General features: G+C 37.6%; 1 protein-coding gene across 3 annotated transcripts; it reads right to left on the bottom strand.

Annotated features, from left to right (window-relative positions):
• Window positions 1–29,872: 29,872 nt before the first annotated feature.
• Window positions 29,873–127,552, bottom strand: gria2b (glutamate receptor, ionotropic, AMPA 2b). 3 transcript variants are annotated; one of them, XM_033973621.2, is made up of 16 exons: window positions 127,302–127,552; window positions 127,061–127,201; window positions 72,358–72,597; window positions 59,313–59,509; window positions 54,978–55,031; window positions 53,324–53,482; window positions 50,133–50,300; window positions 46,792–46,896; window positions 45,862–45,969; window positions 44,768–44,974; window positions 41,762–42,129; window positions 39,665–39,863; window positions 37,474–37,721; window positions 35,873–35,987; window positions 33,333–33,467; window positions 29,873–31,785 (listed from the first exon to the last, which is right to left on the bottom strand). In XM_033973621.2, the coding sequence occupies exons 1-16, from the start codon at window positions 127,384–127,386 to the stop codon at window positions 31,621–31,623; spliced, it is 2,694 nt and encodes an 897-aa protein (XP_033829512.1). In that variant the 5' UTR covers window positions 127,387–127,552; the 3' UTR covers window positions 29,873–31,620. The 3 variants fall into 3 exon arrangements, with proteins under 3 accessions (XP_033829512.1, XP_055080547.1, XP_033829513.1); XM_055224572.1 differs by having other exon boundaries at window positions 29,879–31,785; window positions 33,252–33,467; window positions 127,302–127,531; XM_033973622.2 differs by lacking the exon at window positions 35,873–35,987 and adding an exon at window positions 35,311–35,425 and having other exon boundaries at window positions 29,879–31,785; window positions 127,302–127,531.
• Window positions 127,553–144,179: the final 16,627 nt, after the last annotated feature.

Raw genomic sequence — 144,179 nt, 5'->3', positions numbered from 1 at the left:
TGACTTTGTTTTCAGTATCGATACCTGCTCAAACGAGTATCTACTTTCAATACTAGTTTTCCATACTTTTGACAACCCTACTGCCTACACCAGCCATTTTGCCATCTAGTGTAAAAATCTGACAGTTCATGTAAAATTGTTTTGGGGCCACCTAATAATAAAATAAAATCTTGGTGATAAATTCTTGTGGGGATGGTTACTGAAAGTGAATGTCTTTTCCCAACACTGAAATATTGTTGTTTGACCCTCGGCTGTCGTGATAAGCGGGAATAAACTGCAAGCTACAGCGACGGTTTTATCTCTCAAACAGTGTTCTCATACACAAGGGGAGCGTAAATGTGAGGGATCACAAGAGTCAACTGGAGTTCTGGGTGTTTGTTGTAGATCTCACACAAAATACAGAGTTACAATTGAAATGGAATGGCAATGTCATGTAGAGGGGGTCTATAGAGATAAGGGAAGCTTTAAACTAGCTTACATCTTCAAACCATCATTTTTAAAGCAGATATTCCAAGAAGGGCAATATGGGGACTTGAGAGCATGTCTTGAGTCCTTGATCCACAAGTCCAAGTCCAATCCTTGCCTGAACTTCAAGTCGATTCACTAGTACCTGCCCACAGAGGCTCACAAGTCAGAGTCATGTCCCAAGTGATCTGTCAATATGTTTGAATCAGGTCCTTGGAAAATGTATCACCAGAAGTCCAAGGATACCAGTACTACATCTCTTTTAAGTATTTGAGTTATAATAAGGCTATACTTGATACCTGTAAGGAAAATTTAAAACCAGCAGCATTGTATTTTACTTTATTTTTTATTTTTTTTACATTCAGCTGTGTAGTCCTGTACAATAATTGTGATACTAATATTTGACTTAAAGAGGAGTATTTTACTTCTATGAGTAAAATACCCTCTACCATCAACCGCTAACATATAACAGATACATATTTAGAGTACCATGTTACCTTTTACTGTTTTAAAAATGCTACAATCAACAAAAACAACCTATCAGCATGTTTCACTTTCATTTTTGACACTGAGTCTCTCCTGGCTTAACTCCCCATGTTAAGTCACTCCCCCTTCAGAGCGCTATCACAACACAATCAGTGTACATTCAGCAAATTAAACTACTGCACATTGCGTCAGGTTTGTCAAGTTCCTGTGTACAGTTTTGGATTATGTTTTTGTACATTTATTTAGAATTGTCATATGGAAGAATGGATGACGAAGGATTGTGGGCTGAGCATTACACAAAATCTTACAGCTAAACGTAAGGAGGATTTGAATAGGACCCTGGAGAGATCGTAAAGTTATCTAAAACAAAATGCATGGATGGCATCTAAAACCTCTTCAGTCATATTTTTCGAAAGGCAACAACGTTATAACATGGTAGAAAGCTCAAAAAACTCTATTTTCCATAAATCAAATCAAATCAAATCAAACTTTATTTATATAGCACTTTTCATACAAAAAAAAGTAACACAAAGTGCTTTACAAAGCATTAAAATCAGTCCCACCCACCAAACCCACCCAGCCACCCGACAGCCCAACAACCCAACCCCAACACATCAATAATCATAACCAAACAACCCCCCACCCCAACACACACTCCCACCCCCCACCTCAACACATGTTAAAATACCTCAGTTTCATTTAAAATATGTTTAAGTGGAACAGGCTGGATAAAGATGAACCAGATGAGAGAGCGCCACCAGAGGAACCATCTGCACCAGGAACAGGGTCACCCACAGCCACAGGACACCAGCCCAGGGCCCAGAGAAGAGATGAGGCAAGACCAAACCTCCAGGGCCCACGAACCAGGGCCCAGCAGCCACAGCCAACCACAGCTCCCGGTGCAGAGGGCTCCTCAGAGGAAACACTGGCAAATCTAAAATGATTAAAAATAATAAAATAAGTCAAAACTAATAAATAAGTCAATAAATAATAAAATAAATAACCAATAAATAATAAAATAATCAATAAATAATAAAATAAGTCAAAACTAAACAAGTAAATAAAACATAAGTAAAACATAAACACACTAGCCAGCCTAAATAAGACTAAATAAATAGAGAAGTAAACTAAAATGATAAATACTAATCAAAAGCTATGCTAAAAAGATGGGTCTTGAGCCTGCTTTTAAAAACCTGAATGTTCTCTGCGGCCCTGAGGTCCTCCGGCAGACTGTTCCATAGACGGGGGCCATAAAACTGGAAAGAGGCCTCTCCATGCGTGTGTGTCCTGACTTTGGGAATGACTAGGAGCCTGCTGCCGGAGGAGCGCAGGGGCCGCGAGGGTTCATAGGATAAAAGCAGTTCTGTAAGATAAGAAGGCCCAAGACCATTAAGACATTTAAAAACCAGTAAAAGAACTTTAAAATCGATCCTGAAACACACAGGGAGCCAATGCATAATACCCCCTCTTTACGTTATGATAACTGTGTTTCTCCTGCTGGTGGTCGACTGCATACCGCTGAAAAAAGGAATTTCGTGGGGATGAACACAAGTAAATCTGATTCTGAAATAACTACAACTACGAATTTTACTTTCAGTACATAAACAATTGCTTAACCTTTGGAACATTCGATCTGCAGAGGGTAAAATAATGACATATTGATTCATTTTGTTTTCTGTTTTCTATACTGATGATCTTCTAGTGCATTTTATTGTGCTATTTCTCAAAGTTCTCCTGATAAAATGGTCTTTAATACTATCGTTTATTGCAACATTTCCCTAGCAAGATATCCCACACATAGTTTTGTATTGTGACAAGCCTTGAGCTAAGATACATAGCCTGAAAGTGTTCTTATCACTGAGTAAAGAGAAAAAAAAACACTGTAGCTTTTTATGTTTTCATGTTTGCAGTTTGCTCCAAGTAATTCTGTTTTTCTGCTGGATGCCTGCCCTCTTCCAACTGTCCCCCATACTCTCCCCGACCGCAGATAGATGTCAGTGGAAGCCCGGACGCGCTCTTGCTGTGAGGGGTGTTCATCTTTGTGCCCATGTTCTGCTCTATCTCTGATTTCCGATAACTGTTTTTTATCACACTCATATCCACACAGCACTGAGGAATGTCAAAACCCCGGAGCCTAGTGTTGTTTATGACAGCTGAAAAAGTGAGATCGTATTTAGTGTTGTGGTTTGGCCTTTGATTTGAGGACGCAGAGTGATGGAGGGGGGATCAGGGGAGAGGGTGATGAATAGCAGGACTGTAGTGGCTGGGTGCAGTTGGGTGGGGGTTTGGCGTGGTATTTTAGATTTCAGAGGAGGACTGCTGAGAAACACCTGTCGTTACAATCTGTCCACCTCCATAAAGCAGTGCCAAGTTCCCAGACATGGATGCCTCAGGTCCAGTTCTTTCTGCCTGTGTAGTGCCCTCCACTGCTAGCAATTTTCTGCATGCAAGAAATTAGGGTTCAAATGTTTTCAGTTCTCTTGATGTGATTCAATTTGATTCCTTCATACTGCAGTACTATCAGCAGGAATATGGACATTTAAACCACCAGATAACACAAATGGCAATGGAGCTCAACAGTCCCACTCACTTTAAAGTCTGCTCTGGTTCCAGAAGTACATTTTCCATTCATTTTTCCCATAGACATTTAGAAAAACTCAAACATTAAGGAGACTAAGCAGCTAAGTGGCAACTAATATCCATAGCACTGTTGTTTTAAGTCCAAAAGGCACATTTAAAACACAAGAGTCGATTAAATGTTTTAATAAATAAAATAAAATTATAGCTCTTGTGGTCATTAGTTAGTAGCTTAGCCCTGAGTAAGATTTTTTTGTAAAGTCTATGAAAAAATGAATGAGAAATTTACTCCCGAAACCAGGGGATGTGGTCACTGTTGAGCTCCATATTGGTGAACTGTGCAGTTTAGGGACATCTGCCACTATCATAACAATATTGCAGTTCAAGCAGACAGTATGCAGTTAGTGTGTCAGGTGTAACATGTTTAAATCATTCTGTGACATTTAGCACGGCTGCTAATCTTTTAAGGATGCTGACATCTCTCATTGCTTCAGTTAGCTGCCAGTGGTAATGGGGATGGTCAATGATCGATCTAGAGATTTCTTCTGTCCAATCATGTGTATTATAATGGTAAATGTGTTTACGGATGAATGCTTCTAATGATCCTACATGACAAAGGTAATGTGCATAGTGACCTTTAGCCATTTTGGGACATTATTTAAGGCCATTGTGACTTTTGAACTGGAACTAAAAGATATGAACCAGGCCAACAGCAGAATGATATGTGTGGCACTCTTGAATGAGCTCTATTCATCAATCTGGAACCACTCTCGCTGAATGTGGTCTGGAAAAAACATTGAATCTTGTTAAATCCAGTTGAGAGAAAAGAACAAGCATCTGGAGAAAAGAACCAACATCTGGAGAAAAGAACCAGCATCTGGAGAAAAGAACCAACATCTGGAGAAAAAAACAAGAGAAAAGGACAAACATATCTGCTAAAATAGGCTGAAAAAAGGGAAGGTAAATGGGGAATCAGTTCAGCTGATTCTTCATCACTGATCGACTCCCTTCCAGAAGTCCAAATACCAGGCAAACATGTATACTCATGTCTTATTTAAAGCAGTGACATAACTTTCTAAAAGTGGCATGTCACCTGCATGATTTGACAGAAATATAGAGTTTAGATTAGTTTAGTCTTTATTTAAGGAACCATGTACAGAGACATTAAGCATAAAGCAGAGATGTTCTGCACCAGATTATAGCTAAGTAGATAATTTCCATCTGCAGTCCCTGGTTTACAAGTGTTAAAACCAAACTACAGAACATTCTCCTTAGAGACATATACGTTTATGCCATATTGTGAAATATTCTAGCTAAAGAAAGAACATTCCCATGGAGGTGGAGGTTTTCCACTAGGCCATAATAAGAGTCAGATTTGTGGAGATGCAAGCCTGCTCAGAGAAAGACAATGCATTAAAATATCCAAAATGATAAAAACCTTGGTTTTATTTTTTGTTTTCATTTTTATTTTATTTTATTTATTTTACAAAAGTTACACAGTTGAGCTTTAAATTTGCTTCCAAGTAAGTAAACTCAGTTTCCCCATCATTCATTTGATTTGTCATTTCTAGATGTTCATATGAAAACGTATCTGTACACAACTTTTTTGAAGGACATTTTTCAACAACTATGAATCGTCCTGTCATTGACATCAATACAATTTGTTCCACATAGACACACTCTACTTGCCCAAGGACTTTCTGTGTTGTTGCGGGCACATGCTACCGGCTTGCCCTCTCATCCCTCCAACTGTCTGCTTTCCCCTATCTGCTTCAACGTCCAGACAAGGCCAAAATGGACGGCATTGGTTTGCAGCGTAAACATTATATTGATGGCTCTATATGACCGCTGGGTTTATTGGTAATAGCCTCCGACACCTCGCCATGGCTTTGACAGATCAGGGGAGCAATAGGCGAAGGCTGCAGGCATTTTGAAGTCTTATTACGGGCAGAGGGAGAGGGGGGAGAGGGGGTAAAGATCCATAACGCTCCAGGGATATGTGCATGTTGTGGAGATGCAGAGTTAGGGGAACATCTCTGGCTAATGTAAATCTACCCGGTTCAAGCCATCACTGAGGGGTCAAGGTGCTACGCCTTCTGGGAAAAAAGCCAGAACGGCTGATTGGATGTCGTTGAGAAGAAGAAGGGTTCCAGGAAATGGGGGATCTATGCTACAACGGCGGGGGAGTTTGCATAAGTGACAAGAAGCAGAGGAGTAGATTGTGAAAGGTGTCATGGTGCTGTAAATATATCTTTTTAATAGCTAGGTCTTCAATGGAATCACAGCGCTCTATGGTCCTAAAGTGGATGATAAATCAGTCTTTCTGTCCAAGAAAGTGGGAATCTGGTGAACAGAAGATGAGGTGTTGCAGTTAAAAATTAACTTTATTTAATTAAAATGCTTAAATTACTTTTATTTGATCCACTGTTGGAAGTAGCTAGCTTTTACATAAACAGCAAAGTATGAAGAATGTCAGATACAAAGCAGTACATTTTGTCATCTCTCACCAGTGGCAACAATATTACTAATTACTATACTGACTTATTCAATATATGAAAGCTGGAACAATATATTTTTGAGCTCAGTATTTATCGTGTGTACAGCTTCTTTACAGTAATGGGGACATTTTTGTTATTTTAGTAGTAATACAACAAGATATGAGCTGTGGAAGGTTGAAGAAGTCGCGTCTATATCTAATGATTGGTTAATGCTGTTTGTTGCAGCTCAGGACTTTTAAATTATACTGCCTATTTAAAATGGTTTACTGGGATTATCCTGGTCTGTTGTTATTGTATCAGTGGCATAAAATAGTGTCAGTATTGCCTTTTATTGCAATTTGTAGCAATATACTGTATTGTACTTCAAAATGTGTTATCGTGACAGGCCTAATTGCCACGCCCTCTCATTCTCTTCGCTCTCTGCTCCTCCTTCTCTCTCCAGCTCTCTGTTCTCAGTTGAGGCTGTTTCTTTTTTAAATCAGCAAGACGCAGGCTATACAGCTCCTTTAAAGGTCCTATATTAGAAAAAATTGATTCCTGTTAGCTTCAAGCAATGTTATAATGCTGTTACCTCCTCAAAAACATACCCTGTCTGTCTGTGTGTTAAACATGTGTGAATGAAACAAAACACAACTTCAAGTATGTTTGTGATGAGGAAACAGCATTATAACAGATCAAAAACAGGGTAATATGGGCGCTTTAATAAAAAAAACACAAGTGAACTAATGCAAACTGCTCCTCCCCACCCCCAGGACGCTTCATTCACACTGTGTCACTCACAAAACAAATGTGTAGTAGAGTGACTGATGGGTCAGCTGGGACTGGGGTGTGATTACCTGCTTCATTATACCTATCAATCAGAAGCTTTTAATAATGAATGATGCTTTCAATTAACAGGTACACAAATAGTAAATACACATATACGTCCTCTGGTTTCAACAGGGAGGCTTTAACTGTTTGGCTTTAACACATATCCAGATTTTTTTCCAATTGCATCTATTAAAATGAAGGGATGTTGATTTATATAACATGCTAGTTTCAAGAGACATGGGTGTTAGTTATTATGGCAACGTTAACATGATAAATTATAGATTCTTTTTCATACATAATTTTTTTTTTTCCTTTAAAATAAACTAGTTCTGCAGTGGTCTTAACTTTTTCCTAACTTTCTTAATACATTCCTAGCATTCAATTTATTCACTGCAATCAGTTTGTAAACACTTTTACAACTACAGAGTTTTGCCATCACTGTAATGCTAACAACAACTTGCATGCTAACAGTGCACCACCCTTACTTCCTGGTTCGCAGACAATAAATGCTTAGTAATGCTTTGTAATTGGATAGGACACACCCCAATAGCTGCTTTTACAATATATCTTTACTGCGGCAAGGCATTTTTTTTTTATTTTTTTTTTTTACTTTATAACAAAAAAATAAATACAAAATAAAAAGTAAATTGTAAGTGAGAAAAGAAGATATAGAGAATGTAGATGGGGGGGAAAAATGAATAAATACAAAAAAATTCTGTGCTGTAGCTGGGAGCATGTAAAACACTGCTGGCTGCCGTCAACATGAGGCCCTCAGCATGTAGAATAATAATGTCTGTATCAATAAGTAAAGAGAAGCCTGGAGCGCACAGCAGGAAGTGATGTCATCTTTAAAGGCCTGCGTGTGTGAGGAAAAGGTTACAAGTCTTGTTGATAAGAAAGATGGTTAATTACTGTATGCGTCAAGATAGGTTCCTATATTTCTTCTTTTTTAAAATAGAAAAATAATCTGTAAAATTAATAAATAGAAAATCAAACATTGATCAGATCCCCTTACCCAAAAGTGGTCGGTGTGAGACGAATGCAGTTGTTGTGTCTTTGGGCAAGACACTTAACCCACCTCGCCCCTAGTGTTGGCGTACATTGGTGTATGAAAAGCTGCCTTGAAGGTAGAAAAGCACTATGTAAACATGCCCATTTACCATTTAATGTAAACATGAAAAACGCATCCTGGACGCCTCCCTGGGGTGGTGTTTTCATATTTCATATCCAAGATCTGTTTAAAAATCGAGATTGTGCTTATAATCTTAGAGGACATGATGTATTTAAAAAACCAAGTGTCAGAACAAATGTGAAACAGCACTGCATTTCAACTGTTGGAGTAAATGTTTGGAACAGGTTAGATGACAATGTTAAAGACTGCAGAACCTTGAGCCGTTTTAAAAGTTTGTACAAAAAGAAAATCATAAACTCATATGCTGAATTGCTTACTTGTTCTTTTTTTTGTTCATATTGTATACACTGTTGAATATAGCAGCTCTTTACGTTTAGTACAAAAGGTGTAGGCGTCATAAGCTTCTGCCTATTCCTTTTTCAGACTTTGTGGACTTAAGACAGAAATGTGGTGATGATGATGATAATGATGATGATGATGATGATGATGATCCGGGCATGTCCCACCAGAAGGAGGCCTCAGGGAAGACCCAGGACACGCTGGAGGGACTATGTCTCTCGGCTGGCCTGGGAACGCCTTGGGGTCCCACTGGAAGACATGTCTGAGATGGGGAAAGTCTGAGAGTCCCTGCTTATACTGCTGACCCATGACACGGCCAATAATAAGCAAAAGAAAATGAATGGATGAATGGATGAAAAACACAAAAAATATCAAATTGCCTCAATTAGCAAAGTTGTTCCTATGCCTGTTGTCAGAAGGGCGAGCATCACACAAGATACCTCTTCTTCTAAGAATTCACAGGAAAGTGAATGAAAAGGCGCCACTTGTTGTAAACTTAAGGTACAAATTCCAACAAGCCCATAAGAGTTTAAAGGTGTACTCAAGGTGTAACAGCGAGGCTTCCTACACTTTATTTTCCCAATGCTTGGAATGATCATAGTATGGCACGCATCTATTTATTCACTCACAGGTGTTTTATTGCTAGAAACAGACCTGGAAAAACAATGTATTACTAGTCTCAGCGTATTACAACGTATTACAGAACTAACTCGTAACTCGGTTTGGCGGCATCATCTGCTTGTCTCCAGAGAGATAGACACTCAAACATTCCAGACAAAGCATTAGCATCTTCATAGAGACGAGTAGGTAGCACGCTTTGCCCGAAAACATTGCACAGACTTACATCTTTAACATAGACAATATTATTATTTCATGCGATAACTGTCTGTCTATCTTAACTCTCCTCCTCCTGAACAAAATCCAACAATATGCACTCCTCGCCCATTCTCCCCTGCTCCATTGTGAATGCCAATAAGCGTGTTGTCAGCATACGCAGGTCTGTGTGATAAAAACCTGTCGCTGCTTCTGGCCATTAAAAATAGGCACGTTCTCCTCAGTTGCACTCCGCCCCCTGTGGACTGGGAGCAGAAAGACGAGATAAAGCCCTGACAGGAAACTCCTTCGGGCTACATAATCAGCGCTAGTGCCAGAAGAACGCTCCTGCTGGCATTCTTCCCAGCGGGCCCATTCAGACAGTTGTATCAGGAGCGAGGACACGTGGTTAACCTTAGCAACATGGCCGACGTTGTGATGGGGCTGCCAAGGTTCGCGTAGAAGACGGTAAGAGATATGTCACCGCCATGTCAGAAGAGTAAATGGATATGCGACTTGAAGGGCCTGTACCACATTTTTTCATATGTATTTAAACGAAATTTCTTGCCTCAGTGCAGATATAGTGCATAAGTGACTCCTGAGGCTAGAATAGGTCCGCTGTGTACCATCTGCATCTGATTATAAATCGTTTTAATTCAATTCAATTCAATTTATTTTCGTAAAGCCCAAAATCACAGCAGCACGGCTGAACATGAGAATTGATTTAACCAACAGAAAGTTAAAAAATCAACAATGAAACAGAAACTGACAAGCAAATTAATCAACAGAAAACAAGCAAATGGAGAACTGTCCCTGAACATAACATCCCCTTTTTTATTTTCCGATAATCAGGAAGTGTGTGCTAGTGTGCTAGTTGCTGTTAGCTTTACCGTCATTGGCAAAACTCCACACAGAAAGTTGCAAAAAGCGCATTAAGGACCTGATTTATGAAGCGTTTACTCATGTGCTAAACAGCTAAAAATGTGGAGCAAAAACCTGATGCAGTTTCTCTCAGAGACGCAAAACAGACACAGCGCAGTTTTACTCCTATGCGTAAATTAATATGCAAAATGAGGTGGGTTTTTTTTATCAACAAGTGCAAAATCTGAAGCGGAAGGAATGCAAATGAGGTTGTTTAGCTGGTGCTGCCTGATTTATTACAACTATGAAAGCAAAAACTGTGAGAATATAATATGTTGGACAGACAGGTGTAAGCTTTTTGCACAGGATAGCTGCTGCAAACTGTGTAGCTATTTTATGTTTGATTTTATTTTAAATGCCTTAAAATGACCAACAAGAACATTGATATTAACATGGTGTTAAGCAGCAGTGATAAAAAAAATAAAAATAAACTCTTTACCCATGACACTGACTGGATCTATTTTATTTTTTTAAAAGAACCAAATCTTTTTCTTTCTAATTTGTATACATTTTATACTGATTAACCCTGAACCATCACAAGAAGCAGCACAGAAGCAGAAGAAGAAACACGAGTGAGAGAGTTGCAAACAAAAACATTACAAAAACAACTATTTGGCATTATAATAACAGTTTGATTTTTTAAATTATTATTTTTTCAGTGCAGTGTTTTATTTAGATTATTCATATTTTTAAAAAGGGTAACACTCTCCCACTCTCAGTTTCAACCATTTTAAACACATCTGAGCCTTGGTCGTCTCTCTCTGTGATTATTTTGTAGTTAAAATAAGTTCTCACATTGGCTTCTATCATATAAATACATAGTAAAACAGCCAGTCTTTTGAACGTCTCTTTGAAATTCACAAATCCAAAAGATTCAGATCCCTTAAAAGACCCGAAAGTCCCATCACTAGCCTGTCTCATGTCCTAAAGCGGAGACTGCGGGGTCCAATCACGATAGGGATCCTGGATGATAACGCTGGATGGTTAAACTTGCTGTTCAAAGATTTCACGACTCCCTGTCCGACTCCTTAATCCAAACGTTGCGCGAAAATGTCGTGAAGTAGGGCGAACATTAATTTGCAACAATACTTCAACAATTCAACAGCCCATAGGAGCAGAGGCACACAAACATTTGCTCTCACTGAATACTCTCATTTATATATCAGTTTTGCAGCAGAAATAACAGTAAACTTCTCAACAGTAAATGCCCACAAATTGCACATGCTATTTTTTTGTTTGCATGAAGTAATAAGGTTGCTCAGAATGGTAAGGTAAGTGAGGAATAACTTTGGACCACTGCAGACAGTTAAGAATGAACTACTTCTGTTTATCATGTTTTAAAGATAGGCTAAGGGCTGTGTATAGAATGGGATAAGAATAGACCGGGCTCATAACACTGCAGAATTAGATCATAATCTCAAATGGAGAGGAGTGGGTTGGCAAAACTATGGGGACATCACAGTTTCGGAAGTAAATATACAATTTGAAAATCCAAAAATGTTGAAAAAATGTTTTTTTTTAGTTATGGGTATAGTCCACAAATACTGTATGCCATATGAATCTTATAGGTTAAAGTTCATCAGTTCATCAAGACATTTTTGCCTTTTTTTGACAGAGAAAACATTGAACTTGCTAGTTTTGTTTTGTACAATAGATCAAGTATTAATTGAGTTATTAACCATGAACTATAAAACATTATTACCAAGACCTGCCCTTCAGTTCTATATTAAACTATGCACAGTTCATCTACCCATATCCTACTTTCGCTGATTCCATGATGAATGTGATTATTATGGTTAGTACTCTTTAATTATCCCCAATGGGAAATGTGTCTTCTGCATTTGATCAATTCTTCAATTCCACTGGGGCAACCTGTCAGGAGCGGTAAATGATCACAGAGAAGTGTAAAGGAACCATTGTATATCTAAGTCATGAGCATAGCCTGTATAAAGAAGTGGACTAAAGGATTGTGACGTCACACATAGTGTTCAGCTCCAGCCAAATGAAACTCATCAAGGCTCACAGTTATAGGAGTGAATTTGGAGCCACGTTCCATATTTGGAATTCTGACCGCGAGTATCACAGCAACAAAAGAGCCAATCCAGAGCGAGGCTGTATCACCCCTTCCCACCCGCACTGCTGTTTTAGCAGGAAATCAAACCTGTTGCTAACACTAGCGGCAGTGGTGATGGTGGAAAGAAGGCGCCTGATTTGTCTGTTATTAATGTTCATATCTTAATTAACATACACAGTAATGAAATAAAAATACCAGGATCATGTACAGTGGGTCAGTATGAACATTTTAAGACCAAATTGGCGAAAATATAGAAAGTGAGTCAGTGGAGCCAGAAATGTTCCCATACTCACTTCCTATTTGGAACGAGTAGGCTATAGTATTCCAAAGTATTCATCCCCCTGGAACTTTTTCACATATTGTCATGTCAGAAGCACAAATTTAAATACATTTTCTTAGCATTTTATGTGAATGGGCAACACAAAATGGCACACAAATGTGAAGTGGAAGGAAATATTTTTTACAAGATTTCCAAATTAAAAAAAAATAAAAAACTTGAAAATTCTGCATGCCGAAGTATTCTGCCCCCTTTTTCTTGAATGCAACCAATTGCTTTTAGAAGTTGCCTGATAATTTTGGAAAGATTGAATGTTGACCTAATGACCTAAAACACACAGGTGACCTAAAGTCCACCTGTGTGTAATCTTGTCTCAGTATAAATGCAGCTGTGCTGTGAAGGCCACAGAAGTTTGTTAAGAGAATGTTGGGGAGCAAACCACAAAATGAAGTCAAAGGAGCACATCAAACAAGTCAGAGAAATAGTTGTGGTGAAGTTTAAAGCTAAAAACGTTGAATATCTCAAGGAGCACTGTTCAATCCATCATCCAGAAATGGAAAGAGTATGGCCCAACTGCAAATCTACCCAGACATGGCCGTCCACCAAAACTTATAAAACAAACAAGAAGAGCACTCATCAGAGATGCATCCAGGAGGCCCATGGTGACTCTGGAAGAGCTGCAGAGATCCACAGCTCAGGAGGGGGAACCTGTTCACCGGAAAACTATTAGTCGTGCACTACACAAATCTGGTCTTTATGGAAGCATGGCAAGAAGAAAGCCATTGTTGAAAACCATCCATAAGAAGTCTTGTTTACAGTTCGCTAGAAGTCATTTGGAGGACACAGCATGTGGCAGAAGGTGCTCTGGTCTGATGAGACCAAAATCAAACATTTTGGTCTAAAAGCAAAACGCTACGTGTGGAGGAAAACTAACACTGCACATCACTCTGAACACATCATCCCCACAGTCAAACACGGTGGTGGCAGCATCATGCTGTGGGTGTGCTTTTCTTCAGCTGGAACAGAGAAGCTGGTCAGCTGGCGGTGAGTTGATGGGAAGATGGATGGAGCTAAATACAGGGCAATCTTGGAAGAAAACCTGTTGGAGTCTGCAAAAGACTTGAGATTGGGGCAGAGGTTCACCTTCAAGCAGGACAATGATCCTAAACATAAAGTCAATGCGACAATTGAATGGTTTAAGGCAAAACATATTCATGTGTTAGAATGGCCCAGTCAAAGTCTGGACCTAAATCCAATTGAGAAGTGAATACTTTTGAAAGAAAACTGTATGTCTATGGTGAGGAGTACATAGCTGGAGGATTAGCCAATTGTGCCATTGTTTTTTAGATTGTTGGTGAATGGGGAGAGCTTGTGCAGACCTGGGAACTTGTTATTGTGAGTCTTGAGTGCTATTCTCTGTACCGCTGTACCATCCGAGTGATGTATTGTATCAATGAGATATTCAATGACCTGTGTAGAGTGGGCTATTGCAGTATAAACAGTTTTGATTATACAGTATTATTCCCTTACCACAGAGTTTCCCAACTGGGGGTACAGGGACCAGTGTGGGATCTATAATCTCTTAACAGGGTACTTGGAATGATTTCAGACTTGATCTCTGTTTTGTTTTTTGTTTTTTGTTTTTTTTTTTTATCGAAATCACATTAAAAACAAATAATGTTACTTTTTTTTTTTTTTTTTTTTTTTTAAGTCAGGGCTTCCAAGAAGAACTTGGCTATGTTGTATATGACTGGTTTTCCGCAGATGGAGATGACGGATGCTTCAGACACCCCAACAACAGATGTAATCTTCACAGGGACTTGCAACAACATTTAATGAGGCAAAAAACCAACATACCACAATTTGAGACACGCTCCACAATACCACATCACTGTCAGTATTAGAGGAATCCTGCTGGTAGACTCAGGTGCTGCCACTGTGAGACTGGAGGGGACCTGCAGCTGCCTGTTATCTGTTATCTGTACTGTAATGTACCATGGAGTACAGTACAGAACAGATATTAAATTATTTCTTATGCGATTCCAGTACACGATTCCAATTCGATAGATAAAACAGTAAACGTATATATTACGCTGCCTGTTCCATATTTCAAGTAAAACACACTTCAATAAATCCTCTCAAATATTTGATTTGAATCAACAGACAAATATACAGATTATATAATATATATACACCCACAGTATAATATACTATTGCTTTTGACAGTTTTAAAAAGTTTTTTAAGTGTATGAGTGGCAAGTTTTTCTTATAGTTTTTTCTTTGTAGTTACCTCTGTACAGATATATTGTATAAGCAGCTCTTCTTCTTTATCCTCCAAGAATCAGGAAGTGTGCTGTTAGCATGCTAGCACCTTTAATGCCCGTTGGTGTTATTTTAGCCATGAAGGAAAACAATTGTATCTGCATTTGACCCAATCTCAAACAAGCACCTGTTCATAGTTGGTGGTGTTCTAAAGTCAGATGGATGGGCTTCCCTGAGGACTCCCCTCCCCCCTCTGCTCCTGTTGGCTCCTCCAAACACACAGCCCATATGCCTTCACCTCCCGGGGGGCAGCAGATTTGAAACCTGGGCTTCTAGATTATTAAAATCCATGTTTACATGTAGGGAGTATGTTATTAGATCTACATGAGTTTCTATCTGATTATCCAAGGCATCATTTCTCTGTGGATATTAAACAGTGATAAACATGTAAATATTACATGATAAAAAATAAAACAAGCCCAAGAACCAAAATAGGCAAGGCAAGTTCATTTGTATAGCATGATTTGTACACAAAGTAATTCAAAGTGCTTTCAGATCAAGAAAGGCATTAAAATCACAATACAACAAATAAATAAATCATAAATAATCACAAATAATCATCATAAAATGAGCATTAAAAGTGAAGAGCATAGAATCAAAACCTTTCAGTCACATGCACAGCTAAACAAAATTGCTTTGAGCCTGGATTTAAACATTTACAAAGTAAAGGCCTGTCTCACATCTTCAGGAAGACTGTTCCAGGTTTTAGCTGCATAAAACTAAAACGCTGCTGATTCCCCATGTTTAGTCCTGACTCTGGGCACCAGCAGGAGGCCGGTCCCTGACGTCCTCAGAGGGTGAGATGGTTCATATGGCAGACATGTCAGAGATTTACTTTGATGCTAGGCTATGGAAAGACTTGTACACAAGTGGAGCTGCTTTAAAATATCATAATCTTTTATAACATTTGTTCCCAGCTTTGCCGATCAATTGGACAAAAACGATAGATAATGCAAAAACCATAATGGAACCGTATGTAATATGTTAATTTCCATACACATGATATCTTTGTCCCCAGATATGAGGTAAACACCTTAAATTCAAATATAGCTCTTACTGTTAACAACTGTAATGCTGATGTATTTTTAATGACCAAAACATAGGACATGATGGCCAAGTTGTTTGTTTAGAACCAAAACAGAATGAACCTCACAGTTGAGTTATGCTTTAACGCGGATTCAATTTTTTGACGGTTATTCTCTTTGAAAATGTGGAATAAGTGCCAAAGGTTGCAAGCAGCTGTGATCCATTGATGATAAAAGTCAGGAAAATGCAATCTCCGCTGCCATAAACACCCCCAAACGTCTATCAGCTGCAGACTGCGGATCCACTCATGCATAGCTTATGGGCCCTCCATTCTACATAGGACACATGAATCAGAGGAAGGGGCCAGATAAAATATTTCATCTGGGTGGTCTTCTGTGTGCAAGGAGGATCCATCTTGTGAGGAGAGAGGACAGTTTTCCCAGACACCTGCAACAATGGCTGCTGTTAAATATAAACCAAAGTGGGATTCAAATCAATTCTGTTGCTAAAATACTGCAATTCCAGTGCATCTGAAATGGGTATTTTTGATTCATTCTGATTGGGAAAGTAGCAAACAGTCTAGTATTGGAGATGACATCTTCTTTTTAAAATATGTAACTTTACCTGCTTATATTTTACTGAAGGAGGGGAATTTAGATACATTTTAATGCTCCATGGCAATAATAATGTCCAGTGAGATGCATCGTTTTAAAGTGAAGAATGTCCGCTCTAGCTATTTGGAATGCACAGAGGGTGTGCCCCAGGAATCTGTACTTGGCCCTTTACTTTTACGCCTCTAAATTATATAGAACTTCCTCAGCAGTTATATATACAATTATAACTATACCCTGGTAATACACTTTTTAGAAACTCATGCTAAAACCGTTCACCTGGAAGCTGAAAGACTCTCCAGAGCTATGAGAGATATGGCATAAAGGTTAGCAATTCTTGAGCCATGTTTTCGTTCTAAAATTAATAGAAATAACCTCAACCTTTGGCATTTTTATTGAGAATGAGAAGAATGCCAATATATGCCAAGATGCATGAACAGTTTTGATTTCAGGGAGGACAAAAAAACAACACCCAACTAGTCTATTGAAACCAATGAGGCAAATGGCAACAGATGTTTTTTAGTAATATACAAGACAAATACTCAATCAAAACATATGGAAATGTATTTGCCTGGGTCACAAGTGTAGAACTGAAACATGTATTGGTGCACGCTCTTTGCACAGATGGCATCTCAAAGAAGCTATACTCCCAAACAGATGCTCCGTAATGTGTTCTTGGTTCCATCAGCCTGAAAGTCTCTTATGCATTCCAAGTTACAATCATTATTATTGGAGGCTGACGACAAGCTCGCTTCATGGATGCTTAACATGTATGATCTATATGTTCATCTATGATGATCTAAAGAGCCTGAAAACATGACAATATAACAAATGTAGATATTTATTCCACATAGTTCTTAAGACGCACAACTCTATGTATTTTAATTAGGCTGGACTGGAAACATTAATTTAGGGTTTTATTTAAACAGGCACTATATAATTTGGTAAAATTATGTTTGATCTGATTTGGTAAAATTAATAATCAGGCACTGATTTAGTTATGTTCAAATTAAACTCTCAGTCAGTGGTTATTAGATTTTCATGCTGCAGTTTTCATCTTACACAGGGGAAGGAGATTCTGTGCGCATCTGAACACAGATGTACATAGCTAATTTGTATATCAATCTGCACAAAAACTGCTACTCTAAACTTTTAAAAATATGCTTTAGCATTTGTTCTGTTCATTTCCCATTCAGTCATTTTTGTGAGGCAAGGATGTGTGTAAAGTAAGTATTACAGGTTGACACATGAAACTGTGAGAAGCACCTCTTTACTGTTGCCATGGTAATGGACCTAAGTAGGAAATTTTTCACTTTGGGTACAGGAAGCGACATCCTGGCACTTCCCAGCCCCCATCACACCACACCAAAATTCCATTATAAGATTTCTGGATGTTTTACAAGTCTAAAACTGTGGAGAAGACTTTTCTTAAAAGATCCCAAAATTTCTACAAAAACCGAACAACTGGCAATCCTGCAGGAAAGAAAGAAGCCTTAGAGTGAAGTAAATTCAGATAAACGTGCCATGACCACAATACGAATAAAAGACATTGCTGTTTGATTATAATCTCAGCTAATAGCTTTTTACACAGAATGAAGAGGAATCATGTCAATTGATGTGAATATTGTTGATATCGTTTGCGTATTGATTTGTAAATTTTATGTGAATATTTTTATTTGCGTAAAAAGGGGTTAATGGTTCATACCGCACATGTGAGTAGAAATTCACAGAACTCTCCTCATTCTCCAAAACACCCACTCAACATTAGCCAACTCAGCACTCCTGACCTCACTGGTTTAGCCTTCCTCAAACTCGTAGGTGGCATCAACAGGAAATACACTGGCCTTCTTCTGACCAGAAGCCAAGGAGTTCCATCCCAACATTTAACCAGAGAGGGCAGAGATAAAGGGAGACAGAGTACGTCCTAATCTTCCCTGCTGGACAAAGGAAATTGTTGAAGGACAAGACCCAAGTAGTTTCAGCTTCATAGTGCTCTCTGGTGCCCGTCTTTTGAAGTGTTTTTATCCAAATTATTACAGCCGGTCTGACCAAAACTACAGCTTTCACATTTTTCCAAATTTACATATTTGCATTTTTGTAGTCAACAGTTTTTTGATTTAATTGGCCTTAATCTGTGACCTGTGCTGTTGTTCAGACCTCATAGACACTAGAAAGGCATCTTCTCCTTTTTAAAGAGGATCCAGTGTTCCTTCAGCCTGATGCTGCCTGAGCCTGAAGCTATTGTTTAGATCACATGGCTGGAATCCATCTCAGCCCGTCCGATTTTTTAGACCCAACACCCTGTGGAAATCGGACCTCCAAACCAGTGGACACCTGGACTACGCAGTTGCTAAATCTCCGCGTTGTATGCGCAAGCATGATATCGGCTTAATCAATTTAGACTCAACACATAACCTCAGATAACTCTTGGGCAGTTTATCTAATCTTCAGTCTTGAGACCCATCTGAAGTAAACCACACATTTATAAACCACAACTGGCTTTGTTGAAAAGTGATTTCCAATTTCCAGATATGGGTCAATGATATGGTGAAGAATTTACAAATTTTCAGAGCATGGTTTAATTAATTTGTATTTTTTTTTATTTATTATTAAATTAGATAATTAATTATACGGGATTGGTAATGTTTCTCAACTTTTGTGATTGAGTGATTCCACAAAAATCTTGCCAAAGACTCACAAAGCCCACAAGTCCTGCATTAATTTAGGACTAAAATTAATCAAATTACATTTAACCCTTTAATTTCACTCTACAGGTGCAAGGATGCAAGGAAGCAAGGAGGCAAAGATGCACGGAATGACACAAGGATACTAAGAACGACACAAGGATGCAAAGACTCAATGAGGAAAAGATGCAATGATACAAGAATGCAAGGGAACAAGGACGCAAGGAAAGAAGGATGCAAGGACAGAAGGATGCAAGGAAGGAAGGATGCAAGAATGCAAGGATGCAAGAAAAGGAAGGACACAAGAAAGGAAGGATGCTAGGATGCAAGGACACAACTAGGCAACATAGGAAGGAGGGGCGCAAGGAGGCAAGGATGTAAGGACACAAGGATGCAAGAAAGGAAGGACACAAGGATGCAAGGATACAAAGTCATGATGAGGAAAGGATGCAAGGAGGCAAGGAAGGACAAAAAGATGGAAGGAAGGATGCAATGACACAAGGAAGCAAAGATGCAAGGAGAGAAAAACACAAGGATGCAAGGACCTAAAGAAGCAAGAAAGGAAGGAGGGATGCAAGGAATTAAGGACACAAGGATGCAAGGGCACAAGAGGGCAAAGAAAGAAGGATGCAAGGAGGGAAGGACACAAAGATGTAAGGAAGCGAGGATGCAAGTGTGTGTGCAAGTGTGTGCAGCTGCCTGGCATTGGCCTCTCCTCTCCTTTGGCTGTGGAAACATCTTGTATCTCCTGCATCAGCCACAGAGGCTGCCTGTCAGAGCATCTCCCAGTTTGCGATGATTGGACAAAATTGCAGAGTAGCACGACTACACTGAGTTTCGTTAATAATGCCATAGTAGTAAGGTAACCAGTACATATATGAAAAGTAATAGCAGGTAAGAGAAACATCTGACAATTGTGACGAGGTATCAAGTGTAACTTTTGATTAAAGTGTTAAGGATTTGAGAGGTCCCAAAAGGTGTCATCACACAGTCATTCAATTATAACATTTCAACAATTATTTGCCTTTCTTTGACCTGCCTGATAAGAACTTTACCCCAGAAGTGTGTTAAACCAGATCGTCACACCCAACACATTCACCCACCTTCATTTCTTGAGAGTTTCTAGTCTGGAGAAGGCCCATCGTCACAGATCCTATCATACTGAAACGCACCATTAGCTTACTGCTCAGCCTGTGCTAGCAGCAAGTGAGCGTGACCACTGCTAACTATTGGATATGTGAGCCGCTTCACCGACACCAAATTAGAAAATCACCATGAAGGAGGATATCATTAGGCGCTGATTAATTGTAGCCCATAATGTGTCACATTTCCAGGGCATGTCGATAGATTAGATTATGCAGAAATGATGCGTAGGTAGAGATTATGGGGAGTTTGTATGGTTGTGTTGAGTGATTGCAAAGTAATAGACAAATCTCAAATGCAAAAGTTGATAGTTCAATCTCAGCTCTGACGTGCATGTGCCTTTGTGTCCTTAAGCAAGACACTTCACCCATCTTGCTTAACTATACCTAACTATATCTGTTTTCATATCACAAATCAGGAATATCTTTTAGTTTGAACATTTAGCCCCACCCGCTTTGTCCTTTCTGCCACTGTGATATGGCCCCATGACACAGAAACAACTGTCTGGGATAGTACCATGCAGTAGTTTTCCAATCTCTGCCTACTATTTTCTCTTATGTCACTCTTGAATATTCACCATGACAAAGAATCAAGTGTCAGAGATAGTGTCAGGCAGTTAGTTTCCCATGATTATTAGCAACAATGTGCCAAATTGAATGAAAAAAGGTTCTGTATTAGCTTCTGTATTAGCTACTACCATAGACTGTAAAATGAAGTGGACTACGGGAGTCTGATGTCATCTCTAGCGTTTGGCTCCAGCTAAATGAAGCTCATCTGGACTAGCTATTTGGAGTCCCAACCACGAGTATCAAAGCAACCAAAGAGCCAATCCGGAGTGAGACTGTTAAAGGTAATGCTCCTTACCACTCTCACCGCTGCTTTAGGGGGCAAGCGTTTAGCAACGCTGTCAATCAAACCTGTTGCTAATGCTAGCGGGAGTGACATCAGGAAAAGAAGGCTCTTCATTGGTCTGGTATTAATGCTCATATCTTGATTTACGGACAACATACCCCAGGAGTGGGCAAACTTTTTGACACACAGGTCACAATGGTTCTAAAATTTGACAGAGAGGCTGGGCCAGGATATATATATATATATATATATGTATATAATACACTAGACATTTGTCCTGTAACATGTAGCACAGCGTGAATATGCAAGGCTTATTGTACAAGTTGTTTTCCAAATGCATGAATTAAATTAATAATTTATTCATTAAATTTCAGTTAAATAAACACAGCAGAAAAAGTTATTTTAATATAATTTGGTCACATTCGGCGGGCTGGATTAATAAACCCAAAGGGCCATGGGTGTCCCCCAGGCCATTGTTTGCCCATGTCTGACACAGTCCAAAAAAAAAAAAAAAATACAATATGAATATTTTAAGGTCAAAACAAAAATGGAGAAAAAGGAGATAGTTTTTCAATAGAAAGTGAATTAAAGCCAGAGTTGCCTATTTGGAACCTGGCGCCTATGTCCATTCGTGTATGGGTGGGTGTGTGTGTGGGTGTGTGTGTGGGTGTGTGGGTGTGTGTGAAAATGCTATGTAAAATGAATAGATTATATTTTACAGTCAAATGTTTTTCTTATTTAGCAGCTTTTATCATATGATGCATGGTGTGAGAGCATTCATCTTGAAATCCTATATATATATATATATATATATATATATATATATATATATATATATATATATATATATATATATATATATATATATTTCATCTTTTAAACTGCCCAAATAATGGATACTATAGGTACTTTAATAATCTTGTAGTCCTACATGTAGTGTTGTTCTACCTGACTTGTTTCGAATACCAACGCTGCCAAACCCACACAATACCCTGTGTGACATTTGCAATAGAAATGCCGCCCCAGTCTCTGCTCTCACACACCTTCCCCGATGTGCCGCCAGCCAAGCAAAACAACACACCACGTTACCATGGCAACGACGCACCTCCAAGACCTGACTAAAGGCTCATTTTTTCCCAACATCACTCTTTCTGGAACTCACTCTTCTGTATTGATCATGGATGAATTGAAATGGTGGTTACCGTGACCGCGGGATGACACATGGTACAGTGCAACATGAGAAAGCCAGCGGAAATGGTTGCCATGACGACCCAGCCAGAGGATAAGTGTTTTTTTTTTTTTTTTACAGCACAAAACGCCACCCACCATCGACACGGCTGCTACCACTGCTCCTGCTGAGGGAAGATGTGCTAAGAGAAAGCACTTTTTAATCGCAGTGTTTAGAATCGTTCACTCTCCAATTAGGCGACTTTTAAGAGCGAGTTGTTTTACCTCACTAGACAAATGGACACAGGAGAGGTGATTAGCCTCCTTGTTCTTCGATATAGAGCCAGACTGATTTAACTGTATTTAAAAAGACATTGGAGACTGCATTCTAGTAATTATTTTCTAAAAACAAATTTTAGAGCTATACGGTCTTGGTTTGTCAGGATTTAAGGGACTTTATAATAATTGTGCATGAGCCTTAACGTTGCCATCTGCAAGTTTATTTAATATTTTTTTCACCAGTAGATGGCAGATGTGAAACTTATTCCCCCCTTCTCTCACCTGGCCTTTGTTCAGGCTCACCTGTGCTCTCTGGTCTTCTTCTGTCAGACCAAAGCTGGCACATTGTCAGACAGCAGTAACATGGATAGCATATTTTAAAATCTCTAATGATGCATATGTTTTTTATTGGTCATAAATACCTTAAAAAAAAACATTTTTACCTTGACATTTTTACTTGAGCGAGGTTGCCTCTCCACAGTTCTGACCTGTAGACAAGCAGGTGACATACCCTCCTTCAGAAATGTTAAACAATACATTTAACATATATACATACATACATAGATTTATTTTTGTGTATAACTTTAGACAAACCTTTCTATATAACTATTCAAAAGCCATTCTTCACCACACACCACTCCCCTGCTCCGCTCTGCCCCCTGCCCTCCCTGGTGTGCTACATGCAGACACTTGTCAATAGATGTTGTGCTAGCTAGCATCCCCAGCACACAGCTAATGATGACAGAAGGCACCCTGAGTGTCCTAGATGTGCCTGCTCCTTTAGGTGCTATCAGAGCGTCTGGCCAGCTCCTCCTCTCCTCTGTCATTAACTCAGGCTTGACTCTCTGACCTCATTAACACAGCAGAGAGCTAAGGCTGACTCTTGTCATTGAAAACAGTACAATGCTAGTTCAGGCTGTGGTGTAATACTTGAAAAAATTTAGCTCTTTGGAAAGGTGCATCATGGAACTTTTCTCATGTGGGGGATGCCACCTGTTTGTCTCTGTAGTGTTCCACTTATAGCTTGCATTTTATTAATTATACGTGTGTAGACAGACAAAAAAAAAAAAAAAAAAACATCAGTTCTTGCTGTAAGTGGGGTTGCCTCTCCAGAAATCTGACCAGTTATTGACCAGGTCCTGTCTTCCACAGGAAAATAAAAACAGGTAATATATATATATATATATATATATATATATATATATATATATATATATATATATATATATATATATATATATATATATATATATATATATATATATATATATATATATATATATATATATATATATATATATATATATATATATATATATATATATATATATATATATATATATTCGTTGAAGTGTTAAATGTAGTGATGTTGATTAAAACATGACATATTTCGGTCGACAGTAACAATACGAATCAATATGAATCTTAATTTCTCTCATTAATTTTGAGTATTTATTTTTGTTTACTCAAAGCTGAAGCTTGAACTTGAAAACTTTAGTCAACATGTTAGCATGGACATGGCAACAATAACCACTCAAATAATAAGAAAAGTACTTTTTACTTTTTATCAGTCTTTTTTGAGTCCTCATTATGTGCATCAGGCAACTGCTTAAGCTAGTATAGGAATGTAATATACCCTTTTGAACATTTTCACTTACGCAAGCACCTTTAAATCATGTCTTTACTTATTGTACTTATTTTTCAGAAACAGCTGAATTTTTCCCTTTTTTTTTCCAATTTCTCAAAATTTTTCCCAATTTTTTCAAATTTTCTCCTTTATGATTAGAATTACCAGCAGTTTAGGCACACATATTTTTTTTTATTTATTCCACTTGAAAACCTCAGTCGTAGCGATGATGACCCTACATAATCAGGAGTGCTTGTTGGGAGTAAGTGAAAGTGCATTGGCCTGAGCTCTAATGGTTATCAGTGGGGCTCTGGACAGCTGATGGATTGGCCCTTAGACTGGAGTAACCTTAAACGATTTCTGCTCAGAGTAAATCACTTATATTGTTGTCAGGAAGAATCTGTGCTCTAATTAGATCTGTGACAATAACAGCAATCGAGGTAAACATGCCACTCATTTTGAAAAATTAGATATAGCAAAAAGTATTGTTTTTTAAATAAATGATGTAAGCAATGTAATGAAAGATAGTTGTTTCGCGAAACAATAAAAAAAAAATGGTATGAATTGGGTGATATTTTGTCTCTTTTGGATTAGATTTCACAGTCCAATATGTGTTTCAGGGTATCTTATTTACCAATAAAACACTTAAAATTGAATAAATGTGTGATAGATAACTTCCAACCGAAATGTTACATAGTGCAGTTGAAACATTAAGTACATTTCCGCTGGATTTTATAATCTAGAAATTTTTAATCATCATCCAAAATTGCCCGCTCCTAGTAATAATAAACAGTAATGATTTGAAAGCATAACTGCTGTCCTTTGTTTAATTCCACCGCCTTTAGATGAAATACCAAATGAACTGAAACAAATGATTTAATGCCACAGAGCAATCAAAACGTATGCATGGCCTCTATGGATGACATTTAAATAGCTTGAATGCTAACTCGTCGTTAATGCCTATGGATAATGGTGAATATGCTGCTTAAGCAATAAACGAAGGGGAACCTCGGGCTGCGTGCCATAAAGCAGTTAAATGTTAGCCGTACAGCCCTGGGGTAGCCTTAACCTTTAAGAATCCACTGCTCTTTAAGACAACGAGTTTTACATTATAGTTTCAGATATCGATTTGAAGCTTTTTTTTTTTTTTTTTTTATCGATTACTGTCAAAACTATATGGGAGTCTTTGGTTCATATCCTCCACTTTTTTACAGTTTCACAAAATGTTGTCAGACTGAAGTATTACTTAACCTGCGTTACTCATTTGGGTTGCTTCTTATCGTGTTGTCAGAAAATGTTGCTACGAGTCTTGTAGACTAAATAAAGCATAAATGTAACTTTTTGCCAAATAAATAAATAAAATAATTATAAATACAGCTTTTTTTTTTTTTTTTCTTGGTTGTGTTGATTGCAAAGAAAAACTTGCGTCCTTATTGTGAGTGGGCTTGCATCTCCACAAACCTTACTTTTAATTGACCTGGAAGAGGGCTTTCAGCCACTTGTTTCCATGGAAATGTTGTTCCTTTGGCTATAATATTCCTCTGTATGGCATAAAACTTACCTATCTCCATGGATAATGTTCCAAAGTAAGGTTTTAACCTTCTATTTCCATAGAAGTATGCAGGTAATGTGCCCCTCTAGAAAATGGCATATACTTTTAAAGGTAGCCACATTGACCTTTTCTTTCCTTATAATGTTGCACAGTATGTCATTAACCAATAAGAATACAAGTGTTATTATTATTATTATTATTAAAAAACAAAAACAAAAAAAACAAAAAACCTTGAGAAACAGGCGTCTCTTTTTGTGAGAGGTCACCTCACCATAGATCTGACCCATCGGACCAATCAGCATCATCAGCTTGATAGATACGTTTAATGCCATACTGTGAAGAATTCCAAGAAATCTCCATGGGGACAAGCAGTTGGCAAACCCTCTACCAGAAAAATAACATAGTGCATCTTTAAATAAAATATACCTGTATTGCTTCTTGTTTCTTAAACCATGTTATGAAATGAACAGTTTGGATTAAAAATTGCATACTGTCTTAACTAAGTATTGAAATGTCTCTTCTTTGTTTTGTTTTTTTTTCTTTTTTTTTTTTAATGAAAGGTAACTGTAGTGTCTCTCCATTACGAATAACTGGAATGCCGAGTGTAAGGTTCTTTACTGCTGTGTCTGCCCGCTGATGGATCAGGAGAGAGAAGTGGGTGGTAAACATATCATCTCTTATGTGTGTCAAACTGCAGCAGAAAAGACACTGCTGACAACCATCCGTCAGGGCCTCAGTAGAGAATATATGTCGTGACAATGTTCCCGTGTGATACATCTTAGACACAACCAGATACAATTCCTCTGTCAACAATATTCAGAACCACTGATTACATCTTGTGCTGTAGCTTTCCAGAAACGCTACATATTTTTTGAACCAAACAGTACAGCATTATCACTTTAAGAAGACCTACAGTATTGAGCTTGTGTCTGCTGTACAGTCACAATCTATGACACTCGTGGGATTCATCGGCAAAATGGCATCTTGAAAATAAGTGATTCAAGATTGTTTGAACATTCATGAATCAACTAAACAAACAACTAAAACATGGTTAAGATGGTTCTGCGTTAAAGTCTTTAAAACGTGAAAAACAGAACTGGTTCATGTTAAAAGGTCCAAAGTTATTCCTCACTTACCTTATGCAACACGAGTTTATAAGAGCAAAATTTAGCTGTGACGTTAAAGCTGACAACTAGCATGCTAACGTGAATTTCCTTATCATCAGACAATAAAATGCTTTCAAATTAGATGCAGACAGCACGCTACAGACTTATTTTGACCTCAAGAGCTGCTAATAGAATATATCTGTGCTGAGGCGCACACATTGCTGAAATACATGGGAAAAACTGGGTGTAGGCCCTTTAGTTTGCAGTAAAATGTTTATTGAGAATGCTTATGTTATCGTAAAAGTGACTTATTCTGTAAAATATCTTTATTAACTCATGATTTTGGAGAAAATACTTACCATATTTTCCGGACTATACGTCGCTCTGGAGTATAAGTCGCACCAGTGAAAAAATGCATAATAATGAAGAAAAAAACATATATAAGTCGCACTGGACTATAAGTCGCATTTTTTGGGGAAGTTTATTTTACAAAATCTGAGACCAAGAACAGACATTTTATCTTTAAAGACCAGTTATAATAATAACAATAAAATAGAGAACAACAGGATGAATAGCAGTACAGCACGCTAATGTGACACATTTATATTTATTCAGCTACATGAAGCATAGACAGAACTGAATACGTGTCTCATATGTTCATGTAAGATATTAACAGTTAATCAAATAACAAGCCAACAAGTTTACTCTCGATCTCACTCCAAATCACTAAATCCATTGAATTCTTCATCCTCTGTGTCACTTCTGAACAACTCATACTGGTACTCAAGTCTAGATTGCCCTCACGTGGTTGTCAGTGTGACAATAACGAAAATGTGAATTTATATATTTTAATGATTTCACATATAAGTCGCATCTGAGTATAAGTCACACCCTCGGCCAAACTATGCGACTTATAGTCTGGAAAATATGGTAATTGCATTTGTTTCATTTAATGCATTTAATTGTATGTATGTTTTAGACTAAGATTCAGTTCATACTGAACATTTAAAGCACATACAGAAGTTAAGGTTAAGGTACACTTTATATGCCCCTCGTAAGGCGACCCATCCCCAGCAGGGGACATTTGTCCTTTACATTGGATCCATTCTTCAGTGCCACTGGGAGCAGTGGGACCCATTTCCAGATCTAGAACTAGTCTTGGTTAGGACTACCTTAGCTGTAGGATTTACCATGGTGCTTGTTTTGAATTGATAGAGTAAACTCTACACAGAAGGGTCTTGGCGACGTCTTACTGTGAGGTGTGACTGCTAGCCACTCAACCACTGCAAAAATCAGGTATTCTCTCGAAATTACATTTACTTCAGTTTATTTCAGTCACACACAATGTTTTAACACTGACATTCTCAAAACAGTTCAACACATACATTGTTAATATGACTGAAAAGGCTAAGGCGGAAGCAATGCTTATAAAACCCCTGCCTACTTTACATGCTACATGCATTTGATTTAGACAAAACAATTTCATGGAGCAAAGAGAAAAGAGTAAAAGAGAAAGAAAGCTATGCAAGCTTCATACACAGCCATATTTCTCAATACAGGAAGTGAACAATAGTTTCTTGAAAATGTCAAAAGAACTGCACATTTTTAAATCTGAGTTAGTACTGTTCCACAATTGAATCCCAGCAAAGGAAATGCATCTACTTCTAATTTCTTTTTTAGCTCTTGGCAAAATACATTTGCATGTATCAAGTAAATCATATCTGCTTTCAGGAACTGAAAAGAACCTTTGAATAAGGTCAGGAAGTGTCTTTGTTTTTCCTTTAAACATAAGCTGCATGATTTGATTATTTAATATTTGATATAATAATAATGATGATGATAATAATAATAATAATAATAATAATAATAATAATAATAATAATAATAATAATAATAATAATAATAATAATAATAATAATAATAATAATAATAATAATAATCTTTCAATTAAAAAAAGGATGCACTGGTATGGTCATAATAACCTGAAATGTTAATAATTCATATGGCTTCTTTCTGCTGTAAAACTATTGTTTCTATTGTGTTTTTGTAACTTGATCCCCATAATTCCTCATGAGCATGAGCAATAGAGTCAGTATAAACCTTTGTAATTAGCATTAGTCTTTTGCTTATGTAGTTGTGTTTTTCACAACCCCAAAGCATTTGGTCATAATTTGACATGCTTTACTTCAAAATAGGGGAAGCCCATTGCATTATATAAACAGAAGAAAAGGGTGAATTATTTTTTTTAATTTATTTTTTTATGTCAAGTAAAGCTTAATTTACAGCTATTGCTACTTTTGTCCCTAGGTGTATTCCACTACTGATGGGGTGCAGACTTCATGATTACAGCCTGGGGTCCCACATAATATGCTCTATAATTACACTAAGGTGTGAGGGAAAACAGTAAATTACCCTCGAATAGCATATGGGCTGGTTGGGAGAGGGGGATTATCTTTAGTGAGCAGAGGCTAGAGGAGTCTTCATAGAGACGCGTGACATTCATTAACACTTAGCATAAGGAGCGGTGCAGGGTAAAAGCTAACTGCGATCCAAATTTAATGCAGAATCTAAGGAACACTGTTGGAAGTACTATACAGTCTTTATGAAATTTGTAGTTACATGAGCCCTTTTATTTTACTCATTCAAAACAGATAGCTTAAAGTCTTAAATTGTAAACAAACAGAAATAGTATATACTTATGTATCTGAGCATGAGTATTTTTCACAGCTTTGAAACCTAAGAACGAGTTTTGCTGTCACAGTAAACCTAATAAAAATAGCTTGCTAACACGTACTTCCTTTATAATTAGATGCAGACAGTACGCAGCTGACTTATTTTGAACTCAAGAGCTACTTATACAATATGTTTGCACTGGAGCATGAAAAATTTTGCTCAAATAGGCCTATATAATAAATAAAACTATAAATTAAAGCTGCAAGTGACATGTCAAAATGTTATTGCTATTGTTTTAGCCTCATTTCACTCACGAACTCAGAGGGATCTTGGAAATATACGATAATAAATGATTTTATTGCAATCTGTAACATGGCCTTATGGTGCCACCTTGTCTCCATAGAGATTGATAAGTTGAAATGAAACCACAACAAATGTTAACAAGAAATCAGCCACTTTTATTTAGAAATATTCCCAAAAAATAAACAAGATAGCACACATTCCATATACAAAATGTCAGTGAGAATAGCCTGGATATGTCATGAAACCATTAGCAGTATAAGCTGGGTACAAAACAATGGTGATCATAGTAATACCAGCAATACAGTGAGTCCATGTGTTTAGTCGGTAAAGAAAACATGACAGAATCAAAAGTGCTCATTTGTACGTCCCTAAAGAATAATACTAGAATTTAATTTATAAATACGTCTTTGTTAAAATTACTATATCTTCGGTTAACACTTTATGGAAAGGGGGATAGAATTTTTCTCATTTCGACTTTTTTCTATAAAATATATGTCTACCTGTATATGTATATATTATATAGAATTCTAGTGTATTTCCAATTTTCAAACAGCTAACCTCACAACATTAAAATGAAAACAAAATTTGGCAATAATGATTTAACATAACTGTAATCTTTTCGGTAACAACATGCAACTGGTGCTACTTTATTGTCAATGCAAAAAATACATGGAAAATGGACAAACAAAGCAGAAAGGCTATTGTCTTTGCCACCAACTGTACAACTAGATACAAAAGTTACAGAATGTCTCGGAGCGTACATTCACTGAGAGAGCAGTGACTGATTATATTAAGACTATATAGACTATACTGGCACTAGAATTTGGCACTGTTGACTATTTTGGCATTGAAAACCATCACGTAAAACCATGAGGATGCCCAGTCTAATGTCAGGTGGTGTTACCAGACCATACGACCATACGATGTTACAACGTTTTCTCATTGGGTGACGTGTAAACAGATTCCTTTAGAGCAAGAAACTCTGGCCCTTTTGAGAAAAAATACAAACAGCAAAAGTACGGAAGCTAACAAAGAGATAGCAGCGAAAGCAAAAAAGAAAGAATCGCCGCACCAAAAGTCAAAGAAAAATAAAATAAAAGTCCAAGTGTCACGCATTGACACGATTTATATCAACACCAAATGTTAAACAAGAAAATATACAGGAAAGTTTAGAATAGGAATTAATTACATGATTCAACACCTCGCAATGTTTTTGGCTTTAAAAATCTGAATAGAAGCTGTTTAGTATTTTTTCTTTCGTTATACTCACACATTATGTATATTCAACCAGTATGTAAGCAAGTATTTAAAAGCTATTTTGTGAAAATACATAAAAATATTTTTTTCAACAAACATTTTTTCAGAGATTTTCTTAGAAAAAAAAAAGACAATTCACATCTTTATGCAGATGATATCAAGTGTGCTTGAAAATCCAGTTTGGAGGTGGTGGCTACAGAAACAGTGTTCTGGACAGACCTGAATAGGCGTACATACAAATGCACACGCGCACGTACCATGGAATCAGGCGCACAAAACACATCCCAGAGCTGTCAATCAAACCCTCATTTCCGCCTCCTCACAGTGCACACACAGAGGAAAGCATGGTGTCACCAGATTAAAAAAAACAACCTTTATAATCCAAAACGTCATTCCACCGAGAGAGAGCGAGGGTACCTTTTTCTATACCGGGAAGTCAAGACAGAGCGCGACAACACTAGTCTTTGTAATCGACGAAATGAAGCCTCCATCTTGTAGCGCTGTATTTTCACCACAATGACAGAAAAAAAGCGCCGGAAACACTTGAAGGGAGGGTTGGAGAAGAAGAAGAAATAGAATCCCGCTCTATGGAAACCCTTGTAAGGCACTCAGGAGTTCGTCAAAGATCAGGAGAGATCGGTTAGGCTGACGTTCAGTCCCATGTCGGGCCTCACGTACGGGACTGAGTGCACAGCTTTGGGAAATTCTGGAGTCATGACGCGGCCGTTCTCACCCGTGCTCCCTGTCACCGAGAGGCGGGCCTTGTTGCGCATGGCGTCCCCGAAGGTCATCTAGGAGAAAGGACAATGTAACGCGAACGCCCAAGCCAAAGTGCAACGGAACACATACAAAAAACACATACAACCAGTATGTTTACATGCAGGCAGAGAAGAAAAGAATGGTTAAATCTTGTTTCGGGTTGATGTTTTGGTAGGTCCAGTTTAGAGTGGAGTCAATTAAAATCTGATTGCCTGATTTTGGCTGCTTGATCGTAGACTTTGAGTATCTAAGAATACAATCTTTAGGTATCACGGTGCCATAATATAGTTTATGTTGAACATTGGCAGGAGTTGAGTCCATTGAAATTTGGCTCCCATTTAATGCAATTTAATAGTTTGCAAAGTTGTCAGCGGACGTGGCAAGTGAAACCTTTGCTACGTTGGAATTTCTGTAACTAATTTTGAGCTGGTTTATACCTAGTATTCTCCTAGCTCTATGTCAGAACTGGTTGATTCTGATTTGAGATCTTTTAGACCTTGTTTGAACTCAGCTCTGTTTTAGTTAAGGCCATTTGAGACTTTGATTTATACCTGTTTCAGTTGGATTAGAGTTTTCATGTTATGGCAACTTTTGATGATAGCACTCAAACATACAGTTGGAAAAAAATAAATTCTGAAGAATATAGACCCTCCAATTGCCACAAAAATGTTGCAGATTGGTGATCATAGAAGTGCTCTAAGCATGCTCCAAAATTGTAAGTTGTAAATGAAAAAATAGATATTTAAAGAGCTCTTTAGTCTGAGCTTGGAATTAACTGAATTTAATAAAATCATGCATTTTAGAAGACCCATGAAGATTCATTTTTGGATGTTGTGGCAGCTAACAAACATTTGTCATGCTGGAAAAGAAAAAAGCTCATACTCTTATGATGCATACATGGGCTTTAGAAAAATACAAATTTGTGTTTGTGCTTTCTTTGTGTGTTTGAGAACCCAATGGATGCACCATAAATACTAACTTTATTGATTCTTTTTAAAGTGAGTAATCCAGATACAGGACTTAATCGAGCTATGAGCATAGTCCGACTAAGCTCTGCATATAAACATACTGAATGTGAGGACAGCAACACATGTTCAAAAAGGTGGGAATGCTCATGAGAACTAAAACGTGACTAGAATGGGTTATCACAATGCCATGTGCAAATGATCATGTATGTTACAGCTATGCATGGTCATTGCAAGCATTATAGTGGAGATGTAAGACAGAGCAGGCATGGCCTTAAACATTCATACATGAAAATGTCTAAAACTGCAAGGAAACTTAAATGGACAAACACATTATAAGCGTTAAAAAGGGGATAGTGCTTTCTCTCATTAAATTATAAGTCACCAATACATACGGTACTTTGGCCAACCTCTTCATTCACTAACACTGAAGGATGGAACGGATGGAGCCAAAAAGCGTGCATTTTGGGGGGAATTTATATGAAAGCCTCGTTCCCTACCCCCTAAATTTTTACACTTTCGATCCCATATACGTTGTAACCTTCCTTATAAGTTGCAAAATTCTGAGAATTCTGCGAGGAAGTTGGGTTAATATTCTGTGCATTCTTTGCCACCTTCATTCGTTTGGCCTCGGCTCTGGACTTGTAACAGAACTCAATCAAAGCCACCAGCATGGCCAAACCCAGTCCGCCGACCAGGATGTAGAAGACCCCAGCCACGTTGCTCAGGCTGAGGGCACTTGTCTTCTCCTGTGGGTAGCACATGAGACAGCGGTTAGTGTGGAGCATTGGAGGCATGTCCAAATATTTAAATATGAACATAAAAAAAACAAGATCACAAAGAAAACAAGAACTGAAAATGAACAAAAGGCACCACTTGAACTACAGTGTTTAGACAGCCAATAATCTACACCACAAAAAAAACAAGACAACAACCAAGTGTGTACCTTAAGACTAATGTAAAGCAAAGTGTTAGTACTTATCACATGAAATGCATCAGGAGTACATGTGCAGGGAAGTACAGGTTATGTGTTGTGAGTTACCGCTTAGAATTTGCAGATTAAGGACCATTTACATGGGTTGCCCATCACACAGGGCTCAGCTGTTACAAAGACCTTTACTTTCACACAGAGACGAGAGGGAGGACAGCTTTCTCTTGACTAATGCCTATCTGCACCCAGGTGATGACTATTCACACCCCTAAACCATATTTACCTGTGTTAATATTATGTTAGTTTACAGGTTGTCATGGCAGGACTGATTCCTCCAGACCCCATCCCTCCCAGTTTACCACAGCAAAACTTTATAGCCAAATATAGCTTCCTTTCTATATTCAGGGTTTTGCTCAGGAATCTTTCCAGAAGTCTGTCTGTGAACACAAATCTAAGTGCATACAAATGCAGGTGACAGCTGCATCATGCATAGAAGAAGACTTTGAAGAATCCAATTTAAACATGGCTTCTTATTTGCATGACACAGCCGTAATCTGTATTTGAACAGTGTTGACTTGTGGAAGTATTCAAGAGTCCACAGGTCTACAGTGAGTCCAGTACAGAATCAGTGCAATGCATTGCATTCAAAAGCCTAGTAAGCTAACTACCATCAAATTGGTGCTATCAGTAATATGTCTCCAGGCTTCAGAGGGTAGTGAGTTTGACCCTGTATACTGTATATGTGCTTAAGACAGTCCTATCCCCCGCTGTCCATTACAGGCACAGTAATGTGGCTCATTGAAGGATAAGGGCATCTCATATAACAGCCTAATGATTGTGCTATCAGTGGGTGTGAATAGCCATAGTGATTAAATCATATACATGGTGTATTCTAACCCCTGGGTATCTAAATCCTTTGGGTCTCGCACATAGAGTGGCCATCCTCTTATACCCATGTATTCATTTGAAAGGGGTCAAATGGATACACTGGGCTCTACCTGTTTGGAATGGTGCAGGTTTGATTATCTGCTTGTGAGAGAAGAGGACAGTGACAGTCACCACGGGAATGGACAGGACAGAGGTGAGTGTGAGGAAAAGAAACAAGTGCAGACTGAGGAAAGAGAATCACTCGGGAGCATTTTAAGGTGGAACGGATTGGGAGTATTTGGTGTGGTTTAAGGGGGTAAGGTGGATTTCTACTCATTTGCACAGTGAAAATCAGCTGCGACACTAGGATCAACACAAACAAAGGACACAACAACAGTACAGAGACAGTGATACAGATACAACAGACATTGGACACCCTTTATAGATGGTCCAGAGCTTAGCCAATCACTGTCCGAGTTTGGAGTTTGCAGCATGTAAAGTCAATTCTGCAAGTCTAGTTTTAGGTAAGCTTTTTTGTAAGAAAAAAGCTTTGCGATAATGAGCTGTAAAAAGAGGATAATTTAAGGGAGTGCACATATCAAGAATGGACAATGCATGCATTACTGAATTATCATTAGTAGGTCTGCAGGCATTAGTATATTACATCTTACCAAGGCATCTCATGCTTTGTTTGTGCATTGGCTTGAAATGATTTATCATTACTTTACATGGGGTCATTCCCACTAATAATCATGAGTGTGCTTGTATCACATATAGAACCTGCAGCGACTAACCTTACTTCCAGAGTCCTTGGATCCACATTCACCCTTATCGTACCACCATTTGTTTTTCAGCTTGTCTAAGGTGCCTTGCTCACTGAGTTTCAATACTGCAAGGTTTACTGGCGTTCTTCACGTGGGAAATAACATAAATAACATTATCAATGTTATTTTATGTTATTATTACATTTACACTGATTCTTAAACTTTTTTTCCTCTCTTTGATTCTCTTTTCTTACATTTCTTTCTCTTCTTTCCATAAGGGCGGCGATAGTCGTTGATGCGCCATTTGGCCTAAGCAAATACGAGTTTTGCAGAGCCAAATGTGCATTAACGTATCGCCTTAAGTAAGCAGCAAGGGCAGCAGATGATAGGCCAATGGGAAAAGTCTGCGATATAGGACTCAGAGGGACTTGTTTTCAGATTGACGGCTATTGTATGATTAATCTAGCCACATCCTGGCTGACTCAGCAGGTGCGAGGCTGGCTGTCAGGGCGGATTGGGTCCTGCGCTGGTTTGCTGCTTACTTTTGCGAGTTGGCAATGAGTTACCCATCACTTTGCTCACTGGGGCTGACCTTGGAATCACCTCCCCCGCTGCCGCACTCTCCTTTGTCGTACCACCATTTGTTTTTCAATTTGTCCAACAGGCCTTGCTCATTCAGTTTTAGTACTGCGAGGTTAACCGCATTTCTTGAAACGATAAAACATACTTGTAAGACAGGGTGAGCCACTTCTTAGCAATTTGTCTGTGTAGCACTCGCTCAATTTTGTGAGATTAACCACATCAAAATAGACTATGTCCCCCCTTTTTAGAGTAGGTGAAAGTGAATATAATTTGAATGGTTTTCCAAAGGTGGTAGAGCTTGTACATTTGAACAGGGAGGACAGAGTGCTAGGACTATAGGGGGGCTTGTGGTTACAGCGTACTCACATCCATAACATACATAAAACAGTGTCTGGCAAGTGACTCCACTAAAAGAGAGACAGCAAAACAGCAGTAATGGGGAGAAATGGTTAGACCTTATGAGAATACGGCAAAAGCATGCAACATTTCTAGAAGCTAACCCAGCTACCTAGCATCCTGCAAATAGGCTAGTACTGTCAGCATATTAGCAAAGCATTAGCTAACATTTTCAGTAAACATTTCAAAACATATTGAAACCCAAGCAGTGCCACAATTGATGTATAATATAAGGAATGTGGTTTTGCCAATGTTTTCCATAAAGGGAAAATGATAAATTAGCATAATAAACAACAAGTGTACTGCAAGGGTTTAGCAGAATCATTTAAAAATACTTTCTAAGTGTAATAAATATAGACCCTTTTACAGGTAAATATTAGCACAAAACGTCTGTCGCTATGTAATGCTATGCTAGGAGCTACAAAAACATGAAGACGCTTAATATCCTGTTGTAGATAGCATGTCGCTAATTAAAATTTTCACATTGGGTCATAAGGACTATATCTGATTAACATACTAAATAAAAAAATAAATTAGAGACAAATGTTAATCGTGGGCTAAGTAATACAGTATGTAAAATAGTGCTACTTATATTAACAATCTTTTTGATGCGCACCTGCAAAGGGGTCTATATCTTCTTGACATTATTAACTAAACATTATTGCTATATAGGAAAAGGCATTAGCAAGCATATTAAAACATGTAAAATCACATTTATCTAAGACAGAGCAAGACAGAAGCGCAGCCTAAATTTGGTCTAGCTGGCTTAATAAAAAAAAAATATCTTGAATATTTAGTTTTTCAGATTCGAGGGGCGGGTTGTATGTTTCCTTCACAGAATATCCACTATTGAACCTATACTATATGTATCCAAATTCACTTCAAAATCTACTTATTTACAACAGTATCTTCACCCAGCCCCTCATTTTAACTATAAAACTATGGAATATCATCTCACTATAACCCATCAATCTCAGACTAAATGAGCCTCAATCAATCAAGTCATAAAAAACATTCCAAAAATTTCAATTAAATGTAAAAATTTGTTGCAATTTATCGACTTACAATAAATTGCAAGGCTCAAGGATGGGGGGAGTGGGGTTTTTGGCGTTACCTTATCTCCGTATACAAACCAGAGACACATAAGCAAAGCTACATCAGGGTAGGTGGGATACTATAACAACATTGGACACATTGTTATACTATTCCACCCACCTTAATGAGGATCCTTTGGGCGTCGCGATCCCGTAGCCTTTGGAGTCCAGGTTACCCCCAACTTTCATGGTGTCGCAGGGCTTCCTCTGCTCGATGTACTCGTTCATAGTGGACTCCAGCAGGTAGGCGTACTTGCCCTTGGACTTACGCACCCTCTGCACGCCCTCCGCTGTGGTTTTCACAAACACAGAGGGCTCAGCGCTTTTCATGTACGTCCACATTTTGTCAAACAGAGCGATTTTGGAGCGCTGTGAAGGGATGGGAGAGATAACAAAAATGCAAGCAATTATTTTTTAGCAAATGACATTAAATTATCACAAAATGCTGATTATTTTAGTAGTGGACTAATCAGTGATTATTTTTCAATTGGTGAACTAGTCCAGCAATTATCTCTTTTGTAAATTTAATTCAGGTATAGGTTTAACCAGATAAAGGTTGAACTATGGTGACTGAAGGCTAAAGTGTATTATTGTTGAAAATCAGAATATTTTTTATTTATTTTTAAAATCCAACAGTTTTTGTTATTAAAAAATGTGTTTTGTGCTTTAGAGTTTGTATATTTCAGATAAAATAAATATTTTTGGCAAAAAATAAATAAAAAAAATGCAGTCCTGAACGTACAATACAGTACATAGGTACTGTGTGTAAAAGTCTTACTGATACTGACTATACTGTCATGAGAAAGTGTTTCTATAGCCCTATATTACGATATAAGAGACCATGCAAGGAAGAAATACAGTCCAACAGTCACATTTCATTTTCATTTGGTGTTCCCCAAAGATCAGTATTGTACCCTATACTGTTTTACTGTTTTTCATGATGTCCCTGTGAGTACTAACTACAAAATCCAATAATCTAATTATAATTAATGTACATTCTAAAACATGGCTCACTTTGGACAAAGGCAAGTAAAAAGAAAAAAAAAAACATAAACTAAACTACTAAGATCCAAAATATGGCTGCTTGAATTCAGTTTTACATTTTACTCTCTTTACAGAAGAGTGCATTAAATAGATTTGTTTATTTTGTTTTTACAAGAAATTCATATTGATCTTTCCAAGAAAGTGGTACACAGGAATATTTCACAGCTGCTCAGTCTAACCTTGAAAGCTTATCGATCACATTATCATAATAAACATTTTATTCTCTTGGTATTCTATCTTGATATTTCCATATAAGTGTGGAAGTCCAGATGGAGCTGAAATATGTTAATAAAACCACTAGAGTGGAGCTGAGTAAAAGCATTGTATGAGAGCTCCTTTGTGTCTGACCAGATTACATTTCTGCAGACTTTTACCAGCAGGGCCATCTGGATCATCTGTTCTTTTTACACAGTGGTGTCTTCATCACTAATATGACATCTTTTTTTCATCAGATTAAACAAAAATTTTTAAAAAGCTTAAAATTTTAATTTTGTCCACATGTTTTTTTTATTACAGCACGTTGCTGCCCAAACCATTTCACCACCATTAAAAGCATATTTCTAAGTATAAACACAAGCTGGAAATAAAGCAATTCAATACCATAAAAATTAAAATAAAGGTTATTTATCCTAGCATTGTTTAAAACTATCTTCAATGCTTTTAGATGGAGCACTATATGTAGCAGTACTGACCAAAAATCATAGGTAATTGTTTTTTATATAATTACCTCATTTGTTTACAGGGTTAGTGTGGCTGTTGAGCTTTGGCCTATGCCATATTATTTTAAAAATGCTGTATTCACCGAAAACAATGTGTTAACATGTTTTATAAGTCCCCCCTCCCTTTGCTCTCTGCACTACGTCACTCCCCCTTCAGAGCACTATCACAACACAATCACCGTACATCCTGCTGATGAAACTACTGCACTTTACATCAGATTTGTGAAGTTTTTGAGTACAGTTTTGTATCATGCTATGTGTATTTATGGAGAATTGTTGTACGAGAACATGGATGATGTACGCTTGTGGGTGGAGCACTGGACAGAAGTTAAGGGTTAAGGGGGTTCGAATAGGGCCCAGAGAGATTGCTAAATTACTGAAACATGTATGGATGACATCTAAAACCTCTTCAGGCATGTTTTTGATCAGGGAAGTTATAACATGGTAGAAAGAAAAAAAAGCCTTAATATTACTATAAATGGAATACAAAAGTCAGGCAGAGGGAACCAAATACATTTATGTGAGAAAACTGAGCCGTAATAGACATACCCTGAAGAACTCTTTGGTGGATCCAGAGTCCAGTGTACCATAGGAGATCTCGGTCTGCTTGGCCAGGTCCTCTGCACTCTCTATGGGGGACACCATCCTCTCCACAGTGAGGAAGGCAGCCAGGTTAGCCGTGTAAGATGAGATGATGATCAGCGTGAAAAACCACCACACGCCTCCAACTATACGACCAGACAGAGACCTGCAAACAACAATTGAAATGTACTGAAAAGTGGTTCCACCATGACTGAGCTAATACTTTTTCAAATGACCTAGCTGATCCTTTGGGGGGAAAAAATCATTCCTGATGCTATACCTGCCCAAACCTGATACACATATTTGGACTAGAGTGGGAAATGTGGATGGTGTGTGTTTTGTCTTGCTCAGGGACACAAAAACAGTAAGCATTAAAGTGAGGATTGATCTGGGTCCCTTCTGTTAAGTGTGAACTGTAATATATATCAATTCTGACTATGCGTAATGATGGAAAAGTTCTTGGAAATTCTTTAGAATGTCAACGTTCACTGACCAAAAAAAATAAATAAATAAAAAAAGGAAAAGAAAGAGAGAAAAAAAAAACTATTTAAATATATTATGTTCTTTTTTTGTAACATGAAATGAACATAAATATTTCAAATAGAACTCATTATAAATTATTTGTTTTGGATTAACAAAAAAAAATGATTAAAAGTAAAAGGGTGACATAATATATTTTAATAATTAAGTGTGCATTTTTGAGTGTTCAGATTATAATGGCCAAATTTTTCCAGCAACATGTATTTAATCTGGCATAAAATAGTGGTGGGATATTTATAGTTAAATTAATATCAAAATTGTTGTCGTAAAGATGTGTACAATTGAATGTGTTATATTTTGTTAATAGTAAGCAAGCAAATTCCACTAAAAATGAATACAAAATAAACATTATATTTAATTGAAAATCTAAAAACAATCAATATATTATTTTTCCCAGTACCCTCCTAACTACAAAGGATTACAACAGTAAAAAGGATGCAAGCATGATGCAACTTGGTATAGAGGTGCTCAGTGTTTTATTTACCACCAGAACATGCATTCTATCAGACAGCCGTAGCGTGTATATGGGGTGGCCTCTGTCCTGGTGAGTAATGTGACATGACAGGGCTGTATATCACAGGGAGCCATCATAACAACAGCACAGATCCACAGGACACTGCAGTCACATGTGGATTCAGCTGAGCGCCCTACCTGCTCACAACAAGCTGCTTATGGAGGTGCAGGAGTATAGGTGTGCGATGAAAAATATGATGGCGGGATTAAAAAATGAACCTTACATTTATTTTAACCTGCAGTTCAAATTATAATGGCCAAATTATAATGTCTGTTTGCATTTCATTGTACTTTTACTAACACATTTACTGTCAGTGTCAAAGAACTCAATCTCCACTGCATGCTGAGCTGAGTGGTAGAGCATTCAACCGCAAATCTGACGGTTGGTGGTTCTAGCCCCTCTCTGACCTGTGCATACTATCATAACTTAAAAACTAAAGCCGAATGCAGACCATAGACATAAGGACATTTTGCAACAATTATTCATCTCACAGTCTCGTGAAGGACAGCCACAGCACGCAGTCTGATTCCAAAAGATTTGCTAAATGCATCATGTGATCAAACCGGCTGTCATAATGAAAACCAACACACAAACTCCATGTTGGTGTCCTCCGCTATTTCTACTGTTTAAAAGCCATTATTAGATAGCAGGTGCCTGGCACAGTCTGGCAGTTCTGATCTGGCTGCAGTTCTGATCTAGCTGCTGTTAAGTTGATCCCAAATGACAATTTTATCCACATGTTGAAACCCTGCGATTTGAAGTCTTGGAGCTGAGACCTGACAAAAAGTCACACCACTCAAGCCATGCCTTCCCAAACGTGTGGAGAGCTAAATCAAGCTTAACATTTGGCTGAAATCTTCTAGTGTGCAGCCAGCATTAAGCATTAACACAATTTAATATCTCTATGCATGTAAATAGTTCTATTCTTTGAGCGGTAATCCACACATTTAAAGCCAAACAGCGGTGATAATTCCCAGTTTCTAGTCCAATCTTAAATCCACAGTACATACCTAGGCGAGATGTCACAGCCCTGCCTCATGAACGCCCCCAGAGAGAACCACAAGCTGTTGAATATCCCAAACTCATTCGTCGACTCGTTGGTTTGAATCTGCCCGTCTTCGTATTCCTCCGTGTGCCACTCATACGGACTGAAGCGGCTGACCAGGAAGAGCACCACGCTGACCCCGATGTAGGCGAACACGATGCACATCCAGATCTCGTAGGCCAGAGGGTCCAGGAAGGAGAAGACGCCCGGTTTGGACTTCTGAGGCTTCTTGATCATGATGGAGATCCCCAGGGACATGAAGGGTTTGGAGAAGTCGATGACCTCCTCTCGCACCAGGGTGATGGTCAGAGGAGCGACGGCGATGTCTGCTTTCTGACAGGACAAAAGGTAATAGATGTTAGAGCTGGTCAGTCTGTCTAGTCTTGACTTGAGAACATGTATGAAGTTTAGCTGTACACAATGCATTATTTATTAAATGTATTGAGGCTCACAATAATGTACACATTTTACATAGCATTTTCTTGAGTAATAATTTACAACCAAGAAATTATTGTATTAGTAAGGCATATTTTTCACAAAAAATCATTGGAAAACAATTGCCTGACACTATTCCAGGCACTTAATTCTCTGTCATGGTGCATTATCAGTAGTTACAAAAATGCTTTAAGTTGGAGGAGATTAGAGAACTATATGGAAATAGCCACATCACACTTTTCCAGACGTTGTTTCTGTGTCATGGTGTGGTGTTAGAATGGCGGAAAGGACGAAATAGGAGGTGCTAACAATTTCAAATAAAAATAGTTCAGACTCATGGTTCAAAATCAGGTACATGCCCTTTAAAATATAACTTAAACAAAATGTTTTGTAGTAAATTCTATCCATATCAAAGAAATCACTTTTTTTTCTGTTTCTCTGCCAAAGTCAAATTTTTGTTACACAGAAAAAAAAAAGAAAAAAAAAGATTTTTACTAATGTAGCCCTGTTTTAATCCTTATTTGATTTTACAGTGCAATCATGATACAATAAACATTACTTTTAAAACATCACTAACGCAATGTTCAATGGAATTATGCTTATGGACTACCACATTGTGCAAGTTTAATTAATGAGGAATATACATTGTTAGTTTAATTGTTCTGTGATCATCAGTAAAGTTTTTATGTCTTCTAGTGGTGAGTTTCACTATCTTGGTAGAACAGAGCTAGGTCAAAGAACCCACGCATAACTGAGTAGCCAGAAGGTTCCCCATCTTCTCCCTCCTCCCCATTATCTCCTGTCATTCATTGATTACAATCTTAAATTGGTATTCAAGTCAGCCTTTCCAATTGCTTTTCTGTCAAGTGGAGTTAGATCTCTGATTAACACTGGAATCCACTCCATTTCAGATAAACTGTAACACTATAGATTTTTGTCTAAATTGGTTAAATACTAATTAGACTGCATTTTTTTTCTATTGATACTTTGCAGTGACATCAAGTTGGAGGTGTTCAGCATATATTTCTGTGGTGGAATGTTTAGCAGTTACCTTGCACACATTAGCAAACACTGTCAAAAAAAGTTTCAAGTCTCTAAATTCAAGAAAAAATACAAAATTGATTTAAATGCCATTTTCAGGTGAGAGTGACTATCTGAAAAAAATATTGATAGCTAGCTTGTGACTGTAATTTAATGTGTGACTTGTTTAAGAGCACAAATCATTAGTCGGACTGTGTTAAAATAAAGCTCAGATTAAAGCCTAATAGAAATTCAGACAGAGCAGTGCCTACACTTGGCATCACACCCCCAGGGAATGTTGAAAAAAATGATCAGCAAAGTATCAATAAGAAAACACAAGTCTTTTTAATCCTTTTTGATACTTTACACTGGCATACCACTTAGAAACATTTTGAATAATGTCTGATGCCCACTGTTGTGAAAAGACAAATCATGCCTTTTGAGAACATGACACTGACAGATACATTTTTTTGTATTTAAGACAATTCAAGCAACAAAATGAACATTTATGGAGCGTTTTCACCAGCCATACTTGACCGTATTCTACCCAATTTGGAGCATTTCCACTAGCCATTTATAACCCGGCTTTTGAAGCATTGAAAAGACAAATCATGCTTTTTGTGAACATGACACTGACAGATACAGTTTTTGTATGTAAGACCAATATGAAATGAACAGATTTTCACCAGCTCAACTTAAACTTATTCTACCCCAGTTTGGAGCGTTTCCACTAGCCCTCCTTAACTGGTACACGATACTATTTTGTACCTGCTCAGTCTGGCTTCTAACTTGGCCTAGCCTGTACTAAACCTTTTTAACTGCTACTGATTAATACTTTAATTTAAAAAGGTCATTGATTGGTCAGAGTGCAGGTTACCACAGAGTTTATCTGTATCCATGGATACAGTGCCATATTCTAAAGAGTAATGGAAGCACAACCAGGCCAAGTAGGGCTGGTGAAAATGAACCAAAACTCTATTAATTTCGTTGCTTGAATTGTCTTAATTACAAAAATATAGTGAATATAAAGAGCTGTATTTTCATAAAGTTGGTTTTAGACTTTCTATACTATTGCATGAAAGTATTTCTGAAACATGTCGAAGGCAGGTTTCAGAAATTTTGTTTTGGAGTCCCAGTGACAATTTTGAATATGTGGGACTGTCGTTTTGAAGTCCCAGCGATATGTACCGCTGGGACTTCAAAACGATCTTTTTCAGATGCTTATAAGCTAAAAAAACAAAATATTATTATGTCAGAATTTCTACAAGTAGACTATATTATATTAAAATATTGCATGTGTAATGAAAAAAGCACCTACAATAAATAAACTTAACCATAATTCCAGAGCAGACCACATGCCATTGTTACAGTAGAGAGTACAGGAGTATGATGAGATACACAGCAGAATATTTATATAATACACAGCAGAATATTTATATTAAAAAACAAAAAAACAACTATAAAGCAATACTCTTTCGTCACTCCTCCACTCTTTCTCAAGGTCAGGTGTTCTTACCCCGTACACCAGCTCCCCCACCATGCCGTTCCATATCTTGGTCTCCGCGTCCCTGGCCCCGTACTTGCCGTCCCCTACTATCTTGAGCTGGTATTTGAAGCCGCAGTGCTTGGCTATCTCGGCCGCCAGATCCACGCAGTAGCCCTCGTAGCGCTCATTGTCCACGAAAAGGTCAGCGTTCTTCTTGAGCATCACGTATGGAGCTTCCTAAAGGACATGAGCCAAAGCGGGAAAAGCCAGTTCAGTGGAAAAGACTGGAATAGTAATGGTAAATGTAGCAGCAAATACAGCATTGGGGTTGTTAGTAGCCTCAGAGGGAGCATGGTGACATTTATGGATGATTAGAAGAGTGATTGTCAAGATAACTACAAGTCTTTTATGTTTGTTTTGTGTCCAGCTGCTGAGTGGGTTACAAACCCGTGCCAGATGTCCAAATGCTAGCTTTATTTTAGAAAATTGTTTGCTCAAAATTGAGTCCTCCTTACAACTTTTGCTACCCATCAGTGTATTTTATTGATGAGATGAGGTAGAATTACTTTGCTCTGTGTGCTTCTGTAAGCAGTCTTTGATATTCTTGTATCCACTAGTAAGGTCTTGTTTCAGGTATTCATAGATTGTGGTGTCACTGAGGAGGCTGTTTACCTTAGTCTTGTAATCAGCTGAGTTCAAGAGAATTACACATTACAAGAATTACAAGAAAATATACTTTAAAAACTATGATAAAGAAAAAAAACAATAATAAGCCAGAATGTATGTTAATGCAGATGTTGATGTAAAATGATTAATATAGTTGCACTTTGGAAATTGCAGTTTTATCAAGACTATACTTAAAACTGTTGAAGTCACTGTTAGCCCTGTAATATTAACACTCCTAGATATGTTAAAAAGTACTGTCTAAATTTGGAATGTGAAAAATATATTACAAGCTTAGTTGTAACAGCAATAAACGTAAAAACTGCAACTTGATATTTTTTTCCTAAATTGTATATGATTATTATTTTACAGTATTAAGGAAATCCCATATGCGTAGATAGTGAATGATGTCATATGAATGAACAATGGTTATTCCACATGAACAACAAAAAGACCCTTACGAAGATAGTAGTCACAATTACTGTCTTGTTCTCCATCCCTAATGAGTCATTCGCAAAGACGTCCGATTTAGTGACCGCCATCTTGTCCACCTCATTCCAGTAACCGATCTGGGGAGACATGCACAAACTCCATTAGAACCTGTACCTTGTTAAAACTGACTGGCAATTAGAACACTTTACATATCTTTACCGTTATAATGAATCCCCCCAGCTCTTATCAAAAGCATTCATGGGGCGCCTATATGTTAATGCATCTAATTACACAGCATGAGGTTGGAAGCATAAGACAATTACTAAGATATCAGGCACAGAGAACTCCGAGTGCGCTAAAGAACCTAATTCAAATAGTGTCAGACCACTCTTGTCTCAGTCTACATGCAGGTCAAAGAACCTAATAGGTGTGAAAGGGGGTTCATGAGACGTTCAGGTGTGTCTAGTGTGTCAATACTGTACTTTGTAGCTAACTGTTCATAAAAACAGCTATCACATATATAACCACACTTTTGGCAGATATAGATCAGAGCAATAAATAATAAACACATTCAGTTTCCGACAGTAAACAATAAAACAACTACTAGTGCTAGTCTAGTGGAGGGACTAGTTTATCATCACTTCTGATCTAAAATCAGTATCTACATGTCCAAATACATGTCTATTATTTGCCTGTCTGTTTCTTACCTCCTGCAGTTGAATGCCTCTCCTAGTCTAATGTCACCTAATATAAATCGGACTGTGCGGTTCCATGCTGCGAGCATCTGAGAACATATCAACTTCTCCAGGTGTTCTTTGAGATACAAACTACACCTCATTTGTATTTATTTGGTTTATTAGCATTTTGGTTTGATTGGTTTAAATTGGACCAAGCTAGTTATTCTGTTTTCTTGTGTAGTGACAAAAAAATGAGAAAACAGTCAGTGTCGGAGGCGTTACCTTGACTGGGCCGTTGGTCTTCAGCTCCATGATGTTCACGGAGTAGTTGACCCTCTTCCCGTGCTGGTCAAACTGGATATTTCCTGTCAGGCCCTCCACTCGTACCTACAACACAAAGGTAGTGCCTTCAAAACATGTTCCAGGTACTTTCCCTTCACAGCAAGAAGGTCCAGTTGCGCTTTTTGGCAGTGAAGAGGAGGAGAAGGAGAGGCCATTTGTGCTGTAACTGAAATCAAAAGAAGTCATTCAGATATGATCCATAGCAGAAAAGAAATTAAATTGTGTGAACTGAACAAGTTTCGCAGTGGAGAGGTTTCACCGCTGGCTTCTTCAGTTCTGGTCAGATTGCTGGTGGACACTGTCTTATATCGATCTGAACGGAGGAGCTAACTACACTCAAACTAACACATCTATATTATAGTTTATAATCATATTTTGCATAATCGTCCAGGTCCCTAATGGATGCTCTTTTGTCCAGTTGACAGAATTGCATTTTTCTTTTGCTATGATTGGTTGAGAGACAAATCAAGGTAGAAAGTGTTCTGTTAGCTTGATTTAGATTTTTAAAGGTTCACTGAATAACATTTCTGGTGTTATAGACCTGCTTGTCTCAGTGGAGATACTATATTATTGCTTTGCAGGGAGATTTTCCACAGTAATATAGTCTGCATTTTTACATTAAGTAGGGTCATATCTCTAAAGATATTGACCTGGTGGCGACACATGCTTGTCTCCATGGAGATGATACATTTTAAGTCAAACTGTGGAACATTTTAGACATGGAGAATTAAAGGTGGGAACACACGGTCAAAGTTTAGTTTTAGTTTACTTGAATATTTTTTGAATGACAAGGTACAGACATGAAGCTCACAGACAGATGTTCTTCACTAAATAGCTAGTTCCCATCTGCTATTCCTAAAAAAAAGTTACATAGTGCAACTTTAAGACAAAAAGAAAATACTGTACGTGGGCATATATCATATAGTATAACAAACACTATAGCATATTCTTCACATATTTGCATTACAGTCAGTGGAACATCTCACAGCCGTCGTTTATGTTCTCCTTGTATGCCTTTGCAGTCTGTTGTTGTGAGCTTGCGTGTCTATTCCTGACAGCACCGAATGGCACCAGACGACCTCACCAGCGCCTGTATGCTAGCCCTGTTCTTAGCGGGGGTGAAGCTAATCGTGATTCACATCCCATCCCAAACGCACAAGTCTGCCATTTCTGTGCGCTCAAATAAGAAGGGGGCGTTTTTGCATTCCCTCAGATGGAAAGGAAATCTGCAGTTACCACGGCAACAGGTCTTTGGCATAACAAAAAGTGAGCTTGAATAGGAAAGGGGAGTCAATTAAAAAGCAGGGTCGTCTGATAATGGACGGGAGCAGACAAAAAAACAACAAAAAGAAACACCACATCTGAGGATAGATCATAGAAATGAACATTCACATAGAGACGCCATTGTTTAGCGCACTTAAATTGAGTTTGGTGCACTTAACATTGACAACAGCATAGATTAACACACTAAAACGGTCATAGATTTTAGCTTGCACCTACTTTTGAATCTATATGTTTGTCAGATGGCAATTTCCAACTTCAATACTGCTTTAGTAAACTGCAAACTTTAGGAGGTCAAGGGCATTCAGGAAATGAACATGGCATGGTTATCTAACAAGAAAACAAAACTGCATTGAGAAATACAATAATTTGATCATGTGTTGATCAAGCAATCCAAGTAAATAGTTGAACAAAAGTTAAAGGGCGTATTACATGTCAATGGGGTATTAACTGGTAACACATAACATATTTAGATCACCATGTTACCTTTTCTTTACCTTTAAAAATGCAATATTCATCACCTCTCCTCTTGCACCTCACAGTTAATTAAGTTGTAGTGTATTGTTTTGTATCCTCCTCCTATATATTTATGAAAAATTGTCGTGCAGGGGCATGAGTTACGTAGTCTTGAACATGATCGTAGTGCTAACCCTAAGGAGGGTTCGAATTGGGGTCGGGAAAGAAAACAAGATTACTCAAACATGCAAGGATGGCATATAAAACGATGAGGAAACAACATTATAACATGGTAGAAGCCTTATATTTTGCATAACACCCTATCTTTAATAATCACATTCCAGTTGGGCAAAGAGTTATGACTGGATATAACTGCCAACATGTTACAGACTTAAATGTAAATACTTCACTAACCAGGCAAAAATGGCACAACAATGACCATTTAAAAGTGGCAGAAGTGATTACATTTACATACAAAGTGGTAGTTAATAGTTTGATATCAGTTCATTGGATCCTTGAGCAAGACACTTCACACTTTACGCCTTGTGCAAATCTGTCACCCTGCCCAGATAATATAAAAAAATTATGGAGTTCTCAGTTCTTTTAGACCAAATGCTACAGCCAATTGGACGGGTAATAGCTAATTTTTATTATGTTGCTATGGTGCACTTGTTTGCCCACCCACCCGGTATCATTACCAGCCGCTATAGACATTAAGTGTACAATTATGCAGAAGGGACGTAATCAGCAGTAGCTCTATTAAGGCCTGTTATAATGTACAGCTGACTGGCTTAATGTTGACACACTGTATTTAACTCTAGCATATGCACGAATGTAGGAATAATTTACTTTAATAATTTACTTAACTTTATGGAGGTGGCATATTCCCTGTCTGATTCCATGGAAACAGATGCAAGCCTGCTCAGACTAAGGGCACATGGTTTTTCAAGCTTTTTCAGTGCAATAACGACAAAATGAAAAAACAACAACAAAAAAAACCCAGCTTTGAATATGCACATACACTGAATGAGAAACATGAATGATCGAATGAGCTACTAGCATAAAAACACTCTGAGTACTTCACTAGGTTAAGCTGACAGCGGCGGCAAGGATGGTGAAGGTTTCTTGCCCAAGGACACAACAGCAGTATGGTTAGAGTAGCTCCAACTTTCACCAAAACTCCATGCTTTATGTTCATTCTGTCTTCTAGTTTTCCCAATGATAAACGTAGGCACTGCCAACCAAATGTGCCATATATCTGGATGACTAATTTTCACTTCTACTTGAGTACAATAACCCTGAAGTAACAATAGTTTATACTTTGATACAGTATTTTGGCACATCCAGGCACTTGTGCATATATTTGGGTGACTACATTTCTCTTCCACTTGAGCAGTATAATTTTGAAGTGCCAATACTCTAGACTTTGGTACAACATTTTGGCACATGTACCCCCTTCTGCAAGTATTTGGATGAGTACTTTTACTTCTACTTGACATACAACATTTTGGCACATCTCCCCACGTGTGCGTCCATGTGCTTACCCGTTTGAGTGCCCTCTCTATCTCCACACCTTGGGCCCATGGTACAGCAGGGTTAGCCAGGCAGTCCCCGGTGTTAGCCCGCCTTGTGAAGTCAATCCTCTGCTTGTGGAGGTACCGGAAGGCTTCGGTCATCACCTGCACTGCGTCGTAAGTCAAAGCCGAGGTGTACTGCGGAGGAGAGGAAATATGTATTTAAAGTTTGGAATAAGAATGTATGAGATAAAAAAAAAAATGCATGTTACTAATATTTGCATTGGATTAACATAGAGAACATGAAGTGGAGAAAGTACTCATAAAAAAGGGATTTATTGTAAAAAAATAAATAATAATAATAATACAGTTTGTAATACTGTTTATTCGTTTTGTAGTTTTTCATTGCTACAAATTGGGCGACAGTCAATAAGAATTCTCCCTTTATTTTTTGTTGTTAATGTAACTCATTTTATATGTGACACTTGGTTGCTATGCCGACAGGAACGCTACAGTACAATGAAATTCAAAATAGCTCAATCTTTAACATTTTCTCTTTCATTTTAGTCTTTGACACATTGGTTTGCCCTTTTTCCTGACACGTTTTCCTATCAAAACCTGCAGTCAGAAGGAAATTAGATTACTCACTTCAGATGTAACTGTTTACATTGCATAAAAAACCTCCAGAAATCAGTTAATGATCAGATTTTTGGCCAGTGAGGTGTGTGTCATCAGGAATTCATGTGTAAAATGAACTTTTAATTAATTCCACTGAACGGTTAAAGACTTATGAACACAGCTTGTAAAAGGGTCAACATTGAAACTGTTAAATAACTGTATAAGTGCTTGATTAAGTCTGAAAATCCCCCATTTGTGCAGCTTCACCACTCTGAGTCCCATGTAAACAGTGTACATAATTCAGGAGGTCCCTCAGGAAATACTTGCGCGCTGTTTTACTCTGCACACACGGCACTTTTGTTCTGCTTCAACTCGCTTTTGTTTGGAGGAAATACATAAATACTGCATTTGGGCATAAGGCGTGAAAACCCTCTAAACACCAGATTAACTTAGCTGTACATACATTGAAACAGATGCTCTTTTGTGACTAATAGTTTTAAATATTGTACTGTTGTTTATATTGGTGGTTACCGACCTTTTTATCTTGAGTACCTTCTTCGATAAACCTAGTAGTTCTTTATCTTAATCATTTTTATGTTCAAAGTTGTTCCAGAAAGTATTATTTAAGTGCAACTAACAACTACTACTACTATCAAATTACCATTACAACATTAATTAATACTACAACTACCACTGTAAGTAGCCTACCACTGCAACTACCTGTGTAAGTACCACTAAAACTTCCACTGTATCATTACGACTACTAATGTAAGTACCAATACAACTATCACTAAAACTACCACTGTAAGTACTATTACATCTACCACTTTAAGCACCATACAACTAACTACCACTGTAAGAACCACTACAACTACCAGCATACCACTACAAGTACAACTATTACTACCACTGTAATTACCACTACAACTACCACTATCACTGTAAGTACCACTACAACTTCCACTGTAAGTATCATTACAACTATCAATGTAACTAACTACCAATACAATGGTTATTACCACTACAACTGCCACTGTAATTACCACATCCGCTGTAAGTACTGCTAGTACATACCACTGATACCACATCCCTCTGTAAGTACCACTACAACTACCACTCTAAGTACCTCTGTAAGTACCATTACAACTACCACTGAAAGTACCATTGTAAGTACCATTACAACTACCACTGTAAGTACCACTACAACTACAACTAACTATCACGGTAAGTATCACTACAACTACTGCCGTGCGTCCAACTATATCTACCACTGTAAGTACCACTACAGCTACCACTGTAAGTATCATTACAACTACAACTAACTACCACGGTAAGTATCACTACAACTACCGCCGTACGTACAACTATATCTACCACTGTAAGTATCATTACAGCTACCAATGTAACTACCCATACAACAGTTATTACCACTACAACTGCAAATGTAATTACCACGTCCACTCTAAGTACTACTAGTAGATACCACTGATAGCACGTACCTCTGTAAGTACCATAACAACTACCACTAAAAGTACCACTGTAAGCAACACTACAACTACCACCATACCACTACCATTGTAAGTACCATTACAACTACCACTGTAAGTACCACTACAACAAGCTACCACTGTAAGTACCACTACAACTACAACTAACTACCACAGTAAGTATCACTACAACTACCGCCGTGCGCACAACTATATCTACCACTGTAAGTATCACTACAGCTACCACTGTAAGTATCATTACAACTACAACTAACTACCACGGTAAGTATCACTACAACTACCGCCGTGCGCACAACTATATCTACCACTGTAAGTATCATTACAGCTACCAATGTAAGTACCCATACAACAGTTATTACCACTACAACTGCAAATGTAATTACCACGTCCACTCTAAGTACTATTAGTAGATACCACTGATAGCACGTACCTCTGTAAGTACCATTACAACTACCACTAAAAGTACCACTGTAAGCAACACTACAACTACCACCATACCACTACCATTGTAAGTACCATTACAACTACCACTGTAAGTACCACTACAACTACAACTAACTACCACGGTAAGTATCACTACAACTACCGCCGTGCGTCCAACTATATCTACCACTGTAAGTACCACTACAGCTACCACTGTAAGTATCATTACAACTACAACTAACTACCATGGTAAGTATCACTACAACTACCGCCATACATACAACTATATCTACCACTGTAAGTATCATTACAGCTACCAATGTAACTACCCATACAACAGTTATTACCACTACAACTGCAAATGTAATTACCACGTCCACTCTAAGTACTACTAGTAGATACCACTGATAGCACGTACCTCTGTAAGTACCATAACAACTACCACTAAAAGTATCACTGTAAGCAACACTACAACTACCACCAGTACAACTACACCTACTATGGTAAGTATTAGTAGCAGTTGTGTTGTTACCCATTTACATTTGTTGCTATTTTAGACTTTTTTGAGACAATTTTTTACTGATTTTGAAACCAATCAGTTTCAAAGAATTATATTTCTCATGTTCAATAGTAAAAAGAAACCAACAAATTATATCTATGGCTATATCTTACCCGTATCCTACTATCCGCTCCTGGATACTCCTTCTCCTCCAGAGCCTCCCATCTCTGATCAAACTTGGACACCAGAGGATCGTCAAAGTCCACTATCTGGAATCCTGACACATTAGCGCCGCCATATTGGATCTTGGACAAGTCTCCGTCGACAAAGCCCTGCAAATAAAAACAAAGAGGCAGAATAAATGGTTTTGGATAATATTTTAGAATCATTTTGTTGTCATCTTTCGGTATTGAATGCATTCTTTTCTGGCCAGGTTTAAACAATAGGTCTCATTACTAACAGGAACAAAAGGAAAATTGTTAATTAAAATGGCAAGGCGGCTGAAATTGAAATCTATAACAGAATGAGCATAGCAAGGCCCTGGTTATTTCTGAGCTTCCACTTGGCATAAATCAATTTTACCAAACAATTGACAAACGTGCAGATATTAAAACAAAACTTCTAAATAACTTTTTGATCATTTTCAAATGCTGGCACCACTTTACAATAACTACACTTTATTTAGCCTTAATAAAGCATGAACACATTGTTTATTAAAGAGGTATTACACATCTATGGGGTATTAATTGCTAACACATAACATATTTAGATCCACATGTCACCTTACATTGTTTTGAAAATGCTATATTCAGCAAAAACAATGTACTGTATGTATGTCCTCTCTCACTTTTGTCTCTCTGCCTTCTGAGCACTATAACAATAAAACCAGTGTGCACGCCACAAATGAAACCACTACGCATCATATCAGGTTTGTGAAGTTGTAGTGTATTGTATTGCATCATGCTTGTACGTATTTATGGAAAATCGTCATGCAGGTGACGTAGGCTTGCAGGCTGAGCATTGGACAGAATCGTACCGCTAACCGCAAAGAGGGTTCGTATAAGGCCCAGGAGAGATCGCTAGATTACTCAAACATGCATGAACGACATCTAAAACCAACAACATTGTAGAAAGCTCAAAAATGTCAATAACACCCCCTCTTTAAGAATAATTCAGGCTTAGTAACTGCTTAATTAAGGGGTTAGGTGTTAGGGTAAAATTATTAATTAAGTAGTTACTAAAATTAAATCATCCTTAATTAACTATGTGTTTAATGAGGCAAATTACAGTGTGCTTATTAAATTAAATATTATTGTTATGTTTAAAGGGAGCATATGACACTGTTGTCTAATCTATGTTATAAGGTTGTTTTCTCATCACAAACGTACCCGGAGTTGTGTTTTGTTTCATTCACACACAAACCCTGCATATTTAGGCTAAGTTCTTCTCTCAAACAGAAAACACTCTGTTCAACCTTGTGATGTCATCATGTGGTAATACAATAAGTGCCCCACTGTGCATTTAAACTCCATTCACCTTCACTAGAATCATTTGGATCATTTCAGCACTGGAATTGACAATCTCTACTGAACTAAATGTAAAAGGCAGCTGTTAACTTGAAAGCTACCACTTCATGACATCACAAGGTGGAACAGAGCATTTTGCGATTTGGAGATGTAGACAGAATGTGAATGAAACAAAGCACAACTCCAGGTCTGTTTTGAGGAGGTAAAAGCATTGTGACATGGTTTAAGCTCACAAGAGTCAGTTTTGTGTGATATAGGACCTTTAACTTCAAAAAACCAACACAGACATATTTACGCTTACCAAGTTTGCAATGATGTAGTGGTATCCTTTGACATGCCTCCCGATGGTGATAACCTGAAAAAGGAATAAGACACAATCATTTCAGTTCGAATAATTTCAGCGCCAGCTATCTTTTATGCGACAGACAACATTTCATTAGACGTGTTCAATGCCTTTTTCCATTCTTCTGCATTCTCTATTCACTGTACAGTCCAATGGTGAGCTCCTATTGTATTATCAATGACACCAGCATCTAATTCACACATGATAATTTGTCACTCTCGCTCCTCACGTGTCTGGCAGTCTATTGTGGTGGTGCGTTCACTGTCACAGCCCGTGAGCAGGAAAATACAATTGCAGTTATCAGCGTTCTGACAGAAATAACCAGAATATCATGGTGCATAACTGACGCTGTGGAAAGCAATATATTAGTTTGAGCGACAAGCCAGATTGTAACAGCTGTAAAAAGAGTGGGGAGTGTCCATGTGAGGAGAATGTACGGCAAAGGTAGAAAAATAGGCTTTGAAAATAACTAGAAATTGTTTTGGAACTAATTGGTATTAAACATGTTATATTATTACCAAAACTTCTAATGTGAGCAAGTGTCAATACATGTAAGTATAAGTGTTAATACTATGAACAGTAGCGATCTTTTTCAGACCTAGAGAAGATGCTATATTCGCCGGAAACAACGTGTTTAATAAGTTTCAGTTTCGTCTTTGTTGCTCTGAGTCCCCTCTTTACTCTCTGCCTTAAGTCACTCCCCCTTCAGAGCGCAAGCCAGTTCAAATCTCATCCGAAGCAAAGGCAAAAAATAATAATTAACAGCCAAATGAAAATAAGCTAAATCTGTACCCCACAGGTTGTCAGACAGCAGTAATGTAGACAGCATCTAGTGGTCATATGTGAGAATACAACAGGGCTGAATCAGACACTCTGATTAGAAAAATAAAAAATAAAAAATAGGACTTTAAAACTCTTTACTTGCAAAACATAGTCCCCAACCTGATAAAACGTACTTATTTTGGCCTGAAGTGAAAAAAAAGTTGGGCATCCCTGGCATAAAGTGTTCCACATGGCCTTAAACTTATCTATCTCCATGGAGACAAGCAGGCAACACCACCAAAACAAGTTACAGGTCAGATCTGTTGAGAGGCATGCCCACTTACAGTACAAATGCATGTTTACATATTTTTTAGCAAGATAAATAATTGAATTGAATAAACGAATAATTGAATAAACTTGATGATGATGATTTGTTTATTTTGTTCATTGGTCTAGGAAAAAAATTTTATACTTGAAAAACTGAACTGAAAAAAATAAATTAATTAAATATAAATAAATAAAAAATGCATTAAGAAACTTTGAATTAATCACATATACAAAATATCTTCTGACTAAAATCTCCCCACTCGAAAGGCAGCGGGACGAACTAATACTTATTCATTCCCACCCCTGTGTACACGTATTGTAGAACATTCCAGAAGAGGCAATAACATCTCCATGGAGACATCACCTTTATAGCCACCAGAGCCACAAGCATCGATTTGGTTTTGCCTCTCTCAGTCTGGATGTGTCTCTACGGGGGAACAGGTGGAATAAAAATAGCCAGTTTAGCGCTCCGTTTGGCCTTAATTACACTTTTGTTTACGGCCCGGATGAAGCATTAGTCTAATTGTTATGGGCTGTGGTACATCTGCCGGACCTCTCCTTTGTGCTTTCTCTCACTAAACACTTCCACACACATTTGAGTATTGTCTTGCCCTAAAAAAAAAAGAATATCAGGACAATGTAGCCTGCAGCGCCTGTTTGACGAAAATAAATGACTTTGAAGCTAAATGTGTTACCCTGCTTTATCCTTATTACAGGACTGCTTTCATGGCTAAGTGCGGCATATTCGTTTATTCCTAATAGCACTTTTAAGGCTAGTGAATGGATTTTTCAGGCCAATAAGCTAATAATAGTTTTTTAATGGTGCAATCTCAAATTGCTGTCAAATATAGATGACAATTCAGGATGATATTAAAGGTGCACAATGCAACTTTTTTTGATAAAAGGGTCTGCTACCTGCTTGTCTTCATGGGGTTGTTATGAGTTTGTCTGAAATGTATTGCAATACGGCATTAAACTTCTTCCATTTATTTAATTACCGGTGTTTTTATTGCGCACAAGCATGAATTTTTAATGTGAGTGGGTTCACCTGTCCACAGATCTGACCTGTAACTCGGTCTGGTGGCATTTCTTGCTTCATTTCTTGCCAATGTAAAAGATAATGGACATTTTTTGCATTTTGGAGGGATTGCAATATGTATGTAGTATACTATAGTAGTGTAATATATATTTTTTTCACCATTTTTTGTTGAGTGTTTAAAAATACACTCCCCAATATCTAATACATCAAAAGCATAGTTATCAGTGCAACCCCGTTCAGAACTACATGTCCTTAATTGAACAATCCACTGTTTAAAACTTTAACTCACTTTATTGTAAAGGCTTCCCAAAAACAAACATTTCACATAGGATCTCAAACTGCTGTATAAACACACTTTTCATAAAAACCTGCATATTTTCAAAGCCAATCCAGAAGCAGATGGTGGTACAGTGTGTGCAGACAGCAGCAGGTTCAGATGAGCACTGTGTTCTTATGAGCACCCTCAAACATCCAGCCTCTTTTCCCTTAAGTCCCTCTTCACCCGACCACTTTAAGAGGTCAACTAAGGTCATGTTTCACTTCAGGACTATAAAATATCTAAAGTTATATCCAAAGGTAAAATGACTTGAACTTTGGATACCTGATTTGCCAGCCATGTAAGGATGAGTTATGTATAAACTGTTGTTCAGGTTTCTAACTTGTGCCAATCTTTCACAAACTAAACCCTTCGGCACATAACTAGTATTCACATGCATTTTTATTTATTTATTTATTTTTGGTTCATGCACAGGTTTAGAAAAGTAAAGTTGGACATAGACAATGCAAGTGGTGGAAGGTCACAAGTTAAAAGTAGTAAAGTACTGTACTTAAGTCGATTTTTTAGGTATCTGGACTTTACTTCAGCACATTTTACGGTGGATACTTTTATTTTTACTTCATTACATTTGAGAGCAGGTATCTGTACTTTCTACTCCACTACATTTTTGAACTGGACTAAAAAGTAACAAGTACTTTTCATATGATTTGAGGGTTTCATGTTTACCATGTTCGTGGTAATATCCTGACTACAGTTTTCGAGTTCAAACTTCGGCTTTGAGTAAACAAAAATAGACAAAATTCATGAGAAAAATATATTCATCACAACTGTTCACCAAAATCTGTACAATTTGCTGTATCACTGCATTCACACTTTAACAAATTAGCACTTGTGTGAAATACCTTTATATAATAGTAAGTACATTTTTTCATGTGATACTTTTACTTGTTTAATGTTTTACCTCTGTATTTGTACTTTTACTTAAGATAAAAACTGAATACTTCATCCACCACTGGACAACCCACAGCCAGCATACTCTTATCCTAAAATGTAACATAGCCACTGGATGTTTCTGCTGGGTTTGTGATCGATAAAACGCTTTATAACTTGGGGGAAATGGAACCTTTTTACAAAATAGTTTGGTACCCCAGCTTTAATCTAAGAAAAACAACTTTATCTGTATTTTATTTTTACTGTAACAGAACTTGTTAATTTTAAACGATTTGCAGTGGACTAATTTAATGTACTCACTTTCATAACGCATCATAGCATCCTTTAGTAGTTTAGCAGCTTTAGTTTTGACATCACAACTAGCATGCTAACAGTACACTTCCTGATTCTCGGACATTAAAATGTTTTATAATCAGATTCAGATGGCAGAAAGCTTTCTCGTTTTCAAATTCACTCAAGTCAAACTGTTTTAATTTATGCAGGATATGTTTTTTGCAGTTCAGTTATTTGTTGGGTAAGTGGTTCTAAAAGAAAAGAAAAGAAAAGAAAAGAAAAGTAACACAATTTCAGAGTTTAAATTTCGTCCTGAACAAATATAATTCAGTGCACGCTAAATACTAGGGCTGGAAATCACAGGGTACCTCACAATTCAATATGATAGATCAAATTATTATTATTATTATTTTTTTTTTTGGTATTTATTTGTTTTAAGACTACTTGCACAAACTTAATATGAAATACACCCATTAACAGGGAATATGTCAAATGTACTGCAAAAACAAGCTTCCTTTTTGTAGCACTGATACAAAATAAAAAAAAAAAAAAATAAAAAAAAATTGGTGATATATCTATTTTTCCATATTTTAGCATACCCCTAATAAATAAAAAAATACTGTCTCCATGTTGCGCATCCATGTTGAGTCATGTTGAGTCTTACCTGGTCCATTATGTCTTTGACTTTGTCCTGCTCACAGTCCAGTATAACCCTGCGTTCCTTCTTATTCTCCAGATCTTGGAACAGAGAGCGGTAGGCCTCGTCTTTACGCTCGTCCTTCAGGTTGCCCACGTTTATGGCCGTCACCTGCCACTTCCTCTCCGCAGCTGTGTCCAGAACCACCTGCAGAGTGGTCAAACCTTGGATACAAACACAAAGAATAATAAATAGGTTGCGTTCACGTTGTAGAATTTGAGGATGTCCTAGTCTCAGATGGAGAGCAAGCACTTATATAACTCTATGGGAGATTGACAGTCTTTAAAGGAATATCTAAATTACAATACATGAACTTCTTACCGAGATTTGTTAGGGATTGGCCACATAAACTTGAATAAAGGCACCACTTTCTGAAAATATTGTGAGAAAATTGTTTCGCTTTTGTGTATTTATACAGAAAGAGAAGGCACTGAACTTCCAAACCTATTTATTGACTCTTACGCTGTGATGACAAAGACTGAGTTAAGCTGACTTTGCACCAGTTTTTGTTTGACGTAGATAGGCCCAGTAATGACAAAGACACCAACCACAAACCCCAAGTCACATCATCTGAAATTTAACAGTTAAATAGCAAATTCTACCATAGAATTCTGACCTGTCCTCCATTTCAGTCATAATCTATAGGAATTCTTTAATGTTATAATGTCATGTAAACCCAAAGTGTCTAATGGTGATTGATATGCTATTTTGTCTCATGTCATGATTCACCAATTTCCTCCCAAACAAATACACTTTTTCCCACCCACACCTTCTATTTATGGGGTTCCTGTTAGCTCCAGCATTGTGAGCACTTTTGCCCATTCAAAATACACAATATTTTGTCAATCGCTGTGACGAGTGAACTAATTTTTCATCATTCTGAAACCCACAGATTGGTCAACCTCAGCAAAGCTCTGAGTGAGAGACAGTTGGATTTAACCAATTGTAATGAGGTATAAAGAATATGACTGTAGTTATCTCTTCATGGCTATATACAGATGCAAAATTTACTTGAACTGTGATAAAATTGTGATATTAATCTTTTGGCTCAGCATAGTACTCTGTTGTTTAAAGAGTCTTGAAGGTGACTTTTCTCTCAGATGGAAATTTTTATATAGCGCTTTTCCACCTTCAAGGCATTTTACACTATGTTGAACTCAATCACTTACTGTATATTAATGACACGGTATATTGCTATATTTATCCAATCACACCGATAACTTAATAACAATAGCTATTTTGACAGCCTTCATGTCAGCCTCCAGCTTCTCCTACCGCCATATACGTGTTGTCCCTGCTGCTGATCTGTTTCTGAGCCTGACCACTCCTGGACCTACACCTGCAGCTGCCACGCCTTAAAAGGACCCGCCCCCCTGCCACTCAGGTGCTGCTGGATACTGTCCGTGAACCTCATGCCGCTTTTGACCTATGTCTGTGAAACTGTAACTTTAACCTTGTAAAAATCGAGACACTTGTAGTCCTTCGAATTCGTTCTGACACTGTTTTGTTTTGGTCTTTTGTGATTTATGTTGTAACAGTTTGAAACTCGCGGAGCCTCCTTTTGTTATTTAGTTTGCTGCATAACAATAAGTTTACGAAAATTGCAACCCTCACATTTACTGTATAATTAAAGACGTTTATTTACCCTTTTACCAGCTGGGGTTATGTTATTTCCTTTCATGCCAAGGAACGGTTTGTGACACTTCATCAGGACTTAAACACTACAGTGCTTCAGTAGTTAAAGATTTGTGAGCGACTGTTGGTAGGTGGAGGGGCTGATGGCTTCTCTCAATTTACCCCAGGGTAGCTGTGGCTTCAACAATAACTCAACAATTGTGGAGTGAAAAATAATAAAAAATAATGTTATGAGAAAATACATGAAATGCGTGAAAATATATACACCAAATGCATTTTATTTCTTCTTCTGAAAACAAGCAACACTGAATATGATGAGGATGATAAGTGACAATTTGCTCGCTTTACTGTAGACAAGAAAAAAGACCCGTTCAACCTGCTTTTCTAGCAAAAGTAAATAAGATGGAAAACAAAACCCGTAAGTATCTGTGTTTTGGAGAACGTTGAAAATAGAATCCTGTGGCAGTTATTAGCACTTGAAACTTGTAAGTGATAGGTGCAAAATCAGGTCCAATTTTAGGCAAAGTATCCAATGTTTCAAGTATCAGCCACATCCTGCTAGAGATAGCTTGAAATGTAATCCAAATTCTTTTTAAAGTTGTTAAGATGGCGATACCAGTACACAAGGACAATTTTCAGCAAATGCTTCTTGGGCTCCATCCTGGCTAATCTACTCAACTCTAGTCACAAGTCACCACAACTATAATGCATATCTGTATATTTTATTAGATTATGCTGATAATTATGTAAAAAAAAATAAATAAATATCCATCCATCCATCCATCCATCCATTTTCTTCCGCTTATCCGGGGCCGGGTCGCGGGGGCAGCAGTCTAAGCAGGGACTCCCAGACTTCCCTCACCCCGGACACGTCCTCCAGCTCCTCCGGTGGGACCCCAAGGCGTTCCCAGGCCAGCCGAGAGACATAGTCCCTCCAGCGTGTCCTGGGTCTTCCCCGGGGCCTCCTCCCGGTGGGACATGCCCAGAACACCTCCCTAGGGAGGCGTCCAGGAGGCATCCTGAGCAGATGCCCGAGCCACCTCAGCTGGTTCCTCTCAACGTGTAGGAGCAGCGGCTCTACTCCGAGCTCCTCCCGTGTGACCGAGCTCCTCACCCTATCCCTAAGGGTGCGCCCGGCCACTCTGCGGAGGAAGCCCATTTCAGCCGCTTGTATCCGCGATCTTGTCCTTTGGTACCTCAACCCTTTGGTTGAGGGTAGGAACGTAGATTGACCGGTAAATCGAGAGCTTCGCCTTCAGGCTCAGCTCCTTCTTTACCACAACGGACCGATACAGCGACCGCATCACTGCAGACGCTGCACCGATCCGCCTGTCAATCTCCCGCTCCATCCTTCCCTCACTTTTTTTTTTTTATTTTTTTTTTATTTTATTTATTTATTTATTTATTAATAAATAAATAAATAAATAAAATAAAAAAATCCACTTCTATTCCAAAATGCATCAGAAATTTCTTGGTTGAGGTTTAAAAATATAAAACTATTTCTTTTTAAAGACAAAATATTACTTTATATATATATTTTTTTTCAGCTTTACCTTAATATTGACAATTTGTTAAATATTCAAACTGCACTTAAAAAAAAAAAAAAAAAGTAAATAAAATAAAATAAAAATCATTTCAAGACATTGTGACAGTGGTTGTTGGGAGTATTATACCTTTGACCACAGAGGCTAAGATAACAAGGACTAAGCTGGCAGTGTGGCACAGCACAAAAATGCCATTTCGCTATTAAATATCTCTTTACAAACAATATATCACCCACTTCTAACCACATCCAACCACACAGTTATGTAGTTATGCCTTTTTCAGCATTCTCTAGTATGTAAGTATCATCATATACACACGTTAATATTGTAAACTGTATTTAAACATGCCAACTTTCCCTTTCTTGTCATATGTGTCTGCCTGCAAGCCTTATGTAAAGAGCTTTTACGGATGACTCACTCACTCTGGTCTGAACCTGATCACCGTGTGGGAGGACACACAACAGTCTGTTCATGTTTTACACTTTATTACAGACGGTAAAATGTCGCCTTCATTTCCTCTGGATTTTTTTTCTTCTTCACTTTCCTCTTGCAAAAGTCAAATGAAAAAGTCTGACTGGTGAGTGAATCATCATTTTAGCTGCATCATATAATCAGATCCCAGACTTTTTTTTTTCCTTTTTTTTTTACTCCGGAGAGGTCGAAAGGTGGTACTAGGTCTTTAAGGTGATAAGTTTGAGAATTTCAGATGGAATAGTATAAGTAAAGATAATAATTTGGCTCTGCGATGCAACCTATTGTGCAACCACTGTCTGCAAATGCAAAGAAATGTCACTAAAAAACTATATTAATTGATTTAAAGATAAAGTTTTCTAGTTCTGCTATCTGCAATTCCATGACGCCAATGTGCAAGTATGGAAAGGCGCTCGCAAAAACAATAAATAGAATGTAGATAGCTAAAGGAACTGTAGATTTTTATTTTAAATCCTATGAACAAAACCTGTCTGTGCCCTCTATACAAAGTAAACGCATTACAATCAAATGCAATGTTAATTTATTTTGTTGTTTATAGTATAATCAGAATCAAAATCAGAAGACTTTTACTGCCATCGTCAGTGAACACAGCTCAAAAACTAGGAACTTACTGCGGTGATAAAGTGCAACATAAAAACACACTGAATAAATACAAATACAAATAAGAACATGCACAAAGTTAAAAAAAGATATGCTTAAAACTAAAATAAAATACTTAGAGGTAGAAAATATATACAACAGCAGCATCAGAACAACAGTACAAACATGGCTTATTAAAGTGACCAGTATTATAAAGTGTCCAGTTTTGTGCAGATAAAGTTATAATATGGCATTTTGGGTCTTAAGACAATTATCCAATCAAAAAGCAGGATGAACTTCACACTATTCTTCGGGTTGCCAGTTTCAATGCAAAAATCCAGTTAGTTTAAATCTAAAAATGTCTGATCAGAACCCTCACTACCTAAACCCCAGCACCTTCAGCCAATCATTAATCAGTGCTAGTGCAGCCTCTGAGTGAATTCTGGAGGTTCTGAGCTTTCAAATGAGACATGGCTTGTCCATATACTGAAAAAAAACGTGTATGTGTTTCCGCAGCTCAGATTTAGTTGTCATTGTAGCACCCTTTTGTAAAGCTGTAAGATCACAGGCTATACACATACAGTCCCTTTAAGACAGATTTAATGCCATACTGTATAACATTTCCAAGCGAAAAAGCCACCTCTCCGTTGACACAAGCAGGTAGCGGACTCCCTCAGAATAGTTACACAGTGGACCTTTAAGAAATTGATCACCGCCACCTAATACCAATTCCAGCTAACTCTGTGCACTATAGAGACTTCAGTGATAGATTTCCATCAAGACATTTCCTATACTACCAAGCTGTAATTAAAACTCACGTAACTCTGTAATGCTCCCAAGCGGAATCTCTCTTCTTATATTGATTTTGCTCCTTTAAACTACAACGATTTGATAAAAGGGTCAACTAAGTCCTTCTGCAAACCTGGCTATAGCGTATAGAATTACACATAAAATCAATCTTACAGGAGCAAAGAGGAAACTGTCCACTTGCACTTTTATCTGAGTGAACCATGTGTCATAATTACTGCAGGGTCGTTATGGGCTGTTTAAGTATGAGGGATTCATCAATGCCTATTACATGGTATAATTAGATTCTACATCTAAGATAAAGCAAGGACAAAGGCAAACTGATTTGACCAGAAGTCCAGCCTCAGCGCTAGTGTTAATTGCATAATATTTTCTCCCATTCAAGGCCGTATTGGCAATCAAGCTTTAATTGTTGCATTATGTGAAGTAATATATGGAGAGTTGGCGTTTTGCAGCTGTAGTTAAAGTAAAAAGTAACAGCTAAACAGCGTGTTCAAGGATGCAGGCAGGAAATACTGAAAATATCTTGTAGTTATAGCTTAGTTCTGATAAGTAACTCTATTTAGGTTAAAGATACACTACGTATTTTTTGTCAGGTTCAACTATGGAGATGCATTGCCTGGAATGTCCCTCTCACATTTATTCATATAAATGTGTTTTTATTGCTTGTAAAAATATCTTGAAATGAGCCCTTTTGACAGTAAGCAGACTTGCCTCTCCACAGATTTGACCTGTAAACTGGCCTGTTCGCGTGACCTGCTTGTTTCCATGGAGATAGATACGTTTAATGCCATACAATAGAACGTCACAGGCAAAGTAATAGCACCTCCAAGGAGACAGGTGGCAGGTCGCCCCTACCAGCAGTTACATAGCGCACCTTTTCAGCTATAAAATGTGAAAACAATACAAGAAGATGCATTTGGCCGTGTTTATGGACCGCGCAGGTAAAGCCGAGGTCATGAGACTCTACTTTACATTTCAGCACTGCTCTGTGGGAACAAGGCTCTAAGCTACAGCAGCATATGGCGAGTTCTACAGCGGAGGAGAAGGAAGGAAGTGTTTAAACAGCGGGAGGCTCATTGTGTACCACTGATAAAATATGGATTACAAAGTGCATAATGGAAATGTATGGAAACAGCTGGATGAATAATTGATTTTCTTTAAAGAACTGTTTGTAAAATTAGGATTTAAAATTTCTTAAACATGACCTGTGTCCTTAGATGCAAGGCAAATATGTTCAACTCAACAACTGTAATGCTGATTTATTCTTAATTACAAAAACATTGGACATAATGACCAAGTTGTTATAATTGGGGGTTTTGGTTCAAGTGGATTATCCAAACACAAGTCTCTCATTTGCGTTGCCAGTTTCAGTGCTGAAATCCAGTTGGTTTACACCTAAAAGGACTCTCTCTGATTTAAATCCTCATGGCCTAAACCCCAGCACAAATCATTCATCAGTGCTAGTGCAGCCGGTGCAGGTCGGTGAATGAATTCTGGAGGTTCTGAGCTTTCACATGTAGCATGGCCTGTCCGTATACAGAGAATAAGAACAACGTGTATGTCTCCTTAATCTGCAGGATAAGGCACTGGCAACACAGGCTCAGTTGTGATTGTAGTGCCTTAGACTAAGAGCACAGGCTACATACAGTTCCTACCGGGCACTATGTAACTTTTCTGGTTGGGGTGGTTTGTCCCAAGGAGCATGTTCTTGCCTTGCCTGAAATGTTCCACAGTATGGCATTAAACATATCCATCTAGCATTTCTATAATTGCGCATGATTTTATTGCCCATAAAAATACCAATACAAAGCGGCGTCACCTGTCTGTCGCCATGGAGGTTGACCAGGTTAATGCCATACTTAATGGCGGCGAATGTCTGGATTGAGCTACAATATGGCGTCTTGAAAATAAGCAATTAGAGATTGCTCAAATGTGCCCGAATAACTCCAAAAACAACTTCTAGAGGGTAAATGGTGAGGGGAAGCAACTGTAACATGGTTAAAAGCTCTGAAGTCGATTTTGCATAATAGGTCTGCTTTAATACCCGGAGATCAAAACCATACCAGTTGACCAGTAGTGTACAGCTTTATGCATAATAGACGACAAAACTGGCTCATAAATAAACATATGATAAGCCAACACTATAAAGGCAGCTGGTCTGTTCTTTAATGTCTTAGCTCCAGGCAGTTGTTTTCCTCGGTACAGTGGTAAAGGACTTCTATGTGCCCTGGAGCTAAACCTGTCAATTTCGCAGCATAAAACATGATGAAGGGCACAGGAAATCGTTTGGGAAGCACTAATAGATGGTTTAGAATGATAAGTAAGGAGATTAAATGTTATTTAGGCTTACTGTATAGAATAATGTGAGTATATTTAGGATTTAGTAATTGTTACAGTGAATATATATATATATATAAATATATATATATATATAAATATATATATATATATAAATATATATATAAATATATAAATATATATATAAATATATATATATATATATATATATATATATATATATATATAAATATATATATAAATATATATATATATATATATATATATATATATATATATATAAATATATATATAAATATATATATATATATATATATATATATATATATATATATATATATATATATATATATATATATATATATATTATAACACTTTATATGTCTGTATTAAAATGTGAAAAAATATTGCTTGATCTCAGCAATTACCTATGTTGATGGCAATGATATAAATAGACACAAAACCTCTCACAACTGGCTATGGTGGTTTGCATATCACACATTTACTCTGGATGCCCTTCCTTACAGTAACAGTATGTAACTTTCTGGAGGTGGCACATCACCTGCATGATTCCATGAATATATAAAGTTAAAACTATACTTCAGAACATTTTCCATGGATATAGATACGTTTTATGCCATGCTGGTTTTATTTTAGTCTATTTTTTGGCTAAAAAGTTGGGGGCTTTAAACTACCAGACACATTGATGTGACTGCAGTGTGAAATGGCGTAAAAGTGTCTTGCTTAGAAACATAACAACAACAGCACCTGTGATATTGAACTGATGACCATCTGCTCACCAACTAGAATTGCCACAGCTGTACTCACACTATACTAGCATAATCTTCTTATTTGCCATGTTATAGTAGAGTATGCATACTTCAGACTTCAACATAGGCTGCACGAGATGTGAATTAAATGTATGTTTCATAATGATGCATAATGAACAGCATCTCCGCTGCCTGTCTATCAGTATCCAGGGGAGAGTAGTACTCACTTACTTTTTTTAAAATTAACTTCATTTATTATGCTTTCATCTTACAGTGTATCAGTGATAGTCTGTAACACAAAATACCAACACAAAAAGTGTCAAGGAAATTGCAATAGGGGCACAATGACCTGTAATGAGGCTACAAAGTAAACAAAGCCAGGGCAATTTCACTTTAAAACTCCTCCCTCTGGGGACAGGACTTATTTAACTAAATGGACTATAAATTGTAGTGTCTCAGACCAGTACCATCCATGAAAAATGGCTCGATTGCAAAAACAGTGTCCAGTTCAGGAGAAGAGGGATTTTGGCTGTTTTGCTTCGTAAAAATGGAATACACTTCAGGGAAAAGCAAAACTGGATACTGTGGTAGCACAATCACAATTTAATAATCTGGTATCAAACTTTTATACTCACACCTGCACCTGTTTGTAACGGTTTATGTGGACTTGTATAGTTGTTTTGTTTGTTTTTCTGCTTGTACTTTATTTTAAACAGGGTGCCCATGAAAAAGGGAGCTCAAGTACTCTCATTGGGTTCCCCCGTATAAATAAAAAGAAAAAAAGAAATGAGACACTGGCTTGTATCTGTACTTACTTGAGTAAATGCTATGCTTACCCTTCCTACTGTGTGTGACAACAAATGTTATTTTAAAACTTACTTAACAAATTTCTAGGACCACTGCTGTGTACTTATATTTGAGTACTTGAATAATATGAGCCTCATGCATAAATTTTATCTTAAAATTTTTCATAATTTCCACTTAAAGAAGAGACTAAGAGGCTCCTATGCCAGATTCACAACACAGAAGGGATTCAAATCCCTCCTTAAATGAGAGTAACGGCTAATTCACCGGCTGCAAACACCACTCCACTTCATTGTAACACAATGCTTTTGTAAGAAATAATTTTAGAAAATACAATTGAAATACAAAACTTACAATTATGTTGGAATTATTATTATTATTATTATTATTATTGTTATTGTTATTGTTATTGTTATTGTTATTGTTATTATTATTATTATTATTATTATTATTATTATTATTATTATTATTATTATTATTATTATTATTGTAGTATTATTAATTTAACAGCATTCTAAAACTTCAGAATTTTTGGTTCTGATCCCAGGGTTTGATCTCCCAGGTGAACATTTTCAGCAATGAACACATTTTTTGAATGCCACATTTTCTGAATTCCCAGTGCTTTGTCTTCTCCAATTTGTCTACCTAACTACAACCACCTGGTTCCTTTTCATAACCTCCTCTGCATCTCCAGTTCTCCCCGTGAGTCAACAATATGCAGATCGCAAACTTTTGATTGGCTTTTCCACCCACGCGCACACATCCATCATCTAATAAAGCCCCCACATTCCCGCTCCAACCATTCATCTAAACCTGCTAATCGAATTCATCAACACCACTGCCTGAGAAACTCCCCCGCACGGACTTGCATCATCTCTCCCTCTTCTCCCTCTCCTCTCCCTCCTCGCATCTCTCCATCGCTCCGGTTGCCATGGGAATGAGCCGATCACGCTGACCTAATTAGACAGGCGTGCCGCGCTGAAATATGCAAGAGGCTTCGCAGACGTACAGTGGGACAGCAGGTCAGGGAGGGGAAGTGCGAGGGGACAAAGTAAGACAGCTGCTGAGGAGTTTAGTGGGACATCGGAGAAAGATGTCAGGTTTCCTATGACTAAGCGAATGCAAGTATCAGCGTAATTATGGTAATGCAAGAGTCTTGGTAGTTTGTTTCCTGGCAAATCCAAAAAGACATATCTCAGCATTTCTTACAAACAGATCTGATCAGTCTGACCATCGCTCACTCTATCGCATCTCAAGCTGTCTCAAGCCCAACCAAGCATGATCGTGCAATCAGATTATTTATGTCAGCCATACCGGTTTGTCAAAGTCTGATCTCACATATCTCACAAGTTAAACAATCCTGGGCCTGGGTAGTACTTGGATAAGAGACCATTGGGAATACCAGGTGCCACAGTGGGACATCAGCGGCAAAAACTATCATTGCATCCTTAGGCAAGATATTTCACACTTATATATAAGTAGTGTCTGCATGAGTGTTGGTGGTGGTCAGAGAGGCCGATGGTTCAGACTGACACCCTTGCTTTTGTCAGTCTGTACCAGGGCAGCTGTGACTACCATAGTAGCTTTCCACCACTGAGTGTAGAGTGAATGTATACTGCACTGTAAAGCACTTTGGGTGTGATGAAAGGCGCTAAATAAATCAAAGGATGAGTAATCCGTATTTCTGATCCATTGTTCTGTAGTTACTTGACAGATAAATAACAGCTCCAGAACACATTTGGATTAGTTTTGTCTTATTTTATTTTTGTTTCAAGGAAATAAATGCTTTTGCACTGTAGTATCAGAATGGGTATCGTAATTAAAAAAGCCGTGCATCCCCAATCTCAGTCGTCACTTATCATTTGAAATAAAATGGCATTCCTCAGATCAACAGAGGTTAGTGCTTCGCTTATTGACTCCAGATAAATCTTTGGTCCCCAGAATATTTGGTCCCCAGTGATTTTTTTTTTACAGGCAGAGATTGGAAAACTATAAGGAAACAGATGCATGACATTATCCCAGGCAGTTGCTTCTGTGTCAATATCACAGAGGCAGAAAGGACTAAGTGGGCGGACATCCCTACCAGAAAAGTTATACAGTGCACCTTTAAACATTCTATTTTTCATGAAAATCTTTCCATTTGTGTAGCCATTTTACTCTTGGTCACATCCTGCTGATTATGTTCTGCAAATGAATGAGATGATGCTCAAGATCCACTTAATTTGTGTAGTGTTTATTCAGATGTAATTTCTCTTCATCAAGTATCATCTTTATGAGCTCAAGTGCATTTGGAACGCATTACCACGTAGATCAAAGACTATATATCCACCAGAAAGTACTAAAGTACGACCACAACCTCAAATGACTTGACTAAGGCCGCAATAAAAGGTTTACTGCATCAGAATACAATTAAATGTTTTTTTTTATATAGTATTGTAAAAAGTTTTCTGAAAAAAAGACCAAATATGAGATTGGGATTCACTTTCTAATTTTGGCCTCATCATTTTGAAAGATGATCAGTTTTATTTAAAATATTTCTGTTGCCATTCTAGTACTGCTTTTTGGACCTATATGAAATGTAACTCACAACATATAACACTTTTTATTGCATCTGAATGTAACCAAATGGGTAAACATCTTATGAGATAATTTTCCTCATGTGTGCGATTTTGCCTTGTGAGATCTTGTCCCATCCCTGCTGTGAAGTATGTTATAGTTACATTACAGCAATAGATTACAATTTTGAGGCTGCTTTCGCAAGATGTGTACTCAATTAAAGTATTAAGTTCAGTTATATAGCTAAAAACTCAATTACAAGTACTGCTGCCAAATTTGTATATATAAAGTACACATGAAGAGTACTACTAAGTACTACTTAGTACTACTAAGTGTTAGTTACTTGTTACTTTTTTTTTTTTTACCCAGTTTTAGTAGAATTTTAGTCTTTTTTCCATATTAGTCATGAATTATGTTACATTATGTTGACCTCAAGTACAAGTACAACAAAAATCTACTATAGTACAGTAACATGAGTTACTTTCCACACCTGCAAATTTCTTATAATCTCCGAGCTTTAAATTGTAAGTCAATTTTATTTGCCTGAGCAAAAACACATTTGCATTCTGCTTTGAGCTTTGCCATAGGCATGCTATACTGTATGTTGAAACTGTTAAGTAGAGTGATTTCGTCTTGTCAGTTATTAGCGTAAGGTTTTATATGTTTGTGTAAGGTTTTGTATGAAAGCAGCTAGGAGCTATGTGCAACCTCACAGCGCCTGTATGTTTATATGGACACACAATTCAAACAGAAGCGAGAGAGAGAGAGGGAGAGACAGAGAGAGAGAGAGAGCAAGGGAGAGACAGAGAGAGCGAGCATTAGTGAGAGGTGAAATGAACAGCTGCAGGGAGCATCTCCTCTGCTCACTCTCTGCCCACTCTTCTCCACACAGCAGGTGCCACTGGTGATAACATGTGACAAGCCACTTTAAAGCCACCAACAGGAACTATGCTTAGCTACACTTGGGCCCCACCTGCAGCACTTTTATCAGCAGTTCTGGTTGAAAATAAAAGTACCAGAAAGGCAAACAAATATCAACATAATAATCAACATGTTTCATTTTATTTTATATATAATTTATGTATTTATTATAAGTAAAGCTATTGAAAATTTTAATCTGCAATCATGAAAAAAACCTACATAATTATCAAAACTTTCAGGACTGCACATAAGGGCTTTCCAAAAATTACAGCTACCTTACAGAAGAGCCAAAAATGTTAATCCATGGGCCTAGCTTTCTTAATCCTTATATATAAGATTTTTGCAATTAACATAAACAAATAGCTATACATGTATAGATATTTACCTTTACAACATATAAAACTAATCAATTATTCCTTTTGATTCTATTTATTTTGAAATTTGGAGTGATGATTTACATTCTTTTTGGCACAACACTTCTCTTTTGCCCAAAAGACTTTTATGTCTTCTTTAATTCCTCAACCAGTGCATCATATTTTTCAAAGTACCTCAGGGCTCTATCCTAGGCCCCATGCTATTGTTATGATTTGTGCTGTCTTTTACCTCTATCGCTGTCGTACAGGTAGGCAAATTTGTCCCACTTGTAGTACTCGATAAGGCTGAGCAGCGGGCCCTTGATGTCCGGCCTCATCTGGATGATAAACTGCTGGGTCCCATCCAGAGGGAAACTGGGAGTTATGAAGGACACATGCAAAGTTCCGCAGAAGGACGTGATGGTGTTCACCGACTTCTTATCATAGAATCCAAAAATGGCGTACACTCCTCTTGAGAATTGTGAACAGACTGAAAGAGAAGAGAAAAAGGAATTGTTACTTGAGAAGTTATTGTAGGTAAGCAGAAGTGAAGTTAGAATGCAAATGAATTTTTAATATAGTTATAATGCACAAACTACAAGAACAAACACAGCCCACAAAAGATAATACAGTTTTTGCATCCACAAATTCATTCACTTTTTGCTTGGTACGGAAGATCACACTCATTTTTTATCAAATAGTTTTTAGATAGTTGGATTGAGTTGTGTCAATGTGATGCATTGTTAGTGTTGTTATGGCACAATTTGCATTTGCATGTGTATGTGTATAGTGCTTGTTTAATGTGTCTTTTATTGTAAACTGTGGGTAAGAAAGGTTTTATGTACTTTAAGTAAATTGGCAACTTTAAGACAATAATGGAAAATAAAATATATTTCACGTTATTCAATCTTATTCCTATTCTATTGTGTTGTTTCACATTAATAACTGTATTGTTCTCTTTTTGGGAAGTAGAACTGCACAATTAATCAAAATCACATCAAAATCACTTTTACTTATTACAATTTCCTCCAGAAACCACAAAATATTCTGTCTTATTTCGGCATGAAAACCCTGTAGTTTAGATCTCTGCAAACATGTTCTGAAATGTAACTCTTCTATTCATTTCTCATTTCAGTCTTTTTGTCACTTCTCCTGGACACATTAAAAATGTGAACTTAGAACCTCATCCTATAATTAAAACATAAAGCATAAATATAAATCACAATGCATATCAGAAAAGAATTCACAATTAGATATTTTTCCTAAATGGTGCTGCCCTATGGTGCAGCCCTATTTATAATTTATAATATTTATATCATAATTTTTCAGAATATTAGCTTCTGTCATAGCCATTAACTCTCTTCTCTGTAGCTCCTCACTCTTTTCTTTTCTTTGGGGATGTCTTGTTCAGTTAAGACATTACTAACAGGCTGCTCTCTTTAAGCTCTGCCCAGGGAGCTGTTCTATCCACTGTAAGGATCTATTCCGCTGTACACCCTTCTGTGCATTAAACATTTAACTATCTGTATTTTCACTTAATAGGAAAACGTACTTTCACCAAAACATCAATTCTTCATAGGCACCAGCTTTGGCACTGCTCTAGCTTGACGAGTGATAGCTTTTGTTTGACATGTTCTTAACCCATGTTAGCCCTCCTCCAGTGAGAATAAGCTGTAGGGTAAGATAGTGAGTCACTACCAGCGCTGCACTGTTAGCAAGACGCTCCAAATGACACCATGCGATACATGCCGCCAGAAATGCGTTTGGTAGCTTCTAGTGTCAGGATACAAACATTTCCAACTCATTTTCAATACTTAGGAATGAACTTGATGCTCAGTACTGATTCCAACACCACAATAATAATGATAATAGTAACAGTATTATAGTAATAGTATTTTCTTTTATATTACCATTTAGTCTTAAATCTGCGTAATGCCTCAGTCGTCCATGGGCTTATGGCAGTCTATGTGGTCTTATACTAGTTCTGATACTGCTCAAGATTAATATAAAGCTATTCAGGAAAAGTTCATTTCAGTATTGATTACTATCTGATTTTTAATACTTTTGATAACCCTAGTACCTTCACTGAAGAATTGCATTATTTAGATAAAATCTGTAATTTATAATGCTCTGTATTACTGATTCTTAACAACTAAAAAGATAACACATTCACAAGTGGCAAAACACCACTCTACAGTTGTTTTTTTCCACCCAAGTATTAACACAAAAATATATAGTTGTTAAGTGCTTTTTTTTTTTTTTTTTTTTTTTTTTACTTTTTGTTGCATAAAGAATTTTCATAGTAGTAAAAATAATAATAATTTTAAAAATCAATAATATGTTTATGTTATTTCGGCAGTAAAAAAGACAATGATATACTTCTATTGTCGCGTAAACCTATGCCTTTTAGATTCTTAAGACATAAATTATATTTTTTTGTGTACCTCAAGGGTCTATACTTGGCCCAATGAATTTCACATTATTTTTTATTTCTCAGTTGTATTACATTAGTAGGAGTATATTTGTCCTAAGAAATGCCTTAGCCAGCACCATTCAAAATTTTCATGACACAATCCGACTAATCATATTGCAGGATGATATATTGTTGACTCTGCACCACTCTCGTTCAATAATTCATCACCTCTATATGCAGGTGGTTTTATACCTTGCTGGCTTTTAACAGTTATTACAGGCTGAGCTGAAACATGGAAAAGTGGGAGTAGCCCTTAGCATGCATGTTGTTACGCTAGCATAGCACCAGGGTCAGCAGATTGGCCTGTTGCTTGTAAACCTGTATTGATCAAATGTGAGCTAATCAGCCTTATTGAGCAAAACATATGTGTTCACTAATGTAATTTATCTAATGAGTCATTTCCCTGTGCTCACAATATGGCCGACATGAGTTGCTGACATAAGGAGAGCATAGGCAGGATAATAGGTGAAGACTTCCAGGAATCAGAGAGGTTTGTTGATGACTGATAGCAATTGCCTGAATATGTATATGCGCTTTTGGTAAACAGTACAACTGAATTAAAACAGAGGACAAGATCAGTACTGGGACCTTTTTCTAGGAATATTTGAATATGTGGTATGGTTCTATAATAAAAATGCCTGTAGACTGTAGGCAGCCTTTTTCTTGTGTATTTATGGAGATAATATATGATCTGGCGTAAACCCTAAAAAGTGAATCATCAAAAAAATGCAATACATTTTTGTATTGATATTTTGTTTTCATTCAATATTTCAAAATTGCTGATGCTGTGAATTGTGTTTCAAATAGAATATTGTGAATTTGAAAAAGGTTGAGAAAAAAAAAATATGGCAATGGATATTTGAGTTTCCACAATTTCACATCCTCAAACTTGTTTTTACCGCGTTAAAAATAATATTGGCAACAATATATGTGTGAAATAGGAGTGAAACCATCTATGTCAGGCATATTTTAGCCAATTAAAAAGAGGTAATAAAAATAAAACTTTTGTTTTTGTTTTTTTAATCAAGTCCAATTTCAATTCCTCTGATATTTGTCATCCAATTGTCCCTATTATCCCTTGTTGAGCCTAAAGACCATCAAATCAAAGCTTAAACTATTTCATTAGCCTACTCCAAAGCCCTATTTGTTTCAACAGATTACAATCATATCTGATCTGCGGCTGCCTGCATTCAAAGCCTTCTATACGTACAATATTAATATGAATCCCATTAGCTAATTGTCAGTGGCCCTATTATTTCACAGTGATAAGAGGCTAGCAATTATTCCTTTATCGATTCCCATTTTCCACTTGGAGCGCCAGGCCGTTCATGTGGAAATCCAAAGGCGCGAAGTCCTGGAGGTTGCTTCTTTTGGCCGTGGTATTGCTGAGCTCATCAGGTTAACAGCAGGTAGGGGGAGCTCAGGGCTTTTATGCAGAGCCAGCATTCGGGTTTTTCCAAAATCTGTACTAATCCATACAGCCCCAGGCCAATTATTTCCTCACAAGTTGTCAGTTGTGGAGTGGAGCGTTACAACGTGTCCGACCTTTTGTTAATGGTATTTAGTTGATTTTGGAAGTAAATTTGGATGATGATATTAATGTTGTTGTATTTTGTAGATCTGCAAATAACATTTCTTTTAGTAGTTGGTACTACGATTTATGGGTGAACAAGGTCAACACTTGTTTCAAAATGTTTGTTCTTTACACAATAGATAGATGCTAGGAAAACGATAATGTGATCAGAATCTTTCTCCAACAAGAGAAGATTAATCTGAGGGGAGAGAAGTTTGATTTTCAAAATGTTAGATGACAAATGAGCTTGGCTGCGTCAATAAAATAAACAAACCAAATTATAGAGGTCTGTCTGAGCCTGAGATGCCGGGGAGCGGATGGTGATCAGATTTTAAATGCTATCATAAGGATTCCAATCTAGATTTGCCTGGCTTCCCAATGACAGCAAGGACAAATATACTTTTAACAAGGTTCTGGTCAAAATTCATGCTAAAAACACATCCAGAAGAATTGACAAAATGAAATATGAGTTGATAAACTAATACAAGAATCACATTTCAGAACATGTTTGTACAGATCTAAACTACAGGATTGGCACTTTTTATGCAGAATAAGACAGGACAATATTTTGTTGTTTGTGGAGGAAATAGTCATACTTAAAAAAAATGCAAAAATGTATTATTTGCTAAATGTGTAAAGTGAAATTTTACAGGACTATGAATGACTTCAAATTTGTGCATTCACCACATCAAAATTTAACCTGTGACTAAAACAGGAACTAAACCTGGACTAGACCAGGTTTAGACCAGACCAACTCAAGAGTAGAACAGAAGCACAAATTCTAAAATCAACCCCAAAATTCTAAAACCAATGTATCTTAACTTCAAGTGTCTTCCCCTTGTAAAAGATTTGACCCTGCTTTTTGAACATAACTCCACAATATTCATATTATCCATATGTCTGGAGCGAGGGCATGGTTGGATTTGCTTTCCAGTGTAATCCCAACTCCAGTGAAATAGCCCATGCAGTCGACGTGTTCTTGTCAGCGAGCAGGGGCCCTCTCATCTGTCTGTCTCCCTCTGTCTCCCTGTCTGGCCCCATTGTCACGTTCTGCTGGTTTTCTTGGCTGACTGCGGTGGCTTGCACACTGACGAAGCTCGGAACGGGATTAAAAACTCTTGGAGACTGGATACACCCCTGACTGTGAGAGCTTATGCCACAACCAACAGTTTGACAACATGTTACACGGAGTTTCACCCCCAGAAAGTTACATACTATCAGTTTAAGATTTTGTACATTTTTAAACAGTTGGAAACACAGCTTTTTGTTTTGTTACAACAAATAAAGATGCAACAATGAAGTTTTGTCGTATGATTAGATTTCTTGCTGCAGTAATAGTAATAGTAATAAGTAGTAGTACCATTAGTGTATATATATATAGTATGTTAGAATTAGTAGTTATATTCAGAAATATTCCATCCCTATTAATACAATTTGAAGACATCATCGTGCAAATTGCTCACGCATTTAATGTTGTTTAGACTTAGACTTAAAGTTGCTCCGTGTAACCTTTCTGGTGGTTGATCCGCCGCTTGTCTCCATAGTGCTGTTATTGCTTTGTCTGGAATGTTTTGCAGTATGACATTAAACTTATTAATCATGCATTTATTCAGTTACAGATGTATCCCCGTGGATCTATCTATTTATTGTCTCTATGGAGATAAATACATCTAATGCCATAGTGTAGAACTTTTTCTTTCTTTCTTCTTTATTTGTCAAAAATTTCACTAATGCATTTTTGTTTTCTTTTAACCAATCATTTTTTTCTACACTCATTATAAAAAGGAAAATATTATTCATAAATACAAAGGATTTAAAAAAAAGGCTTTATGATATCATCTACTCCATCTTTTAATTACTGCCATTCACTTTTTAATTTTGTCTTAAAACGTTAAACTCATTCCCTCTCCTCTGTTCTTCAGAAAGGCTTTGAGAAAGAATGAGGAACTAGAGGATTTCCCTATTTCTGCCTCAATCCGGAAAGGTTTAATTAAGAGAGAAAGGTCCAACACGAGCGCTAACTCTTCCAAACGACCAGGGCTGTGCTAAAGCTATTAAGCCTGTGTCACATCTGAGTGCTTTTCAATGAAACAAGGGACTATAGGCCCTCGCAACACACCACTGACGGGCTAGATCTGCTGTTTGGGAGGTCACACTAAATAACTTGGACTTAAAAAACATTGGTGTCCGTAGTTCATGCTTTAGGGGGCTATGGTGTCAAGAACTTTTTTCTCACAGCAAGAAGATCCTGGATTCAGTTTCAAGGTCTGTTTGGGTATTTATACTTTGGGCATTCTGGTCTCTCCATTCAACCCAAAATAAACAGAAGGCTAATCTGCTTTTTGGGGCTTTCTACCATGTTATAAAGTTGTTTCCTCATCAACATCATGTCTGAAGAGGTTTTAGATGTCATTTTTGCATTTTTGAGTAATTGTGCAATCTCTCCTGGGACCTATTCAAACCCTCCTTACAGTTAACTGTGTCACCCATGCTCCAGCACAGTATTTAACAGTAGGATACAAGATTATACACTACAACTTCACAAACCTGATGGGATGTGGTGTAGTGATATTAGCAGGATGCATGCTAATTGACTCCTTTGAAGGGGGAGTGACTTAGCAAGGAGAGCAATGAAAGGGGGGACCCTGAATGCCAAAAACAAAACTGAAACTTATTAAACATGTTAACATGTTGTTTTCGGTCAATAGAGCAAAACAATACATGGTAATATAGTGGTCTAAAGGTGTTGTTAAGTGTAATAGCCACATAGGCCACATCTCAAAACAAATCCAAAGCAGACAGCCACAAACCGGTGATCAATACCGTGCAGTGCTTTTTACACAGCTTTGACAGTTAATAAGGCTTGAAACACAGTCATTTTAGGTCTGTATCACAATGCAATGTGATGTTTGAGGTTATAGTGGTAGAAATAGTTTAATTTGCTGTAAAAAAGTACTGCTTATGATCAATTGAGCCGGTTCAGCAGGAGGCTTGAGGGCCAATAAAAACTGGTCTGAGGGCTGCATTTGGCCCCCGAGCCATAGTTTGGACACCCCTGGTCTAGAGTGTTCACACCACAAGAGTCAAAGAATTGGAAAAACATCAAGCATTTTGGCGACCATCCGAGACGCATCAACATGTTTCAAGCTTCAAACGAAAAGGCATCCAACAAGAGGCATTTGGCATGATTTTTGCACCAGTCTAAACACTACATAACCTAACTCCTGGCTGTTGAGTAATGGGTCAAATACAGAGGACAAATTTACCTCTACGGAATTACTACTGTAGCCGCAGCTGTCCTGAGGTAGACTGACAGAAGTGAGGCTGCCAATCTGCACCATCTGACCCTCTGACTACCGCCAAATGACACAACAGACACACAACCCCACCCACAACTACATTTCAAATAGAGCAGTTAACTGGGCAGTACTTGTGCATTAAAGAAAAGAGCAAAAGAGAAGGGGCGGGGTCTAAACGTATAAAGAACCGTGTAATTGGTCTTACAGGTGCCCATGGCGTTTTAAACCAGAAAGCTGCAAATTTACCTAGTTTGAGCTAAAGTTGCCAGAAAATTACCAGGAACCGAAGATAATGCTAGTAGCGAACAAAAGTGGGTTTAGTGTTTAGTTCCACTTTAAAGTATTTCCCTTCTCCTTCAAGCTTATTAAGAGCTATATTTGTATCCCAAACCAGTGCTGCCTCTTATCTGGGGAGGTTGGGCCAAACAGAGCAGATATTGAGGGAACTGTAATCCCGCTATTGTCGCTCAGAAGAATAGAACATAACACAGCGAGTCTATGGGCTTGATGATTTCATTCGGTTAGCATGGTGCAGTGGATCCCAGCACGAAACCAAAGGCATGTCATGTGATTTACCAGTGCTGCGTGTGCACATGCCAAACACAATACGCTTTAACTAGAGATTCAATAATACGAGACACTGCCATTCAATACAGTATAGATCTGCATGCCCTTAGCTCCAGTAAACACAAAGCAGTAAGTGGATTGGGACTGACACTTTTAATCACAGGATTTTTGTTTGATAAGACAGCTAAACGTGTACTTTTTGCTGCACTCCCAAGCATATATAAATTTAAAAGTCAGGAGAGCTAAGAAGGCTATTAAAGAATACCATACTGAGGCAAAATATTTATTTAACTTCCAATAATGTATATAATGTGTGTACAAAATTGGTTCTTACATTTTTAATGATAATACTGGAGAAGACTTAGAAGGGGCATGTTGAAATATTCTTCAAAATGTCCAAATTATAACATAACATAATGATCCATGGATGTTATAGATGAATTATATAGCAAACATAAGTACAGGGTGGTCCAAAAGCCACTGACAGTTGAAAAAAAAAATCAGAACTCTTTTGTTACTAAATATTTTTCTTTTATTTTTCAGAGCATTTAGAAATACCCTTCCGACATTAATATGAGCAAATATAGCACCGAGGAATGAACCCTCATTGTACAGTGGTACTTTGAGTCACATGGGTCAAATTCAGAAACCCAGCGGAGTTACATCGACATTTTAATACAAGAGATGCCTGGTCGCAGTATGTGATCTCCACAGACCTGACTAGTCCTGATTTCTTCTTGTTGGGCTATCTTAAAGAAAAGGTGTTTGTGAATAAACCTCAGACGATCAACAATGTAAAACGTAATATCGAGCATCAAATCGTTTGGATCGGGCTATTCAGTGCAAAACCGAAAATGATGGACACTTAAAAACATTATTTTTAAAAATTAGGTCATTTTTACTTCTCCTAGTTTAAGTAGTGATAAGTTTAAGTGTAAGTGAACAACTATAACCGTATATATTGCCAAAAATCTCGGTTTACCTACTGCTAAAATTAGTGAGTATAACTTAAGAATGCTATTAATACAACAAGAGAACTAATATTTTGGTTGAAACAATTGAAATTGTAGGAATGACTGATAAATACTTCAACTACTACTTCAAGTACTATTGCAACTACTACTGCTACGACAACTGCTACTACTACTACTACTGCTGCTGCTGTTGCAACTGCTACTACTACTACTTAAACGGCCTCATTGATAAACATGTAACAGTCAAAAAATCCCTTCATTTTCCCATTGCAACATTAATAGACTTTCTGAAACTTGCCTTTAGCGTTTACCGTTTTAGCAGTACAAGCCTAATCTCCCCAGTTTTGTGTCGTTTCCTCTGGGAGCAGTCTATCTCCTGGTGTCTGCGTTCTGAAATGAGTGAGCGTGTAGAACAGTGGTCGGCTTTAGCGCGCTGTTTGGGATTCTGCTCGTGTCCCTGTCCGATAAAGTCCCTTCGTTTAAATAGTGCTGATGCATGCTCTGCCGAGGCCCGCTCTCTTAAAAAGCCATTCTCCCGATCTTCATCTTTCACTGGGAAATAGCTGCTTACAACCAGAGATATTAAAGGCCCTTCTACTGTGAGGGCATTAAAGGCACCGCAACTGATTTATACTGTCTTAAAAAAGTGAAAAACAGATTAATTTTAAAAGGGTAAGGGTTGCAGTGATCCAAAGTTATTCCTCACTTAGCGTATGCATTCAGAGCATCCTAATTAATCACAACGATGAGTTTATGAGGACTTTCCACAACTTTGAGACTCCTGATCTTTGGGCAGTAAACCCTCTATAATTAGATGCAGACAGTACACAGCTGCCTTATTTTGACCTCAAGAGCTGCTTATACAATATATCTGTAGTGGGGAAAGACAAATTTTGCTCAAATACATGGGAAAAAGTCAGGTAGAGCCTTTAAAGATACTTCTACAGAGGGGGCTGTGCTTACAACCAGCTGTACACTAGTGCACACTCAGACGAGGCATGGACCTAGATGTTAAAGGGGCACTATATAACTTGTCTGGTCGAAGGATTGTTGTGTTCTTGGAGTCTTGTCTGGAGATATTATTGTTTTGCCTGGAATGTTCCACAGTATAGGTTTAGCCCAGGGGTGTCCAAACTTTTCTCATTAAGGGCCACATACAAAAACAGACAAAGCTGAGGGCCGATTGAGGGCCACAGACTGGTCGCCGATACAGTGAATACTTCAAATCTGTGTTATTATTACAAGTTAAACTGAATCACTAGACCTTTATTCATGGTTACATCCTCAATGGGAAACATTAAATATTTGAGATTGGTAGTAAGTAGATTTTCAGAAATGTACAGTAAAAAGTACTGTTTAAAGTAATATGGGCCAATTCACTTGAGCTTGAGGGCCAAAAAAAAATAGGTCTGAGGGCCGCATTTGGCCCCCGGGCCACAGTTTGGGCATATCTGGTTTAGCCTATCTATCTCAACAGGGGCAAGCAGGTGACACAACCAGGTCAGATTTGTGGAGAGGCAAGTCTGTTCACGTTTTTTTTGTTATATTGCAAAACTTCTACTCAATTCATTTATTTTACAGCCCAAAACAAAATGTTACATAATGCATCTTTAACCTTTAGATGCTGGTAATGATAAATTACAATTTACTTTTTGAAAACAATTCCAAAAGTCACTTTTTTACATCATATTTCACTTCTATTTGAGTAATATCATTCTGTAGCAACATTACCCTCCTACACATATACACCTGAGTATGCAGAGACAATGTCATGCTCAAGGACACAACAGCCACTACTTCCACACCCAGCAACAGGGACCTTATGTGGGAGAATCTCTTCACCAAGCAACTGCTCGCAACCAAGATGAGCAATGATATATTTCAAACTACTTGTGTGTTTTATAGGCACAAACACTAAATCCACTTTGTCGCTACTAAACTGTGCATATGGGGTTTTAATAGCCTTATCTACTATTCCAAGTCTTTTTAAAATTAGGTTAATTATTATTTTAGCACAAACTAGGTAAGTTTGTAGCTTTCTGGATGCCTAAATCTAAGTTTGTGTTGCCTTCAGTTGTTTCCGCAATTTCAAGTAGTCGGTGACATCACCCAGCACTGCCCTGATTAAAGCCAGGTGTTTCTGATGAAAAACACCTGAGTGCAGGGGTGGAGTCTGAAGTGTGGATACCTGTTAGTCCAATCATATTGTTCCTTATACCTCCAGACCTCAACCCCACCCCCCACCCCATTATCTTCTTTAGTCCTCCAGGTACTTCCCAGTTTAGCAGTTCTAGTTGAAATGTGGTTGTGGGCAGAGTTTAGGTGTTTAGCCACACTTTAAAGTCCAAACCAGTATTCCATGTTAAGTTGGACCTACCTGACCCACAATATTTTAGTGATAAGAGAAAAACAGCAGCCTGATAAAACCAGCACCAGCAGAGCGTGCAAACTCACCACTGAAATACTCCCACTCCCAGTCCAGGGAATCCAACCCACCACCTCCTCCCTATAGACCCCGGTGTACCCTGTCGTCCTGTACATTCTGTCTTATTAACCCAGGCTGTCTGTGTGTCACTCAGGCTCCGAGCGTCACCTCCAAAGCTCAGGGTGTTGGCTTAAATTTAGCTGTCCCAATTAAGTGACCTCCTTTCAGGCGCTGGGCCACTGTTTACACCCCGGCTCCACTCCGATCAAAGATTCAAGCGGCATAAACGAAACGCTAATAAAACAGCTACATTAATTCAGCAGAGATCAAACGTGGCCTGTGTACTTTAATCAAGAAATAAACAGCCATTTTGGATGCGCACTCGCAAAATCCCCTTATGTTTTAATTGCACCACGCAGCAATCTGTTTACACTGTTAAGTAACTGCAACAGTCCCATAAGAAAATGTTAAGATTGTGCCTGATATAATTGTATGGGTGGGTTTATGACCGGTATTAAAGCTCTATTCTTGAACCTTAAGGGACAGTATGCATTTTTTTTTTGTGTTTTGTTTTTTGAAATTTCATAAACATGACCAATCTGTGTCCTCGGAGGTTCAAATGTTCAAATCATATATAGCTTTTTTAATAAAATTTGTAGTGCTGATGTATTCTTAATTACAAAACTACTAGTTGTGGCTGAGTTCTTAATGTTATAATTTGGTGTTTTAGTTCTCAAAACATCCAATCAGAAAGCAGAATTAGCCTCACATATAGCTTGCCAGGTTCAATGCTGAAATTCAGTGGTTTTCAATTTAAAATGACTCTCTCTGATCTGAATCATCACTACTTAAAGTGAATTCTGAGGTTCTGAACTTTCACATGAGGCATAAACTGTCCATATACTAAGAATTAAAAAAAATATGTATGTGTCCTGTATCCATGGTTCCGGAATGATGACAAATTTGGACTGCTGCCATAGCGATTAACAATGTAAAGTTGAATATTTTATCTTTTGAATTGGAAGTCCTCAAAATGTTGCATGTAACAAGAAAATGAAACGAGTGAATATAGTTGAATATGCAGATGGAGACACTAACACCCCAGGTTCAGTTCAATATTTTAGTGGTAGGAGAAAAACAGAGCAGGCAGACAAAACCTGCACCAGGAGAACATGCAAACTCACCACTGAAATACTCCCATCTGGTCTGGGAATCCAACCCACCACCTCCTCCCTACAGGCCCCTATAGGCTATATACTAGTCCGTTAACTTATTCTTATACAAGGCATCTTATTTAGTCAAATGTGAATATGTAAGCCCTCTATTGAGTATAGAAACATAATAATCATAGTTATAATAAATAACAATGAGAAGACCTCAGAGCACCATACTGCATAGCGATGATGTAGTTAGGACCAATAATGGCACTATAAATCTAATAAATGAGCACCGTTTAAGCATGGGAACCACCGGGAGCACACATGTACACACAGCGTAGTCTGCACTGCTGCATAATCAGGGGATGTGGGCTGGATCAAAGTGAGGGCAAACACATGTACAGGAAAAATGTGGTCTAATTCATGCATAGTATAGGGTCCCGTAGTTCATACATATTGCTGCTTTTCTGTAAAAAAAAAAAAAAAAAAAAGGTTAAATTGATCCTGGCACGTGATGACTCTCATTAAGTGAAAGGGCCCATATTACGCTATTTTTTAAATCTATGTTATCATGTTGTTTCCTCATCACAAACAGACCTGAAGTTGTGTTTTGTTTCATTCACACGTTTAACACACAGACCCTACATATTTAGGCTGTGTTCTTCAGAAAATCAGAAAAAAAAGAAAACTCTGTTCCACCTTGTGATGTCATGTGGTAACACAGGAAGTGCTCCACTGTGTTTTTGAACTCCATACGCCTTCACTAGAATCATTTGGATAATTTCAGCCCTGGAAATGCCAATCTCTACTCAACTAAAAGTAAAAGAGTAGATGCTAACTTGAAAACTACTAATAAAGGGTTACTCAAACATGTGGGAATAAACCAAAACACAAGTCATTTTTGCATACTACATGGCCTTTAAATTACATGCAAATCACAAAAGCTGATGTGAGTAACCAAAAGAAGCATGACCAGGAACAAAATAGATAATTTTGCTGCATATATATGTAATTTTGATAATCTTATAACACTAAAATTATTAACAAACCATTAAAACATTAAATTTGAGTCTGCAGCAGTGCAAGATGAACCGACTTTGCAGTTAAAGAATTTATTTCAAATTTTGGTAGAACGCAATTTAAATGTGACATTATTAGAGCAAATATTTGAATATTTAGTTTGCAGGCAGATTTAAAAAAAAAAATAAAATAAACCATACTGTATAGTAATGGGTTTCAGCTTCCTGTTAGATGCAACTTTTTCCTCATTCAAAATATGTATTATTTTGTTTGAAATTGTTAATTGGTATGGCATCAGTCATACATTTCTCATCCTCCTGAAACCAATGGATAGATAGATCTCATATATATTCAATCAAAAAAAAAAAAAAAAAAAGTTTTAGGTCATCTGGTTGTTTATATTGTAGAAATGTGTTTTGTATGTACTAAGGTTGTCAAAAGTATTGAGCATCAGATACAAATCAGTACTTAAACTAGTATCAAAACAAGATACTCATTTGAAGTATCGATACTGAAAAAGTCACATTCACGGGACAAAAATGAACCTTTCCTGAATAGCTTTAGAATGACCTTGAGCTGTATCAGAAGTACTATAAGACCACATAGACTAGTATACACCCATGGACCACTATGGAACACACCAGGATGACTGAGGGATTACACAGATATAAGACCACATGCTAATATAAAATAAATTCATGTTTTTAATTCTGAAAATGGCACTTGTCTATAGAGAGAGTGTTTTTTTTTTTTTTTTTTTTTTTTTTTTATTATCATCATGATCTTGGAATTGCTATTGCTATTGACTCTATTCCTTAGTATGTAAATCGAGTTTGAAATTTCAGTATCGTGACAACATTAGTATGTCCCATGATTCTGATAATATATTTGAAATCTTGCTGCTTCTTCATATGCTGCTTCAGTGGTTTATCTTGTTTAAAAAAAAAAAAAAAAAAAAAAAAAAAAAGAGCATAGCATCTCTCTGTTGCTATGGTGACGAGCAGTCCGGTCTCAGCTCTCTGTCGCTGTTAGCCGTCTCGCTGTGTGTTGCTAACAATACTGTCGTCACCCTGACTGAAGGCTGGGGCTCTGGGCTTTTTATGTAAAACTCCTCTGTCACCAGCTGCCAGCAAACTCCACGCACCCATCTCCTTTTCAGAGCACATCACCACGGCAACACCTGCTGACTCAGACCACATGTCAATACACTGGCTACAGAAGTCATGCCTGAAAATCTGTCAGGTTTAAACAACTTGCTTAAGACAAACTGCATAAGACGATTATTTACCACAAAATTACAAAAATATAATTAAAAATAACAATAATAATAAGTAATCAGAATCACCAAATGAAATGGGTTAACCAATATTTAAACACAGACTCTTTCATGAAGACACGGACAGGAATCATCATTAGCAGAGGTGAAATGTAACAAAGTAAAAATAGTAACGTACTGCACATAAGTCAATTTTTTTTAGGTATTTTAAAGTTGTAACGCACACATCAAGGAACCACTCACCCATTTATACACCAATGTACACAGACACTGAGGGCAAGGTGGGTTAAATGTCTTGCCCAAGGACACAATGACAGCATTCCTTTGTGGGAGCTGGAGTCGCACAGCCAGCCTTCAGATAAGTGGACAATCGCTCTACCAATGGAGCTAAAATTGATTCATTTTAATCCATAAATGATGATGAATAAATGTGTGAAAATGTATTATTACTAAAAATTATGAATTAAAAAAATGCTTTGGAACTGGCAATATTGATTTGCTCATTGTGGTGAAGAATTGGGATCTTACAAATGTGTTGAAAAATGAGGATTGAGCTTGTTTTTCACTGTTTGAAAATCAGCCATTTATGTATTCATGTATTCATTCATTCACCCCATTAAAAAGAGTGAGATACAACGTTAATCTTTGCTCCAGACTGTGCGCATTTAATCTCAGCCCTCCACTCTTGGAAGGATCTGTAGATGGACCAAACAATTGCTTGGACACGCCTATTTCCTCCAAGTCATTCAACAATTTCATCCACAAATATTCAGGATTTCAAAGTTTCCTTTCTACAATTGAGATTAAACAAAGACCGTTTAAAGACACCATTCAAACTGGGATCACAGATGTTTCCCCTAAAAGCGCTTGTAATCTTTTCTTCTCTGCTTTCTTATCTTTGCTTTTCAGACGAGCAGCTTAAAATGAATGAATTGGAAGAGGATGCTGACATAACCCGCAGACTTTCATGTGTCTAAATTAGCTTAACACCACAATTCAACAGTTGGATTTGAAAAACGATTTAAAAATGTGTTATATGCTTCAGCAAAGCAAGACAAATTGCCCTAAAGTACATAAGCAGGTTTTCATGTTTTTGTAGTTATTACTTGGTTTGGTGGGATAGTACCCGTGGTAAATATTTATCATAGTTTCACACACACACACACACATGCCCCACAAGCATTCACCCATTTCTCTCTTGGTATGGGTAAAAACGAAGGAAAATTACATCAACAACTAAAATTACATCCAAAATGCAAGGACAATTTTCCTATAATTTAAAGTAACACATTTTTTATTAGTCTAATCATAACTATAGTGGAATTCAGACACATTTGGACCCTTGTTAACATCATGGTTGCTAGGTAACAAATACAAAATGACCTCCTTGTTGTCATATGTGCTGCCCACGTCCAACCAGCGAGTTAAATTATAAACCTTAACTTCAACTTTAAGAGTGCCAGACCTTATCTTACCTTCAAATTACAGTGCACTAAGTTCTATCACTTCTAAGCGAGCATGAACGCATTAAAAGACCGCCTCCGTTGGCTCTGCAGACTGTTGCCACGGTAACATATCTCAGCCATGTTCTCGACGCGCTGCGAAAAATAATATTTACTTCTCTGTGTCATTTTGTGTAATATAAAGGCTTTAAATGTCAGCTCTCCAGAAGCAACTTAAGAAATCAAAGGGCTGTGTTTGAAATGCAGATGGATTAAAACAGGTGGAGGAACTGTGATAAAGACGTCAGGACTGGAAGAGGAGGATAGCAGGTGAAGTGGTGAATATAAATTTCCAACCTATACTTAAAGGCTGTATCTGATTTTTACTGTCTTGAAATCATAAAAAAACAAAAGTAGTTCATTTGAAACCACCAGTTATTCCTCACTCAGCTTATGTATTTCGACCATCTGAATTATTCACAGGGAAAGTTTAAACTGTTTCTGTTGTAAAGTGCTTTTTTTTTAACAACTTTCAGAGACCAGAGCAGAGTTTTGCCATCGTGCTATCAATAACTAGCATGTTAACAGTGTACTTCCTGATTATTGGGCAATAAAATGTACACAGGAGACTTAGTTTGACCTCAAGAGCTGTTTATACAATATGTCTCTACTGGGGCAAGACTCAAATACATGGAAAAAAAATCTGGTACAGGGCAGGCACTACATTTTTTATTTATTTTTTTCCTACATTTTGAGCGATTAACTGAAGTAGTTTCTTGGTATTGCATTATTCAATGTGTCTTCACACCACATCAGATATGTTACTTAACTGGAACTAAATCTAGACTAGACCAGGATTTGAACTACTAACCAAGTCGACTTCAGAACTAGAACTGGGCTCAATCCAGGACCAAACCAGGACAAACCAAAACATAGTATTCCGAAATCCTATTGATTAACACAAGTAAGGTGGATGAAAATAAAACTGCCAACCTTCTGATTGTAGGGTGAATATTGGCATCTGGGAATACCCAAAAATATGTTGCGGAAAACAACCATTCATGGTAATAGAAAAATTCTTCTCTGTCACCAACATTTGAACAACTACAACAGCAAACACAGACTTTTAGATTTATATTTTAACAAATACACATAGGGCCCTTTATTATTTTTATTTTTTTGTTTTAAGCTATCACAAATAAAGAAGAATAGCATTGCTTCCTCAAGTCCGTATACGCTAGATGAGGATGGATGTATCATTTCATTATTTTTTCATGACTAATTTGTATAAACATAAATATTCATAGGCAAGAAAAACAAAAACAAAAACAAATGTACTCAAGCATAAAAGCAAACTCATTACTGTCAATTGCGACTATTTCCTGGAACTGATTGTGCCTTAACATTTCAATCAAACGTTAATCACTACTAACTCTGCTTCTCCCATCAAACTGTCAAATGTGACGGATGCCTGTGGGCTGTTGCCGTGGTGACCGCTCTCTCTCTCAGTCCTGGTTTAGTGTAGCCTACGGAAGCCTGGTGGGAGCAGATTATTTTTGTGTGTGCCTCCCTCGAGCGTCTCTTCTGACTCTCGAAAAGAACAGTTACAATCAACTTCTGACCCTTCCATCTCCGATCCTTCCTTCCTCCACTCCACCTACACTTGTTGTCTGATTATAGTCTGAATTCTCAAAAAAAAACCTTTCATATCACTTTTATCACAGTCTTCATGCATATCAAAATGCAAAATAGCGGAAAATTCTTGCCCAAAAGATGTCCTATGGCATCTAGTAAATTAGCATTAACATTATAACATTAAAATTGCATATAAGCGGTGCTAACGTAATCTGTTTTGTTACTATTTTTAAGCACCAAGCAACCATTTAATTTGAGCAATTATTTTTAAGTTAGAAAAAGTATTACCATAGTTTTAACTTTGCCTTTTTGACTAAAACAATGAAACACGAGCTAGTCCATGACAGAGGGACCAAATGTTTTTCGTCATTGTATGTCTCAAACTCTAAATTCACACTAACATTACACTGGCTGTTTCTTACACAGTGCAGTTGAATGCCTCTCCTCCATGTCTTTCAGAGTGATGAAAAATTGAAATGAAAATTTGGAATCCACAGTTGCCATAGCGATGAGCAATTCAAAACAAAATATTTCTTTTGAATGTTGAAAGTACTCAAAATGGCGCCTGAAGCTGATGTCCTTGAATGCCACTGCCAGAGTACGCTACAGCAGTTCTCCTATTACAAATCTCAATAATCTCCTGTTTTCCAATAATAGAAAATCTAATTACAACTCCCAATCGGAATTTGGGTAATTCAGTTAAAATCAGAGTATGCCATTTATTTGGTTTGCCTGGTATACATGTAAACATTTCATTTCAAATCCATTTCTGACCCGTTTTCTCCACAGTTCATCCTCCCATACCATGTTCTTTCTCCTTGTCTCCCTCTTTTCAGTCTACTTTTGTTCACAGAACTGTTTTGTGGAAGTCTTTCTCGATACCATAGTTTGGGCAGAGAGTAAGAAAGATAAGGGTGAATGCTTTGGGGCCTAAGATTTCCGATGTGGTGAAAAGTACTCAAAATGGCGCCTATAAACAACTCGATTTTTTATTATAAAAAAAAACTACTCCAATATGACAAATTCAAATGACAACAACTCAATCAGAGTCACTAGTTTGTATCATAGACTGTGTATATAAATGGACATAGCTAACCTGCTAGCCGCCGCGTTCTCAATTGACTCTGGCTCCTATTCACTTTAACTGGAAAACTGTCACCCCTTTCTCCGTAATTCCTGCTGCTAAGCTGGACTCCTTTTGGTCTTAAAATGTTCCTATTGACCCGCTCTACATGATCCTGGTATTTTTATTTGGCTATTGTGTCCGTAACTCAAGATATGAACACTAACAAGAGACAAATCAGATGTCTTCTTTCCCAGAGGTTGCTCCCGCTAGAATGAGCTACAGGTTTGATCGACACCATTGCTAAGAGGCCGCTACCAGCTAAACCAGCAGTGTGAGCGGGAAGGGGCGTTACCTTCAACATCCTCACTCCGGTTTGGCTCTTTGGTTGCTATGATGCTCGCAGTCAGAATTCCTAATATCCATCCATCCATCCATTTTCTTCCGCTTATCCGGGGCCGGGTCGCGGGGGCAGCAGTCTAAGCAGGGACTCCCAGACTTCCCTCACCCCGGACACGTCCTCCAGCTCCTCCGGTGGGACCCCAAGGCGGGAGGAGAATTCCTAATATTCGACTCCAAATTGGCCCCTATAACTGCTAGCCTCGATGAGCTTCATTTGACTGTCATCCATAGTGTTTGGCTGCATAGATTTGTATTCCATTTCACTCCTGATCCTTCTTTTCCTTTACAATCCATGCTCCAATCCTGATTTGTTTTCTAGTTTTGTCCATTGACCTGTTTCCTGAAAGTCTTTCTCAATCATGGTGGACAATTAATCGAAGTCGAATCGAAATGTTCAGTTTGAATAGACACAATCAGCAAATCGCAACAGCACCACTTTTTGAATATCTTGCCTTATTCTGCATAAAAACCGCTAACCGTGTAGATAGATCTGTACAAACACGTTCTAAAATGTGATTCTTGTATTAGTTTGTCAGTTCATATCTCTGTCTTTTTCTCAATTTTTCTGAATGTGTTTATATCGTGAACATAGATGTAGACTTTATGTTTTAATTGAAGGATGAGGTTCTGACAGCAATAGCTTTTCAGAAAAATCACAATTAGATATTCTTCGTAAATCGTGTAACTGTATTCTCAATGCCATAGCTGGAGCTAGCTGGAGGAGACGTGCGAGTGAATGCTTTGGGGGCTTAGATTTCCCGTGCACAGGAAGATGGTTATCAACTGAGCTTGTGCTTTTGTCAGTGGTGGAGCCCGGTGAATGAAGGCAGAGCCAGTCTAGATGAATGGGCTGTGGAGGGCTTGGAGATACAAAGAAAAGTGTTTGGATAAGTTCATTGAGAATAGATGTGGATAGCCGAGAAACCGAAATAGAAAATGGAAAGGTACTTGACTATGTTTTTGGTTGTGTTTCAGTCGATCTTTGCTAGTTTCAAAACATGGAGGAAAGGAAAAAACACAGTTGTTTCACAGTGGTTCTTTTGAGTTTAAAGAGGCTGTATCTGACTTTTCATGTAGTCAAAATGCTGTATTTTTCTCCAAGTACAGATATATTGTATGAATGGTAAATGGCTACATTTTTATATAGCACTTTTCTACCTTCAAGGCACTCAAAGGACCATTTTACACCAAGGAACCGTTCACCCATTCACACACACATTCACACACACTTTCATACACCCTTAACACAGACGCTGGTGGCGAGGTGGGTTAAGTGTCTTGCCCAAGGACACAACAACATCATTCATCTGTGGGAACCGGAATCACACTGTCAACCTGGCTTGACTAATGATGTTTATGTCGAAAGTGGGATTCTTAGGATCAGTGGACAAATACACAGTCTGCAAACCAGGAACTGCACCATTTGCATGATAGTGGTTGCTAGTATTACCATGATACAACTCTGAAAGTGCTTATGGACTTATCACTGCAAATAATTAGGGATACATTAGGAAAGTGAGAAATAACTTTGGACTGCCACATTCTGTTTTTCATGTTTTTAAGACAGTAAAAATGTAATCTAACTTGTAAATACTTTTTTTTTTTCCATTATAAAATAGGCAAACATTAAGGCTGTGTTCACATTTGCACACACTCTAATATGGTACTACAGTGGGATAAAATCTAGAACAAAGCTGGACTAAACCAGGACCAAACCTCACATTAAATTATTTGTTTCTTCACTTTTGACCTCATGAATCTTGAAAGTGGGTCTGGAATCCTTATTGTCTCATCTGTATAATTTTGGAACATAGGCCCAAATAGTTTTGAAATTAGTAATTGCTTTTTATTTAAATTTGTTTTTAGAGTGGTGAAAGATGTTGACTCAAACTGAAAAAAAATAAGTCTGTACATGGTATCATCTGCAAATATATGAATGCAATATGAATACAGATATTTTATTTATGACAGTTGCAAATAGAGGTGGGTAGAATAAACCAAAACAAAAGAAACAAAACAAAAGAAACAAGAGAAAAAAAAAAACCCTCAAAAGTAACGTTCAAAATAATATTACTGAAGTAGAAGTAGTCCAAGAAATGACTCAGTTATGAGGTAAAAGTAACTTAAAAACTAACTGTCTGGACTTAACATCTAATTTATATTATGAAGTGAATGTTACACAAAATCTGGTATTTTCAAAGACACAAAAAAGACACAAAAATCAGAAGAAAACTAAATTATATCTGAAGGAGCAGTACAAGAAACACAAATGTCAAAATCCTTTTATATAGTCAACATGAAGCTTTTTTACTTGTAGACTTAAAATGGGAAGAGCAACCAAAACTTTTACTCAAGTAAGAGTACTCTTCAATAAAAAATATGACTCAAGCAGAAGTAAAAGTATACTGCTAGAAAAGTACTCTTACAAGAAAAAATTCTTTAAAAAGTGATTCAAGTGATTCTAGTAACTGAGTACTACCCACCTCTGGATGCAAATACTGTATACTAGCAATATCCTGATATTTTAATGGATCTTAATACTAAACAGCCATTTCCCTTTTTTATATCACACCGAAATACACTAGAGACAAATAAACAAGTTGGAGTGTTTGAAATTGGATACTTTTGTGGTTGAAGTAGTTGACAGAATTGCTGTATCTACCCTCCTGAAAGCAGAGAACGCCAAAACACATCGCCCTGAGCATTTTGCCTCGCTTTCTCTGTACAATTTATAGTCAGACACGCACTTTTCACACTCTGAATCCTGCAAAATGGGACATAATTGAGCCATGAAACCTTGTGTCTGGATGATAAGAAAGGCAATTTTAGTCGACTCAATTCAATCCAATATAGTGCTCTTTGACTTAGGCAGAACACTTGATGACTGATTGGCTGATAGTGGCTATGTCCTGGCCTGACCGGACCCTGTACTGTGTAAGTGGAGTGGTCTGAAGTCTCTCCTCCCACCGCTGAGGTCATCATTCATCACAGTCAATCTGACAGTGAGGAGTAAGGTAATGCTACAGAATGGATTCATGGAGATGCCTCACCAACCAATTAAAACACACTACTACCACTATAACATTACCACTTTGGGGCGCCAATATTGACAAAAATGAATATATTTAGACAATATTTAACCATGTATGAGGAGTGTGCTTAAAATGTGCCCGTTAATGTCTTGCACAAACCTGAACGGACCATAAAATGAACCATAAAAGTGCAAAAATATCACTTTATACTTTTGTTTGTAAAATTATATTAGATGTTTTTGTCTCTATTTCAGGCCATTTTACATCTATCCATTTTCTTCCACTTCTCCCAGACTTCCCTCACCCCAAACACTTCCTCCAGCTCCTCCAATGGGACCCCAAGGTGTTCTAATTTTGCATATCTCCAAAACAACAATTGCAATATTATAGCCCGCCTCTACTACCACTATAAGTACTACTACTCCTAACTATGTCACTTACTGTCCATACGCAGAGCCACAGCAGTACAATTAAATCCTGAATTCCTGGGATATTAATCGTACTGTAAACGTGTACTACAATAAAACAACTACTCTGCTGGTGCTATGCTATGCTTTCTATATGATTTTATTTATTTATCTATTTTTAATGTGTTAAAAAGACATAATTATGTGGTTGAAGCAATACTGAACATTGTTTTATTTCAAAATCTCATAGTTTTTCCAGTACTTCTAAATATGTGTTGTTGTTTTTTTTATATATTAAAGCTACTCTGATGTTGCTACCTGTTAAAAATACCAAAACACAGTACCTGACTTTATTCTTTATGAGTACATTTTATGTTTTCCCCCAGAGAATATTATAAAAGCAGCATCCAATCAGACCTCAGCAGGTAAGAGGTATAAACATGGCACTACTATTAATTGTGTTTTGGCACTCCACTCCTGTTAAAGAGGGTATTAACTGCTAACACATAACACATAACATTTTTAGATCGCTATGTTACCTTTTACTATGTTGAAAATGCCATACTCACCGAAAACAATGTATTAACATGTTCAACCAGTCTTCAAAGTGCTGTCACATTGCAGTCGCTGTGCATTTTGCTAATGACACTACTGCACATCACACAAGGATTATGAAATTGTAGTGTATTGTTTTGAACCATGCTATGTCATGTATGGAAAATCGATGTGCGGGAGCATGGACGACGTAGGCTTGTGGGTTAAACTTTGGACAGAGTCATGCTAACCATAAGGAGGGTTCAAATAGTGCCAAGGAGATATCATAAAATTACTGAAACATGAATGGATGGATCTAAAACCTCTTCAGAGTTATTGATGAGGGAACATTATAACATGGCAGAAAGCCCTAAAAATATCTAAATACATTATGTAAAACTATTCAATTTGGCCCAAACAAGATCACAGTAGTTCTAACTGCAGATTTATACAATAAAATGACGCAGTGTTTTGAAATTCCGCGACTATCCATTCATCCACCATAGTGCACAAGCCAATTTATCTAAAACAATGCTAGCTTGGTCGGCCATATTGATTGCTCCGGCCGGGCCCATACTTCACACACTTTGTTCACATTTCATCCGCCTGCCGCTGTAATAAAAGCCATCACACGTCCTCTGACCTTTACTGGAAATACCAAGACGCCGTTTGGATAGGCCGCTCCATGTTCTAATGATCTCACAACCAAAATTAGTTACATCCATAAAAAAAACAGTCGGCATCTGACGGAGCTGCTGCTATGGCAACCAGACAGCCGTGTTTGGGAGGAGATGAACAGGCACTGAGAGGGAAAGAAGAGAGCTGTTATTATAAGCGACGACTAACGTTTAAAACCAAGCAGCGATGGAACAGATATTTGAGTGGCGTGAGGTTTATTTTTTCCTCTTCGGTTGCATACCCCTCCCCCAAACCCAAGGGGGCGATGGTGGATCTATGCTTAAGCTTTTAGTGAGATGTCAGCCCCTGGTCAGTGCGCCTCCCGTCAGTGCTACAGTGGTCTGATCTCTGACCTCTTCTCTTTCTCCAAACAGTTCATAAACGTTCATCCTTTGAACTATATTTATTACTATTGCGGTTGGGTGTGCTATATAGTTTCAATCTATGACACATGTAGATCATTATTTTATCATTTGGACATTTTTAATTGCAATATTCGTCTAAAATAACTTAATGAAATATGAATACGGCAAGGTCTGCTTCGATAAGGGGAAGAGTCGAGTTTTTGGCACCTATAATGGATAGATACAGATCACACAAGTCAATAGGGAGCAGTGGGCATATGCCAGTGGCGGTGAAAACGGGGCTTGATCGATAATATGGCATCTTGAAAAAAAGAGATTATAGATTGCTCAAACATGCACAAATCACTCCAAACACAACTTCAAAAGGGTAAATGGTGAAGGAAACAACTATAACATGATTAAAAGATGTGAAAAGTCAGTTTTGCATAATAGTTCGGCTTTAAAAACATTCAGTTTGTTACATAACCATTAGACCCAGTAACATATTTTGACATTTTGTTTCATATGATGTTGAATGGCTCTCAGCAAATGATGGATATTTAAGGCTATTTGGATGTCTATGTTTATTTTGCCTCTGCACTTTTGAAAATACTTTCACTAGATACATTTGGCACATTTGGCACTTTAACTTTTAAGGATCAGCCTTGTTGTCATGTTAAAATTACTGTTGTGTATTTCAGTATTGTTCAGTCCCACAATCCCATTATTTTCCAAAAGTGGGCACTAGCACAAATCTCAGCATTCTCTGTTCTCCACAGGTAGCCATCTACTAACTCAAAAATGCTGCTTTATCGTCTTCAACAGTACATTTCACTAGCATCATAATATTGTAGTTGGATTGTTTGCACCACTGTGAAATGGGCTGTTGTCTGCCCCCTCCCTCCTCATCCCATGGGCATTATGGGTTGACAGGTCAGTGGGACCTCTATGTGCATACTTGGTTATGATTGGTTCAGTCTATAGCCTTTGGCCCTAGTCTCAACAAAACATTCTATTATGGGATACAATGTGACATTATGTAGAATGCAATGCTCTACCCAACCTTTGCCATTGTACTATGTTATGCTTGGTTTTCATATTCTACAATTGGTAATTTGAATATTTCCTAAGAAGTGTAAAACAAAGAAACTAATGCTAAATGACATGCTCATAACTATGGACAGCTGGGTTGTTGCAAAATCACATATTGCCTTGTGCTTAAAAGGATCATAAAATAGCTCAATCAGTAGAGTTACTGATTTGCTGAGGACTGATGATACTGATTTTTAGTTGCAATCACCATGGAAACAGTGATGCCTCTCTACAGTCTTCAGACAGTCTAATAACAGCAGACGATGAGTTCATTTTATAGATTTCTTTTTACCTCCTGTCACCTGCCATTCACAACCTGTTACCTCTGTATCTGATATTCAACTGGAGAGATAACAATCTATGTGTGTCCTGCTTCATTCTCTTTTCAGCTTCATATCACAATGACAGTGACAATGGCTCAGTGGTTTGAGAACTTGTTCTAATCCCGTTTGGACCAAGTTCTGCTGTTGTGTCTTTAGGCAAACACTTTGCTCACATTGTCTTGTGAGAATGTGTTGTGTGTGAGGGTTTGGTGATTAGAGGGGCAAAGGTGCAGAGTGACAGCCTAGCTTGATGGTATACTCCAGGGCAGCTGCTCTACAATAGCATAATAGTAGTAATTAGAACCTCCATCAATTTTCTGACTACTTTGGATAGCTTAACTTTCAGAAGAACACTTAAAATAATATGTATTAAAGAGGGATATTATACATATAGGGGGTATTAACTGCTAACACATAACATATTTAGATCACCTTTTCATTGTTTTGAAAATGCTATATTCGCTGAAAATACATAAACTACTAAACATATTTAATAAGTTTCATTTCTGTTTTTGGCGCTCTGAGCCCCACCACCTCTTGCTCCCTGCGCTAAATTACTCCCCCTTCAGAGCAACACCACAACACAATCATTGTGCATCTCGTTAATGACACTACTGCACATCACATTATTTTTGTCAAGTCGTAGTGTATTTTGTTTTGTATATTGCTATTGTATATTTATGGAGAACTGTTGTGTGGGAGGAGGGCCTGGGAGAGATTAGTAACTTACTGAAATTACATGTTTCAGTAATGTAACAATATCTCCCATGATGACATCTAAAACATCACCAGGCTCAAAAAAAAAAAACAAAAAAACAAAATTATGTAACATGTCTGCAGGGGGCGCAAGACTATCATGTAACGTTTTTGGGTTTTTTTTCCTCTGAAGACTGATTAAATACACACGTTCAGCACAAGTCTAAGCATGTATTTAATGATGATACAACAGGATATCATTAAAAAAAAAACACAAGTACATTTTGCATATTAGAACAATTAGTGTCACCTGCTTATATATTTAGTTAGTCATCACAGGTTGAAAAATGTGATTTAAACCCCTCTGAATGTCAGAAGGCTGTGATATGCAGGCTGCTGTCATTTGCATGTATAATGCTGCTGACAGGAGCCCTTGAGAACATTTTTATTTCCCATGTGCTGTTTAAAGCAGCTCTGACTTTGACACTGGTACCAGCCAATTTCAGCACTTAGAACTACAGACATAATGACCTTTCAGCAAAGCAAGCAGTAAAGATTGTAACTCAAGCATCCTTGAAATTTCCCATTTTCTCTATACATTTTCATGAACATATATGCAAAATTGACTGCTCTCTGGTTTGAACCATATTATAACATTGTTTCCTCATCAGAAACATACCTGGAGTTATGTTTTGCTTTATTCACGCTGTTTGGTGAATCCTTCTTTAGTAAGTCTGTTCCTTCTAAGCCCCATAGAAAACAATTTTGAATTTTCCAGTTTTGTGATGTCATAGGTAAAAGTCCAGACATCTCCAGCGTTGTTTTTAAACATACATTAAAATCTTCAGGTTCATTATAACTGCATGCTTCTGTTAACATGTCAGAAAATGATGCTAACCCTAGTTGTGGCTTGTTTATTCAGTAGTCATTCCTCCTACCGCCATTTCCCAGTATTAGAGAGCACCCGTGGAAGCAAGGTGTCTGAAGATAGCCATTATTTTAAGTAAAAAAACAAGAAACATAAAGTCCTTGAACATCGCCGAGTCTGCTCTGTTCATACTTAATCCTGCATTTCGCTCTCTGTACTCTCTCACATAGCTCTGTCTTTATTCCTTTCCATATGCCTGATGTTTTACCCGGAAAATTGCCAGATCAAAAATGCAGGAAATCAGATCTGGCTTTGTTCAAACATGGCTCTGTTCCAGCAAAATGTTCGGTAAATTCCCGAGTGAGGCTGCAACCAAAATGTTACATAGTGCACCTATAAACCAAGATTAAACAAGGTCTAAACCAGGACTAAAACAGAATTACAATCTGAAAACCAGGAATGCATCAGAAAACATTTACTGAACCAATACTTTAGTACCATAAATACTAGTGTTGTCACGATAATACAATTTCAAACTATACCGATACCACTATGTAACAGCAATATCTAGTTTTGATACAAGTTTAAGCACCTTGCCTCCAACTACCTTTGAGATTTCCCATACTGTCTTTATTTTTTAATACGTCTATAAACAGGCATAGCATTCTATTGTATTTTGCAAATGAGAACTGTGGAGTGTGTAATGCGTTCACAAAGCCCAATCGGTAGGGACGTTAAAAGGTCACCGTGGAGAGGTATTTTTGGCCGAATGTTACGGTCCTCATCCCTCCCAGCAGCCATGGCGAGTGCATAAATGCCCCATAATGTATGCGAATGCCCCCTTTTTTCCTGATTCTCCTGCTGTTTCATCGCAGTGGGTGGCCAAAGCGGATTTTCCTACACCGGGCTGGAAAGTGAATGTTGCACCATTTACTGTACAAGACTGTGGCTGTGCTCGAAGTGCAAATGAACATGATAGTGCAAAAGGTTTAAGTTGTTTTAGCTTGATTAAACTATGTAAGTGGATTTCTGTCTTTGTTTTAGTTAATGGATGACTATTGATTGTTTGAAGCATCACTTGAAATAGAATGGAATATGCATGGTTATGGTATTAAAAGCAAGTAGCTCAATTTTGAATAAAACTTTAAACCGTAATCAATAAATGCTTAAGTCTTTAGATGTGCACTATATAACTTTTCAGGTTGGGAGTCCACCAAGTGCTTGTCTCCATGGAGCTTTAGTGGTTTGCCTGGAATGCTCCACAGTATGGCAATGAAGGCAAGGTGAGTTTATTTTTATAGCACAGTTCGTACACAAGGTAATTCAAAGTGCTTTACAGAATAAGAAAGACATTAAAATCACATTACAACAAATCAAAACATAAAATAATCTCAAATAATCATCATAAAATTACCATTAAAGGAGAAGTCCTGACTCTGGGCACCAGCAGGAGGCCGGCCCCTGGAGTCCTCAGAGTGTGGGATGGTTCATATGGCACTAACATGTCGGAGATGTACTTTGGTGCTAGGCCATGGAGAGACTTGTACACAAGGCAGAGCTGCCATAAAGTCTATTCTCTGAGCTACAAGAAGCCAGTGCAGAGACCTGAGCACAGGACTTATGTGCTCATACTTCCTGGTTCTTGTCAGGCCCCGAGCAGCAGTGTTCTGGATGTACTGCAGCTGTGTTAAGGCTCGTTTGGAGAGGTCAGTGAGCAGGCTGTTACAGTAGTCTAACCTACAGGAGACAAATTCATGAAAAAGTCTCTCTAAGTCTGGTTTTCACAGTATTACTTTGATTTTTGCAGTGTTTTTAGATGGTAAAAAGCTACAGATGTTATTGATTTGTTTTGAAGTTCAAGTCTGAGTCCATTATTACCCCTAGATATCTATCCTGATTTGAGGGTTTTAGAGAGAGAGACTGGAGGTGACTGCTGACACTTTCTCTTTGGTTCTGTGGGCTAAAGATGATGACTTCAGTCTTGTCTGAGTTTAGCTGGAGAAAGTTGTTTTGCATCCACACACTGATCTGTTGGATGCAGTGGCAGAGTGAATCCACTGGTCCATATTCACCTGCTGCAGTGAGACATAGATCTGAGTGTCATCTGCATAGTTGTGGTAGGACACATTATTCCTACGTATTAATCTTAACTGTCTTGCATTTAATCCATTACAGGTATTTTTATTGCTCAAACAACAATACATTCGTGCTGCGTGAGGGACTGCATCTCCACAAATCTGACCTTTAACTTTCACTAGTAGTGTCACCTGCTTGTCTCCATGGAGAGATACTGAGAAATATTTCAAGGAAATCAATAACATCTGTGTAGAGACAAGCAGGCGGCAGACACTCCAATAGAAAGGTTACATAGTGTACATTTAAGTTTACATTGACAAAAAGGACCCAACAACTGTGGTTTTTAGAAAGATTTTAAGGCATCAAAGAGTTCACTTGCATAGCCATGTACATAACAGTGGCAGTGACACAGAAGAACCAGTCTATATATCCATAGAATTACTGACATATCTTTTAGAGCAAAATAAATATTGATTAAAAAAATGCATAAAAATAAAATGTTGAATGTAGTAGTCACATTATAAAAGAAAAGCATGCTCCAAAAGCAAACATCTCAGGCTGTGTGGCTTTATGGCTGTATAGCTCTGTGGCTCTGTGTCGTTGTGTTTTGTAGTGCCTTAATTAAAGTAATAGTATATAATATAGTAAACAGGATATGATGAACTTTTCTGGTGTAGGCCCGCCATCTGCTTGTTTCCATGGAGATAGTTTTGTCACAATATTGCATTTAACGTAACCATCTCTAAAGAAACAAGCAATAGACGGCACTAGGTCAAGTTAAAGGTCTGTGGAGAGACAATCCCGCTCACAGTAACAATGTGGGGTTTTTTTTGTTTGTTTTTGTTTTGGTCCTGTTGAGCAATAGAAATAGCTGCAATACCATACTGTGGAACTTTCCATTCAAAGCAGTAACACCTCCATATAGAGACAAGCAGATATCGGACTCCCTAAACAAAGTTACATAACACCTTTAAAGCTGCATTTATAATTAACGAATGAATTAATTAACCACTGGATTTTTATAGCGCTTTTCAAGATACCCAAACTGCTTTACAGTGCCTTATTCATTCAGGCATTCAGGCTACACTTGATGGTGGTAACATACTACTGTAGCCACAGCTGCCCTGGAGCAGAGTGACAAAAGTAAGGCTGCCAATCTGCGCCATCTGCCCCTCTGATCACCACCAATACACTTCCTAGTAGTCTCCACTCAACCCTAAACTAAACCTAGACTCCACTGGGACTAAACCAGGACTAGAAAATGACCGAGTCAAGTCTAAATTAGGACTAAACCCGGGATCAAAGCGGGACCAACCAGAACTAGTGTTACATCCGTGCAAGCAGATGGAGAATGTTGTTTTGGTTTTAGTGTGGTGAAACGTGTGCGACCCATGGGAGGGTTTTGAGGTCAGTGTACCCTCGGGATCATTTACTCTGCTCTCTGTCAGTACACAGTGCAGTACATCTGCTCTGGTAGTACGTGTATGTGTACTGTTTGTCAGTGTGTGGGCACCAAAAAGGTCATAGAGGACAAAGCTGGACCACCAAGACTTTCCTAACATGCTTACAGAGTAGGTAAAGGCCTTTTTATATTTTATTTTAATTGTATGCTACTGTATTTAAAGTTCATATGACAGGTTAGACTACTAATTTTAATAAAACATAGTTAACATTATATTTTTTAAGAATGTACAAAAGTATTATTATTATTATTTATTTATTTATTTATTTATGTATTAATTTTTTATGAAGTTTGTCATTTAACCTCCTGATTGGAGGCAGCAGACATGGAATTACTTCTGAGCATGTCATAATTTTATAGTTGCTAGGTAACAATTAGGGCAAAATCTGGTTTCAATTGCACAATAATTGTAATAAAACTAATAAAAGTTAATGAGAACACCCATTCCCATTATTTTGTTAGATTAATATTTAATCTGCCAGAAAAAATGTCTCCCTTGCGTGTAAATTACCTCTGCATTTTGGATGGAATTTTCTGTGGCAGATAGCGCAGGTAGAAAACTTAGTGCTACAGTATATTCTGTATTTTTTTCAATTTCTTTCTATTTTTTTCTTCCACAAACTGCCACTTAACTGATATAAAACTATGATACACATTTACCACAGTTACTATCCCACCAAACCAGGTAATAGAAAACCTGTCATATGCGGGGTTAGGGGGCTGTAGCCTTTTGTTTTTTCATGTAATAAAATAAATATGTAACACCAAAACTCCTCTCTGGCCTTTGAAACTCATCAAATAGGATGTTCAGAGTGTGTTAAGAAAGTGCAGTTTGGACTGTTTTAAATGAGCTATTTCTGTTTTTCATGTTTTTTACTATACTCCAATTCAAGCATAGCGCTGTTAATGTAGGATTTGGAGGAAAACCCATCTAGACACAGGAAGAACATGCAAACTCCATACAAAACAATCAAACCTTAAATCTTGCTGCTGTGAGCTGATGCTAGTCACTCAAACTTTGTGCTCCCTTGAACAAGCTAATCCAATACAAGCCAGTCTAAACAGGAGTATATAAACATACTGAGGCACTTTACTTACCTCTTGCACTTTACATAATACTGACCCCCTGCACTTTAAGTAACTGCTGCAATTTTACTTCTATTTGACTATTTTATTGTTGCTTTATTACTTGTTTTATTAGTCTGTTGAACACTGAATAATCTGTACTTTTGAATTCTTGCACCGATCTGTACTGTATTGTTTTTACATTGTACGTGTTAATTGTTGTTTTAATTGCTGTTTAACTGTTATATTAGTTGTTGTTTTAGGACTACAGATGGAAAGTAGCTTTATGCTAAATCTGGTGCAGCCATCTTTTAATGTAACTGCACATTGTCCTTTAAATAAATAAAGTAAGTAAAGTAAGTAAATATTAGTACGAAAGAATATGCAAGGACTAAATCAGACTAAAATTGGAACTAAGTCTGAACTAGATCATGACTAAAACATGTCAAGAACAGAACCTAACATCTGTACAAATCTGGGATCAAACCAGGACATATGTGAGTCAAAGTTGTAACTGAGTGTTGTCTGTTTGCAAGAAGAACTCTAAAAAGAAGCGTAAATATGGAGAATTTGTGTGTTAAACATGAAACAGAAAAACACAACTATGGGTATGTTTGTGATGAGGATGCAACATTATAACATCAGAAAATAGAGCAATATTGGGCCTTTAGCCAAGTCTTTAGCCCAATAACTTAACTAAGGAATGGGAATAGCACTATGTACAGTTGTGTGGTTGTCCATTAAATGTCCTCTCTGCAAGGTATATGTTTCACAAACTATTTGGCGCAGACAGGTGCAAACAGGTGCTGACAGGAGCCAGGTGAGGACTGCTGACCCTGCAGTATTGGACTTCAGCCACTGTGGACATTGGCCTGTGTCCTATCAGCCCACATGTCCTCACAGCTGGATGGTGCTATAAATTGTGGGTAAAACTCTTTAACCAGACAAAATGAACAACCCAGATAACCCCTGGCATAAAGGTCATTCAAATTTACCATATTGTTTGTATGTTGTTAAAATTACACAGCAGACACAATAAAAAATACATACATAAAATACATACTATTACGTAATTGTCATGTTCAAAAGGTAACCACACCAGTATGTTACATGAAATTACAGGATTTTACATTTGATCCTTCCTGCTGTGTATCTGGACTAAATAACAGACTCCTGCAGACAATAAACTACACAATAAACTCAGTACTTCTCTCACATTTCGTCCAGAATTAGCATTTTATATTTATTTTTGAGCTGCCTTAGATTTATAGAAAATAGTATGTCCTCGCTTATCTTGTTCCATAATCAGACACCACTTGAGGAAATGCAAAATCTTTTCCTACTTGTGCGAGGCTTATTAAATCTAAAGTTATGCTGTCCTCTTAACAGATACCTCCCCTGTGGATTCTTGAACAAATTTTGTACATTATTTGGTATAAATTATGACTTGCTTTGTATGTAATTTGAACGGTTATATAATTCACAATATCTGTAAATTTCAGTAGCTTTGACTGAACAAACAAAGGATGTGTTCCCAGTATCCTACTTTGGGCATGATTCATATGGCCCTTTCTTGGAGAGTGATAAGTGGTTTTAATGAAGTGCTGTAATAATTTCCCCAGATCACTGCACAATAGCTGAAGTGGCGTAAGATGAATGAACAGTATAGCACATGCAGTGATTTATAGTCCAGTAGCGCTTTTGCTTCATTTTGAACGGATATGTTTCTTGATATCTTGCCGCTTATGTATTTGATTTGATGTGTTTTCCCATCAATTTGATCAATTATAACACCTCAACCCCATCTATCTGCAATTGCACTTCTACTGTTTTCGAATAACATAAAATTTGTTTTTCCTAGATTTAAAGCTAAATTGTTCATGTCAAACCAACCTGACTTATCTTACTCATTTCTTTTATGACTACTAAAATTTCATCTACATTTTCCCCAAAAAAGAAAGTAGTTGTGTCATCCGCAAACAACACCATGCTCATTGACTTTGATACTTTACATATATCATTTATAAACAAAATAAATAAGTTTGGTCCTAATACAGACCCTTGCGGTACCTCAAAAACAATATTCATGTTCAGAGTACTGCTGTCTTTCAGATAAACAGCACTAATACATTTTAGTACCACACCTCTGATTCCATATCTTTCAAGTTTTCGAAGCATAGTGTGATTGGTTGTGTATTGAGTTTTATCTATGACGCAACAAACCGGGCAACATGTTAACAGAGCATTGTTGAGTGCTCTAAGAAGACGACTGAATTAACAGATTAATGAAACAAGTATGAATGAAACAAAAAACAACTCCAAGTATGTTTTTGATGAGGGAACAGTATAACATTGTGAAAAATCAATTTTAAGAACTGCTCAATAGCTTGTTTAAGGGAGTATTGCCTTCTCCCTCTCTGAGCATGGCAATTTGTTCAGGCCAAGGTTATTTCAGCACCCCTGCCTGTTCTTTGTTGTACAATTTTTCTCTGTAACCTTGCCAGTTTTGTGCCACAACTCTTTCTCAGTAAAACTACACAAACTAAAACAACAATTTTTACAGTGAGATCGTACATCTGTGACCAATCTGTGTAGTCACATGTTTCAAATGTATGTAACCAAGCAACAGGTTTAGTGGGATTAAAGGGCCTTCACTGCCACTTGCGAGTGTAACTGGCTGTTATGGTGACAGATGGAAGCTGCTAGTGTTGGTTTGGAATCTTCCAGTGGTCTGTAGCTTTGTGTTTTAATTGGCCCATTTTACGTCTCCACAAACAAAGCATACTTAGCCAGTTTGCTTCAGTAGGACCAAATATGAACGCGACCAAGTGTTTTATTTTGCGCTATTGACAGATCCAAAGTTGCTACAAGCCACTAAGCTTCACTACCTCGACAGAATATAAACTAGGAAAAAAAACAGCGTGATTTCTGAAAAGGGATCTGGCCCGGCTCCAGACACCAGCATTGTTTGGGAGGCAGTACATCTGGGGCTGACTTCTACTTCTACAATGGAGCTCTGTGAAGGCTGATAGCAATATTAAGACATAGCCAAGTGTGTCATGTTTGGCAAAGCGACATCTTAATAAAAGGGATTTTTTTCATACAAAAATCCATCTAAAATGCAAGAACAATTTACATGTAAGTGCATCACAAGTCGTATTTGTTGCGATCTGTGTTTGAGCAATCTTTAATCGCTTAGTTTCAAGACGCCATTTTGCAGATAAACACCCACTGCTTCCTTTGTTCTCCAGTTTTCAGTTTTCTAACGCAGATGTCAGCTGACTTGTTTCTTTAATTTTTTAAGTTTTTGTGGAGGTAACAGCATTCTAACGTCACTTTAAGTTCATTTAAGTGTCAATTTTTGCGTATTATATGACCTTTACTTGTAGCGATTATTGTATAAGGATTTCATTGACTTTTCCGGTAACAGAATGTATGACACCTGCCACTTGATGAGGAACAGTTTTTAAATTAAACAAATGACCTTGACATTTAAGTGTGTGTTTATTCTACTCAGAAAGCCAGATAAGAGTGAATGAGGCAATCTCCCCATAACTTAACATAACCTTTTCCGCCAAAACTGAAAAGCCTATTAGCATGCATGAAGCGGAAACTGTCATAGCTATCAAAGTAATTATTGAATTTGATCTGGTCGCCTTGTCTGCTGCTACAATCCACTCTGGTCACAGTTGTTATGACGATTGCTGTTTATTAAAAGGAACTTTATCCAGCCTTTGCGCTCACAGTTACAAAAAGGTACTGCAATCACAACTGAACCTCTGTTGCCAGTGACTTAACCTGCATTTAGATGACACATACAAGTCTTTCTCATTCTTTGCATATGGACAGGCCATCAAGTGAACGCTGAGCAGTAGAGATTGCCCTAGCATTGATTAATGATTGGCTCGGGTTTACATAGTGAGAATTACAGCATCGAAACTTGCAGCCTAAATGGGAGGCTCATTCTGTTTTCTGAATGGATAATAGTCTTGAGAACCAAAACAGCAAAAAATAACATAAACAACATGACCATTATGTCCAGTGTTTTTTGTAATTAAAGTGTGACTAAACACCTTAACTCCACCTACAACCACATTTGAAATAGAGCTGTTAAACTGGGCGGTACCTGTGGACTAAAGAAAAGCGTGAGGTGGGAGGAGGGGCGGGGTTTAGAGGTATAACAAACCACGTGATTGGTCTAACAGGTAACCGCACGTCTTAATTTATAGATTTTTACTGGCTAACGGCCACCGGGGGGCACTCTCTAACTGTAAACGCAAAAGTGAGACAGATGTGAGGAAAGATTATGCAATGCAGAATACACTAGTTTTGATTTTGAACTGTCATTTTGCACATCATGAACACACGCTTATCATGGAAAACACACGAAGAAATGATTAAGATGCAGCTTTTAAGTTAAAGGCAATGGATCTGGCATCAAAGAAGGAAACAGAGCCACTGCACGTAAGCTTGGCATCAGTGAATCGATGGTGTGACGTTGAAGGGGGCAGCGGGAAGAACTTAGTCTATGTAAAAAGACGACAAAAGCTTTCTGAGGAAATAAATGCAGATGGCCCGTGTTGGTGCAGTTTTATTTTCTAAACATGCAGGTATGTTCATCCCGTGGTGATGGCGTGTTGGTGCCGTACTGACAATTTTCAGGCACAGTTTTTAAAAAACGTGTCTTAAATTAAAAAAAAAAAAAAAAAATCCATGTACCATATTTCTGTGTAAATACCTCATTTTACAACATGGAAACCTGTGGTTTATACATGTACAAAATTGATTTTCTTTTCAAATTTAAATGATGAGGTTTATATTCAGATGCACTCAATAGTCCGAAATTTACAGTAACTATTTTACACTTAATTTGCAAAAAATAGCTAGGAACAGTAGATAATGCTATTAAAACACCATATACACAGTTTAGTGGCAAAAAAAACAAAACACAAAATACAAAAAGTTTCACTTTAAGTATAAAACACCATTACAATTGTTATCAGCAAAAGCTATATTTAATTCAAACATGTTTACCTCATATCTGGGGACACACATAGGTTATGTTTCTGGAATTTAAAATCAAAATCTTACATATGGTTCATTTAAGAGAAAAATGTCACCCAAAGAAATGATAAATTAAACTGGCAAGTTAATGCGGGGATCTTTCGGAAGGCAGGCAGGCTAGTTAATGTTATGTCTACTTGAAGTATACATGTATAGTATCCGTAGTGCGTCTTTAGGCTGACTGTGTCCTTTGTAAAGGGCAAAAGCACTGCACAAGATAGGGATGGCATTATAGATAGTCCATAGATGTTTTAATGACTTCTACTGAATGTCTTGTTAGCGCATATGTGGTTAGCTAGTGGATGGTGGGGGTATGCTATGTGTATTCTTATAAGGAGGGGGAGGAGACCTAGCAACCGCAATGGGAAGACAAATCAATAGACTACAATATACGGTATTGCATTAACATAAGGCAATTCAGTAAGTTCTTTGCAACAATACCGTGAGCAACATCATCCATTTTTGAGTTTATGGAAATTTTTTTACAATGAGTTTTAAGTTATTGTTACTTCTGAATAATTCCTTATTTGTTAAGTGGAGCAGAGCCTTAGACTTGACTCATTAGACCCATTCAAACGATATGCATTGTTATGGTAGCTATGGCAACGTACCTAACTTTCTGTCACTGTGAAACCCAAGGATTGGAAAGGCAGACGGCATCATATATGGCTAATTGCTAAGCTAGCATTAGCACTCACATTTATTACCAAGAGCGGTTTCACTAGTAGTATGCTAGTACAATGCTAGTTTACGGTTTTGTGTAAAATCTGGTAAGTATACAGTCATGAATTTATTGTGTAAAATGAATGTTATTGGCTGGGTTGCTTATGATATGAATTATGGTAGAGGTTTCCCCAACACTTGCCCCGTCAACAAATCTTCCTGTTGTCCATATATTGAGCAGCCATGTTTGATTTACAGTGTTGCACCAAATGACCCTTAGCAAGTACAGGTGAGGGGCAGTACGTCATTGTATTGTTGGCAATACAATTTCAACCAGAAGATGTTATTACTTTGTCTGGAATATTCCACACTGTGGCATTACACATCTATCTGGATTACAGCTGCGTCACCTCTCTACAGCTACAACTTGGCCTGATGCATTCAAATGTTTGTCTATATGATTGTATGTTTAATGTCATACTGTGGAACAATAGCGTCGCCATGGAGACAAGCAGATGGCAGATGCTCCAACAGAAAAGTTGCACTTGATCTTACACTTTAAAACAGAAACACACCAATTAATCCATTGCAATATTTAGTTTATAGATTAGAAACAAAGTCTACCCCAAGGGCCTTGACATAGATGATAATGGAGAGGATCAGAAAAAGAAAAATGAAAAACAGAACTAGTTCATTTTAAACGGTTTTCAGTAAGTAAGCAAGTAAGTAAGTAAGTAAGTCCTCACTTACCTTATGCATTCTCAGCATCCTAGTTATTCACCACAATGAGTTTATAAGCACATGTCACAACTTTCAGAGACCAGAGCAAAGTTTTGCCATGACAATAAAGCTAACAACAATTAGCATGCTGATGCACACTTCCTGCTAATTGGACAGTAAAATGTTTTCTAATTCTAATTTCTAATGTTTTGAGCTCAAGATTATGTTGTTTGTTTGTTTTTTTAAAATAAATAAATATACTAATACTTTGATGTCTTTAATACAAATGAAAGCAAAACAAAAAACTGACATTATCATTAGCCCTACACTGGACAAAAAAAATGTTGGATATACTGTATGTCACATTTATTTATTATATGTTGATTCAAAGCAAATATTCATTAACTTAACAACATACTTAAATGGTAAAAGCAGTCATCCTTTAGCTATTTATTTATTTTTATTTATTATTATTTTCTGTATGTCCAGGCAATACTTAATTTGAATGTTATTTTACAGTCATTTGGGTGGATTATACTTTTGGCGACTCTATGCACCTCCAGGCACAAAGGTTGAAGACAAATCCATTTATTTTTAGTATAGCATCCAAAATAGTTTTTATCAAGACGCTAGCCTAATCTAATACACTGCAGCTCTCCATGAAGGCAGTAGGTGACTGCAGATTGCATCAGCAGAATGGAAGTGTTCTCATCCAGGCTAATACTTCCAGCATAAGTGAATGAGAGCAGCCGCTACAGCTACATTAGCATGCCCTGACTTCACTGCCTCATTTTGGGCTGAAAAGGGGAATGGAGATTGTAAGATGCTAAATACTATATTTATGGTTCATTCAAAAGAAGTGTGATATTATAGTGCGATAACCCAGCAGATGATCTGGTTGTTACATGGCTTTTATGTTTACTCTTTTTTATATATTATATCTTTTATTAATTTTTGCTAATGCATCTCAAAGAATGTTTCGCACATGTTGCCAATACTGTAAAGTTGTTGTTGTTTTTTTTTTTTTTTTTTTAATGTTTTATCCTAACCTCTATATATTTTCCACAAATCATCTTTAAAATCTAAATCATCTGCTTTGGATCAACATACATACATACATACATACATACATAAATAAATGTGAGATAGCATATTTAAACTGGATCAAGAGGTCATTTTTGAGTGTATATTAATTGTGGTATTCCCTGTTCTCTTTTTGTTGTCTTTGGCATATTACATTACCTCATTTGGACTGTGTTTCTTTGCATTGTCCATCTTAAAGTAAACACAGATTACTCATTCTCATACATCATACTATTTCCATACATGCAAAACCCTAGTACACTAAACATTACTCTGCACAGATGGTGAGAAGCACAAAGAAGGGCCGTGGCCAGTATTCACGCCCCCATGCTGTGAGGGGGGGCTATTGTAGTGGCTTTCAAGGGGGCTTTGGCAGCTCACCTGGATGCTACCAAGAAGACCTAGCTACTAACAAAATAAATAATTAAATTAAAATAAACAAACTTCTATTCCCCTTACTACTTCTTTTTATATGTATTCTATTTGACCCAGTTACTTTTTATCAAACAGTTGAACAATGGTGCTTTTTCTGTAGCAGCTATTGTTTATAACCTAGGGTGACAAAATTTTCTAAATTAAAAAACTGGGACGCACCTGTGTTGGCAGGTTGGTATAAATAAAACAAGCACATAATGTTGTCCATTCTTGATTCACTTGTGGGTCAGACTTCAGCCAATGCAACTCACTGCATTTTATGGTCATACACATGGTCCCCTTTACTTGTAATACCAAACTGGTGAAAAATAGGGACAAATCACTGGTTTTGGATATATCTGCCAGGACAGGGGACACAGCGCTCAAAACTGTGACTATCCAGGATAAAAATGGACATCTGGTCACTGTATTTTAACCTAGTTTTAATTTTAAGACTCATCTAATAACAACTGCATAAGAGACTTCACTTCCCATTGTCAATAAAATATGCACAATTATTATTTTGCAGTTTATATGTTTCAAACGTTCAGTTATGTTTATATGGAGAAAAAAAACTATTGAATTTTCTGCTATCATACCTCTCCATGTGTTGTAAAGTGGACTCAGAAACAGCCTGCTGAATAAATGATGCTGTATCTGCTTGGTGTAAGTTGTTTCTTGTGTAGTGGAGAATGTTGGCTGTGTTGTGATGCTAGTGCTCCATGTTAGCGCAGAGGACGCGCTAGGAGAAATGAGAAAGGGAAACAACTATAACATGGCTAAAAGCTTTGAAAAGTTGAATTTGCACAACAGTTCTGCTTGAAAAGTGATCTAACAGATTTAAACATATCTACCAAGCCATTATTTCATCATTTATTGTTCAAAATACCATAAAAAAACAGACTTGCCTCTTTTAAAGATCTAATTTGTCCTTCAAATGTATTTGAGTTTAGTGTAGTCTATTTTATGTTTGTTTATATATATATATATATATATATATATATATATATATATATATATATATATATATATATATATATATATATATATATATTCAGTTTTTCTTCCAATAAAATGCAACAATCTGTTCTTTTTTGTTTTGTTTTGTTTTCATGTTAATTAAAAAAAACAATGATAATGACAGGAATAGCATGGACAATTAAGTCTCAATTATTATCGTCAAGGTCTAGTGGGTTCAAACTATGTTATCTGAATTTAATTGGAAGATAGGCAATGAAAGCTTGAGGGAGGAAGTAAACATGAAGAATTTAATAGGTTTGGATATGAATTATCAGCACATTGTTGTTAGCCATAAAACCAAAATCAGGGATACAAAAAAAGTCTTCTGATCTGTTTACATTCCTCTAATAAAATGCATGTTTTCACAAATTATCCTGGATCCACCCATAACTCTTTCATTCTGGCCACTCCTGCAGTCTTCCCAGGTCCCTCCTCTGAATGGTTGGCTGTTTTAACCAAAAGCACAAGTGAATGTGTGTGATCGAAAGAATGTTTGGGTTGTTCAAAACTTCAGATGTTTAGAGCTGTTCTTCCATTAAAGTGGTAGGCTAAACTCAATTTATTGTCCAATGCAATGTTTTACATCTTGACCCATGTGTTTTGATTCACCAGAAATACCCACTCTACAGCACTATGGACAGCTCCTAGGCCAACCCTCGGCCAATGTGGATGGGTGCAAACGCAGCTAACTTTGTAGCCTAAACAAAGTCTTTTATTTGTAAATGCAATACATTAAGGCCCATTTCAATAGAAGGTTTAGTGCCAAATATTTTAAAGTAGAACACACATGCACACACACGTACACACCATAGAACCATAGATTGCTGTTTTTGTTGTAATAGGCTACATAGGCTTAACATTTTAAAAGTAGACCTCTATTTATAGCTACAGAAATGAGGTGCAATATGAGGTGGTTTGTACATTTAATTCTGACATAATGAATTAAGAAAGGATAGGCATGACATAAATTCTGAAAATATAACAACAATAATAAATAACTTACATTTTTCCACAGGCGTGTGTTATGGCGAGAGCCATGGGCCAGAAATGAGGCCAGGGATTTCTGCAACTGTGTGTGCAGGGGGTGGTTCTGCTGGTGCAGATTGAGTGGGCAGAAGTTGTTGTTGAGCAGCCCAAGCAAACAGCCAACATTTTGGTTCAGTTGCTGGACACCACCTGGCTGCCACTCATGGCCAAGCCACTCCACTGCTGCTCCAGGAACAGCCCCTCATTCTGCCTCTCACACAGGCTTTCAAAAATGCCTTAAGGTGTGTCTTTTGTAAAATTTATTTATAGGTAGACCTAGATAATTGCACCAACCCATTGACGAACATGAGTTAACTTTATATAGTCTATATCACTTTTTCTAAACAGCAGTTGCAAAGAGATTCACAAAGAAGGAACACAATAAAACCATAGGTAGGCCTACATAAAAAATGTATAGTTTAGCTTTAGCCAAAGCCAGTGAATAGGCTACAAAAAGGTACACTGCTAGGCCCATTTAGCATTGCATTACACCATGGCCACGTATGACTCCAGTTTAATTAGTAAGCTACTGCAGTATCTTCTATAGCCTATTTTAAGGCAGGTATTGTGTGGAGTGGCAACATTGAAAATAAGCTGAAATTGCCTTATGTAGGCAATAGGCCTACAGTTTCATCATAATCTATGACTATAAGAATACTTACAGCTATTCCATACAGCAAATTCCCTTTGGGTGTGATTATAGGTCGGGAGTATTTTGTGGGAGTGAGCTCCACTGACATGGACTCTTGTTGCTGCCATTTGAAGCCAGTTGGCAGCAGTTTTTTGCTTTCCCCGTCTTCTGACATCATTGTACCATTGTCAGTGGATGATCATTGGACCGTTGTTTACAAATTATAACCCATTTGATGCACCACATCAAAATATGTAGAAAAGTGGCTCAATAGTGCCCCCTATAAAATCAAAACACATTGCACCCATGGCTTTACCCAAAAAATGAACTGTGTCGTAAACAAACAAAATTCAGGTGGTGGTTCGATCAAAATATATATATATTACACGGTTGCTAGGCAACCAAAAGGAAGCTGCCCATACTTGATTGATCGTGACCAGGCTCCATTTCCTGTCTCTGTGCTTTAACAAACTCGTCCTTGGGTTTTTGACCTAACATCACTAAAATCATTCTGTATCATCTAAACAACTTGGACAGGAAAAGTTGTTAAAAGGTTTTAAAAGACAGTTTCCACAGCAACCAGTGTTGCTGTGGAAACTGAACAAATTTCGGGTTTGTTTTGTCAGGTTTTTAACACATGAGACTTTTACGACCTCCTTGGGTGTTTGTCAAAATGAGCTAGAGGAGTTGGACATCAACAGTTATCAAATTTTTCTGTGCACAATTTATGGTTTATGCAGCACAGCCAAATACTTTGCCCAACATTTTTAAATTTGTTCGAATGCCTCCATTTCTGTTGCAAAGAGGCAGAGAAGCACAATAGTATATTGAATATTAGTATAATCTCATACTGTAAATGGCACTTATGATGTTTTAACTTGGACTCCTTGCATTTTAAAGCAGGTGATGGTCAAATCTTACCAAAAGGAGTATCTGGTGGTACAAGAGAAATGTGAACACTTTTGGCAGACATGGCATAGATTTGAGGTCAAGTGAACATACACTTACAAAATTTTAGGTGTGAAAAGCAACGTTTGGTTTTGATTATCTTTACAGGAGATGTTACAAAGGATGGAGATCTTCCTAAAAACGGAGGGCTTGTTCAACCCTTCTGCGCATCAATAGGACATAGTGCGGTCATCATTTCTACAACACCTGCAATGACATTCACTGCTAAATCCAAACCAGAGGTGCTGCTTTCAAGTTCTTCACAGTACAATCTCGAAAAACGTACTGAAAAGGATCACTATGGCTCTTGGAAGAAACATCAAGATTAGTAGAACACTCAATTTGAGAACTTGGTTTCAAAGGTACTGTATGATTCAGTTTACAATATTTGTATTGAGTATGAAAGTGGGTTGTTTGTATGATACATTATCAGAGGCCTTTCAACTGGCCTCCAATTTTCAGAGGTCTTTAATGTATTTTGATTACTTCTGCAGCTGAAAAATCAAGTCTTATAATTTTGATAAGAGTTATATTTTTATAAATCTGTTTGCTGGTTCATGGGGTATACGGCTCTGGTGGATGCTTTGTATTACACCACTAGGTATCAGTATTCACCATTTCAGTGTAACGCAGCAGACTAACTGTAGTGTAGAAGCTTGTTAACACATCCACAATCAACACCAGAAAGTGTTGATTGTGGATGCATACACACAATTTGTTAATTTAACATCAGCAATGTTTCTGTGTATGGTCAACATGGTCCATGACACCAGTACTAGGCCTGTCATGATAATTACTATATTTATAATTACTATATTTATCATTCAATACATGGCAGAGGAACAATACTTTTTGGAGGTCAATATTTATTATGGGTACTTTTTCCTTGCACTAGTGGGAAAGGTTTGGTAATTTTTCTGTGATAAGGTGTGTGTGATATGTTGAGCGTTGGTTTATGAACTTCCGTGACTTATTATAGACACAAACCAACTACTTAAGTGTTGCATTTCTGTTTTTGTTTTGTTTTAGTTTTTTTTAACAATATTGTACATGTAGAATACTTTTTGGTGGATAATTCTGTTTTATGGTTTGATTTCATTATCATTTATCATCTATATTTACTTCAGCAATATGCCGCACTTCAAATTGTGTTACCGTCACAGCCCTAACCTACACACTACCCTGATACATGCTCCTGTGTTCATTTGTCTTCTATAAGTGAATGGACTTGTATGGGGGTATGAGGGGCTTTATGCAGGGCACACACAGCTCCACAGAGACTCCTTTAGCCTCATTTCCCCAGCCAGCCCTTCGCCTCTTTAATATTTCACATCTCCCTCAGAATCGCACCAGAATGCACTCAATCAAGTGTGAACAACAAACTGGCCACAACCGATGCCATGGCGTATTTGGGAACGTTTTGATCAGAGAACCGAGGCAGGAGTTCGTGCAGCCTGCTATTCTACGTGCATGTAAATGTACGAAATTACAGTGTGTCGAGATGCTATAGCATGACAAACGTGGACTTTGAAGTGGTTAATGAACGGCCGCATGTCAGTGACCTCAAAAACGCTGAGAGACGCTTTGAACGAGTTAGCCGTAAGAACGCGATTAGAATTAGAATGGACAGGTCGGCGTAAGGGTTTGTACAATGATGATAACAAGCTAATATTTAAAGGTGCACTCTGTAACTTGCCTGATGGAGAACCTCATCTAGTCCCAACCTCTATTTATTCATTATGGATGTTTTAATACTCAAAAATCTCTTGAAAAACATTTTAAATTTAATAAACTTGACTTATCTGTGCCCTCAGATACGACGTAGACAAATTAAATATAGCTTTTACTGATAACAATTACAAAATCAGTGAACATGATGGGTAAGCTGCTTATGTTTTCATTTGTCCTTTTGGATCTCAAGATGGTTATCCAATCAGAAAGCAGAATGAGTCTTACACGAGTCTCTCATTCGGGTTGCCAGTTTCGATGCTTAAATTCAGTTGGCTTAAACCTAAAATGACTCTCTCTGATCTGAATCGTTATTACCTAAACCCCAGTATCTGTAGCCGATCATTAATCAGTGCTAGTGCAGCCTCTACAGCTCAGTGAGTGAATTCTGGGGGTTTTGAGCTTTCACATGAGACCTGTCCATATACTGAGAATGAGAAAAACGGGTAAAGGCACTGGCCAGCAAGGTTCAGTTGTGATTTAACATACAGTATAATTTTGTGTCATTATTTAAGGCATATTTACAGTATATCCTATTGCCGTTCTCATTGTACATAGCAAAGGTTCTCTTATCTAATCTTATCCTTAATATCCTCCCTTGTGTATCCACCTCACACAGTTATACAAAATGTATACTCAACTCCCTATAACTTTATCCAGGAATAACACATTGCTTTATTACACCGAATAACTTTCTGATTCCCTGGCTGCGGTGTTACCCATAATGCAGTTCAATATTTCAGTCGAGTGTTTGGTCCATTATGACATTAGCGCTGCAAAGGAATGCCCTCCATTAGTTTCTCTGCGCTGTAATCAAATGCATGTTTACTGCAGGTCGTCAACAGTGTAATTATTTATGAATAATAACCACAATGCACTGCAGCTACGGGAGCAGAAAAACGCTTATAGAGTTATATGTTTGGTAAGGGAAGTGCTTTGAAATTAAAGAGCGAATACCCGATTCTTTCCCACATTTTTGGGTTAAATTTGTCGGTCCCAGTGCAGACATATTGTTGTCCAGAAGTGCGCGGTTAGCATGCTAGATGGTGGGTAGCGTAGTCAAAAATTGTACTCAAGGAAGAATGAGGTTACTTCAAAATAATATTACTCAAGTAGAAGTACAAAGTAGTATCCATCCAACCATTTTCTTCCACTTATCCGGGGCCAAGTCGTGGGGGCAGCAGTCTAAGCAGGGACTACCCAGACCTCCCCCCAGACACGTCCTCCAGCTCCTCCGGTGGGACCCCAAGTAGTAGTCAAAGAAATTACTTGAGTAAGAGTAACTTAAAGAGTCACTGAGTAACTTATACATTAATGTTGTAGTTAAATGGAATTGGAAGAACAAAACATAAACATAATGCACAAAATCTGGTATTTTCAAAGGATCGACACAAAAATGAAAAAAATAAAATAAAACACTGCATCATGTTCAAAGTATGCTGCTAAAAAAGTACTCTCAAGTAAATGTAACTGAGTAAATGTAACTGCGTACTATCTGCCTCGGCCTGTTGACTTCAAGGTACGCTACAAACGAACAGTAGCCTATATAGTCCAATCAGTAGAGGTTTTCCATTGCTCATTTAGAGTCTTGTTTATAATAGATGGAGGGTTGATTAGGTGCGGAGGATAGGGCATTCAGTCAAACCAACAAACCAGGACCTGAGACCACAAGCGCCCATTACAAGTCCCACTGACCGGGATCAATATCTGTCCCCCAGGCCTGATTAATACAGGCCTTTAAAGGAGAAAACAAACAGTACATCTACAAGACATGCAACCGAGCTCCTCGAGGCTGTCTTCAGTTAAAAGCGCTGCACCTGATTTTTACTGTCTTAAAAATTTAAAAAACAAAGCTAATTAATTTTAAATATTTGCAGTTCTTCCATTATTCCTTACTTGCGATGAGTTTTTAAGTGTTTTTTTGTAAATTTCAGAGACCAGAGAGTTAATGGTAGCTTTGCAATCATGGTAAAGCTAACAACAACTAGCATGCTAAGGTACACTTCCTGATTATCGGACAATACAGTGCTTTATAGGCGGACATTACACAGCTTATACAATATATCTGTACTGGGACAAAACACATTTTGCTAAAAAAAACTCAATTTCAGGTAAACCTAATAAGTCCGAATGACGATATTTCCAATCCATTCCTTTCAGAACGATTGAAAATGATCTGCCGTTGCCGTAGCGATTGACAATTTAAAACTAAATGTTATATCTTTTGCAGATGTCCCAAAATGTTGCATATAACACAAAGCTTAAACACATGAATACATTTTTTTTTGCTGAGATATCAAACATAAGGAAGCAACATTCAAGAACATACAGTTGTTGGATGAGAACTATGTGGAAACAACTGCCAATCACTATAGACAGACAGACAGTTGTTTCAGCTGTCATAGTCTCAATATTATATACAAGAGGTGGGTGAGGTTACGCAGAACTAAACAATGTAAAGTGTAAAGTTATAGACAGCAGTGTTCTGTTTTGTCATATTAAAATTTTGGATCCATATAGGGCCAGCGTACATATCAATTCATTTAACCAAACTAATCAGCGAATTACAAAGGTTGACCGTTGCTAAAAAAATCATCATATTTTAAAACTGTAAGAGTTCATTAAACCATTATACAATGTTGGATTTCATTTTTCATTCACTTACATGAGAGGTGGCGCTTTCCAAGGGTATACACATATAACGCCTTTGGTTATTGACTAGAGGTGACCTGTCTGCGACGCTATCTTCTATCTATCTTACACACAGACAGGCCATATGTTACAAATGCCCTCTCCTCCCACACACACGCGCGCGCACAAACACACATGTACACGCACACACACACAGACACTCACATCCTGGGTTTCCGTCCTGTTTGAGGACATCACATTAACTTCCATTCATGTTGTGGAGACTGATCCTAACCTTAATCGTAGTCACTAGTTGCATAACCTTTTGCAAATATGACAGGTTGGACTGCTCATTTCATATTTGAGATTTCTTTCTTTCTTTTTTTTTTGTTTTTGTTTATAGTATTGTAGTTTTGGTGAAGTTTATAATGTACTTCCTGGTTGGACACAGATTTGGCAGCAGATATTACATACGTAAAGGTAATTTCATAACTGATATCTAGCAACCATAATGTTAACAAGGGCCAGAATTACACACTAGTTATGATTAGACTAATACAAATAGTTGGCAACACTTCGGTTTAGTTTTAATAATAATCTGACAAAAAAATGTGTGGTCCTGTGTCTTGGATGGATTTTTTGTTGATCAGTGGTGGAGGAAATTCTCAATTTTGTTACTTGAGTAAAAGTACATACTCAGAGGTAAAAAGTTACTTAAGTAAAAGTAAATGTATCATATGAAAAAAATCTACTTAAGTAAAAGTGCCTGTTTAAAAATGTACTTAAAGATTCAAAAGTATTTCACACAAGCGTTAATATATTAAAGTGATAAATGTAGTGATATTGATTAAAAATGATGCATATTTTGGTCGACAGTTGCAATACGAATCAATTTTTAAATTTTTCTCATGAATTTTATGGATTTATTTTTGTTTGCTCAAAGCCAAAGCTTAAACTTTAGTGAGGATGTTACGAAGAACATGGTAAAATAACCCCTCAAATCATATGAAAAGTACTTTTTACTTTTCAGTCCAATTCAAAAATGCAGTGTACTAGCAAATACAGGTAATGCTCTCAAATGTAAGGAAGTAAAAGTAAAATGTAGTTTACGTATGAATACTGACCTAAAAATATCTACTGTAAAATGAATTTAAGTAAAGTACAGATACCGACCTAAAATCTATCCACTGTAAATGTACTTCAGTAAAGAAAGTACCAATAACTAAAAATTACAAGTATAGTACCTTACTACTTTTGCTTCCTTAACTTCCACCAGTGTTGATGATATAGTTGGAGGTATTCCATTTTAGAACTCACCACTACTTTCTGTATATTTTTTCCACAACTGCCATTTAACTGATGTAACTATGACAAATATTTCGCACAGGTATTATCCAACCAAAGTAAAAATGACAAAAAAAAACACCATATGCACTTAAACCCAAACCTTAACCTGAATTTTAAGCCATATAGTTCCTCTAATGATAAAGAACTTACGTCATGGAGGTCTGATTTTTGTGCGCATAAGAGAGGCACGTTGCCATAATGTGAGTGCGATTTGAAACCTCACAATGTAACAAACACCTGCCCTCACACACGCACTCAGACACACACACACACGCACACATACGCACACACACGCACACACAATCAGCCACTATGGATGATTCCAGTAGATACGCTCCTGTCACCTGTCCAGATACACTGTTATTGATGGAGAAATGGAACGCCCCCTCCCTCCTTCTCCTACCCTCTCCTTCCCCCTCCCTCCTTCCCCCTCCCTCCCCCGTCCCGCACGCTATAGGCTAGACTGGTGATAGATGCTAGCAGGTGAACCATGCATGTTCCCAGTCCGATTCTATTAAAGTAAATCCATGACTTTACAGAAGAACCATGATTGAAGAAATTGGAGCAAAACGTATGTGCTATACTGCATGTAAAGACACTGCAGAAGAATGGAAAAAAATATAGGGAGAATTCCAATTTTGACTAATTTTGGAGGGGTTATATTGTAATTAATATAGAAATTATGCCAAACTACATCTAAATTTGCAAATACTGGCTGTGAATACTGGTTCTCGCTTCCATTTGCAGTAAAAGTATACAAAAAGATATGTTTTCCAGTTGAATTAGAGTAACCAATATGCAAATCAGGTTGAAATACATGCTCATAAATCTAATGTAATTTCTATTCCCCTGACGAAAAGCAGATGTTGTACAGTGCTTACAGATCCCATATGTGTCTGTGTATGTAGTGTGAAGGGGTTTTTCCCTTGGGTATACTGGATTTCTGCATCTACAACTGTGTATTCTATGGACCCAGCTGGAGTAGTGCAATTCCTCTGGGCTGGCATCAAGGTGTTTAAAGAAAAACTGGGGAAATAAATTGTTTGTCCAGAAATGATTGTTGAATTTTATAAAAAAAAAAAAAAAAAAAAAATTGGGTGTGAGAATTGAATATATTAACGGGATCATAATATTGCTAAAACACAAATAGGTTAAACAAATCTGACTTGTTCGTGTTCAGACATAAGTATAAAACATGTTCAATATACTTCACGTGTTTTTCCATAGATCTGAAGGTTTGACATAAGCACCATTGGTTGAGCGGTCACATCCACTGACGCAAAGGTTGTCGGTGCAATTCCAGCTCCCACAGATGAATGTTGTTGTTGTGTCCTTGGGCAAGACACTTAACCCACCTCGGCCCCCAGTGTCTGCGTACACTGGTGTATGAATGTGCGTGTGAACGAGTGTCTAGAAGGTGGAAAAGCGCTATATAAAAATGTGAGTATTTTTCTGGTGGAGGGAATGCACCTGCTAGTTTTCACGGAGATGTTATTGCTTTGCCTGGAATGTTCCACAATTTAACATTCAGCATAGTTGGTGGCATTCAAGCGATGCGACAAAACCAAGTTACAGGTCAGATCTGTGGAGAGGCGACCCTGCTCAAAGAATGCATGTTTTTGGAGCAATAAAAATATCCACAATTCGATGTATGCAAGATAAAGAATCATTTGAAAAAACACAGGCAAAGCAATAACATTTCCTTAGAAACAAGCAGGTGGTGGACCCTCAACCTGAAAAGTTGCATAATCCACCTTTTAAAGATTTTAAAGAAAATTTGTGACATTTTACAAAAAAAAAAAAAAAAAAAAAAAAAAGTTAAAAAATCTACAAAAAAAAGTACAACAAATATAAGTAGATTTTTTTTAAAATATCTTATCACATTATCTACATTATTTACTTGTTATTAAAATTACAACAGCAAAATACTGCAAATGCACGGGGAAATCCACAAATCTCTTTTCAATGTTTGGAGGGAAACATCTGCCCAATTATGGCTAATTCAACCCAACACAAGCACGGCCATATTGTATTTACATGTGCCAATACGCCCAGGGCAATCTCAACAGCACACCCCCTGACGGACAAGTCCATTTATGACCTCACAAATCACAAAATCCATCTTCAGCGCGTCAAATTCATTCTTTACTAATTCCATTTTCACTTTTGTTTCTGAAAAATGTTATTGAAAAGCATGGAAATATGTCAAGCAAAATACACACAGTTTAATACCAAACCAACAAACCAAACCATAGTAAAATTTCAAACTTGATTTTGACATTAAGAATAGACTCGATACTCAATACCGATTCCGATACTAAGATGATAATAAAAAGCACTCTTTATTTGGACAAAAGAATGTGATTTTCAGCATAGTACTCTCTTTTATATAACCATGTGGTGTGCCTCAGTCGTCCAGGTAGGTTCTATAGTGGTCCATGGGTGAAAGGTTCATTTCTGTCCTGTAAATGTGTCTTTTTTAGTATCGATACGCTCAATTTTGATACCTTTGACAACCCTCATTGCCATCGTAATGAATAATTCAGAGCAAAAAAATTATATCATCTTGTTATAGGTTAAAAGTCCTCAAAATGGCACCCATATAATCAGGAAGCTGAAACTCACGAATAATATAGTCATGAATATTTCAGCTGTGTTTCATAATGCCGACGCTTTTTTGAAGCTACAGGGAAAATCTGTCACTTTAGTGCAATTGTTCTGACAGAAAAGAGTTTAACTTTGTGCCATTTTTTTTCCTATATGGATGAATTCAGTGATCAACAGAACAGCTTGAAGGCAAATTCTTTGCAAATGCCTAATATCTAAATTTCAAACTACATTTTTTCATCTCCCTGTTATACGCTACTTTTCCCCCATTCAAACGATAAATTATTTAGCTTCAAATTGTTACTCACTATGGCATCTCAACTCATACTTTGCAGTGATATCACGTTGGGGTGGGGCTCTGCATGTATCTCTATGGCACAGTGTTCAGCAGTTACCATGTTGACACAATGGACGCATTAGCAAACACAGACTGATACATTTTTAGAGCCGCAAACCAACCCAATAAACTGCTGGATCACTCCTGGTATAACATCTTAAAATCTCCTCTGGTTTAAATAAGACATATTGTGCTTGTGTTTGCTATATAGTTATATCTACGACACACATCAATCATTATGTTATAATTTGCACATTTTAAATCGCAATATTCATCAAAAACTACTTAATAAAAGAAACAAGGTTGCTGACTTCCACGCTGACAAAACTGCGGTGCCCAGTGGGAGCTGACGCCACTGTAAATGTCATCACAACAAAGAGCTGTGAAGTTGTCGGCCCCTCCGATGGATAACTGCACATCACACTAGCAAGTAGCACATTTTTTTCATTTGTACCAAAATGACTATGCGACGCTGCCAAATCTTACGCATATCACTGATTAAGAAAATTAAACTGGAGAACAAAGTACAGAGCAATGGGCGAGTGAAAAAGGGGATTGATCGGCAAAATGGTATCTTAAAAAAGTCATTAAAGATTGTTTAAACATGCACGAATCACTCCGAGTACAACTTCAAGAGGGGAAATTCAAAGGAGAAACGACTCTAACATGGTTAAAATCTCTGTAAAGTTGATTTTGCATCACAGGTCTGCTTTAACATCAGGCTCGTGAAAATTCTGTGTGGTGTGACGTCACAATCCCAACCTCTGTATGAATCTAGTCCACAATTAGATGGCGAACCTGTTTATTTTAGCACGTTTTCTTCTTCAATACAACAATAACAACAGCAACGATTATCCACAGTCAATTTCCTCACACAAACGCTGCAGGCTGAACTATTCAAAGATGGACCATGCTTCCATAAATAAAAAAGCACCAGTTGGCACAGGCTCTGACAGTCATTTTCACCCAATAGACCAAAGCGTTATAAGATATGACTTATGTAACTTTCTTTCTAACTGAATCTCACTGTTTTACTCTATGCCTGCGAGATATATCGCAATCGAAATTTGAAAGGTCGCAATTAGCATATCAAATAGACTTGTTTAAAGGGCCCGTATTACGCTTTTTTCTTTCTATGTTCTAATGTTGCTTCCTCATCAAAAGCATTTCTGGAGTTTTGTTCTGCTTAATTCACATGTTTAACACACAAACCCTGCACATTTAGGCTGAGTTCTTTGTTGTTAATTGTCAATCTCTATTGTACTAAAGGTAAAGTGTAGCTGTTAACTTGAAAACTACTGCTTCATGACATCATAAAGTGGAACTGAGCATTCTGATCTTTGGAGATGTAGACAGACTAATTATAAAGGATTGCTCAAACATGGGTGAATGAAACAAAACACAACTCCAGGTATGTTTTTGATGAGGTAACAACATTCTAACATGGCTTAAAGCTCAGAAAAGTACATTTCTGCATGATATAGGACATTCAAGTTCTTTGCAAACAACTAAATACTCTTATTCTGTCTAAAAGCTGCTAACACTGTAGTTTAAACCTCTACGAACTGTTACGAAATACATGGGGTTGCTCTATTAGTTGTATTAGTCTTCTCTCAAATGTTAATGCTCCTGTTTGAACTGTACACTGAACACACTCCAACTATCAAATCGCAAATGTAATCACAATGTTTGTACCAAAACTTCTAAATTGTTCATTCCTTCTTATGACGTTGTTCATGTTTTTTTTTTTTTTTTTTTTTTAAGCCTTCGTTTGGACCCCAACTGTGCCCATACGGTGCCGGTTCACGAAGCTTTTCTATGCAAATGCAATCGATTGGAGTGAGGAGCGCACCAATCAAATGCGTTTGATTTATGTTTAACGAACTGAGAGGGGGGAGTAGTCGCTTGGCAACCGTCTAATGAAATCTAAGAGGCGCCTGGGCTATTAAAAACGGGACCTTCGCACCTCTCCTCTCTCAGCTGCGGTGCGCTCTTCTCGCTACGGCTGTCGCTATTGAAACGAAGTGAATAAAACCCAATTGAGCGATAAATATAGGCTGCTACATGGCTGTTGAAGGGAGATGTGCGGTTTGGGTTGGGGGACAGCTTCGTAAAAGAGCAAAGCTGCGTAAATCAAATCGTTTTAATGGCATTATGTCCATTACGCACAGAAACACAGTGGGTACATCTTGACGCAGCTTATCCAAGGGGTTTTTAAAGTGAATCAAATCCAGCAGCACCGTTGCCATAGCAATTAACAATCCTAAACAGAATAGGCTATATCTTTTGAAAGCGTAAAAGTCCTCAAAATACAACTTCATCCTTCAATCGACAACTGGGAAAAGGAAACTGGATACAAATTACGCACGTCAGCGACCAAATTGCGTGCCAATCAGTTTTGTAACAACGAACAAGCAGGTGCATACCCAAAGTCTATGCAATTATAAACCAGACGTGTAATAACCATAAGAATTACGCAAACGTTGGGTAAAACGAATAAGAACTGTACTCGCCAGGAGCCAAATTGCAAGCAGTTTTATAACAACTAACAGGCAGATGAAGACAGTGAAGGCAAACCCAAAGTCATTGTAATTATATACCAAATGTGGAATAGCCATTAAATGGGTAAAAGTTGGAGAAGCGAACAAAAAAAACAACGGGAATCTTTCCAACTGGATGTGACTGACAACTGTTACTGTGGAAACCAAGTCGCCCGCTCCCTCGCTCTCCATCTTCCACGACATGTTTGCTGACAGAATATGGATTAGATAAGCTTCCATCATCTACAAGTGACACGGCAGAAGCAAGACACAAAAAAGACCAAACTACATCCCATTGTTTTTGTACTTACAGCAGTTGGTGACGGCAAAACTATTGGCCACTTCCAGATTGTCAATGTGAGGCGTGAGGCGAAATTCCTGCGTGCCAAATTGAACCATTCCTATCCGAAACGCGCTGTACTCCTGGTCGGCACCCCTTGGAAATAGCCCGCCTAGAAAAAACAAAACAGAAGAATAAGAAAAAGATTGGGAAATGTTTGTAAATAACTGTTCAAAGAAGTGTATTTGCGCTTTTTGGCTTCGTTCACCCACCGATTTGAACGCTGGGCGAGCCTCCGAGCGCGCACCCCCATAGAACCAGCAGCACCGAAATGGATAAGCTGACTATCTTTCGCATGTCCGCGGTTCCAATATCCACATCCACCGGGGAGAAGTAAGAGTCCGCGCCGTGGGTTGGCTGTTAGATCCCGGGCATAGTGGAGCCTTGGTAACGCGGGGAGAAAAGGCGACAGTGGAGGAATGGATACCCGCTCCGTGCTGCTCTGAGCCTGGCGACAGTGTGCGTGTGGGTGCGATGCTGCTCCCTTCCTCACGGTGATGTCTCCTCCTCCTCCTCCTCCTCCTCCTCCACCACCACCACCTCTCCAGCCACCCTCCTCTATCCCTTGCTCCTTAGGGTGACCATTTCAACAACATGTCCCTCGTTTTCTACAATTTGAAGTGCGAGGGTTTTCATGTTTTAGAAATTGTTGCTTGATTTGGTGGGATAGCACCTGAGGTAAATATTATCATAGTTTTACATCAGTTAAGTGACAGTTTGTGAAGAAGCTATGAAATGAAAGTATAAAAATACAGGAAAGAGGGGAGAGTTCTAAAATGGCATCTAGCCGTGCAAAATACAGCGACAATTTACGCGTAAGGAAGCCATTTTTTTCTGACAGTTTAAATCTTCATTTAACAAAATAAAGATGTTGTTATTTGTGTGTATTAGTCTAATCATCAGTACAGTTCACCTTAGCCAAGTTTTTGCTCTTGTTAACATTACTGTTGCTAGGTAACAGTATGGAATTACCTTTACGCATGTCATATCTGCTGCCTGTGTCCAACCAGGAATAAAAAAGGTAAGATTTCTAGTGAGCCTGTCATATGCACTTTCAGTTTTTATCAATCATAGGCCACATAGAAGAAAAGCAATATATACCACCATATCACAACCTAGAAAGGCAATACAGTGACTCAGTGTTTGTCCCCTAATCCAAAGGTTGGTGGTTCGAATCCCGCTCTTGACGTAAACATCACTGGTAGAGTGATCAGAACCACTGGCCCACAGGTTGCACAGGTTGGCATGTACAATTCCAGCTCTCACAAATAAATACTGTTGTTGTTTTCTTGGGCAAGACATTTAACCCACCTCACCCCTAGTGTCTGCTTACACTGGCGTATGAATGTGTGCATGTCTGTGTGTGTGTATGTGTGAATGGGTGAGTGGTTCCTTGATGTAAAGTGCTTTGAGTGCCTTGAAGGTGGAAAAGTGCTATATAAAAATGTGACCATTTACCATCTCCTTTGTGGGAAAATATATGTAGGCCTAAATCTGAGTTATTATAATCTTAAAATTCATGTGGCATCAAAGAAAAAGTGGGGCATTCTCTAAATAAGTGGGGCAAGGGACAAGAACCTTAGTAGCTGTTTAGGACAACCAAAAGAAGGACAGGTGGTGAAACTGTTCTTCCATCTTTCCAGCTTTCTCATTCACGTACACGCGCACATGTACACACACACGCACACACAGACACAAAGCGCACACAGGGAATGTTAATGAGCACGCACATAGAGCAGGTGGACGCAGGTGGACGCACGGGACCAATCTGACACAAGACCAGCTGTGATCTTCAGAGGACAATGGTGCAACATAGACTTAGGCCTGTCACAGTAACAGGATTTAAAGTGCAATATATTGCTGAAGTAAAGATAGACAATACAGAATAATATTGAAACCAAACCATAAGGCAGAATTATCCCCTAAAAAGTACAAGGGTCATTCAATAAATAAGGTGAATTTTTCGGTATAAGGACTTTTAATACAGATAGAAGCTTACTTTTTTATTTATTTATTTATTTTACTTGTTTTTCACATGGATTTAATTTCTTTTGCAGATTAAAAAAAAAAAAACTTTGAGAGTTTTGGCGATCAAAAAAGATGAAGAAGATATATCGAAAAATTCACCTTATTTATTGAATGACCCTCGTACTATTATTGTACAATATTGTTAAAAAAAAAAATCACAAACAGCAATAAATTAAAAAAATAATAGAATGCCAGGTTTAAGTAGTAGTTTGTGTCTAGAATGAGTCATAGAAATGTATGTAGTCTCTTTGTGCAAGGAAAAAGCACCCAGAATAAATACAGATCCCCAAAAAGTATTGTTCCATCTGTCATGTACTGCAAGATAAGGACAATAATACAGTAATAATCCTGACAGGTCTACATGGACACAAAGCTTAGAGAGTCTGACAAAGGGATACATAGAATAAATAACAAAGATTTTGGTTTTGAATTGTCTTTGCTTTTTATATTACCACATCAAATTGGGGATAAAATGGGACTAAACCTGGAACTAAACTTTGACTAGACCAGGCCTAAAACAAGAAATAAACCGAGTACACCAGCACTAAACCCGGACCAGAGAAAGAGAAAAGTAACCACAAACTTTTTTCTTTTTTTTTTCATTTTTGTGAGATTGCATAATAATATGCCAGTGTATATGTAGTTTAAATGTCTTATATTATGCAAAATTGACTCTTGTGAGCTTTAAGCCATGTTATCATGTTGTTACTGCCTCAAAAACAAACTCAGAGTTGCGCTTAGTTTTATTCACACATGCAGAATTATTGGACTGTCTGCATCTTCAGAGCTCAAAATTATCTGTTCCATTTTGTGATGTCATTAAGAGATAGTTTTCAAGTTAACAGCCAGCTTTTACATTTTGTTCAGTACATGTTGGCAATTCTAGAGTTGAAATTATCCAGATGATGCTAGTGAAGGTGTCTGGAGTTTAAAAACACAGTGGAGCACTTTCTGTATTGTCACATGACATCACAATGCAGAACAGAGTGTGAAAAGTGAAAAGAACTCAGCGTAAATATCCACGGTTAGTGTGTTAAACATGTGTGAATGAAACAAAACACAAGTCCAGGTACAGTGGGGCAAAAAGTATTTAGTCAGCCACTAATTGTGCAAGTTCTCCCACTTAAAAAGATGAGAGAGGCCTGTAATTTTCATCATAGGTACACTTCAATTATGAGAGACAAAATGAGAAAAAAAAATCCAGAAAATCACACCTGCATCTCAATGGAGGGAAGCAGGTGATTTTTAAAGAATTTATTTGCAAACTGTGGTGGAAAATAAGTGTTTGGTCGAGAACAAAAGTTCATCTCAATACTTTGTTGTATACCCTTTGTTGGCAATGACAGAGGTCAAATGTTTTCTGTAAGTCTCCTTAACACAATGTTACTGGTTTGACCCGTTCCTCCATGCAGATCTCCTCTAGAGCAGTAATGTTTTGGGGATGTCGCTGGGCAACACGGACTTTCAACTCCCTCCAAAGATTTTCTATGGAGTTGAGATCTGGAGACTTGCTAGGCCACTCCAAGACCTTGGAATGCTTCTTTGGAAGCCTGTTCTTCGTTGCCCAGGCGGTGTGTTTAGGATCATTGTCATGCCGAAAAACCCAGCCACGTTTCATCTTCAATGCCCTCTCTGATGGAAGGAGGTTTTCACTCAAAATCTCACAATACATGGACCCATTCATTCTTTACCTTACACGGATCAGTCGTCCTGGTCACTTTGCAGAGAAACAGCCCAAAAGCATGATGTTTCCACCCCCACGCTTCACAGTAGGTATGGTGTTTTTTGGATGCAGCATTCTGTCTTCTCGAAACATGACAAGTTCAGTGGAAGAACTTACACAATTGGTGGCTGACTAAATACTTTCTTGCCCCACTGTGTGTTTTTGATGAGGAAACAACATTATCACATAGATCAAAGAATAATAGAATATAATATGAGACCTTTAAATTTTCTTGGGGTGCCGGGTTTAACACTCATTTTGATCTTATGCTTGTGTCTCAATTAATTATGTTGCTGTTTGTCCAGGATGTGTTTAAAAAATACATATTTTTAATCTCAATGAGATTTTCCCTTGCTTTTATTTCATTGTTAAAAATCCTCTGACTTGACTTTCTCAGCTTTGCTTTGATATCTTAAATGCTCAATATTAAGCAACTGTTAATGCAAAATGAAACTGAAAGGTTGATGTGTATATTTATGGAGAAGGTTGGATAAAGATGCTATTTAAAACCAAAAATCCAGACAAAAACTTAAAACTGAATACTGAAGTAGGAGCAGCTTTTGTCTGTGTAACCTTCATATGTCTGACAGCCCACGCTTTGTAAAAAAAAAAAAAAAAGGTATTGAATAAAGCTGGTGGTTATATGAAAGCACATCTTTGACAGTGACCTAGAGAGGACATTTTACACCAGTACAAACTCGTATGCGCATTAAAAGAAAAACAAGTGGAAGTCACAGTATGCAACGTTTTTTAACCAAAAACAGACTTTAATAAAACCTTTTTCCTTTTTCTTTCTTTTTTTTGCTATGTTTATTGCCCCTAAAAACTTGCATCCTTTCTGTGAGTTGCAACTCTTTTGGCTATATTCTTTCACAGTATGGTATAAAAAAGTATCTCTCGCCATGGAGAATGTTCCGAAGTACAGTTTTAACTTTCTATTTCCATGCATTCCATTCCATCAGAAAGGTAGATACTGTGCCTTTAAATATAAAAACATTTGAATACAAGGAAGAATAAGTGAGGAGTATTGTATTAATATAAAATATGTGCCATACATATTTATGGGTTCAGTTTTCTAGTGTAGACGAACTTTTGAGGACTTTTCATTATTCAAAAGATATGATATTTTGTTTGAAATTGTCAATTATTAAGGCAACAATAGTATTTTTGTCACTCAGAAACACATATATAGAGACCACACATACAGTACACCATATACAGTCAATGCCACTAGCTAATGAGGCACCAAAATCAAGTGCTGAGAGGTTATGTGTGAATGAGTGAGTGGTTCCTTGATGTTTAGTGTTTTGAATGCTTGAAGGTGGAAAAGAGCTGTATAAAAATGTGACTATTTACCTCATACGTATTCCGAGAACTCAACCAAAAAATGCTATACTGAAGAACTGGACTAAACATAACGGGGAATAAATGTCATGGGTTAATCGTATGTCTATATTTCATGCTCAGAAGATATATGTGCATTAATAATGTATTGGTGAATGAGAGGAGACAGGCAGAGCAGGTACCGAGGAGGTATGGGAAGACGAGAAGCAGTGGCAAGTTATGTAGAGGCTGCAGGTTTCAGCACCATGGACAGCTCTACTGGAAAAGATGGTATATTACTGTGAAAGAGGCCAAATTAGCAGCATCATTTACTTACTGTTTGAATAATTGTCTATTTTATTTATGTATTTATTTATTTATTTTGGTTCAAGTTGTGTCTTGCTATTTTTAATAATAAAAAATATTGCTCATCCTGGCTTGAGTTAAATACTTGTCACAATTCGAAGTAAAAAAATCAACTGGTTTATAATTAGTATAGTAGTGACACAAATCTGACTACATCACTGCTTTTGGCTTAGTTTGTTGTTTTATTTCACTTTTTTCTCCACACTGATAAATTTGACACATCCTTAAACTAGTTCATATATATCGTACTGTCTTATTCCCATAAAGTTTTCCCATAGACTTTTTAAAAACCTAAAATATTAAGAATTTGCTAAGGAGTATATTTTTATTTTTATTTTTTTCAAAACTTAGCTGTTTTGAACTTATAAGCAGACCCTACAGCAGATTAAACAAAAAATCAACTAAAATAATATGGGCATTCACTGTAGAAGTTGCAGTTGTAGTAATTCTTGTCATAGCATAGTTCAGTCTTGGTGCTGTCTAATTTCAGAACCATGGACAGCACGACACTCACAATTAGCATTAACCTCCATATTGAATTAATTAGCCTCCATATTGAATGCACTGGCCTTCATGCTGAATGCACTAGCCTCCATGTTGAATTCACTAGCCTCTATGTTGAATTTACTAGCCTCCATGTTAAATGCAATTGCCTCCATGTTAAATGCACTAGCCTCCATGTTGAATTCACTAGCCTCCATGTTGAATTTACTAGCCTCCATGTTAAATGCACTAGCCTCCATGTTAAATGCACTAGCCTCCATGCTGAATGCACTAGCCTCCATGCTGAATGCACTAGCCTCCATGTTAAATGCACTAGCCTCCATGCTGAATGCACTAGCCTCCATGCTGAATGCACTAGCCTCCATGTTGAATTCACTAGCCTCTATGTTGAATTTACTAGCCTCCATGCTGAATGCACTAGCCTCCATGTTAAATGCACTAGCCTCCATGTTAAATGCACTAGCCTCCATGCTGAATGCACTAGCCTCCATGTTAAATGCACTAGCCTCCATGTTAAATGCACTAGCCACCATGTTGAATTCACTAGCCTCCATGCTGAATGCACTAGCCTCCATGTTGAATTCACTAGCCTCCATGCTGAATGCACTAGCCTCCATGTTGAATTCACTAGCCTCCATGCTGAATGCACCAGCCTCCATGTTGAATGCACCAGCCTCCATGTTAAACTCACTAGCCTCCATGTTGAACGCACTAGCCTCTATGTTGAATGATAAATATGGTTGCTAAGACAGTATACAGATAGATGATGTTGTGAAATGAGGTTTGTACTGGGACATCTGTTCCCCTGTCTCCACACAATGAAGAAGTCTCAGCCGGCGTTCACAGTCTGATACAGATAAGTTCTTTAAGTTAGATTTATGACTTTCACAGTGCTGTTTTAGTTTACCATCTGCTCCAAATGTTTAAATGGAGTTGTGGTAAAGGAGAGGATAAACTGTAGAAACATAGACCCATGGTTGATACTGGGACACTGCTTATCTGACTGCAACAAAAATATTCATTCAGAAATGTGTTTGATTACACAGACTAAAGCCATATTATCCAGAGTAGTTACAGCAAGTTTGGTTTATTTACAATAGCGTGTAAAACATGTTGGTTATTTGCAGGCAAAGGTGGGTAGAGTAGCCATAAATTGTACCTGAGTAAGATTAACATTACTTCAAAATACTCAAGTAGAAGGACGACGACTACTACTCAAGTCAGAGTAACTTAAAGAGTAATTTTTGGGAAGTAACATCTGATTTATAATTAGAAGTTAATGCAATTCAAAGGACAAAGCATGAAATAATGCACAGAATCTGGTATTTTCAAAGGATAGACAGAAAAATGAAATCATATTTGAAAGAGAGGTGCAAGAAACAAATACTCAAATCATTGATCAAATTGTCAACATAAAGCTTTTGTCACTCTTCCCACCTCTGTTTGTAATGTCTCTCTACATCAGTAAGTATGGTTTTATTTGTATTGAATAAAATGGCCAAATCTTGTGTTGGTAGCCATAGAGACCACAGACTGTCTGGTTTAACCCCAAATGATCCTTGCATCCTTGTTCCTGGGATGTTCCACAGTATAGCTTTAAACGTCTCCATAGTTGAGCAAGTGAAGCTACCAGGACAACATGGACGTGACCCCACTCACAGTAAGAATGCATGTTTTTCCCAGGTGTTTCATTTATTTACCCATAAATAAAACACCTGTAATTGAACTCATGCAAGACAGATAAGCTTAAACCCATGCTGTGGAACATTCCAGGCAAATACATTTCCCTAGAAACAAGCAAGTGAGTGACAGACTCATTGGGAAATTGTCATGTTTTTGTATAGCATTTTTCCACCTTCAATACACAAGTGCTTTATATCAAGGAACCACTCAGTCAATCAAACACACATTCATACACCAGTGTACACAGACACAGTATTCATCTGTGGGAGCTGAATTTGCACCGGCAACCTCTGGGTCAGTGGATCTGACCGCTATACCAATGCTGTTAATATCGAGAGCGGGATTCAAACCAGCAATCTTCGGATCAGTTGACCAACTCATTGAGCCTCATTTTATTATTTTAGGCAAAACATCCAATAACTAACGTTCACATTCAAAATCAACCTATTTTTTGAAGATTGCCTACTCTATTTAATTACTAGTTCTATGGAAAATACCACTAAAATATTGTTTTAAAGTAAGTTTAAGCCAAATATTTGGCAGTACTTCTTAGCACTTTTGTACTTGAAAACATCTTTTACTTCATTGCTTTGCCGGTTCCATACACTTTAATAATTCTGCATCCATACTTCACTTGTTATGGAGGAGCTAACACGAGCCTGTGAGACTGATAGCTCATATTTGCTTCATATGTGCCACTGTCAAGGTTATACATTCTCCTGTGCTTCATCTTGCCTCCTCCTCCCCCTCATTTCCATAGAACATATTACTACAGACCAGTCCACTTTACATGATATAAGTGTATCCTAATGGCATCGCATTACATCACATCATTATCATCAGGGCAAGTGCAGATTTCACTTTGAGCTGGAGGTCAAAAAGTATCAAGATTACTTTTTTTTTTTTTTGTACAAGTACTGCTTCTGGTGGCTAGCACTCTCACCTCACAGCAAAAAGGTTCAGGGTTTGATTCTGGGGTCACCTGGGTTTTTCTGTGTGGAATTTGCATTTTTCTCCCTGTGTCTGGGTGGGTTTCCTCCAAGCATTCCAGTGTTCCCCATCAACCCAAAACATGCACCACAGGTAAAATCCTCCAGCTAAGACAGTCCTCACCATAACCAGCACAAGATCTAGAGATGGGTTCCTGAGTGCACTAAAGGATGGGTGAAATGCAGAGAACAAATTTCCCTATTTGGACAATTCCTGGCTAATGCTAATCTTAACCTTAAGTAAAAGTTATAGCTATCAGTAATAGGAATCGAAGCAGTTACTGTATTGGTAGAGATAGCAATAGTGTAGTAGTAAAAGTATGTAGCCAGTTTAGTGAAGTAGTACTACTGTAGTTGTTGTAGCAGTAGAAGTACTAGCATCCTGATAGCAGTAGTTCTAGCAGCAGTTGTAGTAGTAGCTGATTTTGTAGTAGTTGCAATACTTGAAATTAAGGATGGTCTTGGTTAGGTCCCAAGTTGGATCAGTTGTAGACTAGATGTAGTCAGCTTCTACACCTGGTCAGGATTTGCAACATTTTTTGTAGGAATTTGATATGTTTTTCTGATTTTTTTGTTTTGTGTAAAACATAATTCATATTCAGCATGAACCAAATATAACAATATGGAATCTGGACTTTTGTAAATGTCACATTTAGGCACTTCCTCCTCCTTTTGGGCAAAAACTGAAATATCTGTGATTAATTCAGGTTGAATGAAAGAAATGAAGAGCATCCTCAAATAAAATGAACTGAACCAAAGCATTAAAGTTACCATTTGTAAGTTTATTAGATTTTGTGTTACCAGTACCAGATGTGAAACCTGCTCCTCCTCACCTGGCCTTTGTTCAGGCTCATTGGCTCTCTGGTGTTCTTCTGTCAAGCCAAACCTGGCACACTGTCAGACCGCAGCAACGTAGATAGCATCTGATGGTGGTATGTAAGAATACAACAATGGTGGGTTGGCCTCTCTAATTACAGATGAAGATGTTTTTTCATTGTCTGGACCTGTGAATGACCAGTACACTGCTCCTATAGTGTCTATTTGTCGGGGTGCAGTCCATAGAGAGATTGAACTCAGTGACCTGTATCTGATGTTAAACCTAATGTGTGGAGGGTGTGTGGCCTCATTGTTGTTCTTATCTACAGTGCACACTACAGGCCAGAGGAGGGCTTCACTTAAGGGCACTCAGCTCCTCGTGCACTCACACTTGGTTTAGGGATCTTGACCTTTCTTGCTCAGAACACATTGTACTGCATCATTCTTTATTAGGAAGCTAAAATAAAGGGTAGAGGCCGTGGGTTATTTTAACATGGCAATAGGATTTTCAAATGTGGTGCATGTTCTTGTGCTGCTTTTATTATGTATCGCAGGAGTGGTAAACATTATTATTAAAAGGTACATTATATAGGTGTTATTGCTTTGTCTGGAATGTTCCACAGTATGGCACTGAACTTTTCTATCTCCATGGAGGGAAGGTGATTCACCAGGTCAAATTACAGGTCAGATCTGTGGAGAGGTGAGCCAGCTCACACCATGTTTTTGTAGGTATTAACAATTAAAAACACAAATTAAGAAAATGTTTAATGCCATACTGTACAATGTTACATTCAAAGTAATGACATCTTCATGGAAACAAGAACTAAGTAGACCCCTCCCACCAGTACATTAAAGACACAGCTTTTCTGTTTTTCATTCTGTTATTGAGTGGAGCATTTTTCAGTATTTTAGGCCCACAATAGTGACATCAATGTGTCACACAGGCTCCAACAGTTGTGTAAATGAAGCGTTGGATTTCCTCTGGCTCTACATGGATGTGCTGTATTACCACAGGCACAGGGCCATAACAAACTGGTCTGCAGAGAAATCCAAATCATTTGGTTTTTTTTCTTTAACTTTGTTAATTATTATTACTGGCAGTGTTTATTTGGATCTGTGATTATCTTTGTGTGGAAAGGAAATGAGCACAGATGAGCTGAGTTGGGATTCCAATAGTTTTATTTTGGATACTTGCAGCATTTAGATGGGCTATGGGCTTTCAAAACAAAAATACCCAAAGCTTGAATTAAGAAAATAGTAATGAGAGCTTTCAATTGGTGTTACTAATATGGTTGGCTATCGAAATATCTTATTCCTGGGTTTCAGTCGCCTTCCTGATTTGAAGGATTTGGTGAGGATCCAGTGAGGACCTTTCCCCATTCAAAAGATAAAGTATTTTGACTTGAATCGCTTAATTGCTATGACCACAGTAGGGGTTGCCATAGCTTCAAACCCATGAGTCGCAGAATACCTCTGTCTCTAATCAACAGCTGTCATATTTGCCAGTTATCACAATTTCTTCAGTTAAATATTACTTACTTGAACTTGGTATCAGTTTCTTGGTAAAGAGCTGAGTGTTTGTAGCTAAGCATGCTAGCTACAAACACAAACAGCAGAAGTTGGTAGGACTTAGTTATATTTATTGAGTAACTTTTTAAAGAAATTGAACTTTTCAGAGTACTTTTCTAGCAGCATACTTTTACTCTTACTTGAGTAATATTTTTATTGAAGTAATCATAGAAATGCATAAATGTGAAATTCTTTATCTCTGCTTGCTGCTACAACTCGCTTGGCTACCCGCTACTACCCGGAGTTGCGTCAAATCGAACGTTCCCTCACATACAAATGAATCCCCATATACAGGTATTTAACATGTTTGTCATGATATTTAGATAATTTATCTGGTTTCCTCACCAGTAACATGTAAAAAAGTTTAGTGGTACGGTTTGCTTTTTATTTGTACAGGAACAGTGCACAACACATTAACCAACACAAGTCATAGGAGAGATGCTGGTGCTAGGTGCAAATTTACACCTGTCGTCCCTGAGCAGATTACTGAAAATAGTGAAAATACAGGTTCAATGTATATAGACAGGTTGACCACAAGTGAATTTAACAGATGCTGCTTCAACACTACATCTTTAGCAGAATCACACAAGTACAAAAATCTCAGCTACAAGCTGGTTAGCCATTAGCTGAAGTACCACTTTTACACGCTAATTATTATGTAAAATGAAACATTAAACTGTTAACACACTCAACAGTAACTTTAAAAGAGGCTCCCACCTAAAAGTGGTTGATGGGTTGTTACCAGCTGACACCCTCTGGACTAGTCATAATTAATTTTTGGGGGGGCTAACACTGACAGCTATAGGAAAAAATACAGGGGTTCCAAAATCTTCCCAGACTAGCCGAGTTGCTAAGTCGATGATAGCATTAGCATCAACTGCTGTGTCTACTAATTATGCATCTATGTAAGTAATAATACTCTTACTTCTCACTGTGAGTAAGTCTACAAGGGACAAAATCTTTATGTTGACAGAATGAAATTATTTAAACATTTGTGCTTCTTACATCTCTCCTTCATATATGATTTTGTTTTGTTGATTTTTCTGTTTGTTTGTTTTTTTTTTCCAATATCGTGTTTATGCTTTGAAAATACTGATATTATTATTTAATGTTTTGTCTTTTCCAATTACATTTTACTTTTTTAAATTTCTTGAACCACTACTTTGTACTTCTACTTGAGTAATATTTTTAAATGTTACTCTTACTTGAGTAGGCCACATTTTTTGGCTAGTCTACCCACCTTTACTTTTGCATAGTAATAGTGTTTCAGTTTCCTTGATGCATAGCGAATGTCTTTTGGCATTCGGTTCATCCTGACTGTTAGCTGAATAGCCATCATTTTCATATACCTCCATAGGTCGTAATTGACTTTAGAATGCCCAAACTCCATTCCCTTGGATTTAAAACACTTCCCCCTCTTCCTCCTCTCTTATCTGTCCTCCTTCTGCCTGAGCGCGCCTGTGGAACTAATTGCAGTAACAGTGTTGTGGTCATGGTGTTTTACAGTGAGCGTCTTCACCTTGGCCGTGTGCGCAAAACAATCCCTCACAGCCCTCGGCACATCTCCTGTCGCTGTCTAAAGAACTCTTGGATCGCTGAGTGAGAAACAAGGAGTCTATGGTGTTTGAATGGACTGGAACCAGTGATAACAGACATCTAAAAGCATCTCTTTACGTTGATTTTGTCAAGGCTCGATCATTGGTCATAAAATTTGTTCTACCTCACTACACATGTATTGTAAAATAGGGGTGGATGATATGCTAAAAAAAAATAAAAGCCAGATCACAGTATGGATTTTAGCAGAATTCATGTTCATGTGGTATCTTGACTTGGTATCTTTGCATCGATGTTTCTTTTCAGAGTTGACAGTTTATTTCAATTGATTAAAAACACTTGTTGTATTGCAGAGGATGGCCAATAGGAGATGTAAGTGGGAAATAGTTTCTTTGTTTGGTACAGAACTGCCTTTAAGAGAGAATTACTAAATAACGGTATGGGAATTTTACCTAAATATCAATATATCACCCAGCCCCATTATAAAAGCAGCTCTCAAGGTTCAAAATGAGGCATCTGTCTGCATTTAATTATAAAGCATTTTTATTTGCCCACCCTGTCAGCATGGTAATTGTTGTTAGCATTACCGTGATAGAAAAACTCTGCTCTGGACCTTTGAAAGTTATGAAAAGCATAAACTTATTGCATGGAATAATTAGCATGCTATAAATGCATTGAGAAGTGCTGTGAGAAATAGCAGCAAACTGATTAAAATGAGCGTCATGGATTGATTTTCAACAAAAAAATGAGAGTGACTAACTGAAAAACTGTTGGCTAATGCTAGCTAGCTTGTGGCTGTAATGTTATTTGAGAAGAACTTTTTTAACAGTACAAAATCGGTCACCTTTTGTACTTCCAGCTAAGACCAAAGTATCATTAGGGCACCTTTAGAGAGAGAGAACAGAATATACCTGTATGTAGTAGCCTATAGCATGGCTTGTCATATGTTAAACTGAATAAATAAATAAAAAATACTCAGAGTAACAAAATATATTATTAGTATGTTATTTGATCATGCTTTACTATGGCTAATTAAGATGTAGTTTTATAAAGAGTTACTTGACATTGTATAGGCGCTCCATATAAAAATCCATGCATTGGTACATACACATAATACATAACATAACCTTACCTCTCAGTGCTGCTCCCAGTGCATTGTACATGTGAAGAAGCCTTGACTTGGTTAAACGCTGTGTGAAGCGCGCTGTGACCTCCTCCCCCGCTGATGGCGCTCTAATGATTGGCTGGCTGTCATGCTGCGCTCTCGGGGGCCCGGCTGGTATGCTGGTGGTGCCGTGTGGAGGGGTCAGGTTGGATTAGAGCGCTCCCAGTGTGATGGAGGTTAGCACTAGCGTAACTGCTCTTGTGTGGTTTGTGTGTTTGTGTGTGTGTGTGTGTGTGGGGGGGGGGGGGGGGGGGGGGGGGGGGGGGGTGTGGTGGTAGTCATAGAGCCCAATAGCACAGACTGGCAGGCTCACTTTCATCAGTCTACCCCAGAGTGGCTGTGGCTACAATTGTAACTTACCTCCACTAGGTATAGAGTACATAAATAATGAGTACAGCGTAGTGCTTTGAGAGGCTTCAACAAGCCATATTATAAATGCCAGGTATTATTATTAACGGTATTAAAGGTATAGCTTAAAAATGTACATTTTGAAACTCCACATTGTTTTTTAATTAGTTGTGGCAATACTATGAAAACCTGAAGCAGGTGAGTGATCTTTGTCATTGCAAATACACAGATGTTGCTTAAAAACTTTAAACCCCCCTCTTACCATTACAGATGCAGCAGAATAAGAGTTGCAACATTGTTGGTTTCCACTTTGGTCAAGAAAGTCTAAAATCTGTACCTTAGCTATGAAAATATTATGAAGACATTGATGAAAGAAGTTACATACTTTCTTTACAAAGGCTGTACAGATTGGTGGCTGTATTTTAATCCGGTGAATGTTGGGGCATGACTTTTCTAGAATGGTGGAAAAAATTGTGTTGTAAATGTGGTTAAATGGGCAATGTGGCAGAGCAACCCTTGGAAGGTTACAAATAAACAGTGCCATAGTGTAACTGTGAATGGTTCGAACAGGTAACAACAAATACAACGGACCACAATAATTAATGACAATGTTGATCAGGAGTTCAAATATATTAAAAGACCTGTGGAAGTACAGCAATACAAGACCTTAGTTCATATGTGTCAAACTCAAGGCCCGTGGGCCAAATGTGGCCCTCCACATCATTTTATGTGGCCCTCGGCAGGGTAAATTAAAAAGTATGATGATCTTAAAATCTCATTTTATCAGGAGATATGCAGTTACACAGCCACATTTTTACATCGAGGCAAATGCATATGCAATATTTGTAACTTGAATAAGTAATAAATACAGAAACAGTTAATTAACAAGTTATAAAATTTGTTAGATTTATTTTACATTTGGCCCTTTGAGAGCAGCCATGTTGCTGATGTGGCCCTCGGTGAAAATGTGTTTGACATCCCTCATCTAGTTCATCAGACAGTGGGAGGTGGAGGCCAGAAAAACTGTGTAAAGGAGAAAAAAGAGTTAGCTCCCTGCCCACTAACCAAAAGATGGCGGCTGGATTCAGTCACAACTACTGGTAATACTTAGTGTCATTGTGCACTTCAGTTACCAGAGAGCTGGCAGCCCAATTTCTTTCAGTCTGCCCCAAGGCTGCTATGACTATAGACGTGGCTTACTTTTTCTAAGTGTGCAAAGTTTTAGAAAGACTGAAAGGAGCTGGGTTTCGGGGTAGGTATGGTTGCGCGCTGAAATGTAAAGGAATTGACAGTAGTTAAAAACACTTGTTTTAACAAATGTAAATGAAAGAGATAAAGTTGTGGTGTACTTTGCCCCAAGGACTATGCAGTGATTTAATCTAGCAAGTATTTAATTAGGCCCGAGCCTGGGAGAACGTCCTGGCGAGGAACTCATTACAACCGCTTCCGGAGCATGGAAAAAGGCAAAAATCAAGTAGTAAACATGCCCCAAAATGCCAGTGAGTGGTGTCAAAAATTATAACTCAACAACCTCTAATTGTCACAAAAGACCCCGAGAAAAAATAACGAAAGACGACTTGGTAGCGCCACCTCAAACTTTGATTTTCATGGGGCCAATGGGAGCCTGACTCGGAAAAAAGTCACTGTAAAAATCTGAACCTCACATAAAAAATAGTACATGTCAGGACATGACAAAAATGATATTATGGCCCCGCCCTAAAATGTACAGGAAGTCGGCCATATTGGATCAAACCCAGGAATGAAGAAGTGCACACCCTCGCATTCAGGACATCTCCTCGCACAGTTTGCATTACAAACACTTCAAATTTGGCCAAATTCCACTAAACTCATGTGTGATTAAAGATTATCAATTACATTTTGAATATGACTTTGGGTGTGGTCATGGTGAATTTTCAACAAAATTGCAATTTTTGGAATGTTTCAATAAAATATTTCTCTTTTACACAATTTTTATTGGGAAAACGCTAATACAGCATTGGTGCTCATTTGTGAGCTGAACGCAATGATATGCAAATCGTGGCATTCTCTCACAAAATGGCTCTCTAGCGCCCTCTTCAAACTTCATTTTCAAAAATTCGTAGAAGACAATCTATTTGTCGTGGACTTATGAAAAAATTCACAGGGGCCTTATTTGTGATGGGGCACAATGTGAGAAAGTCACATGTTTCCATCTTTTATGGAGAAAAATAATGGGTCAGAAAAAAAAAATTCCATAATTCTTCTTTTTATTATTTATTAATTTGCTGGCCAGATTGAAACCACTTTTGACCCCCCTGAATGTTAACGAAAAGTCAATTTTATTGGACCCAAAATTAAAGTAAAATTTTGATGTTCCAAAAATGTATCTTTCAAAATGACTCAATAGCGCCATATCAAAATTTAAAATTCATTACGGCAATGAGACTTTTTTTATGGTAGACAAATGACATTTGGTACAACCATAGAACATGTCAAAACAAGTAAAAAATCTCTCTAAACCCAACAGGAAGTCGGCCATTGTGGGCGGAATCCAATTTTTTCAAAATTTTCTCACACGTTTGGATTTTTTGCGCCTCGGATTTTTATTCAAGAAACTTGAATTTTTCTAAGTTATAACATGTGGGTGTGGCCAGCCTGCAAAGAAAAAATACATTTTTTGAAGTATTAAATGGCGCCCAACTCAAACATGCAGTATCCTATTTCCCGGCATTAATATACATTTTGTTAAAATTGCTTATCTGAACAAAATGATGTGCAATTTACATATGTCAAACATTACATTGCTCCACAGCACCCCCTTGAACTTTTGAATGGTACTCAAAAAAATTACTTTGTCACAGACATTTGAAATTCGGCATTGGACATCCCTAGTGGCATACAAAACAAAAAAGCCAATGAGAACATACCTCTATTTACAAAGGTGTTGCCATGGAAATGCTGACATTTGTCATAGAAATAAATGGGTTTTGGTTAACTGGGTTGAAAAAATGTGTTTGTCATAGAACATTGAAATTTGGTACAC

Source organism: Periophthalmus magnuspinnatus, chromosome 10, assembly GCF_009829125.3.
Source record: "Periophthalmus magnuspinnatus isolate fPerMag1 chromosome 10, fPerMag1.2.pri, whole genome shotgun sequence".
Lineage (NCBI taxonomy): Eukaryota > Metazoa > Chordata > Actinopteri > Gobiiformes > Gobiidae > Periophthalmus > Periophthalmus magnuspinnatus.
Note: the sequence above shows the minus strand (reverse complement) of the source record. Positions and strands in the feature narration are given on the sequence as shown.

What these genes read in the sequence shown, in the direction of transcription:
- gria2b (XM_055224572.1), bottom strand. Translation starts at nt 127,386, where the DNA reads ATGCGAAAGATAGTCAGCTTATCCATTTCGGTGCTGCTGGTTCTATGG. An exon ending in TGGGGGAGCTGGTGTACGGG is followed by an intron (nt 42,130 to 44,767) that starts GTAAGAACACCT and finishes TTGTCCTGTCAG; the next exon opens with AAAGCAGACATCGCCGTCGC. An exon ending in CCCAAAGGATCCTCATTAAG is followed by an intron (nt 35,988 to 37,473) that starts GTGGGTGGAATA and finishes TATCGTTTCAAG; the next exon opens with AAATGCGGTTAACCTCGCAG.